Here is a 133,295-nt window from a genome sequence, read left to right as displayed (position 1 = left end):
TCTGCTGTAGTTTCTTCATCTTAAAATGGGGGTAATTGCAGCACCTACCTCTCAGAGCTGTTATGTGGGTTTTGGGGAGACCATGACTGACTCCATTCTGTTCTGTATTTGCTGTTATTCTGTTTCTTTCTTTTTCTGTGTCACACGGGATGTACTGAGTGTCTCCTCTGCCTCTCTTCCCCCAACCACTTTACACTTACAAAGGAAAACTCTGAAGGCTTTGAATAGTTCCAGGAAGTTGGGAACTTCTCTTTATCCTATCCTATAAGGCACCAAACAGGAGCTTACCACATGTAAACTAACTAATAAAGAAGAGGCAGTTTTCCTTTGTTTGCTGTAAATAGCTATGCTAAAGGCTTTCTAATAGTTTAAGCATCCTCTTTCTTTCCCCAAAGATGTAACTTTTCCTTTCTGCCTGCTCTACTGGATCTTAACCAAAACTGCTTTGTAAGTCTGCCTTCATGCCCAATCTGATCTGTCCTAAAGTCCCTGGGTCATGTCGCTCAAGGGGAGATGCAATATATTGTCATTTGTGGAACTGTGAGGTACAAATGTCCATCACCCACTAATGTGGTATGTCACATTTGTAAGTGGGTAAATAAACTTCAGTGTACCCGAAACCTGTCTATATCCTGTGCTGGCTTATTCATGCAGTGGCTAGCAAGGACCAGGACAATTCTTGCAACTGGATCAAATGAGATAGGAATAGTAAAGTGCTTTGCATGGTGTCTGCAACATAGTGAGGGATATATAAATGTTAGCTACTGTTATTATAAGCCTTTATAAAGGCAACGAGTGTCTTCATTCAGAGTACAACCCTAATTTTACATCAGGGGTTTCATACATAAATATAATTAATATGGGAAAGCCTTCATTCAGAACTGGAAGCTTGTTTTAAATCAGAACATTTGTATTGAAGAGAGGTATTATAGATGCACTGATTAGGAGAAAGAATTAACTCATTTTATTCAACAAGAGCTGATTAATTCTGAAGAGAACACTTATAGAAATAGAAAAGGTAGGCGAAGAGTTGATTTTAAGAAGGACAAAAATCATGAATTTTGATGAATTTGACATGCTCTCGAGACATTCAGTTCTATATGTCCCATTGGTAGGTGCTGACGTGAGAGTAAGACCAAGAACAGAGACTGGATATATAGAGCTAACAGTTACCAACAAGGAGGTGATGACTGACCTCAGTGCAGCTGGTGAGGTGCAAAGTAAAAGTGGTGAGAAAACAAGAGGGATTTGGAGAGAGCCTTGGGGAACGGCAACAGTTAGCAGGCTAGACCTGGGGGCAGCAGCTTAAGGTCTTGGTTTTTTTGTAGTTTATTTTGGTGGGCGGGGCGGGGGGGAGGAAACAGACTAAGTTCTATGTGTGCCCCCTTGAGTTTAGTTCATTAATATATCCAAATGATGTCGATAAAACTTTAAAGTTAACGTGTATATCATTTCAGAGTTATCAGCATCATTTGGTGTTCTGTTGTGATGCAGTTTGGGTTGCTGAAATGTATGGGAAAACTCAAGGTCCAGGTCCCATTACTGGGGATGGGGATGGGGATGGGCTCTGAATCCCTAAAAGGAAAAGACCATGTCTTTAGGATCTGGACCGAAAAAAGGAAAAGTCCCTGCACTTTCTCAAGTGGCCCACTTCCCTGGAGTTAGCCTGGGACAACCCGCCCTTCCCAGTTCCTTGCATTGTGGCTTTGACCCTGCCCAATCTGCAATTTTCTGTTACTCCCAACCTAGCCTAGCCCTTCATTGTCTATTACCCCCAGATTCCAAAGACATAATCTTTTTCATTTCGGGATTCAGATCCCATCCCCATCCCTGGGATCTGGACCCTGAATTTTCCCATACATTTCAGCAACTCCAAACCACATCAGACTTGTCAAGATATTAAGAGGTGATAATTGGCTATAAATGTTACAGCCAGGTATTTAGGGTTCGGGTATAGACCTCTATATATAGTTTGGTTTTTTTTAAGGACAAAAATCTCATCCATTATAAAACATAGGAAAAATCATGGGGAGCCTTGCATTGAATATACTAGGTTTATATTTCTTCACAGTCTAGTGATTGATATTTTGTTCCTAATGTAGGCTGACAAGAGGAGAAGGTGAAAAAAATCTCTCCATAGTCCAGGTTGTTGGAACAGTGAAATGATCAAATTGTGGACTGTTATTTATCATTTACTGTATTTTTCAGAACATTTATTATTATGCTGTTTAAATCTGACTAGAGATAGCTTGAACCCAGAATGTTGCCCTGATCTCAGTAATTCTCCAAGAATGCTGGAGATGGTGACAAGGGATTCTGGGGTCCTTCATGTCCTAGATCCACCCAAAGCTTTCTTGTTTTGGGTCTTGTTTTTGGTCTACCCAAAGCTTGTGTTTTGTGTTCCCCCAAATAGATTGACTTACCCCCTATATCCATCTGAAAATACCCTGCTCTTAGACACTACCTATTGTGTACATGATGGCAATCAGGCAAATGTCCTTATGCCCTTGTCTAAATCCTATATGATATAAGCCTTCCAGAACCTGGATATGAGAGAGCTAGCACTACTTCCTCTCCTGTTTGCTTTCCTTTACCAAACTACCTAATAGTTTTCTTTCTAAAACATTTCCAGTTTTGGGGTTTGTTCTTGAGAGCAACAAAATTAACAGAAACCATGGGATTTAATGGGAAGCCTTTCTTCCAAGTGCAGAGAAGGGGACCTCAAACACAGTAGGAAAGTCATGGCTGCTTGTTGAACTGACGTGGTGACTGTGCCCGAGCACCACATAGGAGATCAAAACAACAACACATGACCCCTCCACCCCCAGGCTCAGGGCCAGGGCAAGTTCTCCTCTTCAATGAAACTCTTGAGGGTCATTGAAAGTTTGGAAGTTTCCCAGGTCCCCGTTGGCTAAGTTGGTCACAAGAGACATTTTGGTGCAGGAGCTCAGAGGGGAGGTTAGGGACAGCAGAGGGAAGACATAGGATGTCCACTCTGGTCCTCATGAGTGAGGTGGAGTAATAGGAAATCAAAATGTAGCTCTGGGTTAGAGCCATCGTGCCCTGAGTCCACAGCCCTTCCCCAAGGTAATAGTAAGTCCTCCCTCTTCTCTGGGTCTCTGTCCACATTAGCCACTCTGTCTCTCTCCCTCTGTCTCCCTGTCTTTCCCTTTTGCTCTGTCCTCCATGTCCTTTTCCAAATCTGACACCAGGAAAAAGGCTCTGGGCCCTTGTGATAAAGGAGCCCCAGTGTCACCTATATCTGCCCCTGGGAATGGTGGCCACATGGAGGAACAGCCCATTGTGGACTCTATTGGATGAAGTGGGCTTAAGAGGCAAGAGCAGTGAGGTTATCTATCAGAGGTTTGACCCTCAGCCTCTTTATCATCACTGAGTTCAACTTGCTCATTTTTCAGATGAGGAAACTGAGGCAAAAAAAGGGGAAAGCACTTCCCCAGGGTCACAGAGAGGACATGTCAGAGCTGGGGTTTAAGCTCCTTACCAGGCCCACCTGGCTGAGTCAGAACAGCTGGGATGGGAGATGTCTGGAATGGAGGAAAGGATCTATGGGGCAACATGGATGCATCTAGCCACTGTAGTAGAGGAGAGTGCTGGGGCTGGAGTCAGGGACAGGTGAGTTTAAATTTGGACTGAGATACTTACTGGCTGTATGACCTTGGGCATATCACTTAACTTCTACCTGACTCTATTTCCTCATGTGTAAAATGAGCAAAATAATAGCACCTACTTGCGGGAGTTGTAGTAAGGATCAAATGAGATATTTGTAAAGCACTTGACACAGTGCCTGGCACATAGTAGGCACTTCATAAATGATTCCTTCCTTCTTTCCTTCCTTCCTTCTCTTCTTCCTTCCTTCCTTCCTCTCTCTCTCTCTCTCTCTCTCTCTCTCTCTCTCTCTCTCTTCTTCTCTTTCTCTCCTCTCCTTCTTTCTTTCTTTCTTTTCTCCTTTCCCTTCCTATTCTGTTCTGGATTCTGTGAGGCCAAGAGCGAGCCCTTCATGGTTATTCTCCAAGGCCAGGAGAGGTCTCTGGGGCCTTGGAACCTGTGTACAGTAGCTACAGATCACAGAGGCCCAAATATGAAAGTGGACTCAGAGGTAACTTGATCACTTCCTTCCATGGGTTTCTCCATAACCTGGCAGTATAGACTCTCCAAGTTAGAAGGAACATTAGAGGTTGATTAGTCAAAATCACTGTTATTATATAGATATTATTTATGTCTATTATAGATAATAATACATTATTATTTATGTTAGAGTTCTTTGGTCTCCTAATGCACAACTCCTAGAGCCCTGTTTTGATCTGCCTTTTATAATGGAGAAAGCCATGGGTTCCTAGGTTCTAGCACTCAGCATAGTGCCTGGCACGTAAGAGGCACTTTATGAATCTTGATGGATTGGTCCATCAACTGCATTGAACTTGCTGACTAACTAGGGGCAGTCCATTGCTGTCTCTGTGTCTCAGGCACTTCATTTGCAAAATAAGGAATGCAAATCACCCACTTTGCAAGTTGGAAAGGACCTTATCAGGGATCTTCCAAGAGTGTCCCCACAAAAAGACATCACTACTCTGTGTGGGAACCCCAGGGAGAACTTTGGTTCCCGTAGAAAATATTGCTGGAGAGTCTTGATGTTGGGGGTGGGGCAGAGCATTCTCTCTTGTACATTAACTTTCTGGGTGGTCCTGGGTGAATCACTTACTGCCGTAAGCCTCAGTTTTCTCACCTGTAGAATGGGGATCAAGACATTGCCTATATGGTGCTATCTACCTGGCTGGGAGCATTGTAATTTCTTTTTTTTTTCTTTTTCATCTTTGAATATGTTTATTTTGTTTTCTTATTAATTAATTTTTAGTTTTCAACATTCATTTCCATAAGATTTTGAGTTCTCAATTTTCTCTCCCTGCCTCTAATCCTCCCTCCCCAAGACAGCATGCAATCTGATATAGGCTCTACATATACATTCATATTAAACATATTTTCACATTACTCATGTTGTAAAGAAGGATTACAACCAATAGGAGGAACCACGAGAAAGAAAAAACAAAAACAGAAAAAAAAGAGAAAACAAATAATATACTTCGATCTGCATTCAGGCTCCATAGTTCTTTCTCTGGATGTGGATAGCATTTTCCATCATGAGACTTTTGGAGTTGTCTTAGATCTTTGCATTGTTGCAAAGAGCTAAGAGTCATTGAACAGCATGGCTGTTGCTGTGTATAATGTTCCTCTGGTTCTCACTTCACTCAGTATCAGTCCATACAAGCCTTTCCAGGTTTTTCTGGAGTCTGCCTGCTCATCATTTTTTTAATGTATAAATTTATTTATTTTTAGTTTTCAACATTCCCTTTCACAAGTTTTTGAGTTCCAAATTTTCACCCCATCTCCCCCCTCCCCCCACCCCAAGATGTCATGCATTCTGAATATCCCTTCCCCTACTCTGTCCTCTCTTCTATCTCTCTCCCCTTCTGTTATCCCCTTCCCCTTCTATTTTCCTGTAGGGCAGGATAGACTTCTGTACCCCATTTCCTATATGTATTTCCCAGTAGCATGTGAAAACATTTTTTTAAACATATGTTTTTAAAACTTTAGGTATCAAATTTTCTCTCTTCCTCCCTCCCCACCCACCCTCATTGAAAAGGCAAGCAACTCAATATAAGTTGTACATGTGCAGTTATGCAAAACATGTCCATAGTAGACATGTTGTGAAAAACTAACTCTATTTCCCTTAATCCTATCCTGCCCTCCCATTTATTCTATTCTTTCTTTTGACCCTGTCTCTCCTCAGAAGTATTTGCTTCTGATTACCCCCTTTCCCAATCTTCCCTCCTCTCTATCATCCCCCTGCTCTCTTGTCCCCTTTCCCCCTATTTTCCTGTAGGGTAAGACAGATTTCCATACCCAATTGAATGTGTATGTTATTCCCTCCTTAAGCCAAATCCTATGAGAATAAGATTCACTCATTCCCTCTCACCTTCCCCTGTTTCCCCTTCCACTGTAAGAGACTTTTCTGTTGTTTTTTTTTGTGAGATAATTTACCCCATTCTACCTCTCCCTTTCTTCTTCTCCAAATATAATCCTCTCTCATCCCTTCATTTTATTCTCCAGATATGACCCCTTAATCTTCAACTCACCCTGTGCCCTCTATCTATCTATCTACATATACATACATATAATTTTTTTCCTCCAACTACCCTGATACTGACAAAGGTCTCATGAGTTATAAATATCATCTTTCCATGCAGGAATGTAAACAGTTCAACCTTAATAAGTCTCTTATGATTTCTCTTTCCTGTTTACCTCTTCATGTCCCACTTGAGTCCTGTATGTGAAAGTCAAATTTTCTATTCAGCTCTGGTCTTTTCATCAAGAATGCTTGAAAGTCCTCTATTTCACTGAATGACCACTTTTTCCCCTGAAGGATTATACTCAGTTTTTCTGGGTAGGTGATTCTTGGTTGTAATCGTATCTCCTTTGCCCTCCGGAATATTATATTCCATGCCCTGCAGTCCTTTAATGTAGAAGCTGCTAAATCTTGTGCTATCCTGATTGTGTTTCCACAATACTTGAATTATTCATTTCTGGCTGCTTGTAATATTTTCTCCTTGACCTGGGAACTCTGGAATTTGGCTATGATATTCCTAAGAATTTTCCTTTGGGGATCTCTTTCAGGAGGAGATCTGTGGATTTCTTCAATTTCTATTTTGCCCTCTGGTTCTAAAATATCAGGGCAGTTTTCCTTGATAATTTCTTGAAAGATGATGTCTAGGCTCTTCTTTTGATCATGGCTTTCAGATAGTCCAATAATTTTTAAATTCTCTCTCCTGGATCTATTTTCCAGGTTAGTTGTTTTTCCAATGAGATATTTCACATTGTTTTCTAATTTTTCATTCTTGTGGATTTGTTTTACAGTGTCCTGATTTCTCATAAAGTCACTATCTTCCAATTGCTCTATTCTAATTTTTAAGGAAGTATTTTCTTCAGTAAGCTTTTGGACTTCCTTTTCCATCTGGCCAATTTTGCTTTTTAGGGCATTTTTCTCCTCATTGGCTTTTAAGGACCTCTTTTGCCATTTGTGTTAGGCTATTTTTTAAGGTGTTATTTTCTTCAGTATTTTTTTGGCTCTCCTTTAGCATCACTCTCAGTTTTTCCTCTACTTCTCTAACTTGCTTCTCAAAATCATTTTTGAGCTCTTCCGTGGCCTGGGACCAATTCATATTTTTCTTGGAGGCTTTGGATGTAGGGGCTTTGACTTTGTTGTCTTCTTCTGGTTGTATATTTTGGTCTTCTTTTTCACCAAAGTAAGATAATATAGTCTGACTCTTTTTGCGCTGCTTGCTCATGATCCCGGCCAAGTACTTGAGTTTTAAACTCTTTGTTAAAGTACAAATCTGCTTCCAATGTGGAGAATGTACTGTCCCAAGCTTCAGGGGTTTGTACAGCTGTTTTCAGAGATACTTGTAGGGACCTGTAAATTTTCTGTTCTTCCAAGGTGTATGATAAGGGGCGAGGGTGTTTACTCCTTTCCTGGCCTGTGACTACAAGTACTCTTTTCTATTCTGTAACTGTGATGAGGGGCTCCTCTCCACAACCACTACAAGCTCCACCAAGCCAGAGTTCCTCCTCACCCTAGCACCACTGCCCAGAACTGTGGCCCAGATCCAAACACGGGCAAAGCAAGAGATTCCTGCCTCAGCACTGGCAAAGAGATCCCTGCAATCTCTCTCTGATCAGCCACTGAATTCCCCCTCAGTCTGTGGGCCGGAAGCTCGGGAAGCAGCTGTGCCCCCTGACAGGGCCACGCTCTTGGGGAATGGAGCTGAAACCCCGCCTTCCTCTCTGACCACCGACAGAAACAGACTTTTCCCACTGACCTTCTAAGTTGTCTTTGGCATTAGTGGATTGAGGAGTCTGGAAACCTCCACAGCTGCCCACGATTCAGTCTTCTGAGGCCTCCTCCAGGTTTGCTGCGGCCTGCATGCCCACGCTGCACTGTGCTGCGCTCCCGGCCTGGCGTGATACACCTTTCTGATCAATCATCCAGGTTGTCTTGGGCTGGAAATTTGTTTCACTCTCTCTTTTTGTGGGTTCTGCTGCTTCAGAATTTGTTTAGAGCCATTTTTTATGAGGATTTGGAGGGGTTTGGAGGAGAGCTCAAGCAAGTCACTGCTTTCTCTCCGCCATCTTGGCTCTCGCCCCAAAAGCATTGTAATTTCTAGTGCTCTTTCTGCCTGGCTCCAGGGGAAGAGCTGGGGCAGAGGAGGAGGCTTCAGGGTGGCAGACTGACTCAGTGGTTGGTCAGAACTGTTTGCCCATGAGGACTAAGCAGAAAAGGCCCTGCTCAGCCCAAGCCCTTTCTGTTCCAGCCTGCATGTGCTCTCAGTGCCCAGGATGGTGTTGACTCAGGACAGGGTGAGATGCCTTCTTTTCCAAGCAGAAATGAGACAAGTTGCTGATCCCTAAGGGTTAGGGACATTGTGAAAGTGGTTTTCAGGGAGAAGACATTAGCCTCATCCTCTGGGAAGGCAGAGCTGAAGCTGTCAGCAATGTTAGGCTCCAGTCTCTCCTGAAACACTGCCCAGCTGACAACTGTAAGCAAGCTGCCCTATGTTGTAGAGTTCCAGATTCCTCCTCTGCTAGTCGTGGTCCATACATGACCTCCCTCCCAGGGCTATTGTGATAAATGTGCCATTAGCTCCTCAAAGTGTAGCCATCAGACTTTTCCTGTGACTTTATTCCCCAGAGCAATGTCAGAGGTAGCCCCCAAAGCTCAGGAACTACCCTGTTTCTCCCACATTTTCAGGCTTGTGGCAGTCTTATCCTCACAGTGACTCTGTGAGGTGGATGTAGCAAGATTTTTAGCCCAATTTTAGAGAAGGAAATTGAGGTTGCAGAGGTAAATGGAATTGTTTGTACATACACAGTGATCTTTTCTGACCTAAGTCCTGGACAAAGTCCACCCTGCAAGGTGGCCTTTCCTTAAATCATGAAGCTGGCAGGGAACTGCGAGATAGCTCAGCTAGACCAATCTGCTTATTTTGTAGGTGGGGAAACTGAGGCCCATGAAGAAGATGGGATTGACCTGGCGCAGAGCAGCATGTTGGTAGTGGGGGAGTCGGAACTAGAGCCCAGGGGCTCAGGATCATTTGACTATTTCCCTGATCTCTCAGGAAAGGACAGATGCATTGAACCACTTAGCACAGTACCTAGGACAGAGCAGCCACTTCAAACATGCTTGTCCATTCACCAAGCCCTGGGAGAAATGCCTAGACATTGACCTTCAGGATTCCCTGGAGCCCAGGAGGGCCCTGGTCCCTGAAACTTCTTAGCTGTGTGACCTTAGATAAGCCCCTACCCCTGTCCAAGCTGAGTGCTATACCAAACAGCCAGGATCTCAGGATCTTGAGGCCAGGAGCCATGGGTCACCTTGGGGACCCTTTGGTATTAGAGTCAGAAGACTGTGGTCTAAGGTCCCAATTCAACCACTGATGTGCTCTGAGACCCTAAGACTCTGCTCCCTAGGCCTCAGTCTATATACTTAGATGATGGCTTGGGACAAAGTGAAGTTCGTGGTCACTGTGTGATCTTGGGAAGGCCCCTTCCTTGTTTGAGCTGTTTTCTCATCTTTAAACTGGGAAGGGGCTTATTCTAAATGTTCTGTAGGGCCTCTTCCAGGTGTAACATTAGTGATTATGTGATTACATCAGGGTGACCATGGGAACTTTTCTTGGTTTGGTGCTAGAGAGGATGAGGTCAGAGCAGGTGGACACTTTCACTGTCCACCCCTTACCAGGTGAGGACCTCGGAAATTTAGAGCTGGTTTTGAAGGGATGAAAAGAACATCTAGTATCACCCATGTCTGACCAAGGGTTCTCCCAAGACTATCCTTAAAAAGTGGTCATCCACTGTAAACTAAAGTGGATGACCTTAAGTGTCATGGAGAGAGGCAGAGAGCTTGGGTTGGGATGCCAACTGTACTTCTTACTAGCTGGGTCACTTTAGGAATACCTCTTCCCCTTTCTGAGCCACAATTTCCTCATCTGTGAAGTGAGGGCATGGGCATACATGGCTTTTGTGGTGCTTTCCATTTCTAGATCTATGGTTTTGGGATTCTGTCTATGATAAACTCATTACTTTCCAAGCAGACCAATCAAAATCTGCTTCTCTGTAACTTCCCCCTATCCTCTATCATTGAGGATGAGAGAGACAAGTGTATTCTCTCTTCTATGTGAGGAACTTTTAGATCCTTGAAGAGTGTGATTGATTCCCCTTCCTCTACCTTATCAGAGTCTTTTCTCCTCTACATTAGTCATTACCTGTGAGGAGACTATGTATGGCCTGGAAGAGATCTCTTCAGGTATTTCAAGCAGAGCATTTTGGGAGAGATGAGGAACATTTATAGACTAATTATGTGTCCTCATTTTATGTAAGAGGAAAAGACAAAAATCCATGGTCACTGGGCAAGTCTGGAACAGAGCAAAGATTCTTCCCTTTCCCACTCTCACGTTAAGTAAGTGTGGCTTTGGAATCAGAAGATCTGGGGCAAGTTTTGGGCAGGAAAACTGATGGTCATCTGAGAGGGAAAGCACAAATGTTACTGAGGACTGGGAAAGGCTTCTTGCAAAAGAAGGGACATTAGGTGAACTTGAGGGAAGCCAAGAGGCAATATTCCCTTGATCTTCCAGTTTTCCTGGATTCCTTCCATGATTCCAGATCAATCCACCCATTTGAGTGACTCCAAGATGTCTTCTTATTAAATATCACCTCTGGCAGCATGAGCCTCTTCATCTGCCGTAGAGATAGGCTCCCCACCGCTTGGGTCCCTCCATCTGAATCCATCCTGTGCACTGGCTATTTGCTCTCCTGTGGTTCTCCCATGTCTCCATCCTCTGGGTCATCCATCTGGCTGACTGGAAGTGGCACAGAGGGTGCTTCCTTCTGTCTGCCATTTCAAGTCCTTCACCATCTGTCCCATTCCTACCTTTCCAGCCTTCTTGCCTTTGACTCAACTCCATACACTGGAAGACCCAGCTACAATAAACAGCCTCCTGCTATTCCTCACTCATGACACCATGTACCTCCCCCATGCGTTTGTTCTAGTTGTCTTCCGTGCCTGGTTGCTCCGGTGCTCTCCTTCCTTCCAGTCTCAGCACAAACCCCATATTGGTTGGAGGCTGTTCCCAGTCCTCCCCTCCTCTAGAGCTGCTTGTACTGCCCTTTTTCAGCTGACCTCACATACTTGATATATTCCTTTTATTTACTTCATTATTGACATGTTGTCTCCTCCACTATAATGTAAGCTCCCTGAATGTAGGACTGCATTTGCCTTTCTTTGTATTTTTACTGCTTAGCAAAGTGCCCAACATTCATGTATCTCTTAATAAATGCTTGTTAAGTAGTCAATTGATTTGGGGTCAGTCTCTAAAATCCTTTCTATTTTTTAAAAAATATGTATTTTCTCCGGTTATGTGAAAGGCAATTTTAACATTAATTTTTAACATTATTTAACATTTAATAGGTTTATTTGTTTGAGGGAGGCATCTATTAAGTATTTACTTAAGTGCTAGGAATACAAAAACAAAACATAGTCCCTGCCTATAAGGAGCTTACATTTAAAAAAAAATTAAATAATATTTTACCTCCTATTACATGTAAAGATAATTCTTAACATCCATTTAAAAAAATGAGTTCCAAAGTTTCTCCTTTCCTCCCTCAACTTCCTCTTTCCCCCTCCCTGAGACAGTAAGCAATTTGATCTAGGTTATACGTATGTAATCATGCACTATTTTCATATTAGTCACGTTGTGAAAGAAGACAGTGACCAAAAGAAAACACACAGACACACACACACACAAAGTGACAAATACTATGCTTTGATCTGCATTCAGATTCCATCAGTTCTCTCTCTGGAGGTGAATAGCATTTTTCATCACCAGTCCTTTAAAATTGTCTTGGATCATTGTATTACTGAGAATAGCTAAGTCTATCAAAGTTGGTTACAATGTTGCCGTTACTGAGTACTATGTTCTGTTTCTGCTCACTTCACTTTACATCAGTTCATGTAAGTCTTTCCAGATTTTTCTGAAATCAACGTGCTCTTCATTTCTTTTAATACAATAGTATTTCGTGACAATCATACACCACAATTTATTCAGCAGTTCCCCAAATGATAGGCATCCCCTCAATTTCCAGTTCTTTTCCACCACAAAAAGAGCTGCTATAAATATTTTTGCACGGATGGGTCCTTTAAAGTCCTTTCTAGATATAAGACTCTGTTTTGGGACCCTCTGACCTCTTTCTGCCCTCCTCCCCTTCCAGATGTCTCCAGGAGGGTGGAGTGAGCTGGGGAACCACTACCAGGGCACTGAGTTTATTCTGCTCAGTATCACAGACCTTTGGGGCCTACAGCTCCTGCTATTCACTGTTCTCCTGCCCACTTACCTGTTGACCCTGCTGGGCAACTTGTTCATTGTGGCCCTCTCCTTGGTGGATCGCCGTCTGCAAACCCCCGTGTATTATCTCCTGAGGAATTTCTCCCTGCTGGAGATGGGCTTCACCTCAGTTGTCACTCCCCAGGTTCTCAGCCACCTCCTCACAGGCCATAAGATCATCTCCCCACCCAGATGCTTTTCCCAGATGGTCCTTTATTTGACCCTGGGCTCTGTGGAGTCCTTCCTGTTGGCTGTAATGTCTGTGGACCGATAGTTGGCTATCTGCTATCCCCTGAGGTACCTGGCCCTTATGACCAGCCAAACCTGCCCGGGGCTGGTGCTGGGCTGCTGGGCTGGAAGTTTCCTCTTCCTCTCAGGGTCTTGCATCTGGCTACTCTGCCTGCCACTCTGTGGACCAACGGTGCTCAATCACTTCTTTTGTGATAGCACCCCGCTGCTGGCTCTGGCATGCACCGATACCGGACTCCTTCAGCTGTTTGCCTTCTTGGTGGCTGTATGCACCCTGGCCGGTGCCCTCACTGTGACAGTGGCATTCTACTTCGGCATCATCTGAACCCTCCTACAGCTGCCCTCTGCCCAGGTCTGGTGCAAGGCCTTCTCCACCTGTTCCTCCCACATCCTGGTGGTCTCCATCACCTATGGCAGCTGCATCATCATGTACCTCCATCCAACCCAGACGGGACAGCTGGACCTCAACAAGGGATGGCCTTCTTTAACACCACTGTCACCCCCCTGTTGAACCCTTTTATCTACAAAGGAAGGGGCCATCTAGGTACCTCAGAGTTTGACTAGGGGGGCCGTGGGAGCCTCTAGAGGGGTCAGAACATGGATGAAGAGGGAGATGGAAGATTACTGGGTGGGAGAAAAAGCAATGCCTTGGGAATCATAAGCCCTGTGTCTGAGGCTCGGCACTTACACTTAATAGCTATGTGATCTTGGACACCTCTCTTCTCTTTTCTAGGCTTCATTTTCACTTTCTGTGAAATGAAATAATTGAATAAGATGATGTCTAAGGTACCTTCCAACATAAACTTCCCATGACTCTCTTTGAGGACAAAACTTGTAAAGGAAGAATAAGGTGAGGACAGGGAGAGAAAGAGAGACAGAGATAGAGCAGTGAGAGGGGCAGGGTAGGAACTGGAGGACAGACAGATGATATAGATAAGAAGAAATAAAAGAATATGGGGGATAAAGTATGAGGGGAAGAGAAGTGGATGAAGAGTTAGAGTGGTAAAGGTAAGGGATGGAATGGAGAGATGAAGAAAAGGAGAGAAAGAAAGGCATGAAAGTGAGGGAACTGGATGGGAAGAAAGAGTAAGTAGAAGACAAGTTTGGGGGTGGAGGTACAGAAAAGAGGGCAAGAGAGAAAGGACAGCCAGGAGGGAATGAGTCAGCAGATGGGAAAGAGGTGAACCACAGAGTCACAGAGGCCACCTAGGCGAAATGCTTCCTTTGAAAAATGAGGAAACCAAGGCCCAGGGAGGTAAAGGGCTTCTCTGATGTCTCATAACCAGTAAGAAGCAGAGTGGGGATGTGCACCCTGGCCTCCTGAGTTCTGTGCTAGTACACTGGGATATTTCATAGATGAAGGTGGCAGAATTTTGCAGATGATGACCACTACTGGGGGCCTGTAGGCTGATTATCAAGGTCACCTCTTGGAAGGGAATAGATGGATAACCAAGTTACATGGCTGCTGAGAGCTGAAATGCTGGAATCACTAAAGAAGCTTCTCAGCACAAACAGTATGGGCCCTAGGTGCACAGAGTCCTGTACCCACCACTCATTAGAAGGCCAGGAAACAGGGAGCCAGTTATAACTCACAATTCCAAAGTCAAAGTAGAAGTTCTCTGTATTTCAAAAGGTCTTGAGAAGCTCGAGCTCAGAGAAGCTTGAGCAGTGTTTGGATGTGATGGGGGACTTCTCAAAGTGCTAACCAAAGGAGATGCTTTGCCATAGCAGAGGAAGGATGTTCAACAAAGATATGCAGTGACCACATCTTGCTTTTTGAGCCGAGTGCCTCTTTTCTGCCCTTGTGTTGGCCACCTATGGGCATCTAGTCTAGCCTGAAGAAAGGGCTGAACAACCTCACTTTACTCAGCAACCAGGATCCTGAGTCTCCTGAGTCAATCAAGTCCCAAGGACAGTTTCTATTTCTTTTAAGGAAAAGCGCATCTGGCTGGGGACACTGATAGATGGTTCTGCTCCTCCAATCTTCCTAATCATTTCTCTGTCCAACTCGCCACAGAAGCTCCACCAACACTCTGTCTTCTCTCCTCGTGCCTCACTCTCTCACTTGAGGACCTCCCCTGATTCTTCCCTGAAAAATGGAGGATGTTCAGAAGAGTTTCCTCTTCTGTCTTTCTGATGTCAAATCCTTCTGCCATTATCTCCAACTATGTCATCCTTCACCCCTATCTCTAACCTACTTTGTTTCTAAGACTGATCCCTCTAGATGTGCCCTTAATACTCCCCTCTTCTCCAGCAAGTTACGACAATATGGTGCCTACTGTCTCTGTTCTTTGGTCTCTCCCTATTAGGGCTCCTGCCCAGCCACCAGAAACACTCTTACCTGTAATCCACCTGTAAGAAACCCTTACTCAATGCGGCCATCCCAGAAACCATACCTGGTGTGTCTCCTCTCTTCAGCAAAACTCCTTGACGAGCCACCAGCTTGGTTCTTCCATTTCCTCCCTCTCCCTCTCTTCCCAATACCTGCAGTCTGGCTTTGGATCTTATCACTTGAGTGAATCTTCTCTCTTCAACATCCCAAGAGATATTGTAATAACCAAATGAATGACCTCCTTTGGATTCTTATGCTAATCGGCCTCTGTAGCATTTGACACCATTGATCAACTTCTGCTCCTGGGTACTTTCCCCCTTCTTGTTTTTTGGGCCACTGTTCTCTTCCATTGCTCTATCTGTCTATCTACCCCCTTTCAGTCTTCTCAACCAGACCTTCATCCATGCCATACCCAAATGCTTTGTCACTTTTCTCCCCACTCATCTGGTAAACTCATGAATTCATGGGAATGAATTCAATGGCCATTTCTATGCAGATGACTCTCAGATTGGTACATTCAACCCTACTCTCCTTCCTCACCCTCATTTCTACACACCAGTTGCCTATTGGACATTTCATCTTGGTGTCCAAAAACATCTCAGACTCAACATGTACAAAGAACTCATTCTTTTCTCTAATACCTCCAACGCCATCTGTATTATAGTCCAGGGCACCAACATGTTCCCAGTTATCCTTGTTTCCAGCCTAATTTGTACAAAAGTTTAAAGAATTCTTTACTCTCACTCATTCACTCTCCATTTAGCCAATCAGTCTCCAAATCTCGTCATTTTTTCCTTTATAACATCATTCCCTCCCTGACATAGCCACCTCCCTAGTACAGTCTTCCATCACCTCATGCCTAGCCTATTGCAATTGGCTTCAATTCACCTCCCTGCATCAAAATTCTCCCTGCTCTTCTAAAATGATTTTTCTAATGCACAAGTCCTGGTGTGGCCAGGTGGTGCAGTGGTTAGAGTGCCAGACTGGAGTCAGGAAGACTCATCTTGCTGAGTTCAAATCCTATAGCTGAGGTATTTTACTAGCTATGTGACCCTGGGCAAGTCACTCCACCCCATTTGCCTTGGTTTCCTTGTGAAACAAAACACAAGTCCTATTATGTCACCCTGCTACTCAACACTAGTGGATCCCACTTACCCACCTCTAGAATCAAGCATACAGTCCTCTGTCTGGCATTTGACACCCTTCACAACCTTCCTTCTTACACATTCCTCCCTTCGGCATCTTCTGTAATATGGCTTTGCTGACTTTCTTGCTGTCTTCTCATAGGATAGTCCATCTGCTGACTCCTTTCATACTTGGAATAATCGGCCTGCTCAACTCTCCCTTTTTTCCCAAGAAGACGAGGAAGATATGGGGGGGCCAGCTTATCAAGGCCAGAAGAGAGGATTTAATATTCGCTCTTGGAAGCGATAGTGAGCTGCTGAACTTGATTGATTCAGGGGGTGGGCGAGATGGTCAAATGTGAGCTTTAGGAAGACTGATTTGAGTGGTGCACGTGCAGGTGTGGGGGGATGGGGGCCAACTAGTGGGTACTTGCAATAGTCCAGGAATGAGGGCAGAGGATGGTGTCAGTGTCAGAGCAGAGAAGACAGATGGTTTGGGAGAGATATTACAGAGATAGAAACGATGTGAGTTAGCAACTTATTGGATATCAGGTATGAGAGAGACTGTAAGGAATCATGGATGGCACCTAGATTGTAAGCCTGATCAACTGGGAGGCTGGTGCTGCTCTTGACAGTAATTGTGAAGTCATGAAGAGGAAAGGTTTTGGGTGAAAACAGGATGAGTTCAAAATTGAACGTGTTGAGTTTAAGATGTCTATGAGAAATCTAGTTTGAGATGCCTAATGGGCAGCTGGTGATGCCAGACTAGAGGTCAGGAAAGAGGTTAGGGCTCAAAAATTAGATCTGAGAATTATGTGCAGAGAGTTGCTAGCTGAATCCATGAAAGCTGAGGAGGTCACCATGGTAAGTAGTTGTAGAGGGAGAAGAGAAGATAGCCTATGACAAAGCAGTGGAAGACACACATGGTTAGTAGACTCAACATTCATTATTCCCTATAAATCCACCCCCTTACTTGCTTCCCTACTTCTGATGAGGCCATCAACATCCTTCTAGTCACCCAGATTTCCAACCTTTAACTGCCCCTCTTCTTCCCCTTACATATCCAATCAGCTGCCAAGACTTGTGGTTTCCATGTCTTCAACAGCTTTGCGGTCTCAACCTCATTCATATGACAGCCTCCTACTTCACACTGTCATCAATCACCTTCTCACTCAGGCTACAGGAATGGTGTCTCAATGGGCATTCCTGTGTTCAGCTTCTGCCTTCTCCAACCTTCCTTCTCCTAGCTGCTAAGGTGATATTCCTGACTGGTAGAACATACTCCAGTATTCCCCTGATCAAGAAGCTTCAGTGGCTTTCCCCAGTGCTTAGGATGAAATAAGGACTTCACATAGACTCTCTGTGCCCAATCTGTGGTGGAGCCTTCCAAACTCATGTTGGTCTGATCAGCCACACACTGTACCTTCACTCCAACACAGAGATGGCATAGTGGTTCTGTTTGGGAATGAAGGACAAAAACCAGGAGAAAATACAAATTTTTCTCTTTGTCTTGGAAAGCCCAATGCAAATCTGCTGGAAAACAGGTTGATCACCCTTGTTAATGTCCCTCTGGAGGCAAACAGAAGTTAAGTGACTCATCTAGCCCAGGGTCCCACAGCTAGTAAGTGTCTAAGGCTAGACTTGAGCTCAGGTCTTCCCAATTCCAGGACCAGGGCTGTATCCATTGTGCCATTCAGCTGCCTTCTCTATGGAAGAGAGGTTTGAGGAGGGAGAGCCTGGATTCAGGGAGACCAATTAGGAGTCTTACAGCTATATTGCAAGCAAGAGGACAGCATGAGCAGAGGCTTAATGCATGCGTCTTGGTTAATTCAGATTCAAGAACTGTGAAAGATCCAAGATGTTTTTACCCAGAACATGGATGGCTGCTATGGAGGCATCCCTCCTATGTGTTAGAAAGGGAAGAGGAGCTTTTGTGGCCCCTTTGCACCTCCTCATATGAGGAGTCATAGGACTGCCCAGTTTGAGTCCCCTGAATCTACTGTCTCACTGAGTACTGATTTCTGAAAAAGGAGGGGAATCTCTCCAAGTGACAGAAGCCTTTTCTCCCCCTTTCTAACAAGTCTACAAATTCTTTCTGCTCTACATTACTACTCTGTTGTCTGGCACTTGGGCTTTCTGAGTTGGTGGGACAAATCTTGACAAAATCCTTATTTGTCAGGGCTCCTATATTGGGTTTTGTTGTTCTGATGAAGGTTGAATTAGCGGATCTTGAGATCTCTTCAGAGCTCTTAGGTTCTTGGATTCTCTCAGTCAGACTCTGCTAGGCTCCCTAGGGCCAAAGTGGGAGCCAAGGCTGAAGGAGCAGAGGACCAGGGACAAATGGAGGTCGTGAGTCAGGAATAAGCTCCATATCAGGGAGAGCAACCCTAGAGTGGGATGGGCTCCCTAAGGGCATGGAACACACTCAGTGCTCTTCAGGCAGAGGGTGAATGATCACTTGTGGTGGACAGTACGGAATGGATGCTTTTTCAGCTATAGTTGCATATGGATGGTCACCGAGAGTTCTTTCCGGCTCCTAATTTCTGTGACTGACTTCTTGCTCACCATCCACTGGCATCTCCTACTTTAATCTGTTCCTATGAATTCTGCCTTATTGCATGTGAAGCATAGCACATTAGAAAGAGCCTGGGACTTGGGGTCAAAAGAGCAAGTTAAGGATACAACTCTGCAACTTAGGCCCCCTCCCTTCACTGGCCACCAGTTTCTTCCTCAGTAAAAACAAGGGGACCCCATTAAGTGACTTCTAAGTCTCTTACCAAAATGAAACCTATGGATCCTAATTCTGACCCACCTTAGTTCACATTATTCCCTCTCTGGTCATCACTTCCCTTCTCTGATTTAGGAATGGTTCCAAGTAGATGAACTCTACGGTCCCTTCTGCTTCTGACAGCTTGGATATTCCAGAGTATAGGCAAGATAGATCTCAACCCAGAGCCTCATAGATTTTTCACTTTCCTTCATTTTTTCCTGTCTCTCATTCCTTGAAGGAGACTTAGAAATCATTTGTTCCCAAATGGTTCTTTTTACCATCAATGAAAGTGAGCGCAAAGGGGAGGTGAAGTAATTTAAAGGATCACAGAGTTGGTATAAGTCCAAGAAGCCATCTAGACCAAGTCCTTGATGATAACAATGAGCAATCTGAGGTTTAGAGGGTGAAGAGAGTTTCCCAGTGTTACACAGATAGCAAGACAACACAGTCTTCTTATGTGTTTCCATATCAAATACTGTGGAGCATCAGTCACTCCAGTCTTGATAGCATTTGCTGCTTAAACCCTTCAAGTCATTTCCACAACTGAGGATTAAGTACATACTGGATACAAGAGCCTAAGCCATAGAGATCAACTAAGTCAGACTTCTGGACTTAAGGGGCTGCCAATTTGGTTTGGGTTAGATCCAATGCAGAGAAATTCAGGAATAAAAAGACATCCCACCTTGAAGGGGACTTGTCATCACTATCTGGGCCGCTGTGGTTCTCTATGGGGTTTTTCAAGGGGCTGATCCTCAGCTGCCCTTCTATTCTTCTGCCTTCTAGGACTGGGAGGCTTTTGTCCACAAGCTCAGGCTTCCTTTGTATTTGTGACCCAAGCTCATCCCCCAAGAATCCAGGTTCTTCAGTCCAGGGGGCATGTCCTCCTCTCCCCCAGATACTGTTCACAGCCACTCAGAAACTGAGCCCAGGGATGCAGGGCCCACACTCCAAGAAATGGGAAGTTTCTTTGGTCAATTGATCAGCGTGTCTGTGTCTTTGTGGATTGGCGGCAGATAAAGAACTCTGCCACTGAAGAGCCTTCCTTTCTAAAACAATTAGAGCTGTCCCAAATTGCCAAATGCCAAGGGTAGCCTCTGGAAAGTAAGGCTCTCCTTCACTGAAAGTTTCAAACAAAGACTGGTTGGGGGCATTGTTGGAGACCTGTCAGAAACAGTGTGGAAGAAATCCCTGGGCAGAGATGGGTTAGACTAGACACCTGTGAGCTCCTGGCCAGCCCTGATGTTCTTTGAATCTGAGGTTCTTTCTATCATGGCAAGGGGGACTTCTAACCATCCTCACAGGGAAGCTTTTCTTCCTTCTGCAAGATGAAAAATGAGGCTGAGTAAGAGCCTCTTACCTTTTCACCTTCTCAGTGTAGCTCTGTGCCCAGAAGAAGGCTGAGAAGGCTGTGCTGAATCTGCCTGCTGGTTCTTTGAGGACTTGTGACCTGCAGATCATGTTATCTCCTAAACAAGGGGCATCCTTGGTTCTCCCAATAACTGTTTCCTTTCCTTGAAGAAGCTTTCTTGGTGAGATGCCAATTCCTTGTCCTTTCAGGGATCTCCTTGCCCCATTGACTCTCAGTGCTTTACTTTGCCACCTTTGTGTATTAGACAGTGCCCAGAAGCTGTGAGGCTTAGGAGATAGGGGCGCCAAGGTCTCCATTTTCCCCTCTCCCATCCACATGCTACATAGATCTAGAGCTTCAGGGAGTCTCAGGTTTTGGATGGGCTTGGTGTCTCCCAGGACTCTTGCCAGGGACAAGAATTTCATTCCTCAGTGGCTGCAGAAGCTGGGTTCTGGGGCGACTGGGGAGGAGCAGATCCCTGAGTCACTGGAGTCATAGCATTTACTGAATGTCCCACCTGGGGCAGTTAGGATGGGAGCAGCTTGATGGCATCTAGGGCCCTGCCAGGATATGGTGATGGTGGGAAAGGATTTGAAAGAAATGCCTAAGGAAGACAAGAATGAAAGAAATGTTGGGGTCTAAAGAAATGGAGACAGAGATATTCAAAAGGGTCCATGCAACAGTTCCTCCTTGCCTGCTTCAAACAAAGACTTCCTCAGGGCAGCTAGGTGGCACAGTGGATAGAGCACCGTCCCTGGATTCAGGAGGACCTGAGTTCAAATCCGACCTCAGACACATAATACTTACTACCTGTGTGACCCTGGGAAAGTCACTTAAGCCCATTGCCTAGCCAAAAAACAAAACAAAACCAAAAATAAACAAAGAGTTCCTCCATGCTTAAATGTAACAAACAAAAGCCCAACAACTTTATGCCTTGCCTTATGGAATACCTCCTCCCTTTCACCTCGAAATTCCCAGAAAGTAGCATTCAATACAGATTGCCTGTCCCTTTGCATGTCCTACTACTCTGAACTTCTTGGAATCACTCCTCTCTCTCTCCTTGCCTTCCCTGACACTCAGCTGAATCTGCCTTCTTTAAGGACAACAAAGATTTGTATCTTGCTGTATTTGGAATCCTTTCCCCAGGATTCACCTTCCAGGACCTTCCCATAGTATTTCATACTGTTAGCCATCCTCTTTTCCTGTGTCTCTCCTTCATTTTTCTCCCTTTCTGACACTTCCTTTTTCGTTCAGTCATTTCAGTCATGTCAAGCTCTTTGTGACCCCATTTGGGGTTTTCTTGGCAATGATACTGGAATGGTTTGCCATTTCCTCCTCGGGCTCATTTTACAGAGGAGTGAATCTAGACAAAAAGGGTAAAGTGACCTGCCCATGGTCATGCAGCTAGGAAGTGTCTGAGTGCAGATTTGAACTCAGGAAGACCAGTCTTCCTGACTCCAGGCCTGGCACTCTATCCACTGTACCACCTATCAGTCTTTTTCAGGATTAGCATCCATAGTTTGACCCATTGGCACTGGGGATCCTTTGAGTTCTGACCTTGCCTCTTCTCCTCCCATCCCCTCCTTCTCTCTATTGATTCTCTTTCCCTGTAATCTTGGATCACACAAAATGTATTGTCCTTTCTGTGCAGATCAAGCCCAAATTGGGCTCTTGTCTGTCTCCTAAGCTTTGCTTCAGTGTCTCCAATGCCTTTGGGACTTTTCCTGCTGTAGACATCCCTAACTCCACATGTCCAACGCAGAAAAGGAACAAAGCAAGACTTGGGGCAGGGCTGTCCTAATGCAGTGGGAGCCAGCTGCACCAGAGGGGCTTGTTAAATTTGGGGGCTGGGTAGCTGCAGCTCCGAACCCTGAGATGGGTGTAAATTAAGGCTTGACATTGTTTTCCTGATGTTTATGCCATAGATTAAACTTAAAAGAGGAGCCAGTAGGTGGCACCATAGTGCATAGAGCATCAGGCCTGGAGTCAGGAAGACTCATCTTACTCAGTTCAAATCTGGCCTGAGATACTTCCTAGCTGGGGTGACTCTGGGCAGGTCACTTCACCCTGTCTGCCTCCATTCTTCATCCGTAAAAATGAGTTGGAGAAAGAAATGGCAAAGCACTCCAGTATCTCTGCCAAGAAAGCCCCAAATGAGGTGACGAAGAGTGAAATAGGACTGAAAAATGACTGAACGACAAATTTAAAAGTGTATCATGGGGGCAGCTAGGTGGCACAGTGAATAGAGTTCTGGCCTTGGAGTGAGGAGGACCTGAGTTAGGATCTTTGTGACTCTGGGCAAGTCACTTAACTCCGACTGCCTCAGCAAAAAAAGGGGAAAAAAATAAGGAAAAAGTGTATGACAGGTACAACATGTTTGGGTTTTTTTTTTTTGAAAAGTAGTTGCTAGGGGGCAGCTAGGTGACACAGTGGATAGAGTACTGGCCCTGGAGTCAGGAGGACATGAGTTCAAATCCGGCCTCAGACACATAACACTTTCTAGCTGTGTCACCCTGGGCAAGTCACTTAACTCCAATTGCCTAACCAAAAAAAAACCAACAACTACTTCCTAATCATTTATTAGCACACCTCAGGCTAAGAGAAGATGGTCTTCAAAATCAAAGATTGGTTTGAGGACTAAGGAGGTTTGGGTTCGGATTTGGGATGGAGAACAAAGTCAAGTTTGCGATTTACCCAGTGCAGAAACTAGTCCTTCCCTGTGAGCTCTGGATTGAGAGCATAAGAATTTGAGTTCAAATCTATGATCTCTGGTTGTTTTTTTTTTAAAAACACTTAGGTATGTTTTTAATTTTGGAGAAATGACAACTTCACTTGGTTTCTCTTTCTTCCTCATGAGTGAGATAGATGAAGTTTCCTCAGTACTAAAACTCACAAATTCCCTTCATACTCCCAAAGCAGTAAAACGTGCTGAATTTGCAACATTTGTTGTGCATTAAGCAAGAGTTGACCTATGTCCCAATTCCTCTAGCAAGATAATCATTGTGAGAGACTGCTAGCTTAACTGCCAGGGACTTCCTGCTTATCTGTCTCAGGCAGAACTTCTAAATGGTAATCAAAAGTCTTCCTGATCCTTTGTTTCTAGGCAAATATTTCCAAATAAGGATATTATTGTACTAAGGGTCTTAGAAAGCTGCGTTTAGATCGTGCACCCCGAAACCCAGCCAATGGGAAGGAGGGTTCAGGAATGGGGAGGGGGTATCGCATTAGGACTATAAAACTTTGTTCTCCACTAACAGACTTTGCGCTCCCCGGCTGCCGCTGCTTGAGCTAGGAGGGCTGTGCACTTTTCTCATGAGAAAGAATAAAACCTTTTCTGATCTCCGACTCAGCCTCTGAACTTTTAATTCTAGTGTGGGGGCCTTTGTCTGACACACTCAGAAAAATGTGTGGATTGGTATGGAATTTCTGGGCAGAGACTGGAAGTTTGGAGGTAGGGTGGAGGAGGAGCCTGGGAAGGCAGTCAGTGAGTCAATAAACGTTTAAAAAGTACATACTAAGGGCCAGTCCTTTTTACAGCTAGAATTTCAAAGGAAGCATTCAATCCTCCCACCAATCCCCCACCCCAGCCAGAAACATTAACAACAAAAACAGTACCTGCCAGGAAGGAGAGTGTCTCGTAATGGAGACCAGTGGGAAATTGCTAGACCGAGTTGATTGCCCCACACCCCACCATCTTAAAAAAAACTTGGGGGAGGGGTGGGGAGGGTGGGGCCCTCTATCCCAGGCTAGGTTTCTGAGCATCTGTATAGCAGCTTTTGAAAGGGAGTTTTCTCTGTAATTGCTGGGGAGGAGCTTGGGTTGTGAATGGGGGTAAGGTTTAAATTCTGAAGCAGTCAGAAACAATAACCAAGACCTTTTCAGGTTCTCAAGTGTTAGAAATACGCTTGACAAGAAACATTTAGTTATCAAGAAAGTTTATTACAGAGAAAGTCCAGAGGATTTAGAAGTTTCTGCCCAGAGGCGGGCTCCACCCCTCTTCAGGAGGGGTGGGTCCTGAGAACAAGAGCCAGTGTGCTTTTATGCAGTGAAATTCGGCGCGAAACCTCCCTGGCCTGGATTGGTCTGTTCCTTCCAGGTTACGTTTGTTCTGGAATGCCCCCTGTTCCCGCCCTACTGTGTTGACAATTGTGCTATCGGCCCCACCCCCACCCTGGGCAGAGAAGTTACTATGCCTGAGGTTCACTTTCATTTTGATTTTGGAGTCTTCTTGGAACCTTCAGCTTTGGGCTAAGCCCAGGCCCACCTTCAGTGTAACTGCTTCCTCGACTTGTTTTTATAATTCTCTGCACTCTTCTACCTGTGATACCGGAAGCCTTCTTGCTCTAACATCAAGGCTGAAGTCCAGGGGAAGAGCTGAAGTTTCTGCTGTCTCATGAACTTAATGGAGAATCCCGATAGTCCAGACTCCATAGGTGAGTAGCCTTAAAGGACAATTTTGTTTTCCTTATTGAATTCCTCCCGTTGGGTTCAAATTTGAAGCAACATTTGGAACTGCCTGAGGGCAGGAGCCTGATTTAGCCAGTCTCTCCAGTTCTGGGTTCCCACACACTGGAGGCACTTAATCCTGTCAAATTGGGTCTAGCAATTTGAAAACCAAATGTCCTTTATATTAGACTGAATAAAAGCCAGAAGTGTCAGAGCTACATCTTAAGAGAAAAGAAATTCTGCTTTTGTTCAATGGACCCTACCTAATGAGGCCTCTACTGAGCCCACATTTTCTGAGGGCTCTCTTCCTGCTTCTCTTCTCTATCCCATCCTCACCTGCCATAAGCTAACATCTGCTCCCTTCTTCTGGCAACAAGTCACCACCTCCTGTTCCAGAGATCTCCAGAGATAATACCCAAACTTTGGAATTGGGGCCCCTCCTACTTCTGCAGGGCTGGTGCCAAAGTCTTCCCTCCAGAACCTTTCAAACCCAAATGATAAAGTCATCTCTCTTTCAAAGATCTCTTTCTACCTAGTCTTCCTCCAGTTCCCTTCTGAACCTCAGAAAGTGCTGCAATGACCCACTCTTCTTTTTCTTTACTGTTTGACTTTTTCTCCCAATGACTTGGATAAAGGCAGCAAGGTATGGTCAGTGCACCTGGAGATACCACAAAGCTAGGAGCAACAGCTTAACCTATTGGATGATGCAAAAGGATCAGCACATGCTAGAGAATTGGGGGAATCAAAGACAGTAAAGGTTTCTCCAAAGATCTGGGACTGCAAGCCCCAATAGGGGTCAGCAGTATGAAATGATACCAAGCCTCTTGCTGCTGGGCCTCCCTTGGGAGATACCCAGCATTCAGGAACAGGATGGAGGAAGAAGAGCCCATGTTCTCTGCCCTTGTGAGAGCTCATCTGGGCATTGTGTTCAGTGCCGTGTTCCACTCTTAACAGAGACATTGATAATCTAGAGATTCCAGAAGAGGATGCTATATAAATTTTAGTGTTGTTATTATTAACAATTTTTCCTTAGATTCTGTGAGCTTCCTAAGTGCCTTCCATCAGCCCTGAGGCACCAGGGATCTCTCCCTTCCTGGCCATGGGGCAGTGCTATTTACTCTGACCAGAACTCTGGGCAATCTCTTTGCCTCCAGTTAGGGCACTGTGGGATAGAGGGTTCACTTAGGAAAGGGAAAGTAAGAATGTTGACTTCTTGGCTCCCCCCCACCCCCCATTCCAATCATTGTTAAGGTGCCTTGCCCCTCTGATCTCTGGAAGCAGAGTTGACCAAGGAAGCCAAAATCTGTAATCCAAGGGAAGAATTTTATTTCTATTTGTCCTCCCTCTCAAACTGGGATCTGGCATCTCTAACATCCCCTTCCTGCCTCTCCTCCTATTGTGATTATCCATCAGCCCCTGGAACAGTAAATGAAAGTCCTGGCTCTCAGACTTCACTGTTCAATTTCCCACCCTCCTCCTAATACTGTTTCTCACTATAGTTCCCATTTATCAAACCTTTACCCAGAGCTCAGGGAGAAAAAGAATGAGGGTATGTTAGGGTTTTGAGGGTATATTTGTGCTTTTATGTATGTGTTTGTATATACAGTGTAGGTCTATGCATGTGTGACTGGGCATCAAGATCTGAGCTCCATTTCCAAACTTGCCTCACTATGTGACATGGGGCAAGCCCTGTCTTCTTTCTGGGCCTCATTTTCTCCATCTATAAAAAGGGCTTAACACCTTCAGTACCACTTCTATTTTTTTTTTTTTGCTAGGCAGTGGGGTTAAAACTCAGATCCTCCTGACTCCAGAGCCAGTGCTGTATCCACTGCACCACCTAGCTGCCCCAGTACCACTTCTTTGTAAGACTCCAATGAGGTCTTGGCTAAAGAAGCATAAAGTTAAAGGTGATATGTATGTTAGGGATGGGGGCAGTGATTATTACCTTGAGAAGTATTCTTTAAAGACAAGAAGAGATCCCAGCATTCAATGGATTAGGGGTGACAGTCAATGACCTTTGCTAGCTTGAACGGGAAGGACCTGAGGGTGAATCTCTGAAGGCATGTTCACATCTCTAAAGGCCTAATCTCTTGTCCAACAGAGGTATGTAGGACCCAGGTGTCCATACCTCCTTACAGACAGATTAACTTTGGATGTTTAAAAATATCACGCAGTGGTGGCAGAGAGTAGTGTAGCCAAGAATCCCCGTCTCCTTCTTTCCTCCATCCTACTCTTATAAGTCTTATAAGACAAAAGACCATACAGACATTGGTTCAGCAACAAGTCCTCTGGTCTCTAGATGTCCAGGAAATGTCTTTGATGTTAGGAGTCCTTTGGTCTACTTTCACTTGGAGACTTAGAGAAATCAGAAGTTGAGAACTCTAGCATTTCTTAGTAAATTGTTAGATTTAGAGTAAGAAGGAGACCTGGACAGATGGGGAAAGTGTAGGACAAAGAGCCCCGGTCTGGGAACCTGGAGCCAGGCTGAGGCAGGGAGTCTGGTTCTGTCTTTTCCACAGGGCTGTGTATCTGTTTGTCCTTTGTTCTTGAAGAGGACCATGACATCGGGAGATGATGACATGACTTGGCAATTGACTTTGATTTGAGTGAGGTGTCAGATCCTGGGCAAGTCCTCCCCTCTCTCATGGCGTCACTCCCCTCATCTGTATAATAAGAAAGGGAAGGAGGCACTGACTGATGTTAATTGAGGGTTTTTATGACTCTCAGAAATAACTCAGGGCAACTTACCTCTTCATTTGTCAGAGGAGTGAGCTGAAGGCCACAGAAGGTAAGTGAATTGGCAGAGAACACACAGCTGGTAACTTGATTGAAAGAAGATTTCTGTCTCCAGCCCCAGCATTTCTGTAATATTCCTCTGCCTCCTCGTGACTTGCAATTAGACGTGGCTTGGAACTAGAGCTGCCAATTCCAAGGTTCATGGTTTACTCAGGACCAAGGACAGTGGTCCTGGACCCCAGTGAAATCAGCTCCTCCAGAGGAAATCATTAAAGTTTTAGGGTGAGCATGTACATGTCACAACCACTGAAAGGCTACAGATTAAAGCTTAATGTAGTGTTTTCTTGTTGAATGAAAAAGGACTGTTTCCTGCTCAGTCCCTTGTAAGGCCCTGCTGTGGATTTCTGATTTCACTGGGTCTTTCTGAGGGTGAGCTTCTGCTCCTGCTCGTTTTGTGGCTTTGCAGGATGCAGCTACCTTTGTTATATCCCTGGACATGTTGGACACAGCTGGCTGGTTTGTTTGTGTCTCTACTGGCTTTTTTGATGGCCTTCTTTTCCATGAACTTCTGGCTAGTTCACTGTGTTGTTCTGGTGTGGAAGAAGTCATTTGCTACAGTTTCTAATTGGCTTTCTTGATCATTCTTCTGTCTGCTGTGACTCTGAGATTTTCGCTGGAAAAGTATATAGGAGATGGGTGATCTTCCTCCATTCAGGCCCCTGTCTTGACCAGAAATCTTCTATAACGTCAGATTGTGATGAGAAGAGACTTCTAGTCTGTAATGGGTCTCTCCAGCCTGTGGGAAAAGTCCCCCATGCTCTGGGATTTCTGTGAAAACTTAGGTTTTCCTTTTGAAATAAGACACTTGACTATTTTGGTTTTTTTCTTTTTTTTCAAGTAGTCAATGATGAAATCATGTGGCTGGGCCCAGAGTAGAAGGGCTCCTTGCAGAAAACAAGGCTGGTGAAATGCCCCAGTCCCCTTTGCCATCTGTGTCACTTCTGCTGAAACTTTGGTACCTGACTGAGCCCTTTGTGTCAGAAGGAGAGAATGAGGGTGGGGTGGCCAGCCCACCTGATGTCACTGGATCAGTGTTTCTGTACAAGTGACAAGCCCAATCGGATACCTCACTGGAATCTGACAGCAATCCTGTGAGATGAGTACTAGAGGTGTTATTGACCCCATTTTAGAGGTGAGGAAACCGAGGCTCAGAGGGATGAAAGAGGCAGAACATGAAACCATATCTCCTGATTCCTGGTTCTTGGCCAAGTTTACAGAAGTTGATGTGGAAGCAGTTGTGCAAATCTGCTTTGGAGACTCTGGGCCATTTTACTATTGCTAATGAAGAGGAACTCCAGTGGTTGACAATCAATTATAACGCCCTTCCATAACTCCGAGGGAAAGAGCTTATGCTTCACACACTTAATCTCATCTGTGTGTCTGTTGACAAGTCAGGTCACCCCTTGGTCCTCAGTTTTCCCATCTATGAAATGAAGGAGGTGTACTAGCTTGTGTATAAAATCCTGCTTTCCCAGCATAGCACCAGGGGTGGCTTCTGAGGTTCCTTCTAGCTTTACATGTATGATCTGTGTCAGGAATCATAGCTGTGTGACCTGGGCAAGTCTCTTGTCTCCTGTAGGCCCATTTCCCCCCATTTGTAAGAAGAGAGACTTGGACTAGATGACATATGAGGGTCTCATGTGTTCCTTCTATAGCCCCAGGACTGGGCCAGCCAAAGGGCACTATTGCGTGAGTGATGAGCCATCACCCCCTTCCTCTCCCCTCTCTTTTCCTCTTCTCTCTCTCTCTTTCTTTTGGATTGGGAGGATGATAGGCTTAAAACCAGAAGGGTCTTTTAAGGTCATCTTGTCCAATCTCATTTTGAGGCACAGAGAAGAGAAATGAGTTGCCTAGTGTCACATAGATGCCCTTTCACATGCTCCAGCCTCCTTCCCCCAAATTCCCTCATTTCAGTCTGTGCCAAAGGATAGACTAAGCCACCTGTTCTCTACTACCAGTGCTATTCATGAGAACAGACTCCCAAATCTGAAATAGTTTTAGGAAAAAATTTATTAAGTCATTTGGTAGAAGACAGTGAGCCAGAAAAGAGTTATATTTCCCTCCCATTCAGAAGCTGAAAAGTTTATATTATATAGGATTTTGAGAAGAGTACTGTACACATTTCATGTGTACATATTCAGTGATCTTTCTAAGAGTTAACTTGTAAAGTGCCCCGACCTGCAGGGCCAGTATACGTGGGGGGGTCGAGGAGGACCCTGGCTGAAGGGAATGGGTGAAAAGGAGGAGTGAGACCAAAAGGATGGTAGGCAAGGTCTAATTTTATTTTTGAGCGTTACAAGCTTATATAGGGCAAGCGGGGAGGAGCAAAAGGGGGTGGCAAAAGAGGAAAATAGGCCTCCGGACTTTCCAGGCGGTGTGGCCAACATCTTGCGGTTAGCACCTGACAACACGTTATGGTACGGTTTGTCCCGGAACAAGCTGCTTGGGGTGTGGTGTTCTCACGGGGTTAGGGGCCCACTACCAGGTGCTGGCCTCCAACATGTCCCCCTTTTTTATTTAAAATAGCAGGTGAGAGGCCTGTCTTAGGCTATGAGGTCGGCCTCCATGTTCAAAGCGCATTAGTGGCAGTGGTCCCTGTCTTAGGCTAAGCGAGGGGACCCCACGATGTAACCCATCATGGCCTCACTCTATCCCGTCATGGGGAAGCAACTGCAGCCGCGCTTATCGTTTTGACACATGGGACCTCAATACTCCCGTCATGGGCTCTCTCACAGCTGCCGGATTACTTTTTATCCTTAAGATTTCTCCACCACCGCGAGCAGCGAGATTCCGGATGCACGAGCTTCGAGAACTGGAGACCCTCTTCCATGGTATCAGTAGGATCTTCTGACGAAGCAAGTTGGTGGTAATGGATATTGACGGTGTTTTTAAGAGAAGCCTCAATCTGCGTTTAATGAAAGAGGTTAGTCTAGTAAAGGCCCAGGTCCAAAAGAAAGAAGTAGGAGGAGACCAATTAAAGGTCCAAGGAGAGGGAGGAGGTATGGGAGGACTCCATTCAAGCCACTCCAGAGGGGATTTTCAAAAAGTTTTTTGCGTCTTTTAATCAGATCCTCTTGCAGTTTTTTGATTTTATCCCGCACTATCCCAGACTTATTTGCATAAAAGCAACACTTTTCTTGTAGGGCTAAAAATTCCCCCTTGTTCTGCCGTGAGTAAATCTAGGCCCCTCCTATTCTGAAGAACGACTCCCGCCAGGGAGTCAATTTGGTCTTGAAGGTCATTTATCGTCCCCGAGAGGGTTTGCACATCATTAATAAATTGATGGGATAGTTTTGTATATGAATCAACAGCAACTCCTATGCCGGCAGAGCCGGTAGCGAGTGCCCCTGTAATCCCAAGGCCAACAAGGAGGGGGATAAATGCAAGCCCTCTTGGGTCTTCCAGTAATATAATCAAAACTGGGCAGTGGGACAGGCTCATCTCCCGGAATGATGTCGATATCAGGGAGGATTGAAATTTGTGTGCAGAGTCCTGTCCAATTCTGGGGGAGGCAGAGTAGGCCATATTTCCCCCACAGGCGAAAAGTTGTCCCGGCAGGGGACAGAGAGGTTCCTGCGAGGTATAGTTTTTGACTTCAGAGCAATTAGCAAAGGTAGCAACCAACATCAATATCAGCAGTGGAATTCTGAAATGGGGCTTGGATACAAGGAGAGGGGCGGAGACCAACAGGTTGTACCTTAAAAGGTGGACTAAGTGTAATTTGTGGATGTGGAGCCATTTGGATCAAAGCTATGGGCATGGTGTGCCAAGGGCCATACACAGCCAGCAATCGGCAGCCAAATCAGGGTTAGAGTAATTAAGGGCCTTAAGTGTTGCTTCAAGGATTTCTGAAGTTTGGACATCTAGGTCCGTTCCCCGGGGTTTGGGCAGTGCAAGTGGATGGTAATGGATGGGGGGTACATACTCTTAATTATTTCATTTACGTTCCCTTACCTCGTATTCCCTAATTTGGTCTGTAGGGCCACCCCCATCAGAGGTATGGACAGGTGCATGAAGGGGCCAACAGACATTTTTTCCAATATTTTCTTTACGACAGGAAGCCTGAGCATACTTATTGGTACTTCCACGTAGGCCTTGGAGCTATCCCCAGTCCCCTCCTGTGGAGCCACCATATTCTCTCTTCCTGTATTGTAGTAAGATAGACTGTTCCTGAGCTGCCACTGCACTGCTGGGTAGAACTATAGCATGTGGAGTGCAAGGCCTCAAGGTAGTTGCAATCACTGGGGCAAGGCCCGGGCTGGCCACCATTCGGAGGGATAACTCGGGGCTTCCTTACGCATTCCCACTTGGGTTTGGAGACGCCCGTGATAGAATGACGGTAGGCGAGGTAGGCTGTCTTTTCCCCGCAGTCCACTTCTTGCGTGTAGGTGGCGGGACGGACAGTGAACGTGCCCCCGCCGCAGTCACAAGGGCTTCCAAAGAGGGCACGGCTGAGCGCTACTGGGTCAGGAGATTGAAAACCACCGTGGCTCCCACGGAACAGGAGGAAAATTACGAGGATCGTCATTTTCTGTAAAACAGAGAAAGAAAACAGAGGTGTCTCAGGGGGGTGTGGTTCCCTGGACGGCATTATGAGTTTCTGGCTTGTCCATCAACCTAATCAGCCTTTCAGGCAACCATCTAGCATTTTGGCACTTTGAGTCATAAATACAAGCATGGCCTTTGCCCCAGATTAACACAGGATCAGGGCCCTGCCATTTGCCAAGCAGGGGATCTTTCCATTTTGCCTGAGCGTAGGTTTGGGCCGTAGTGGAATGCCAAAGGCGGTCTGCGGCACTCTTTGCCGCAGTGTCCAGAGTGAGAAAATTTAAAACAAAAAGAGCGTGATTGAGCAATGTTTTGGCATTGCCAGCTCTGGGATAAAGAACTTCCCTCCCTGATTGTAATTTCAGGACCATGTTTTTCAGTGTCTGATGGGCCCTTTCCACAATTCCTTGCCCTTGAGGATTATAGGGTATACCAGTAACATGCTTAATATGCAATTGTGCACAAAAAGATCTGAAAGAAGAACTGGTATAACCAGGGCCATTATCTGTCTTAAGAATTTTGGGCTGCGGGAGGACCGCCAAGGCACTAAGGAGGTGATTAATGACATGTTTGGCCCTCTCCAGGTTGCAGGGTGGCAAAAATGAAGCCACTGAAGGTATCAATGGACACATGAACATATTTAAGCCGACCAAAAGGGGGATAGTGAGTGACATCCATTTGCCAAAGTTCCCCGGGGATAAGACCTCGGGGATTGATGCCATTATGAGGTTCAGGAAGGAGGGTCAGGCAACCAGGGCACTGTTTCACAATCTGTCTGGCTTGTTCCCGGGTGATAGGGAACTTGAGACGAAGTGTATGGGCATTCAGGTGATGCAGCTTGTGGGCTTGTGTGGCAGCCGCAACAGGAGAGGCAGACAGAGCAAGCAGAATGCGACGAGTTACTTGATCAACCTGATCATTCCCTTCAGAAAGAGGACCGGGGAGGTCGGAATGGGCACGAATATGACCAATGAAAAAGGGGTGGTTGCGGGAGAGAATTAGAAGCTGAAGAGTGGCAAAAAGAGGAGACGCATTAGTGGAGGGACGGATATACGGGACGGTTTCCAATAGAGGGACTGACTGTGCAATATAGGAACTATCAGTATAAACATTGAGGGGGCCCGAGACAGATTCAAAAACCTTAATGACCGCTGCGAGCTCTACCAGCTGCGCGGAGATGAAGGGGGTGTCAAAAGAGGTGACCTTCCCATCAACACTAAAGGCTGCCTTCCCTGTGGCGGACCCATCAGTGAACGCCAAATGGGCGCCTCCTATGGGCTCCGCCTTGGTGATCCTTGGGAAGACCACGGGTGTTTTCTGAAAGAACTGAATGAGCTTATCTGAGGGATAGTGATTGTCTATAGTTCCCATATAGGAAATGCAATTAACTGCCCAATCATCATCATTCTGAAACAGCCATTGAATCTGCGAAGCAGTGTAGGGGCAAACAAGATGATCTGGTTCCCGACCAAAAAGCCGAAGGGCTGCCTCTCGGCCGAGGCGCAGGAGCCCCGCCGTTAAATGCGGGTAGGAGGAAAGGATCTTTGTAGGTGTGGCTGGCATATGAATCCAAAATAACGGATGTTCCTGCCACAATAATCCAGTGGGGGAAAAGTCGGTGGAAAAAATTAAGAACCAAAGAGGTTTTTGAGGAGCGTAATAGCCAATATGTTGATCATGAATGGCTTGCTCAATTAAGGCAAGGGCCTTACGGGCCTCCGGCGTGAGAGAGCGGGGTGAATTTGGATCGGAGTCTCCTTTAAGAATATCAAACAAGGGTCTCAGTTCCCCTGTAGTGATCTTAAGATATGGCCGAAGCCAATTCAATTCTCCCAGTAATTTTTGGAAATCATTAAGGGAGCAAAGGTGACTCACTCGTAGGCGAACCTTCTGGGAGAGAATGCGATTCGTCAAGAGTTCAAATCCCAAGAACAGCTGGGGGGGGCAGGTTTGCACTTTATCAGGGGAAATATTAAGGCCCCGATATTCCAACGCCTTAATGAGCTCCTGTGATACCTGAGTCAATTCCTCATTATTTGGTCCTGCAAGGAGGATATCGTCCATATAATGGATAATATAAAGCTTGGGATACTGCAAGCGGAAAGGATCAATTGTTTGGGCAACATATTTTTGGCACAGCGTAGGGCTATTAGCCATGCCTTGTGGCAAAACTTTCCACTGAAAGCGCGGAGAAGGGCCCACACAATTGGTAATAGGAACACTAAAAGCGAAGCGCTGACAATCGGAAGGGTGGAGGGGAATGGAAAAGAAGCAATCCTTAAGATCAATTGTAATCTTAGAAAAATCTTGCGGTATGGCTACAGGGGAGGGGAGCCCAGGTTGAAGGGCCCCCATAGGAATCATAGTTTTATTGACGGCCCGTAAATCATGTAAGAGTCGCCATTTACCTGATCTTTTTTGGATAACAAAAATGGGCGTGTTCCACGGGGATGTAGATGGTTCTATGTGACCTGCAGCTAGTTGCTCCTGCACTAAAGCAAGCGCTGCCTCCAGTTTTTTCTTGGGTAAGGGCCACTGGTCTACCCAGACGGGTAGGTCATTTCTCCACGAGATCCTATCTGCCTGGAGTGCAGGAGGACCCGTGGCCCTCACGAAAAATGGTTCTGATTATCTGGGCTCTCACAACCAAGGCCTGCTCGCCCTTTTCTCCCTTCAGCAACAATGGGGACAGTTGCCCTTGACCTTTCTTGCCTAATCCTTGCCCTGGGAGAAATCCCTGGGAGAGCATTTGACGGGTCACAACGGTATTTGGGCTGCACATAATTACCCCCATCTGTGAAAGAATGTCCCTTCCCCATAAGTTGACAGGTAAGCCGGGGACCACAAAAGGCCGAACAGTCCCTTTATTTCCTTCTTTGTCTTGCCAAGGCAGCCATTGAGAGCTCTGTAGAGTATTGTGGGATTGACCTATGCCCTGCAAGTGTGTCATGGATGGTTGAAGGGGCCACGAAGATGGCCAACTATCTTTTGAAATAACAGTCGAGTCAGCTCCTGAATCTAATATTCCTTCAAAAAGCCTGCCTTGAATAAAAAGCGTAAGCATGGGGCGGTCCTGGGAAATGGCCTGGACCCAATAGATGTCTGAGGAACCAGGCTTGGAGTGGCCTCTAACAGTGGCGAGAGCAGGGTATGGAGTCTGTAGGGGGAGCGGGAGAGCCTGCGCAAGGCGTTGTCCCTGACGGACAGTGAGGGGCCCTTTCAGGGTTGAGGCAAGTATCTGAATTTCCCCCGTATAATCACTATCCACAATGGAGGGATGAATTATGAGGCCATTGATAGTAGCGGAGGCACGACCAAGGACGAAAAAATAGAAGTCGGGGGGCGGGGGGCCAAAGATGCCTGTAGGAATAATATGGACGCCACCCTCGGGGGTCAATACTGAGGTGGAGGCGGCACACAAGTCCACCCCTGCGCTTCCTGCAGTGGCTCTGAAGAGTGGGGTGTGGACAGGCTGATCCCCGAGGCCCGAGCAAAGGGAGTCGACTGGGGGGCCCGGGGCTGGCCCCTCCGACCGTTTCCCTGTAAGGGGTGGCCATGAACGTCTGTAGTGGAGCGACAGGTGTTCGCCCAGTGTTTCCCTTTCCTACACCGAGGGCAGAGGGTGGAGGGTTGGGAAGCCTTATTGCTGATTGGAGCGGAGGGAGTGTCAGGGGCACTAGGGCACTGTCGGGCAAAATGGCCAGGTTGACCACACCGGAAGCATGCCTTTTGGGAGTCCCCGGTTTGGAGAGCTGCCCCTATGGCCAGATGTACGGCCTGGGACATTTTGGTAGTGAAGGGATCTACATCTCTGCACATACGTATCATTTCCTCTAATGTTTTATCTCTCCACTTCCCGCGTAAGGCGGACCGACAGGCATTGTTGGCATTTTCATATGCTAAGCATCTCACAAGCTGATCATCAGACGCCTCTTGTCCTAAGGTTCGTTCAGTTGCTTCCAAGAGCCTACTAACATACTCAGAAAAATCTTCCTGAGTTCCTTGCACGATCTTATTAAGCGGAGCAAGGGGGGATCCAGAAGTGGGCAAGGCACGCCAAGCTGCGAATGCAGCATTGGCGGTTTGCGCCAAGAGGCCTATTGGGAGGCAGCGTTGTCTGGCCTCCTCTGCGTATTTCCCTTGGCCACTCAACTTTTCATAAGTCCACTTTGAAGCGGGGGAGCCAGGGGATTTTTGGTTGGCTGTAGCCATGGATTGGCAGCGATCGAAAAAATCTGCCTTCCATGTCAAGAACTGCCCCCTTGAAAGGACTGCCTGTACTACGCGAAGCCACTCTGCCGGCAAGAGATATCCTCCGTGGGACATAGCTTCAAGAGCTGAGAGGGTAAACGGGGCGTTGGGACCATAGGACTTGACGGCGGCGTTAAGATCCTTAATCCCTTTGAAATGCAACTTCCTATATTCTAACCGCTGTCCTTCCTTTTTTCCAATTGCCCGTTCCTCTTCTTCTGTTTTCCTACCATCCTGCCTCCCTCTCCCTCATCCTCTTCCTCTTCCTCTTCTCCCTCACTCCCTCACTTTCTTCATCTCCCTCCCCTTCACTGGCAGAAACTTCCTTGGGGTCGTTGTGCGGGGACTCAGGCTGACGAGACCGGGTCATAACAGGGAATATCATGGGCTGCGCCTTTTTAGATTTTTTATCTCTAGCACTGGCTCTGATCTTTTTCAGGGGTTTCTGATGTAACTGAGACCTATTGGGGGAGAAAATGACAGAATTCTGGAGGGAGTGTTGCAGGGAACTCAGCTCCGAAGAGAGTTGTGCATATTGCTTTTGTAGATCTAAGACTTCTCGGAGCTCCTTAACTTGAGTGGAGAGTTGACTTCTGGCGGATGTGAGGGCTGAGGAAGTGGGAATGGGGGGCGGCAGAAGCGCAGGAGCGCAAGTTTGGGATATGTAGGGAGGGGGTAGGTACTGGGAAGTAATGGGCCAATCCGGGTTATTATATCGGGCGGCTTCTTCCTCCAGTTCCGCCTCGCCCCCGGGGTCTAGAGTATCAGGGTCAGGATCTCCTAAAGGAGGAGTTTTATGTTTTGCAATTATAGGAAGCGTTAAGGGCTCAGTGACCGGGACCGTCTCCACAGGGAGGGGAGGATAAAGGGGCTTTGGAGGTTCCGGCGGAATGGTAATGACCACGGAAGGGGGTCTAGGGGGACCTTTTCCCACTGATTCTAATGACTTTGTAGAGGCGGTTCGTGATAAAGGGCGCTGTAGCGACTTAACAGAAGCCGCCCGCGACAAGGGGCGTAAACAAAACTCTGCCACCGAAAGGAGTTGGCGCTTGCCTGGGTCCCCAGGGGCAGATTCCACTATGTCTCTGATGATACCCCAGTAAGAAAAAGCCGAGGGAGGGACCGCCTCTGGCCCCTCAGTTTGCAACTTTCTATTGAGGTCTCTCCCTACCTTCTGCCACTTTCCCGGATGAATATCTGGGCCGGTAACCATAAACCAAGGGCAGACCTCATCTACAAAAAGAAAGAATTTCAAAAGATCCTTTTTCTTAACTTTAACTCCTCTCTCCTTAAGGGCATGCTTAAGGTCTTGGATGAAGACCTGCTCCTTAGAAAGGTTGGAACCCATGATTAGAATGAGGCGGACAAAAAACTCAACTTACCAAAACGCAGGGGCTCTTCATGAGCGATGAGAAGGAGGGGGTCACGACGAATTGTTTCTCAATGCTGGTCCGCCTGGCAGAAGTCCGGACCTCGAGCCCCACGTTGGGCGCCACTTGCCCCGACCTGCAGGGCCAGTATACGTGGGGGGTCGAGGAGGACCCTGGCTGAAGGGAATGGGTGAAAAGGAGGAGTGAGACCAAAAAGATGGTAGGCAAGGTCTAATTTTATTTTTTAGCATTACAAGCTTATGTAGGGCGAAGCGGGGAGGAGCAAAACTTCTGTTGGCGTGGCAAAAGAGGAAAATAGGCCTCCTGGACTTTCCAGGGCGGTGTGCCAACATCTTGCGGTTAGCACTTCTGTTGACCTGGCACGTTATGGTACGGTTTGTCCCGGAACAAGCTGCCCGGGGTGTGGTGTTCTCACGGGGTCAGGGGCCCACTACCAGGTGCTGGCCTCCAACAGTAAAGCAAGGTAGATTGAGATGTATATGAGCAAATATAAACATTCAGTAAAATTTAGATAAATTCAAAACACAGAAGGAACCCAAGGCACAAGCTTGGGTGCCCCTCCCCAAGGCCCATGCAGGGGACCCAAAACAAAATGGGTTGGGAGGATCTGGGCCCTGAGGGACTCCAATCCCTTGTAGCCAATTTCTGTCATTCCTAGAGAGTTACTGAGGTAAGGGTGACATTCTGGGTTCAGACAATCTCTGGTTTTAACAAAATAATGATTAATTTTTTTCTGAACAATATAATAAAACATTTCACACACCAGCCATGGATCTTTGACTTCTGTTGTGGCTTTGGCTTTCCTGGAAGAGGCTGCTGACCACAGAACTAGAACCATAGTCTAGAGGAGAGGCCCTGGATTTACAGTCAGCAGACCTTCCAGATCTTATCTCTGGCAAGGGCTAATCCTATCACCTTAGGCTAGTCTCTTCTTCACAGTAGGCCTCAGTTGCCCTGGTGACAGGTGCTGTTGTTCAGTAGGAAGAGAGCTAGATTGACAATCAGGGAATGTGCACTGGAATCCCAGTTCTGCCACCCAGTTCTACCCCTGCAACCTTGGGTAATTCACCTAAGCTCTCTGGGCCTCAATTTCCTTAACTATAAAATGAGGACATTGGAATAGATGATAAGGTTCCTTCTATCAGGGCAGCTAGATGGCGCCATAGTGGATAGAGTGCTAGGCCTGAAGTCAGGCCTGAGTTCATCTTTCTGAGCTCAAATCTGGCCTCAGACACTTCCTAGCTGGGTGACCCTGGGCAAGTCACTTTACCTGGTTTGCCTCATTTTCTTCATCTGTCAAATGAGCTAGAGAAGGAAATGGCAAACCACTCCAGTATCTGCCAAGAAAACCCCACAAGGGGTCTTGAAGAGTTTGACATGACTGAACAACAATCTGATCCTTGCTCCCTCTTAATATTAATTATATCTCCCATTTGTCAACCCTTTACCCAGAATCCAGGCCCTAGACAGGCAGGGGTGGGAAACCTGCAGCCTTGAGGCTACATGCAGCCCTCTAAGCCCTGTGACTGAATCCAAACTTCACAGAACAAATCATCTTCATAAAAGAATTTGTTCTGTAAAACTTCTATTCAGTCAAAGGCCACACTCAAGGACCCAGAAGAGGACATGTGGCCTCGAGGCTGCAGATTCTCTACCCCTGGTGCAGAGAGTAAAGCAATAAGGGTCCATGTCCATGTATTTTTGTGTGGGGGGGGGCAAGGCATCAGGAGCTCTTATCCCATTCCCAAACCTTTCTTACTGGTTTTTACCACTGCCACCTTCATGCCTGCCTCCCTTTTGTTATCCCTTTCCCTTTTCTTCCCCTTAACTCTTACTGCTTCTTCCTTCTTTCCCCCCCTCCCTTTTCTTTCCCCTTTTCCCTCCTACTGCCCATAGGGCAAGTTAGATTTCTATACCTAACTGATTATGTTATTCCCTTCTTGAGCCAAATCTGATGAGAGTCAGGTTCAAACAATGCTCATTCCCCCCCCCTTTTCCCTCTGCTGTGATAGGATTTTGTATCTTTTCCTGTAATGTAATTTACCCTTGCCTGCCTCCTCCTTTCTCAGTACATTTTCTAAGATCAGATTGATCCACTTATTTGGATCCATTTAACCCACTTGATTAGATTTTTTTTTATCATTACATCAAAGTCAACTAATATCCACCCTCTTTATGTATATTCCTTTAAATGGTGTAATAACAATACAGTTCTCAAGGTTGCAAGTGTCATATTCCCTTGTAGGGTTTAAACAGCCCCCCCATTAACAACATATTGTGTCTTTCTGTCCCATTTACCTTTTTATGTCTTTCTTGAGTCCTGTACTTGAAGATCAAATTTTTTGTTGAGCTCTGGTCTTTTTATCAGGAAAGTTTGGAAATCTCCTATTTTTGAATATCCATCTCTCCCTTGAAAAATGATGCTCATTTTTGCTGGGTAATTGATCCTTGGCTGCATTCCAAGCTCCTTTGCCTTACGGAATATCATGTTCCATGCCCTGCGGTCTTTTAATGTAGAAGCTGCAAGGTCCTGTGTAATCCTGACTGTGGTTCCATGATATTTAAATTGTTTCCTGGCTGCTTGCAGCACCTTCTCTTTCATCTGGTAATTTTGGAATTTTGCTATTATATTCCTTGTGGTTGTCAATTTGGGATCTCTTTCAGGTAGTGATTGGCGGATTCTTTCTATGGTTATTTTCCCTTCTGGTTCTAGGACTTCAGGCAGTTTTCCTTTATGATTTCCTGAAAGATACTGTCCAGGCTCTTTTTTTCATCATGATTTTCAGGTAGTCCAATAATTTTTAAATTGTCTCTCCTGAATCGATTTTCCAGGTCAGTTGTTTTACTGAGGTATTTTACGTTTTCATCTATTTTTTCATTTTTTTGTTTCTGTTTGACTGATTCTTGCTCTCTCATAGAGACATTAGTTTCCATTTGTCCAATTCTAGTTTTTAACAGATTGTTTTCTTCTGTTAGTTTTTGTACTTCCTTCTTCAATTGGCCAATTTTGTTTTTTAGGGACTTGTTTTCTTCAGTGTATTTTTTTTCCAATTGGCCAATTGTATTTTTGAAGGACTCTTCTACCTCTCTCATTTGACTATTAAAATCCTTCTTGAGCTCTTCTAAGAAGGCTTTTTGGGCTTCAGACCAGTTCATATTCCCTTTTCTTGTTGCAGATGTGGGTTTGTTGGCAATGTTGTCCTCTTCAGAATTTCTGTCTTGATCTTCACTCTTCTCATAATATGAATCTATGGTATGTTTCTTTTTACTCATGGTGTTTCTTTATTCCCTGGCCTTTAAAAAGATTGAGCTCTCCTGCTGGGGAGCAGAGGGCACTGACCCAAGCTTCTTGTGTTGGGAGCCTAGGTCTTAGTCACCGGCTTTGTGTGCTGGGGCCTCTTATGTTAGCAATTGGAGGTTATAGGTTTCTGGCAGCTTACCTCATGTTGGGCTGGAATCAGCAAGGCTGGAACTTTCAGGCAACTCTAGGTGGCCTGTTTTCCTTTCCTTTAGCTTTCTTTGGCTCCATTTTGATGGGTGCTGCAGGGTGTTTATCTGCCTGGGGCCCCCTGTAGTGTTGTCTCCTTTGTTTCTGCTAATGCACTGGGAGATTCCTTTGTGGTAGAGTGCCAAGGCACCTGGTGGTTTTCTAAGCTGGTTTCCACCAGTCCTTCCCCCACACTGAGTCACTTGGAGGTCCAGGTATTGGTGTTTGCCTGTTCTACCACCTGGGCTTCAGGATTTCTTCACAATTGGAGGCTGCGGGGCTCTGACAGCTCACCTGGTGTTGGGTTGGAATCAGCAAGGCCAGGGCTTTAGGAAGTCTTTAGGTTGTTTTCTTTACCTTCTTTCAGATGAATGCCACAGGGTACTTATCCACCTGGGGCCCTTTGTAGTTCTGCCTCCCTCATTTTTGCTGAGGCACTGGGAAACCCATTTGCTGGGCTGCTGCACTTTTGCTCCCTGTCTTTCTTCTAGTTCAGCTGTTCTAGGGTTTTTTTCCTGGGGTGATATTTTCTGGGTTTTCAGAGGAGGGAGAGTGACAGTGACTACTTTTTCACTCAGCTATCTTGGCTCCCGGAAGTGGCCAAACCTTTTTTACTGGATGATCTAGGACAAATTTTGTCCCATTTCTGGGCTTCATCTTCTCCATCTGTTAAGGGGTTAATGCCTCCATTGCCTCATTTGAAGAATTATTTGTGAGACTCAAATTAAATCTTAGCTGGAGCTCTTCCCCATACTTTCTCCATCCTCCTCTCCCCCAAGTCTAAGACAGAAGAGAATCCAGGCAACAAGTCCTATGGACTCTAGATATCTGGGAAATGCCTGTGGAGGTGGAAATCTCCTCTGGCCAACTTTCCCCTGGAGAGTTGGAGAAGGTGGAATCATAGGTATAGAAGGTAATTTATCTTCAGGCTGGGAAGGACCTCAGAGCATAGAGGATAGCACTGTTAAGGGCAGGGGTCATAGGTGAGCTGAGGGTTGCAGCCCAGGGCAGGGGTTACCTAAGGCCAGTCTCCCAGCCCTGCTTCTCCTGGGAACTGTGGGCAAGGGTCCCACGCAGGTGCCAGAGCTGGTCTACCATCACTCAGGAAGCCAAGGGTGACACTGTGTGGAGGGGTCAATGGCACAGACTATTAGCTCCAGCAGCTTGGGAAACCAGAGACCCAGTCAAGAAACATTTATGAAGTACCTGCTAGATCTAAGTGCTGGGGATACAAAGAAAGGTAAAAGACAGTACTTGCCCTCAAGAAGGTCAGAATATAATCTGGGAGACAACATGCAAACAACTCTGTACCAACAGGATATGGTCAGGGTAAGTTATGAACATAGGAGGTAGTGAACATAGGAGAGGCTCTAGAATTGAGAGGGATTGGGAAAAGTTTCCTGTAGAGGGGACTCCCCCACCACTCCCTTGGGGTTCATTTCCTCTCCTTTCTGGCTGACTGAATCCACAACCCCCCTTTCTTTTTCCATCCTGGGGGAGCCTGAGGAGAATAGATGATCAGGCTGGAGCTCCTTTAGTTGGCTGGTGGGAAGCAGGAGAGAGGTGAGAGCTTTGAATGGAGGAGGGTTGGGTCCAGAATGAGGACAGGATTAGGGCTTCAGTTTAAAGTTCCAGTGTCTGTTATTTGGTTTTGCCAGCTGTGTTGGACTCTAGGTTAGATTTGGAGTCAGAAAACAAAAGGTTTAGGTAAATGCAGGGAGGTATGAGACATTAGGTCTGGTTAGCACCAGACATTTAGACAGGTGAGAAGGTGTAGGAGAAAGAGCCCTGCACTAGGAACCAGGACCTTGGAGACAGGGAGCTTAGTTCAGACTCTTCCCTGATGTAGAGTGTGATCTGGGCAAGTCATTTCTTCTCTGAGTGCCTTATTCTCCTCAACTATATGAAGGGGAAGAGGAGCAGAAAAGGATTGATGGTCTGATGTAGGGTTTTCATGGCTGTCAATAATGAAAAGAACCTCAGAACTAACCCTGGCCAATCCTACTTCTTCATTTGGCAAATGAGTGAACTAAAGGCCACAGAGGGCAAGTGACTTGGCCAAGGACACACACTTAATAACTTGATTGAAACCAGACTTCTGGCTTCAGCTCCAGGACTCTTTCTGCCTCTTATATTCCTCTGTCTCTTTATGACTTGCAATTCAAAATGACTCGAAGCTAGGACTGGACTGGGGTAGGTGTAGGAGTTCCAAGGCTCATGGTTCACTCTGGACCAGGGACAGGGGTATGCTGCTGGCCTCCCCAGAGGGGACTGTTGCACTATGAGAGTGATTATACATATCAGACTGTGCAGAGGGTACAATTAGGGCTTAATATGTTGTTTACTTGATTGTCTAAGCTAAAAGAATGATGGAGAAAATGTTCAGAAAAAATGCAAATTAAAAAGCATGGATTATTTTTTTGAGTGGGAGTTGTGAGCCATTTACCAGCACATCTTAGGCTAGATACTTACTAGCTGTGTGACCCTGGGCAAGCCTCAATTTCCCCATCTGTAAAGTGAGCTAGAGAAAGAAATGTCGGACCACTCCAGTATCTCTGCCAAGAAAACCCCAAATGGGGTTATGGAGAGTCCGACACAACTGAAAAATGACTTAACAACAACAAGTCAGGCTGGAGAAATACTTAAAATCAAGACTGATTTTGACAATAAACAGGTTACAGGGTTTGGGTTTAAGGTAGGGGATAAGGTCAGTTTTATGGTTTCTCCAGTGCAGGAACTCAAGTCCTTCCCTGTGAGTCCCCCATTTGAAGTTTGAGAATTTGGGTTCCAATCCCAGCCCTCTCTATAGGACTTAAAAATAAAACCTTTGGACATATGATAACCTTGCTGGTCCTCACTTTCTTTCTTGGGAGAATATAGGGATGAATGTAAATGATCTCTTTGGCTTCTCCCAGCTCTAAGTCTCTGAGTCGGATAATTTGGGGGAGATGGCATGGAAATAGGTGTTTCCTGGATGAAGGGAAATCTGGCTCTCCCTTTTCCTTCAAATATAGGGTAATAGTAGGTAGACTTGGGAAGCTTACTGTAAGATCTCAGTTCTGAGTGAAATCAGGGCAGAGATTAAAGTCTGGGTCTTGGGAGGAGGCAGGGTGTCTGAGCAGGCTATCAGAGAATGGAGACATTTACCAAGTGCTTCCAAGGCCCAGATTCTCTGCCTAAAGCTAGAATTACAAAAAAACCTTCTGTCCTCCCATCCAATCTCTTATTCCCATCCAATCCCCATCCAATCTCTGTCTTAAACTATTGCAATATAAAAACAGTACCAGTGGCTCCTGGAGAAAAAAACTCACCTAGGCAGAGTAGATTTGACCTCACATCTACCCTATCAGAAGTCTGAGAGAATGTCCATTGTAGGGCTCACTTTTTAAGTATCTGTGAACCTCAGGTGGGCATCAGGTTCCCTCTGTACCTGAGTGTCTGCAGAGGAGCTTGGACTGGGAATAGTCAGAGGTTTGATTCAGAAGCAGTCATATTCTGTAACCAAGACCTTCCCAGGTGGGTAAGGCTGAAGTCGAAGGGAAGATCTGAAATTTGACCTGTCTCAGAAACCCAATGGAGAACTCCAAGAGTCCAGACTCTAATGGTAACCTTTTGGGAAATTTTTTTCTTATTAATTCTTCTGCATTGGGTACTGACAGGAGGGGCATGTTGGGAGCTGCCTGAGGACAGGAGCCTGATTAAGGTAGGTACTCAGTTCTGCTCATGAAATTAATTGGATGGATTTGGAAACCAGAGGACTTTGAGCATAGACTCTGAATAAAAACTGCAGGGTCTAGAGCCCCCTCTCACAGGGGGCTAGAAACTGCTTGTGCTCACTGGAAACTGGTCTCTGAGAGGTCTCATGTCCCCATTTTCAGAAGGTATGCTTCTCCATTCTCTTTACCATCCCAGAAGCTTTCACATAGACTAGAATCCAGTAGCTTCTGCTGGTACTAGGTCCCATTTCCTGTTCCTCCTTTGAGTTAACCTCCAAGACTGGGGAGCTGGGGAAGGTCCTGCTTTGAAAGGGAAAGGCCAAAGATTTCCAACACCCAAATGATGAGGTCATCGTGTATCTTTCACAGCAGTGTCTCTAACAAAACTTCCTTCTGGAGTAAAAAGGAATTACTTCAATTTGTATGTCTGTGTTTGTAGCTGAACTTTCTTCTGTTCCCCCTCTATACATTAAAAAAAACCCCATAATTTCTATGTCTGTGTTTTTCATTGGACTTCTAATACTTTGTTCTGCAGCTTAAAAAATGCTCATTTTAGCTATTTCTTCCTGAAATTGCTTCTTTACCTAAAAGAATACTGCAATTTCTATGGCTACATTTCTTTCTCGATTTCCTTCTGTAGCTTAAAAGAAAAGACTCACTTTCTCTGTCCCTGTTTCTGCTTAAAATTCCTTCAGTTCCCTTCTATACTAAAAAATCCTTTAAATTCTCCAGCAGTGTTTCTATCTGGAATTTTTTCTATTCCCTTCCCTATCTAAAAAGAATGTTTTAATTTCTCTGGCTGTGTTTTTGTCTGGATATCCTTCTGTTCCTATCTCTACCTAAAATAATGCTTCAATTTCTCTGTCTGTGTTTCTATCTTGACATCTTTCAATTCCTTCCTGTACCTAAAAAAGTGTCTCTATTTTGATGGCTGTTTTTCTCCCTGGACTGTTCCCTTCTCTACTAAAAGAATGTTACAATTTTTATGGCAATGTTTCTTTCTGGATGTTCTTCTGTTTTGTTTTGTGCCTTCAAAAAATGCTTCACTGACCCACTCTTCTTTTCTTTTATTGTCTTGTATGATTTTGTTTTTCTCTCCAATTTGGAAAAAGGCAATCACGGTATGCTCAATGAGCTTGCACATGACACAGTGCTGGGAGTATAGCTAATATACCAGATGACAGGCTCAGGATCCAAAAGGATCAGCATGTGCTGGAGAATTGAATAAAATTCAACAGAGGGTCAAAGACAGCAGTGTTCCTCAAACTCTCTGGGGCTGCAAGCTCGATGGAAGTCATCAGTCATCAGTGAAAGGGAGCCAAAAAAAGCTCCTGCTGCCTGGGCATGCATGGCAAGGGGCACACCTTCCTTCCAGGCAGATGGCAGCAATAGAGCCCATGTCGTCTGCCCTCCTCAGAGCCCGTCTGGATATTGTGCTCAGTTCTGGGTCTGTGCATAAAAAGACAACCATTGGCTGGAGTGTCCAGAAGGGGGCAGCCAGGATGCCGAAGGGCTTTGATTCCTTGTCTTGTGAGGATTGTTTGAAGAAGCAGGGATTTAGAGTCTTGAGAAAAGATTTATAAGGAAATAAGTTTCCTCAAATGGGAAAAAGGATCATAAAGCACCTACCAGGTTGAGATAATGTCTGAAAACGACTTCCTTAGCACAGTCCCTGGCACACAATTGGTGCTTAATAAATGCTCCTTCCATCCCTTCCTTCCATTCAGTGTATTTTACTGAATCTTCATTCATGTAATGACAACTTAACGTGGCTGTCTGGGGGTTCTTTCTTGTGTCCTCCTCTCTTTTCCCGCTGTATTCCCTCCCTTAGGTGATCTAGCGTATAGCCTGCCAACTACAGAAATCTGTTGGTTACTTTGCTGATGTAGTAGCCTCCTCTGTCACTGAACACACAAATCACCAGCTTATTCATTCAGCAAGAGTAAATGCCAAGATAGTCTTCCTGGGACAGAATGGTTGTGATGAATATTCCATACTCTGTTTCCCCCTTCGGCCTTCCCTCCACACTTATGTCTCTTTGGTGTCCTAAGTTCCAGAAGTTGATAGGAGGAAGAGCTGTAAGCTGGAGAAGAACTCAGATTCAGATGGGTGTCCCATGGAAAAACAATCATCCTTCCCCAGAACACTGGGCAGAAAGCACTTTTGTACATGGAAAACACCAAGTGAACAGTATTTATTGTTAATGTAGCCTGTGACCCTCGAGAAGACCCTGAAACTGACATTTATTCCTCTTCTGTAAAATAGGGATACCTTTTCTAATGGTTCTGTTGTTCACAAGAACACATCCTCAAATCTGAAAGAGTATTAGAAAGAAACTTACCAGGTCATTTAATAAAAGAGAGGGAGCTAGAAAGGGTATGGCTCCCTCTCATCTAGGCTCTGGAAAGTTTACATCTATAGGATTTTGACAAGGGTACTGGCATGAACATACAAAGAGGTCAGCTTGAAAGCAAGGTAGATTGAGATGGATATCAGTGAGAGAAATGATTATTAATAACCAATGATATGGGGAGGTTCAGATTTCCCCCTTTTTCTGTTATCCTCGTTTCAAGACCTCAGTCTTTGAAGGTTGAGCTAACTTTCTCTTCTGATTGCCACTCTCAGGAATACTTCTCTTCCAAAAGAGCAGATAAACCATGGGCCACCACCCTGATTGTCTTTGGTCTAAGAGAGAGATGGCCAAATGACCATCCTTTTGTTAAAATTCTGGCATTATTAATAAGATGATTAAATCACCGAGAAATAATTTCTCTCAAAGCTTTGAAAATATCACATCAGGAAGTAGAAACATCAATAAAATTTTGGCAAAACCAGAAAAAAGCATAAGCTTAGATGTACCCAAAAGAAGACCTGGTTGAGTGGGGTGGAGCCAAGATGTGAGGGAACCTAAAATTGGTTGTCACCATCTCCTGCATTTCCAGGAGTTACTGAGGTCAGGGAGATATTCTGGGTTCAAACAATTTCTAGTCACATAAAGCGAGATTTAAACAGTATAATAATTAATACATTTTCCAAATGATATGATAAAGCATTTTTCCATAGTACCTTGATCATGGGGTTGTTAACATCATAATATGAAGGAATATATTTGGCAAAACTTAAAAGCCCCACAAACATATCAGATATCATTTCTTTTCTTGTGATTAATTAATATCAGTGGGTTCAAACTGCTGAGAAGCAGACTAAGAGTTCATCTCTTGGAATATACTCAAACACATAGATGCATATACATACATATTAATGCGTGTGTATTACATATGTATATACACATAGATATATATACTGTATTTACATACAATAGGTAGCTATACAGAGAGATATACAGACATATATGGACATGTATATCCTCATGTATATAGAGATAATGTATCTGTATCTACATATCACTCTATATTTCATGCACAAGTCTACCATGCCAGGAAAAATATTTTTCAATCTAATGTCATTCTACATGAAAGCAATTTTAGCTACTGAAAACCATTCAAGCTAGCATTTATCCAACCATGCCTCATGCCTCAGACATATCCATCTACTCAAGAATATTTGTGGTAACATTTATAGTAATCTTGAATAAAATAAAGTATGTTAAAATACCTTTTTGGGTTAAAATTCTCAACAGTCATTACTCTGTTCTACCCATGATAGACAAATAGATTCTTAAAGCATTTATTAAGTGCCAGGAATTAGGACTAAAAATACTTTACTAGAGAATAAATGTATAAGCACAAAGACATTCCTAGTGGTTAAGGAGCTTACATTCTGAAAAAAGCAGTCCATACACAAAAAGGTTGCTGAAATATTGGGGGAGAGGGAGTGTCCATATCAGAGTAAGAAGGAGAGGTACACAGGGGTGTCCAGGTTTGAAATAACTACTGCTGTGTGGTGCTTCTTAAATAGAAGTCCTGGGGAAGAACTCACCAGTCAAAGAGATGGGGTCGTAAGGGTAGGGGCACACTTACTGTGAGAAGCCACTGGGGCAGAGGTTGAGAAGAGTTCTGGGAGTCTTGTTCTGAGCTTTTTGAAGTGTCAATGCCTCAAGTGTTCTGGACCTCTAGTCTCTGACAAATAAATATGCCTTTCTGAATGGAAAGAAGGAGAGTGATTCTGGGTAGATCATAAAACAGTCCATTGAGGCAATGGCCAATACAATGATTTTTTTAATAGAAAAGATAACCTTGTTCAAAGATTGGATCCTACTTTTATCCCATTTCCCTTTAAAAAAACAGACGTGTTCTTGGCCTTCTAGATACTTTCAAACAGAGAAAAGTCTTTTAGACTGGGAAAGATATTATTTCTCCATATTTCTAGAGATTCTGAAAAGAAGCTTTCAGAAAATGGTTCTGCCAGGTGCTCCTTTCCTCTGAGTAACATTCGCAGTCGCATCACTTTGTCCCTAGTTTCCACTCTCAAAGCTCAGAACATTTGTACTTTATATTAGACGTATATCAGATATTTGTACTTTATATTACTGTTTTTCAGCTGTGGAGTCCAAGATCAAGACTGAAAATGAGCCAGAGGAGGGATCTTCCCAGGGAGTGAAGATTGAAAGACTTGGCAGTGTGAATGATTACTCCTCTCTTTGTGGGAAATGGGGTGAAAGTGAGAGCCAGGTGAAAAGTGAGGAAGTAAAACAGGAGAGTGATGTAAGAAAAATCACCAAAGGCCAGAAGATTCCAACTAGAGACAAATGTTATAACTATAAGGAATATGGAAAAGTCTTCCCTCCCTATTCAAACTTTTCTGAACATCAGAAAGTCCATGCTCTTGAGAAGGCTTATAAATGTAGTCAATGTGGGCAAACATTTACTCACAAGTCAAGACTTATTCAACACCAGAGAATTCATTCTAGAAAGAAGTGCTATAAAGGTAATGACTGTGGGAAAGCCTTTAGTCAGACCTTAACCCATGCTTCACATCAGATGATTCATAGTGAAGAGAAACCATATAAGTGTAGTGAATGTGGGAGATCCTGTCTCAAAAACTCAATTCTTATCAGGCACCAGAGAATTCATACTGGAGAGAAGCCTTATAAATGTCAGGAGTGTGGGAAAGCCTTTACTGAGGTGTCAACACTTAGTGTACATCAGAGGATTCATACTGGAGAGAAGCCTTTTAAGTGTAATGATTGTGGGAAAGCCTTCAATAGAAGTACAACCCTTGTTAGGCATCAGAAAATTCATACTGGAGAGAAGCCCTATAAATGTGACAAGTGTGAAAAAGCCTTCACTGGGAGCTCAAACCTTATTTTACATCAGATGGTTCATACTGGAGAGAAGCCTTATACATGTAATCAATGTGGGGAAGCCTACACTAAAAACTCAAACCTTGTTAGGCACATGAGAATTCATACTGGAGAGAAGCCTTATAAATGTGAGGAGTGTGGGAAAGCTTTCACTGAGATGTCAAAACTTACAACACATCAGAAGATTCATAGTGGAGAGAAACCTTATACATGTAATAAATGTGGGAAAGCCTTTACTGGAAATTCAAACCTTTCAAAACACCAGAAAATTCATTCTGGAGAGAAGCCTTATAAATGTGCTGAATGTGGGAAAGCCTTCAGTCAGAGCTCAGTGCTTTGTAGGCATATGTTGATTCATAGTAGAGAGAAGCCTTATAAATGTAATGAATGTGGGAAAGCCTATACTCGAAAGTCAATCCTTTTCGCTCACCAGAGGATTCATACTGGGGAGAAGCCTTATAAATGTAATGAATGTGGGAAAGCATTCACTCAATATGCAACCCTTTTCAAACATGGGAGAATTCATACTGGAGAGAAGCCTTACAAATGTAGTGAATGTGGGAAATCCTTCACTGAAAAGTCAAGCCTTTTCATCCACCAGAGAATTCATACTGGAGAGAATCCTTATAAGTGTAAGGAATGTGGGAAAGCCTTCCGTAGAACCTCAAGACTTAATAAACATCAGAGAATTCATACTGAAGAGAAGCTTTATAAATGTAACAAGGAAACCAAGGTGGTAGAAGAGAGGCAGCCACCCAAATGGAACTCTCCCAAAAAACCTTCAAAATAACAACTCAAATTTTGAAGCAGCAGAGCCAAGAAAAGCTCAGAGTGAGACATTTTTTCATCCTGAGACATTTTAGGAGGTCAGCTCTTCTTTCCAAGGTGGTATGATAAGGGAGAGGTGTGGTCACTGCCCTCTTGGTCTGTGCTCCCTGCTTTACTCAGGAAGGGCCCTAAGCCCCTGCAGTCGCAATTGCTAGTGCTCCTCTTGGCCCTGGAACTATGACCCCATTCCTTGCTCTCCTGCAGCCATAAGGATTAGTGCTCCTTGTAGATCCTTATTACTGCCCTCCAACTAGCTCTGAAAATAGTAGCATTCCTCCCTAAGGAAAAACCCCCAGGAGTAGATGGATTGACAAAGGAATTTAACAAATATCTCAACTGTTTCAAAAACTAGGTGAAAAAAGAGCCCTATCAAATTCCTTCTATGACACAAATATGGTCTTGATACTGAAATCAGAGAAAGCCAAAATAGAGGGGGGAAAACTATACAACAATTTTCCTGATAAATACTGATGCAACTGTTTTAAATAAAATGCTAGCAAGGATACTACAACAACAAGTCCCAAAGATCATACACTGTGATGAAAGTGTTTTTCTACCAGGAACACAGGACTGGATGAAAACTGTGGAACTACTGAGTTTAATTGACCAATGACAAAAACAAAAGCTAGATTATTATTTCAATATTATTCAATATTTTACTAGAAATGCTAGCTACAGCAATAACATTAAAAAAAATTGAAGGATTCCCTCAATGCGCAACCCTTTTCAAACATGGGAGAATTCATCCTGGCAAGAAGCCTTACAAATGTAGTGAATGTGGGGAATTCTTCACTGAAAAGTCAACCCTTTTCATCCACCAGAGGATTCATACTGGAGACAATCCTTATAAGTGTAAGGAATGTGGGAAAGCCTTCCGTAGAACCTCAAGACTTAATACAGGCACCTCCTGTACCCTGCTCTGGAGATTGCCAACCACAACACTTTCTAGAGGATATGGGTCAATCTAATCATAACATTAGGCCTCCTGGTGAGGAGCTGATGCAAGAGGATATCAGCCTATCAGAAGTGATATATGTTTATGTTCAAGAACAGTAACTGCAAATGCTCTAAAAGAGTTGTTCTGTCTGTCAGTTTTATCCTTGGCTACTGGGGAGCCTTGGATCTCATTTATTGTCAACTGCTAACTTTGCTAATAAATTGATCATTCTAAGAACCCTGTGCTTAAGTTTCTCTTTGTCACAAATTGTTATTGCAACATGGTTTACCTAGAGAATCCTCAAGAGTTCATTAAAAAACTAATTGAAACAATTAAAAACTTCATCAAAGTTACAGGATATAAAATAAATCCACAGAAATGATCAGCATTTCTGTGTATTACCAATAAAATCCAATGGGAAGAGAGAAAAGAAGAAATTCTTGAAGTCACTGCAGATAGTATAAAATAATTGGGAGTCTACCTGCTGACACACAGAGAAGCTACATGAATGGATTAAAAATATACTTCACCCTAATGAAAACATCTTTAATTAGATACTAATCATTCGTAGGTAAGCTAAGCCAATATAACAAATATGACAATAATGCCCAAATTAGTTTACTAATTCAGTGCCATGCTAATCATACTACCAAAGAATTACTTTGTAGAGTTAGAAAAAATGATAACAAAATCCATTTGGAGGAACAATGGAACAAGAATATCAGGGAGTCAATGAAATAAACATAAGGGAGAAGGTCTAGCAGGACCAGATCTCAAACTATATCACAAAGATGCAATGATCCAAAGAACTTGCTAATGGGTAATAAATCGAAAGATCAATCAGTGGAACAGATTAGATGTACAACATGGAGAAGCAAGTGAACACAAAACCTAGTATTTAATAAACCCAAAGATCCCAGATTTGTGTGCAAGAACTCACTATTTGAAAAGAACTGTGAGTAAAGCTGGAAAGTAGTCTGGGAGAAATGAGGCATAGACCAACATTTCACAAAATACAAGATAAGCTGAAAATGCCTACATGATTTGGACAGAAAGGACGATATTATAAACAAATTAGGGGAACAAGTAAGAAATTACTTGTTAGATCTATATATAGGAGAAGCTTTCTTGATTAGATAAGATATACAGAGGTTCCTAGGAGGCAAAATGGATAATTTTGATCACGTGCAATTTAAAAGTTTTTACATTAACACAAGTAATATTTGAAGAAAAACCAGAAACTAGAGAATCTTTGCAGCAAATTACTTGGATAAAGATCCCATTTCTAAAATATATAGGGAACTGAGTCAAATGTACAAGAATAAGAGCCATTCATCTATTTCTAAATGGTTAAAGGATATAGATAAGTAGTTTTTAGAGGACGAAATCCAAGCTATCAATAGTTATGTGAAAAAATGCCCTGAATCACTAATAATTAAAGCTATTCATATTAAAACAATTCTGAGGTATCATTTTGCACTCAGCATGACAGGAAAGGAAAATGAAAAAATGCTGGAAGGGATTTTGAAAATAGAGTTGGGAAGCAGAGAGAATTTGGAGCTAAAAATAATGTTAAAAGTTGTGCTTTAAAAATTAAAGACATTTTTTAAAAATTAAAAAAAATCATTCCACTCCTTATTTCTGAGTGGATTGGGTGATAATCCACTACTCTTTCATTCAGAAAGGATGAAAATATTGATCTGAGGGAAGCAGTCCCCTGGTTGTGGAAGAGGTCAAGAACACATAAGGGGATTGATCATTGCAAATTGGGCTCTGCCCAAGACTTTCAGGATGACTTCTTCATTGCTTTTGCCAGTATCCCTCTCTTGTAGCAGCATACCCTGACCACTGTGGCCTGAATCTCCCTCTCCTACTAACTTCTTCCCTAGAATCTCCATTTGATGAGGTCCCCACACCAGCCACAATCACTTCAGACCTGCTCTAGCCCATGATGCCCTGCTCTTTACCACTTTTTCTCCATTTGGATACTTCTCTCCCCTAATGATTTTTCAGCATCCTTTTTCTATGTTCACTTTCTTCTTTGGAATGTAAGCTTCATGAGGGTCAAGAATTTGTTTGTGCTTTTATGTAGTGTATATTATATTATCATATCTATACTCCCAGTGTACAGTATTTATATGCCCTGTGCCTGGCATATTGTAAGCACTTAAATGCTTTATGTATCTAATTATCTATCAATGGAGGAACAGAATAATGACCATTGTTTGAGATGTTAACCCAAAATGTATTTTAACAGATAATTGTTTCTTGTTCAAGGTTACTATGTTAACACAAATACCCCATGGGTAGAGGACATGTTTGAGGGCATGGAGGTGGGGGGATAGACATGGAAGTGGGTGGAAGTGAGACAATGCATGTATGGGTAATTATCTCAGCTAGAAATCACTTTGATCTGGAATGATCTTCCTTTTTAACATTGTTTCTGACAGACTAGTAGCCAAATACACAATATAGCATTTTGTTGTTGTCCAGCTGTTTTAGTTGTGTCCACCTCTTTGAGACCCCATTTTGAGGTTTTCTTAGCAAAGACCATGAGTGGCTTGCCATTTCCTTCTCTAGCTTATTTTATAGATGGGGAACTGAGGCAAACAGGGTGAAATGACTTGCCCAGAGTCACATAGTAAGTGTCTAAGGTCAGATTTGAACTTGTGAAGATGAGTGTTCCTGATTCCAAGTCCAATGTGCTCTCTGCCCTATGGCGTGTGTATGTGTGTGCGTGTAACATATATAAACATTATATTTGTGTGTGTGTCTATCAATAAACATGCCAGGTGCTATGCTAACCACTAGGGATATAAAAAAGAAGAAGAAATGGTCCTTGCCCTCAAGGCGTTCACAATCTACTGGGGGAGACAAGAAGCAAACAAATAGGTGCATACTAGCTATTCACAGGATAATTGTTGTTTGTCCTTCATTTTGGAAAGGACCAGTCAAATCACTGGGAGATATCTTGATGTGTGTGGATTGGATTTAAGTGAAGCAGAGTTGCACCAAGTAGTCACCTCAGTGTTTTCTTCCAGAGTCATCCAAATCTAGTGGCAAGCCAAAAATCAAGATTATTGTTGATGGCCCAGGATGCAGTGGATGACCTTGGTGTCTTTGATATCTGACCAAGCTCTAAGTACTCCACAGCACCTGCTTCCACTGCCTTTATGGCCATTGGAACAAATTGTTTTCATTCATGTCTTCACATGCTTGGGGCAGCCACTGCCCTAACTCACCAATGGGTTTGAAGCCCATTGGGTATTCTCTAACCTGTAGATATTTTTTTTCCCCAAATACAGCTGCATAATAAACTTCTGGATCTCTGGGTGCCAAGAAAAAGATCTCTGGTGATAGAGACCTAGGGGAAATAGAACATAGGATATTTATGTAATCATTTTGTCTGGGGGCTCTTATGGTATTCACTGTTGCTGAATAGATGTCCCAGTAATCTATGTGCTCCATGATAGAGCAGGGTACACGATCAGGAAAGTGATTAACAGATTTTTCTAGTGGCCACTGACCACATCTAGTTATCTGGGAGACTGTGGTCTAGTGTAAAGAATCTTGGATTTGGAGTCAGAAAATCTGGGTTCAGGTCTTAGCTCAGGTAGTTATTAATTCTGTGGGCTTGGTTAATTCCCTTTTACACTCTAGACCTCAGTTTCCCTGGAGAGAGTTGCTGTGATGCAATAGGGAGCAAGCTAGATTGGAATTCTGGGGACACTGGAATTCACTATTCATTGACTCGGCAACCTTGGACAAGTCACCTAACCTCCCTTGGCTTCAGTTTCTTCAACTATAAAATGAGCAGTTTGGGATAGGAGACAATTAAGGTTTGCAGTCTGCAAACATCAACGCAGTGTATGGATATTACTTTTTGGTATTAGCCATTATTTCCTTAGATTTCATGAACCTTCTGAATGCTTTCAAGCAGCTCTGAGAGAACACGGATCTCTCTGTTACTTATAACTACCATGGACAGCACTCTTTACACTAGCTCACTAACTAGCCCATGAATAGGCCAGGGAGAGGGAGGGCACATAAGATTCAGGTGGGTAAGGGAAGGTGAGAGTGTTGTCTCCTTGACCTTTTCCTCATTACAATCAGGTGCCTGATCTAGGCTGGCACAGCCTGTGCTGGACTGTGCTCCACTCTCACCTTGTTGTGACAAATCTTTCCTGCCAAGCTTCTAAGTTGTCTTTGGCTGGAAAATTATTTCACCCCATGCTTTTGTGGATTCTGCCACTCCAGAAATTGTTTTATGGCATTATTTAAATGTGTTCTGAGAGGTTTTGGGGAGAGCACAGATAAGTTGCTTCTTTTCTCCACCATCTTGGCTCTGCCTCCTCCTCCTTTGCTCTTATTCATTTGCCTTTGTAATGTTGAGAAAAAGACCCTGGCTATCAACCTTCCCAGCTGAGTTTCCCATCACCTTCTTGATCCTGTGACTCACTGTGTCTCCCATTTACCAAACCTTTATCCAGAGCTCAGGGAGTAAATCAATGAGGTTCTGTTGGGATTTGAGTGGTGTGTGTGTGTGTGTGTGTGTGTGTGTGTGTGTGTGTGTGTGTGTGTTTGTGTAGCATCAAGGAGCCCTGCATACCAGTCCCCACCTCCTCTGAAGCAGAAGCATTTCTGGGTTTTGGTTTCCCTATCTGTAAGAGAGTTACCATCTCCGCTATCATCTTCAGAGAACTATTCGTGAAATTTCAGTGAAATCGTAGCATGAAGTTTGGAAAGTTATAGTTTCCAAAGAACTGAACATGGATATTACTTAGAAGAAAAAGGAGAAGTATGTATTGTATTGGAGCAAGTAAATATGAGCTGTCAGTCTGGAAACACAGATGAATCGTTTGCATTCTTTTGTGCAAAGATGGCTGAATCCCCTCAGAATTCTGTCATCACACATCATCCAGGGAATCTAATGACACAGAGGTCATGGGAGTAGTGATTTCATCTTTTGATGATCTTAAATGAAGAATAGAGCAGATAAGTAGCACAGTGGCTACAGTGCTGGGCCTGGAGGCAGGAAGGCTCATCTTGTAGAGTTAAAATCCTGCTCAGACACTTACTAGCTGTGTAACCCTGGGCAAGTCACTTAGCTCTGTTTGCATCAGTTTCATCCTCTGTAAATGAGATGGAGAAAGAAATGGCCCTCCAGTATCTTTACCAAGAAAACCCTAAATGGGACCCATGGAGTGTTGGACTTGACTGAAGAGACTGAACAAAAATGAATACCGCATAGGGAACACAAGAAGGGTACAGTGGTGAAAGGAGGAGGGCAAAGGGAAAGGAATAGTAGACAAAATTATCTCATACAATTATGGTGCCCAAGTAGATACCTTAATGATGAAGGGGCTGGTGGAGAAGGTGACAGCACAGGTAGTATTTTAACTTCAGTATTGTCTAACCTAGACAAAGATGGGAAAGATGCACATACACACTGCTAGGTACAGAAATCCATTTCACCTGTGGATTCTTTATTATATTGTTGATAAAATATGTTCATTATTATACTGTTTAAGTCTAGATGAATCAAGAATGTCTCTTTGACCTCGGTAACTCTACGGCAATTTCAGAGATGGCTACAAGGAATTTTGGAGTCCTCCAATTCCTGGATCCCCCTAAACCATTTATGTTTTGGGTCTCCACAACCAGGTCTTGTTTGAATCTACTCCAGCTTGTGTTTTGACTTTGCCCACATTTCGTTGAATGTTTACATTTATTCATTTCCATCTCAACCTACCTTGCTTTCAAGTTGCCATTTCTGCAAAATCACTTAACTGTGTACATGTGGTTTGTGCGTGTGTACCTTTGTCTGAATCATATATAATGTAAACGTTCCAGAGCCTGGATGAGGGGGATCTACACCTCCTTTCTGGCATGTTCTCCTCTACCAAATAACCCAATAAATTTCTTTCTAAAACTTTTTGAGATTTTGGGGTTTGTTCTTACAAACAACAACATGATATCAGAAGTGGGATTCTGCAGTCGTCACTACTGGCATGCAGGGCTCCTGGATGCTACACACACACACACACACACACACACACACACACACACACACACACACAAACACAAACTACAAGTTCTCTGAGATTGTGGAAGCTGAATAAGTTTCCATGATTTTAGAATTGAGATGGATAAGACATGACCACCATGGGATCGCATTGAACAGTCAGAACCTGGTGAGTCCCCTGGGGTTCAGGTTGGACACCCTGTCCAGTCTAGGCCCTGCCTCCAAATGTCCATAAAATTAAGGGGCTTTCCTTGACCTTAGCCTAGGGAAAGACTTCGCTGATGTTAGTATTAGCCCAGGCCACCCAATTGGCCACATGAGTAATTCCCTTGACCTCATCACTGAAAGGCTTGGTGAGGAGTTATTGAAAGCTAAAAATATGTTTAAATTAGCTTGGAGGTCCTTTGGCACACTTTCTCTTTCAATTTTCTTAACTCTCCTTAGATACCTTGCTTTCACAATGAGGGGGAGGGGAAAGAGGAAGAGAATTTGGAACTCAAAACTTTAAAACAAATGTTAAAAATTGTATTTACATGTAATTTTTTAAAAAATTAAAAGGACTATTTAAGATTTTGGGGGGTTTGTTCTCAAGAACGACATACCCAATAACGAAATTAGGGGAAAGGGAAAACATGAGAATAAGAGGGAAGGAAGTCAAAGGGAATAATCAGCCTTAAGTCATTCCAATCTCAGTTGCCATAGATCCTCTTTTGAACTGTATGTAACACCTGGGATTAGGCCTCTTGCCTTTGGATCTTTGAAGTTCAAAGGCCTGGACTTTCAGGGCCTTCTATATCCTCTTAGGATGACGTGTTGGGGACGTTGGAAGCCAAGGTATCCTTAGTGCTACTACACCAGGACTGTTTGCTACCCTCTTATTCCCCCTCCATGATCCATGACGTGGGTTTCTGATTTCAGTGCGGTGTCTTTGGGAGAGCCCTCTGTTTTTGTGGTCACAGAACACATACACATATGTCTCTGTTAGAGACTCAGGAGTGTGAGTGAGCCTGCAGGAATGCTCACTGTTCAGATAGGCGAGGACCAATGTCCATCAGGCATACTGCTCTGGGTGCTCAGCTCTTTTTTTCTTGTGCTTATATAATAGTATTACTATCTCACAATTTTTACCTCTTCTCCTTATATCTATCGGACACTGCTTCTCTCTTATTCCCACCTTTTCCTTTTCCTCTGATTTCCCTCTTGGTATGTTGTTTGTGAGAACAAATCCCAAAATCTGTTCTGGAAGGGGGAGGGATGAGACAAATAAAACATGTACCCTGGGATTTCAGATTTTGCCTTCTTGTATTGACCCTGTTGCCAGAGACAGTGGGAAGCAGGCCCCCTAATACTAGTGGGAATAAGGAAAAAACTTAGGAGTCAACATTCTTACTTTCCCTTCCTTACCTGAACCCCACCTGCTCTGCCTCCCCTAGTGCCCTAACCTCTGATTGGAAGATTGGCTGGAAACTAAGCCAGTGTAGAATGAGCAGCGCTGTCCATGGTGGGAGTAAAAGGAATGAGAGATTCCTGGTCTTTCAGAGCTCCTTAAGTCATTTGAAAAGCTCATCATTTCGATAGAAGTAAAAGTTAATATCAGCTAACATTTACATTGTGGTTTGCACAGTTCTTAAAAAATTTTTTTCTTAGCTGATTACGAGACCCTCATCGGTCTCCAATTCTCTTATCTTAGAAATGGGGGGAAATAAACCTAAAAAACACAAGAGAATTGCCCACAATCAAACAGACCAGCCTGAGGTCTTATGAACACCTGCCAAGGAGCATAGAAGTAACTCTGGGAGGGAACTCATAGGCCACCCCTGGAGTTAATAGGAAAAGTAGCTAATGCACCTCTTGCATTTCATGGATGGAGAAGCTGAGGATGGGGGACTGAAATGACTTTGCAGTGGCCACATAGGTAGAACTAAAAATGTGGGGTGGGTCCTCTTTCCCCTGGAGTTCTGGGAGTGTTCTATATTTCCCAAAATTGATTGTTAAGCACTTGAGTTCCTCCTCATTAGCAATAGTAAAATGCCCCAGAGTCTGTGAAATAGAATTGCAAATCACATTGCAGACCAACTCCCATGAAGTTAATATAGAACCAGGAATCAGAAAGATCTGGTTTCAAATTGTTCCTTCCACCCTGGCTAGCCACATAACTCACTTCATTCCTCTGTGCCTCAGTTTTCTTGTCGCTAAAATAGAGTAAATAATTCTGATAGTACTTTTCTTAGAGGAATGTTGTCAGATTTTGTTGTTATTCAGTAGTTTTCAGTTGGATCCAAGTCTTCATGACACCATTTGGGACTTTCTTGGCAGAGATACTGCAGTGGTTTGCCAAAATTCCTTCTCCAGTTCATTTTTCAGATGAGGAAATAAGGCAAAGAGTGTTAAATGGCTTGTCTGGGGTGCACAGCTAGTTTATACTTGTGTTTCCAGTGACCCCAGAGGGAAAGGAGAGGCTGGCATCCTTGCACTCATTCTCTCCCCCCTACCAGGAAGAGATCCCTCTACACTGGGCTCAAATGTTGTGACAAAACGGGCATTACTTCCAAAAGGGACTAGATTATTTCACTGCCTTCCTGTCCCATCAAAGAGTTCTTCTACTGTGCACCCAAACACTTTTAGGTCTAACAAAAATAGAATAAGATCTTGTGCGATCTTGACTTGTGTTTGGGTCTATATAACTCATCTTATATAACCCCTTATTGGTCTGTGTAGTAGACTGTAGCTAGTCTAATCCACTATCAGCCAGTAGGAATGCTCTGTGGGTTTAAATGAACAGAGCTGCAGGCTTGTCTTTGGTCTGGGATTACTTTACTATTTACTCATCTGCAGACTGCATTCAGGGGCTAAAAGGTGCCTTAGCCTCCACTCTTTCTAATTTTGCAGCCTTCCCCTTCTTTTTCATTTTGTGTTCTTTCTGTTTATATACTTATAGTCTTTGAATATGGAAATATGTTTTTCGTGATTGCACATATATAATCTATATCAAATTGTTTACTCTCTTGGGGAGGGAGGAAGGAAGAAAGAGAGGGAGAGAATTTGGAACTCAAAAATTTTAAAAATGAATGATAACAATTGATTTTACATGTAATTGGGAAAAATATTGTTGATATTTGTAGTCATTGGACATATCATTTTTTAGGTTCTGCTTACTTCACTGTGATTCAGTTCATGTAAGTCTTCCTGAAATTTTTTTCTTTTAAGATGTAAATAACAGTAGTTTTATATAAGGGCCACCAGGTGGCAGAGTGGATAGAGTACCAGGCCTGGGAGAAAGACATATTCTTGAGTTCAAATATGGCCTCAGACACTTAGCTGTACTACTCTGGGCCCTGTTTGCCTTAGTTTGCTCATCTATAAAATGAGCTGGAGAAGGAAATGGCAAACCACTTCAGCATCTTTGTTAAAGAGACCCTAAAGAGGGGCATGAAGGGTCAGACATGACTTAAATGACTTAACGACAATTTTATGGAACTGATACTCTTTGCAACCTGACGTATTTTGTTAATTTGAAACCGCGATTCTGAGAAGGATTTCACAGGCCTCACCAGACTCCTACAGTTGTTCATGATACACAGAAAAGATTTAGAATCCACTCTGAAAGGTCAGCCAATATTGTGGGCCTACCTGGGTTCTTCTGGATCTTTTGGGGACTTTACCTACCTAGTAAGAAGCCACACAGCAATAAAGCAATTTTAAAAGGTTGTTTGATTTCTCATTCAGGTATACTCTAAGCATTTTGACAGTAGGGCCTCTGGATGTTAGTAAATTACTCCCATCATTGCCTTACATGCAGGGCATAGCCTTGTGGGAGCTTCCTATAATCTTTGGATCTGCCCTAGTCTATGCATGGCTGTGGTAGGTTCATTTCTCTTTACAGAAGTACCAGTACCTAGCACTGGAAAGGCTGTGTGTTATACCGAGAAAGGAGCGAGTTGACGACCCAAGCTAATTTTAAATTGTGGACTTTATTAGCGTGCGGCTGCCAGCGATATTCACATCCAAATAAAGCAGCCCCCATCAGGGGTCGAGCTAGGGTTTATATAGAAAAGAGCATGGGAAAGAAATGCGAGGAACACTGATGAGGTAATCCAAAGATGCAGGTGTCTTTGGGGCTATGGATGGGAAAGTACAGGGAGTGTACAGGACAGGGAGGGGGATGGATCTTTGAAGTCTCACAAGAGGAAGAGTTCTTGGGCTGGTCAAGGACACCCCTCTCCCTCTGTCTTGATGAGAGAATGCTCTGCCACAAGGGAAAGCTTTCTCACAACACAGGAACTTACTGAGGAATTGGGAGGCTTCCAGAGACATGATCTGAGGGCTGGGGCCTGAGCAGCCCAGCTCTGTGTAGCTGTACCAGGGAGAGATAAGGGTCATGCTGAGGCCCATGCATGAATAACTGCTAGGCACAGTGTCCTTCAGCTGGGGAGTGGTTGTTAGAGACAGTGTTTCTGAGACTAGGGAGAAATTGGGGCACAAGTACAAGCACAAGCACCCAAGCACCCCATTATTACATGTCAGAGATCACACAAACCAGACCAGGTGTCCTGGTCTCTGGTATAAACATAATTATCTAAAGCAATTATATTGCAAGCTTTCTTATCCATTTGCGTTGGAGGTATGGGCTATGCTGAGCTATTCAAGAGTACATTTCACTATTGTTTAGATTTAGGAGGAAAGAGGTCTGGGGCAAGATTAAGCACCAACTTTTGCTTTTCATGGCTTAAAGGGCCCTACTACCTAAATGGCAAAATAATGTTCTGCATTATATGTGGAGGCTCAGAATGAGAGCCCGGTATTTCTTTGAGTCCCCTACAAAGCATCAGCTCCACCCCAAATCTAGGTATATTTGAGAAGGGTTCCCTGCAGGAATGTTTTCTAACCTCATTGCTACACTCGAATTCAACAAAGAACCTGCAGACATCCCCTAGGCTCAGATTTGGGGCACCCAAAGGAGGGATGTTCCAACTCTCCTTGGAGAACCTGAATTCCTGGCTGATGATGTTGGGCTATGCATGAGCAGTCTGGGGAGAAATGCCCAGGCTGCCACAGAGCTTGCACAACAGGGCTGGCTGGGCCTGGAAGGCAGCCATCCAAGAGAAGAGATGAGGTTCACCAGCCTGAGAAGGCCAGGGAATAATCTCAGGGGGCCAGGTAATGCTGTCCCCTTGACAGTCCCCTTGATGAGTACCCTCCAGGGAGAATTTACATTGTATGATCGAATTTATTTACATTGAGATCTAATGCCAATTACACAGGGAAGCTCTCCCCAAGCCCAAGAACCTGTATCTAGAAAGCACTTAATCGGAAGGGTTTGAGTGCTGAATCCTATCTAGAACTTTAGGGGCCAGTGCTACACCTACCTCATACTGGAATAGGTCCTCTGCCAGCCATCTTCTGGGACTGGCTTGTGAGACTTCTCTTGGGTCCATACCTCCCATGGACTTTTTCCTGCTAGTCTTTTTTGTCCCCCCCTCTCCTCACCTTTGTTATTGTTATTCAGTCATTTTCAGTCATGTCTGAGTCTTTGTGCCCTTTTTGGAGTTTTCTTATTAAAACTACTGGAGTGGTTTCCCATTTCCTTCTCTAGCTCATTTTACAGATGAGGAAACTGAGGCAAACAGGGTGAAGTGAATTTCCCAGAGTCACACATCTAGCAAGTGTCTGAGCCTGGATTTGAAATCAGAAGATGGGCCTTCCTGGTTCCAAGCCCAGTGTTGTATCCACTGAGATGGCTAAGTCAATTGTTTTCCTAATATTGAACCCTCCCTCCATTTCTGGTTGTAGTGTAAGAGCTTTGTGATATGTTGTTTTAGATTCTTCAGTGTTTTCATACAGTTCTGTTTTGGTCAAACCTGTCCCAAATTGCCATACTACCTCATGTGTGGACTCCCCAAAGGCATGTCTTTGTCTGCCCCAGGTATTCATGAAAGGGCTCTTCTAGGTCTCCCAGGGCTCAAAAGCTTCTTCTGCTATGAAGTTAGTCCTTGAGGGAAGGCTTTGGACATTGATACTCTCCCTGGAATCTTTTCTCAACGGTAACCATACTCCCACCCCATCATATGTTCCCAAACAAAGGGAGTTTGAGTTTTTACCTGTCAGTATGCAAGCTGAATTCTCAATCCACCACCATGACTCATTCCCCTCAACCCTGCCCCTTACACTTCTCACTGCAGATCTAACTGTCCACTCCATTGTGCTGTCTAAAATTCTTACTCTGTGAATAAAATCTGCCTCTCTGAGGCCTGCTTCATTTCTGGTGACACAACATTCCTAGTCACACTTTCTAGTTCTGATTATACTTTCACTCAGAGAGCTAAACTGATGGATCCTGGTGGGGGAGTCAGAAGGGTCCTGGCACCCGACCCCTCCAATGCCACTCCCAGAATCTATTCTGCAACATTCACTCATGGACTTGTATTCTTTTGATGTTGTTAATCCTAATTGATCAATAAAAGATTCTGGTATCCTTCATGTCCTGAGTGCAAGGGCACTCTCCTCTTCCTTCTTCAGTGACTTCAGTGCTTAGAGCAGTCTTTCTGTCCACCGCCATTTCCACCATTAAACTACGAGATTTCAGGTATATTGACATTCCTTCCAGCCCCCTAAATTCCTATTCCTCAATTGACTCTATTTCCACCTCTGTGGAGCTCTGGGAAAAAGAAGTGGTGATAATTCAAAATCTTGTTTTACCTCTAATTTTGTTGGAGCGAATACTAGTTTGTCCCCCTTATAATTAATGATAGCTAATGCTTTCAGATATACACTAATTATCCTTTTGAGGAAAAGTCTTCCAAGAAGCAGCTCGGTGGCACAGTGCTAGGCCTGCAGTCAGGAAAGACCTGTGTTCAAATCTGGCCTTAGGCACTTAATAGCATTGTTAATTTGGGCAAGTCATTTAACTTCCTTTTGTCTCAGTTTCCTCAACTGTAAAATGGGGATAAATAATAGCAGGTATCTTGCAAAATTGTCATGAAGGTATTCCTCCCATTTCAACTTATGTTTTCTAGTGTTTATAATACAAAGAGGTATTTTTTAAAAAAGATTTCTCTGTATTTGCTGATGGCATCAAATAATTTTGTTGTTTTTCTTATTAATATGGTTAATGAAGCTTATAATATCCTGAATATTAAATTAACCTTACATTCCTAGTTACAAAGAGGTTCTATGGCAATGTATTTGAATCAATGTTTATTAGGTTTGGCCTATAGCTTTCTTTTTTGTTTTAACTTTCTCTGGTTTGTGTGCTGAGAATGTATTTGTGTCAAAAGAGGGATTTAGCAAGATCTCTTCTTTTGCAATTTTCAGAAACTGTTTCATACGATATTGGGCTTGTCACATTGATTTTTTAAAAACAATTTAACTAGGAGCAGCTAGATGGTGCAGTGGACAGAGCACTGGCCGTGGATTCAGGTAGACCTGAGTTCAAATCTGGCCTCAGACACTTGACATTTATTAGCTGTGTGACCTTGGGCAAGTCACTTCACCCTATTGCTTTGAAAACCAAACTAAACCAAACCCAATTTGACTAGCTAAAGCCAATAAGCCAGCACAAATCAGAAGACATTGATTACACTCAGTGTGTGGCCTACCCCATCAACAATGAACAAGGAATTTATTATTCACACTCAGAATTCAGCAAGCAATACTTGTACATTATATGAAATGGAGGAAAAAGGTGATTGGTCATTACAATGCAGCTGTCTATCCAAACATAAGGATGCTTCTTGTTAAGGAAAATCTTGGGTGCTACTTACCTAAGCTTGGGAAAGCTTAGACCCAATCAAAAGGTAAAGAGATTGTAGTCTAGGTGAATGCTGGGCCACTTTGTTCTAATCAGACAGATCTGAGTGGAATTGAAACCTCTTTGTCTAGATTGCCCTATGTGGGTAGAGACAAGTCTCTTTGTCCAAGACTGAGTGATCAGAGTTGTGTCCTGTAGCCCCTCATTAGAATAGGTCTGTCTTTCATTCCAATTTTCATTCTCATTCATTGCTAACCAAACAGAACTGATTGCTGCCTTTGGGGAATACCCACTCTTCCAAGGATATGTAAGGCTCAAGAGGCCTCCAGAAGGGGTCTTTGGATGACCAACCTTTTAGTATTTGCTAGCCATAACTAATAAAAATGATTAATTATCCAGAAATCACATCTCTCAAACTTATCACAAGACTACATATCAAACATCAATTAATAAAATAAATTGATTGTGCTATAGTCAATTTGTAATAAACATAAGTCTATTATCAAGGGTCTAAAAACAAGGAATAGGAAATACATCTTGATATCCATTTAGGCAGCAGATGTCTTATTCCATCATCTTAGATTTAGCTGCTTACTTTATGAAGTTGTCTACTTCTGGGAAGCATTTTCCCTTGCAAGTTCCATATCAAAAGGGTACATCCTTGACCACTACCCATGAATTGTCCAGTTCAATCTACTTCAGCTCAGAAATACACATCCCTGAATCGATATCTTGGTGTCATTAATTTGAACATTAGTGGTTAACAGTACCTGCAATGGGCTATTTCACCTTGTTTCCAAGACGGGTTTGCAGAGGTAGTTGCTTGATAACTTCCAGGTTCCAGGTCACTTGGGCAGATTACCTAGATAATATTGTCTTTAACCTGCTCATGATAAGATTCAGTATGATTTAGTCAGGCCTGACAAAATCTTCATACATTTAACTTGCCAGTAGTTCCTGTGGTGAAAGCCAGTGAAAATCTTATGGAGTTACCCTTATGACCACCAGGGCTATAGGAAGAACATCAGATTAGGTGATCTGTAGCTCATCTGAATGTTTAGAGATTTAAAAATATTCATATGTCATTTGTTCTTTCTATCTTGCCTAAACCCTGTATCTGCTATGGATAATATGATTCATGGGCTATACATGAAAAAATCTTAGAACGCATCCATGAGGACCTGACCTGTAAAGTGAGTTCTTCTGTCTCTTGATATTATCAGAGAGAGAGACTTCAAAAAGGAAAAACATGATTTAAAATTTCTTTACAATTATTAAAAGAATGTTTTATGTAAGTTTCTTAATGTAATTTGTTATTTTTTATGTAATTACTAAAGCATAATCAAAGCCTTATGTAGTTTTTAAAATAAAATTAACCTCGGGGCAGCTAGATGGTGCAGTGGATAGAGCTTTCATCTTGAAGTCAGAAGGACCTGAGTTCAAATCCAGCCTCAGACACTTGATACTTATTAGCTGTGGGACCCTGGGCAAGTCATTTAATCCTAATTGCCTTAAAAAAATAAAATTAATCTGGATACATTCCAATGGACCTGAAGGACTTTGGGTACTTTACCTTTTTTAGTCTCATTCTTTATTCTCTCTAGGATAAAAATTTTTAAATATCATCTAGGCTCATCAGGTTTATTTGACCTTTTGTATTGTTTTTAATAGAAAATATTGGGATATCACATATATGTCAATCAATACATTTTAATTCCTCAATGGAAAAATCTAATCTTGTTGCTTTTCTCAAAGTAAAGACTGCTACCTCATTAAAAATTAAAGCCTTGGGGAATGGCTAAACAAGCTATAGTATACAATGACAAGCAGAATGACTTCAGAAAAACCTGCAAAGACTTGTATGAACTGATGCAAGGTAAAATGAGCAGAACCAGGAAAATATTGTACACAGTAACAACATTGTATGATGAAGAACTGTGAATGATTCAGCTATTCTCAGCAACAGAATGATCCAGGACAATCCCAAAGGCTTCGTGATGAAGCATGCTATCTGGCTGCAGAGAAGAAACTGTCCGAATACAGACTGAAGCATATTATTTTCAGTTTCAATCTTTTTTAAAATTTGAATCTTCTTGTAGAAAATGATTAATATGGAAGCATTTTACATGATAGTACATCTATAAACTATATCTGATTGCTTACCATCTCAGACAGAGGGGACGGGAGAGAGAAAGAGATAGAATTTGGAACTCAAAACTGTTTAAAAAAATTTTTTTTTAAATAGTTATAACATGTAGTTGGGGAAAGTATTATAAAATGAAAGGAAAATTAAAGTCTTTGCATCCTTACACATAGGTTGTAATAGCGTCTTTGGCTCTTATTTCACCCTGCTCACTCATGTAGAGCTTGCAGTCCCATCAGATTTCCCCCCGTTCTCTAGCATGTGCTGATTCTTGCGGATCCTGATTCTGTCATTCAGTGTGTAAGCTGTCCTTCTAGCTGCAAGTTCATTTATGCTTCTTTCTAGGTCATAGAGAAAAGTCAAGACAGGACTGACAGAAAAAATACAGAAGAGTTAAGGGCCAGGGAAGCATTTTTTAAAATTAAAATGACTTATTTATTAATTCTTTAGTTTTAAACATTCACTTCCATAAGATTTTGAGTTTTAAATTTTCTCCCCCTCCCTCTCCAAGATGGTGTGCAATCTGATATAGGCTCTACTTATACATTCATATTAAGTGTATTTTCACATTAGTCATGATGTGAAGAAGAATTAGAAGCAATGAGAGGAACCACAAGAAAGAAGAATAAAAACAAAACAACAAAAGAAAAGGAGAGCAAATAGTATGCTTCAATCTGCATTCAGACTCCGTAGTTCTTTCTCTGAATGTGGATAGCATTTTCCATCATAAGTCTTTTGCAGATGTCTTAGATCCTTGCATTGCTGAGAAGAGCTGTCTATCAAAGTTATTCACTGCACAACATGGTTGTTATTGTGTACAATGTTCTCCTCATTCTGTTCACTTCACTCAGCATCAGTTCATAGAAGTGTTTCCAGGTTTTTCTGAAGTCTGCCTGCTCATCATTTCTTATAGCACAATAGTATTCCATTACTTTTATATACCACAACTTGTTCAGCCATTCCCCAATTGCTGGGTATCCCCTCAATTTCCAATTCTTTGCCCCCATAAAAAGAGCTGCTCTAAATATTTTTTGTACATGTGGGTCCTTTCCCCATTTTTATGATCTCTTTGAGATACAGACCTAGAAGTAGTATTGTTGGGTCAAAAGGTATGCACAGTTTTATAGCCCTTTGGGCATAGTTTCAAATTGTTCTCTAGAATGGGGTTGGATCAGTTCACATCTCCACCAACAATGCATTAATATTTCAGTTTTCCACATCTTCTCCAACATTTATCATTTTCCTGTTTTGTCAGTTTGGCAATCTGAGAGGTGTGATTTGGTACCTCAGAGTCATTTTGATTTGCATTTGTCTAATCAATAATGATTTAGAGCGTTTTTTCGCATGACTATAGGTGGCTTTAATGTCTTCATCTGAACACTGCCTGTTCCTATCCTTTGACCATTTATCAATTGGGTAATGATTTGTGTTCTTGTAAATTAGACTCAGTTCTCTATACATTTTAGAAATGAGGACTTTATCAGAGACACTGGCTGTAAAAAATATTTCCTAGCTTTCTGCTTCCCTTCTAATCTTGGTTGCATTGGTTTCCTTTGTGCAAAAGCTTTTCAATTTAATGTAATCAAAGTCATCCATTTTGCATTTCATAATGTTCTCTGTCTCTTGTTTGGCCATGAATTCTTCCCTTCTCCATAGATCTGATAAGGTAAACTATTCCTTGCTCTCTTAGTTTGCTTATAGTATCAGTCATATCTAAATCATGTATCCATTTTGATTTTATCTTGCTATATGGTGTACGATGTTGGTCTATGCCCAGTTTCTGCCATTCTATTTTTCAGTTTTCCCAGTAGTTTTTGTTAAATAGTGAGTTCTTATCCCAGAAGCTGGAGTCTTTGGATTTACCAAATAGTAGATTATTATAGTCATTGACTATTGTGTCTTACATACCTAGCCTCTTCCACTGATGCACTACTGTATTTCTTAGCCAGTACCAAGTAGTTTTGATGATTGCTGCTTTATAATACAATTTAAGATTTGGAACAGCTAGGTCACCTTCCCTTGCATTTCTTTTCATTAGTTCCCTTGATATTCTTGTCCTTTTGTTCTTCCAGGTGAATTTTGCTATTGTTTTTTTTTCTAGCACTATAAAATAATATCTTGGTAGTTTGATTGGTATGGCACTGAATAAGTAAATTAATTTAGGTAGAATTGTCATTTTTATTATATTAGCTTAGCCTACCCATCTTATATTTTCCCAATTATTTAGATCTGACTTTATTTGTGTGAAAAGTGTTTTGTATTTGTGACCATATAATTCCTGGATTTGTTTCAGCAGGTAGACTCCCAAATATTGTATAATGTCTACAGTAACTTTAAATGGAATTGTCTTTCTATCTCTTGCTGTTAGGCTTGTTAGTGATAGCAGGGAAGCTTCTTTTTCATGTACAGACAGGAAGAGAAGAAGTCCAGAAAGAAATGTAGTCATAGAAATTGAGGCATTTAAAAAAATGTACAGAAGGAAACAAAATGCAGTCCAGATAAAAACACGGTCATAGATATTGAAGCATTCTTTTAGGTACAGAAGGGAACAGAAGATAATCCAGAAAGAAACACAATCATAAAAATGGAAGCATTATTTTAGGGAGGGACAAGAACAGAAGAATGTCCAGATTAAAAGATGTCCATAGAAATGGAAACATTCATTTTAGATACAAAAGGGAAGAGAAAGAAGTTCAGATAGAAACACTTATAGGAATTGAAGCATTCTGTTAGGCAAAAAAAAAAAAGGAACAAAAAACATCAGAATTGAAGGGCAGCCTTAGAAACTGTGACGTTTCTTTAGGTACAGAAGGGCATAGAAATAATTTGCCCAGAAGAGAAACACAGTCATAGAACTGAGGTTTTTTTAGGTACAGAATGGAAAAGCAAGTCCAGATAGAAACTTAGCCATAGAAATGGAATTTTTTTTGATGCGGAAGAAAGTTTAGATAGAAACACAATACTAGTATTGATATATTTCTTTAGATACAGAAAGGAAAATGAGAAAGTGCAGAGAGGAACAGTCTGTATGAATTCAGGATTTTTTTGTTTTGAACAATAATAAACAACAAGCCTAAACCACAGCTGTAGATATTGAAGGCATCATTCAGTATAGAAGGGATCTGAAGAATTTCCAGATAAAAAACAGTCATACAAATTAAGTCATTTTGTTTAGGTACAAAAAGGAAAAGGAATTCCAATGGAAGCACAGCCAAAGAAACAGGAGATTTGTGTGTGTGTGTGCAGAAAGGAACAGAAGATAGTGCAGAGAGAGAAATAGAGTCATAGGAATTGATGTGTATTTTAGGTACAGGAAGGAATAGAATGAAATTCACACAACCATGCTATCTGGATCTTCTACACATTTGGGTTATCTCATATCAACAGGGCCCTCACTGAAGCAAGGCTAGCCTTCCAAGTTCCATGAACTGGTTTTTCTTAAAAAAAAAAAGAAACAAACTAAAAGAAATGTTTCTAAAGACAAAAAAGAAACAAGAGGGAAAAACCAGAGTAACTGACTAATACATTGAAAAATTTTGAAAATATGAGCAATATTCAGTATTTGTGGCTGTCCCACCTCCACAGAAGGGCAGAGTGGGGATGCCTTCTTATGTATCTTTCTTCAAGTCACGTTTATTCTTTATAATGTTTTATCATTCCCTTATGACTTTGTGTGGATAGCAGTTGTGCTTTCTCTTTAAATTGCTGTGGACACTGTGTGTGTACAGTTTACTTTTGCCAGATTGCCTGAGTTGCAAATTGCTTTCCAAACTGTTCACACCACTGTGTAGCTCCACCAACAATGCAGCAAAGTACCTCTTTTCCCACAACCCCTTCGACACTGATTGTTCTAATTATTCTAATAATCTAATACTGATTATTAAAGATGACCTTTGGTCACCTTTTCTAATTTCTAGGGTGTGAAGTGAAATCTCATTTTGATGTGCACTTTTCTTACTTTTTAATGAATTGGAACTTTTTAATGTGGTTTAAAAATTTTTTTTGAGAACTCTTTGTTCCTTTGACCACTTATCTATTGGGGAATAAATAGCCTTTGTTCATAGAGAGATAAATAGAAATATATTTATGTATATACCTATCTCTATATTATATGTTTAGATATGTATGTATGAATGTATGTGTTAATTACTCATATATCTTGGATACTAAACCCTTGTCAAACAAATTCATTTTGTTTCTTTTCTTTTTAGATTTTAATTAGATTTGTGAAGAAGCTTTTTGGTTTTGTGTATTCAAGTTAATCCATTTTCTCTTTTGTCATTGCCTCTATCTCTTGTTTGGTTAAGCTATATATACTGCCCATAGCTGGGAAAGGAATATGAGGTGCTTTTCTTCTCTCTTTTTTTTTCTTTACAATACTTTTTGAGATTAAGGTCATGTGTCCATTTATGGAGTATTGTGGAATATGGTGAAAGGTGTTGGTCTAAGCCTAATTTCTTGCAGACAAAAGCTTTCTAGTTTTTCTAGCAGTTTTTGTCAAGTAGAGTATTTTCTTAAGAAACATCTGTTTTCCTATTTATTAGACACTGGCTTACTGAGTTCCATTGTTTCTGACTGGCCCTTGTCTCCTCTGTTGTATTAATATACCTCTCTTCTTGTTAAGGCATACCAGGTGGCTTTGATGACTGCTGCCTTTATAATACAGTTTGGCTCTGAAGTGCTCTTTTCTCTTAGTCCCTAACCTTTTTCATCTTTTTTTGGATATTCTAGATCTTTTGTTTTTCCAAATGAGTTTTATTATTTTGTCAAGTTCTGTAAAGAACCCCTTCAAAAATTTGATTAATGTAGCATTAAACATTTCAATTAGCTACAATATTATTTCCATTTTTATTATGTTGGCACATCCTAGCCATGAGCATTGACTGTTCCACCAGTTAAGGTGTTCTTTATTTCTTTTGGGAGGTTTTGTATTTGGAACTATGCCAGTTTTTATCTGCTTTGGTGGATTGATTCCCAAATACTTAATGAATTTTGTAATTATTTGGAATGGGATTTACCTCTCTATGCTTACCTCTTGGATTTTGTTGTTATTATTATGTTAACATGCAATTAACATTGAGAGTTTATTTTGTAGCCCACAATTTTGCTGAACCTAATACTTCCAATTAGTATCTTTGCTGCTGTCCTTGGATTTTTGAAGAAAACAGTTATGTTATCAGCAAATTAGGATAGTTTTATATCTTTTTTCCCTATCTTTATACTTTTAACTTCAATTTCTTATAGTATTGCCTTCATCTTCCATTATTTATGGATTCCAAAATTTTTCTTTCAGGTAAAAATGTTTTATCATTCTATTTTCTACTATTACTGATGTACCCTCCCCTCCTCTTGTTCATCCTCCCAGGGCCCTCCTGTTACTTCCTTCTCAGTCCCTTAATTATCCATCACACCTACACTGCCTACATGTTCCTGTCTTCCCATTTTCAACTCCCTGGTGAGCCACTTCAACTCCACACAATCCTCTACTCCTGAGTCCCTTTATTATTCCAATAAGTGCTAGCTAAATCTCAGTACTGAATTGCTCTGGTCCCCTGGTTCTTTTGTGGCCGCTAGGGGGTGCCATAGTGCACAGAGCACCAGGCCTGGAGTCAGGAAGGCCTGAGTTCAAATGTGTCCTCAGACACTTACCAGCTATGTGACCCTGGGCAAGTCACTTAACCCTGTTTGCCTCAGTTTCTGCACCTATAAAATGAGCTGCAGAAGGAAATGGCTGAAACCATTCCTGTATCTCTGCCAAGAAATGGGGTCACAGAGTTGGACATGAGTGAAAATGACTGAACAACAATAATAACAACCTGGCTCTTTCCTTCCTATTCAGATACTGCTAAAAAGAGCTAAAACAGCCATGAACCACACTGAGTGGGCATAATGCACATTTATTCTAAGTCTCTTCAACCGTTCCTTCAGTCAGTCAACAAGCTTTTATATACCACCTGCTATTACTAGGCATTGTGTTAAGCACTGGGGAAACCACCAAAAAACCCAAACTAAAAGAAAACAATACAGAGTTCTGGCTGCCAAAGATCTCAGAGGCTAATGGGGTAAAGAACCATACAAAGATCTAGTACAAACAAGGCATATACAAAATGAATTGAGGATAATCAACAGTCCTTTATGACCCCACTTGGGGTTTTCTTGGCAGAGATACTGGAGAGATTTTCATTTCCTTCTCCAGCTCATTTGACACATGAGGAGACTGAGGCACACAGGGTAAAGTGACTTGCCCAGTATAGCCAGTAAGTGTCTGAGGCCAGATTTGAGAAACAGGAGATTTCCTGACTTCAGGCCCAGCGCTCTGTGCACTGTGCCATCTAGCTGACCATAATGAACAGAGGGGAGGCACTAATATTAAGGAAGATCAGAAAAGATGAGATTTTAGCTGAGACTTGAGAAGCCAGGGAGACCAGGAGTTTGTGATGAGGTGGGGGGGAATTCCAGGCCTGAGGGATGGTCAGTAAAATGCATGATGGAGATTATTGTGTGAGGAAGAAGATGGAGGCTGATGTCACTGAAGCACAGAATGTGTGAGACACAGTCTAGTGTCAAAAGGCTGGAAAGTTGGGGGGGGTAGGGGGAAGGTTGTGCAGGGCTTTGTTTGCCAAATAGAGGACTTCATATTTAGTTCTTGAGGTGACAGGGAACCACTAGAGTTATTGAAGAGAAGGGTAACACAGTCAGGCATTTGCATTAGGCAGGTCAGCTTGACAGTTGAGTGGAGAATGGGCTGGCTTAGGGAGAGACTTGAGTCAGGCAGACCAAGCAGGTTATTATAATAGTTCTGGCATTAGCTGATTGAGGCTTGCGCCAGGATGTTGGCAGTGTCAAATGGGAGATGTTAAGAAGGTAGATTCCCCAGGTCTTGGCAACTGTTTGGATTTGGGGGATGGGGTGGGAAAAAGAGAGGAATCAGTGGCAAAGAAGATGTCTAGGACTTTGGGGTGTTGCTGGGAACCCCAAGAATGCAAAGCCAGGCGGTGCCTGAATGAATTCAACTCAAATATTTTTCCAGCCAGAGGAAAAGATTATTAGTGATGTGTGGGACGGAGACCACTTACTCAAAAATAAAAACAAAAACTTAGATACTTTGAAAGTATAAAGGAGTTTGTTGCTTTCTCATGAGAAAGGGTACCCCCTTAGTCACCATTGTGGGCCAGAAGAGTACAAGTTCCTTACAGAAGTAAAGGCTTATTTATGCCCTAAAGTGAGCTCCTCCTCCCTAACCCCCTTCCCCTTATCCCATTCGCTGGGCTTTCAGGGGCACAATCTTTTCATGGGAATATAGAACAAAGGTAGTTACACAAGTTTTCCCAGAGATAAGAAAGGGTAGGAAGTTTTTGCAAAGAAAAATAGTTCAGGTTGGGGGCAGGGCTTATTCTTTCTGCTAAGCATCTGAAAAAACGAGGGTTTTAAAAGCATCAAGAAATATTAACAAGAACCATTGATCCCCTGAGGAGGCTTCACTTCTGAGAAATCGTCTCTCACAGTGATAAAACACTTAGGCCAGGTGAGCCCATAAGGAAGAGTGGCCATGAGAAAGGCTCAGCCTTTTGGCCTTGAGAGATTCTCAGGATATTAGCTGAATGTTAGTAACTCCCCTGAGGATGACCTGGCATGAGAAAGTCTCAGCCTTTTGGGAAAGAGATTCTCAGCATCTGAATGGGGGCCAGGGTAGATCTATACTAAAGTGACTTTGGGTGACCTGGGAAAAAGGGTGTGGGTGAGAATTTGCACTGGAAGATCTGAAAAATTGAAGAGACAATGGGAATAGATGATGAAGGGAGTGAAAGGCATCTGAATGAGGTCAAAAAGGTGGGGCTAGGGCTTTCAAAGGGAGATGAGGGGAATTGACAAGAGGAGTAGATAAGGAACCTAAAATGGGAGCCAGATTCCTTTTAGGGCAGGTGAAAAGGCTCATCTGAACAAGGTTAAAAGGCAAGGCTTTCAAAGGGAGATGAGGGGCTGGGACCTGTAGACAAATGGGAGTCAGATTCCCTTTGGGGCAAAGGGCAGAGACGTAGGCTCAGCCACACACCATCAGTGACACTTACATTGTAGGTCTGGTTGACTGGGACCATAATGGTTCCCTGAGCAGTAATAGGAAAATTAGGAAGAGAGGAAGGTTTGGGAGGGAAGAGGTCCAAAGTGGATTTTCGGGAGGGCATCACCAACTTTATTTTGACCTATTTTTCTTGTTAGATTTCTTTCTTTTTCTGCCTGATGCCACTTTGGCAGGTATTGAGGGTCTCCTGTACCTCCCTTCCCCCAATCACTTTATTATTACAAATAGGGCTCTGAATAGTTCTAGGAACTCACCCCCTTTTCTTGATCTTATCTAAGGTGACTAGCACCTGGATCTTCACAAAAGTTAATTGAGAAGCTTTTGTTTTCTTGTAAAAGGAAATGCTAAGGGACTCCTTTCATTCCTTCCTTTGTAACAATGTGTGTGTCCTTTCTTATTTTAATAAACACTTTTTCCTGCCTAATGTGCCTTACCAGATCTTAACCAAAGTCACTTTGTAGTTTTGTATTTTATCTGGGTCATGTGTCTCAGGAGAAGAAAGTATGTGTATATAATTAAAATATAACCTGTGTTATATTTGATATATATTTGTAAAGAGAGGCAGAGGCCAATATGTATGTCTGTATGCTGTGCTGGCAGCCTCATCTGATTGGTTCCTTTTGCTGCCTGCCCCAAAACTCTGTGTGTGTGTGTGTGTGTGTGTGTGTGTGTGTGTGTGTGTGTGTGTGTGTGTCTCCCTCTGGTCTGTGGAATTGCTAGCCACCTGGCAACTGCCCATCCACTGATTCTCAATGGACTTTTATCTTCTAGCCTTGCCTTCTGATGTATTGACCTCCAGTCAAAGGGACCTATGTGGTTATGAACAATTACTTTCCAGCAGGATCTTAGGGCCACTAGGTGGTGCAGTAGATAGAGCACTGGGCCTGGAGTCAGGAAGAACTGAGTTCAAATCCAGCCCCTGACACTGAGTAGTTGTGTGACCCTGGGCAAGTCACTTAACCTCTGCTGTAGTTTCTTCATCTGTAAAATGGGGGTAATTGCAGCACCTACCTCTCAGAGCTGTTATGTGGGTTTTGGGGAGACCATGACTGACTCCATTCTGTTCTGTATTTGCTGTTATTCTGTTTCTTTCTTTTTCTGTGTCACACGGGATGTACTGAGTGTCTCCTCTGCCTCTCTTCCCCCAACCACTTTACACTTACAAAGGAAAACTCTGAAGACTTTGAATAGTTCCAGGAAGTTGGGAACTTCTCTTTATCCTATCCTATAAGGCACCAAACAGGAGCTTACCACATGTAAACTAACTAATAAAGAAGAGGCAGTTTTCCTTTGTTTGCTGTAAATAGCTATGCTAAAGGCTTTCTAATAGTTTAAGCATCCTCTTTCTTTCCCCAAAGATGTAACTTTTCCTTTCTGCCTGCTCTACTGGATCTTAACCAAAACTGCTTTGTAAGTCTGCCTTCATGCCCAATCTGATCTGTCCTAAAGTCCCTGGGTCATGTCGCTCAAGGGGAGATGCAATATATTGTCATTTGTGGAACTGTGAGGTACAAATGTCCATCACCCACTAATGTGGTATGTCACATTTGTAAGTGGGTAAATAAACTTCAGTGTACCCGAAACCTGTCTATATCCTGTGCTGGCTTATTCATGCAGTGGCTAGCAAGGACCAGGACAGTTCTTGCAATTGGATCAAATGAGATATGAATAGTAAAGTGCTTTGCATGGTGTCTGCAACATAGTGAGGAATATATAAATGTTAGCTACTGTTATTATAAGCCTTCATAAAGGCAACGAGTGCCTTCATTCAGAGTTCAAACCTAATTTTACATCAGGAGTTTCATACATAAATATAATTAATATGGGAAAGCCTTCATTCAGAACTTGAAGCTTGTTTTAAATCAGAACATTTGTATTGAAGAGAGGTATTATAGATGCACTGATTAGGAGAAAGAATTAACTCATTTTATTCAACAAGAGCTGATTAATTCTGAAGAGAACACTTATAGAAATAGAAAAGTTAGGCAAAGAGTTGATTTTAAGAAGGACAAAAATCATGAATTTTGTTGAATTTGACATGCTCTTGAGACATTCAGTTCTATATGTCCCATTGGTAGGTGCTGACGTGAGAGTAAGACCAAGAACAGAGACTGGATATATAGAGCTAACAGTTATCAACAAGGAGGTGATGACTGACCTCAGTGCAGCTGGTGAGGTGCAAAGTAAAAGTGGTGAGAAAACAAGAGGGATTTGGACAGAGCCTTGGGGAACAGCAAAACTTAGCAGGCTAGACTTAGGGGCAGCAGCTTAAGGTCTCATTTTTTGTTTTGGGGGTTTTTTTTTGTAGTTTATTTTGTTGTGTGTTGGGCTGGGCGAGAGAACAGACTAATGTCTATGTTTGCCCCCTTTAGTTTAGTTCATTAATATATCCAAATAATGTCAGAGTTGTCGATAAAACTTTAAAGTTAACAGGTATATCATTTCAGAGTTATCAGCACCATTTGGTCTTCTATTGTGATGTGGTTTGGGTTGCTGAAATGTATGGGAAAATTCAAGGTCCAGGTCCCATCGATGAGGATGGGGATGGGCTCTGAACCCCTAAAAGGGAAAGACCATGTCTTTAGGATCTGGACCAAAAAAAGGAAAAGCCCTGGACTTTCTCAAGTGGCCCAGGTCCCTGGAGTTAGCCTGGGGCACCTAGCCCTTCCCAGTTCCTTGCATTATGGCTTTGAACCTGCCCCAATCTCCAATTCTCTGTTAACCTGCAACCTGGCCTAGGCCTTCATTACCCCCAGATTCCAAAACATAGTCTTTTTCATTTCGAGGTTCAGTTCCCATTCCCATCCATGGGATCTGGACCCTGAATTTTCACATACATTTCAGCAACTCCAAACCACATGAGACTGTGTGGGACAGCGGCCGTAACCCAAATTAAACTCAGAGACTTCTCAAGGTGGAAAGCAAAGGTTACCTCTATTACAATCTCTCCTGATGGCTGTCTGCTCTTTCGATATCTGTGGAGAGAGAGGCTGGTATAAAAACAAGTCTCCACCCACCAAGCAAACAAGTCTCCACCCACTGATATCCCTTATTCCCCTTAACTGGGAGGTGGGGCTTATATTCCAGGCAAGAAATTCAAAGAGAAGGCAAGAGGTAGGAAACCAAGGGCAAATGGCTCAGTTTGGGAGTAGGGCAGGGCTTGTTCTTTCTGCTAAGTGCTTAAAAACAGGGTCTGAGCAGGGAAGGATTTTGAAAATAATAACCAAAAATTATTGACCTTTTGAGGAGGCTTCACTTCTGAGAGTTCATCTCTCACAATTTCCACTTCTCATTTCTTACAATTTGAAGCCTCCTCACAAATATTACACCTTACAGATACGGCAGCCCCAAAATAATGATAAACTGTCCATTTAAAGCTTCAGAAGTCTCTTCTCATACTGATGTCTGACACTCTGGGCGTCATCTGGTGAAGTCTTCTTGTCTAAGTGCTGTTCAAGCAGTGTCCAGCAGACTCTCACTTCCCTCCTGCAGAGATTCTGCTTCTTGTACCCACTCTCCTACAAGATTGATCTCAACACAATTTTAAATTACCTTGCCAATAACCAGGGCAAATAATGAAAATTAGCTCAACCCCTATGTCTTTACCATTACCATATCAAAATTGTAACTTTGTCTAATTGTCATGTTTCAGGATACTCAAATTAAAAAAATCAGAACCTAGTCCTACACTGTGCATTACTTCTAGTTTTATATCTTTATTATACCTTTATTCATTTCTATTCATATTCCCCATCAGGAGGATAAGATTCCACTAAGGAATTAATAACACACTCCAATACATAGTAGTTAATTTAAAACCAGTACATACCAAATAACAAAACAATCCCAACTTCTAGTTATATACAAATAAATAATCCTTAATTAAAATAGATGCTTCTTTCAAGGCATTTACAAGATAAGCCATAAGCTATTCCTCTTTTAGCATTAGTTGTAATGAACTGAGATAACTTTAACATTAACTAAGTAACAGAATAATATCCTCGTTCCATAATCTCCTGGCCTTATTATCCCGTAATGATGAGGTAAGGTCCAAGTCGACCCCTGCCTCTTGCCCCAGAAAGAATGTGGCTCTCATTGTCTAAGGGCCCCAGCTCCCCATCTTCCTTTGAAAGCCCTGGCCCCACTTTTTGATCTTATTCAGATGCCTTTCAAACCTCTTCCTTCCAGTTCCCTTCATTATCTGTTCCCATTGTCCACTCAATCTCTCAGACATTCCAATCAGAATTCTCTCCTAGACCCCTTTCTCAGCCCCTCCTCTGGTCAAACTTACTTTAGTGTATATAAGATCCAGAGACTTTCTCATGCTCGCTCTTCCTTATGGGCATCACCTGGCCTATATGTTTATTTCCAACAAACTTCCCCCCTGGCTGAAAAGACCTGGGCTGAACTTCTTCAGGAGGGACCCTTGTGCTGTGACCTTGGAGTCCCAGCACCCCAAACCTCCAGACCTCATCATAACCATTATGAGAAATTAAAGGATCCTGACTTATACAGGAATATACTTAATTCTGAAATTCTAGGCCAAATAACTCAATCTTTTGTATCTTACTATAACAACCTCAGATGTTCCTGCATCAATCTATTGCTTAATAGATTTGATATTTATGCTTACAAACTTATGAATATAGGAATTTGCCATGAAAGAACATAACTAAAGTAAGGGAACAATGCTTCCTTAGATTCTCGTCAACTCCAGGCAGAAGTTATATAATAACCAACTGCATTGAGCCAGGTTTAAAGTCTGCCAGGTGTCCTAGTGGGGAAATTGAGTCAGGAGAATCCTACCTCAGCTATGCAGAAAAGGCATTCTCCTGACCTTCCCATGAGAACACTTTCTTGCAGCTCATAGGTGCAGCTCACAAACCTCTTTGCAGGCTGCTGACGTCAGGGGTCAGTAGCTCAATCAGTTCTTTGTTAACCATACCTGGAGTTAGACTCAATAGTTCATTAACAGATTCCAAGGTCTTAGATAGCAAATTCCCCTCATTAGAGTTTCAGGTGTGACTACAGTCTCACATTAATTAGGGAATATCTCCAAAGTGAGCTCTAAGTAGCTTGCATAACTTGCTACACATGTTGTGCTTCCTAATAACATCCGAAGTGAAATCAAATTTCCATTAAGATCATAAGTTGCTACTCTACATAGATTTGCCTTTCTGTTTCTCAAGAGTGTCTATCCCTCTCTAACCGTCCTTCATCTGAAAGAATGAGACACTTTCAGGATTTGATTCTTATACATATAAGTTCAAATAGTACTTTTAGCTCTTTCTAGGCCATGGAATGAATTCAGATCAAAACAGAAAGATCTTTCCTACTTACAGCTTATTACAGAAATTTAGATGCTTTAATATTAATCACTAGCCTTAGATTTCTGACACTGCTCCCATTGAGACTGTTTCTCTAAAAGCACCCAGTTAACTCCAGTCCAAGGGCACAACAAACCCAGGAACGAAACTCTAAGTTCATAGTAGGTTTGAACATAAGTTTCTTGCAAATAGAAATTTAGTAGGTTCTCCAAAAAGAGTATCAAAGATTTCAAAACATTTTTTTAATAATAGTATCTCCCTTTCTCAAAAACAGCTTACAATTTTCTAATTACCATAAAATGCCTAGTTACCTAAATTCTCTAGTCAAAAGGTGTCTAGTATGAGAATTATGAGGTTTTACAAAATCTATTTTTTTGTTTGTTTTTTGCATAATTACCAAGTTTCTCTTCACACACACACACAAAATACTTTTACCAGTGATTAACTTAAACAATAACTCCAAATAGCTTAGTTAACAATTTAAACTTCATAAGCGAAAGCCAAATAAAACTTGAAAGTTCTCATTTCTTAAATTACAATACTTAAAAGGAAATGTTACAAAACAGGACCATATAGAATGTTCCAACAGCCCTGATTCAGTCCTTTTTCTCTTTTCTCTGAAGGCACAATTCTTAATTTAACATTCTAGGTTATAAAATAAATTGCCCTTGCAACAACGTAACTAATACAATTGCTTACTAGATTACATCACATAAGAATATTCAGAAATATGTAAGCAGTATATTAAAAACTTAAAACAGACCCAATAAAGATCTTTCTTTCTGAACTCTTTCACCAGGTCCAGTCTCCTGGGGCCACTCCCACCCCACCTACATTCTAAGCTGGAAAGTTTCTTTCTATCCCCTTAACTGGGAGGTGGGGCTTACATTCCAGGAGAGAAATTCAAAGACAAGGAAAGAGGCGGGAAGCCAAGGGCAAATGGCTCAGGTTGGGGGTGGGGTAGGGCTTATTTTTTCTGTTAAGTGCTTAAAAACAAGGTCTGAGCAGGGGAGGATTTTGAAAATAATAATAAAAAATTATTGACCTTTTGAGGAGGCTTCACTTCTGAGAGTTCATCTCTCACAAGACTTGTCAAGATATTAAGAGGTGATAATTGGCTACAGCCAGGTGTTTAGGGTTGGAGTATAGACTTCTATACATAGCTTTTTTTTAAAGACAAAAATCTCAACCATTACAAAAAATAGGGAAAATCATGGGGAGCCTTGCATTGAATATACTAGTTTTACATTTTTTCAGTCTAGTGATGGATATTTATGTTTCAAATGTAGGCTGACAAGGGGAGAAGGTGAAAGAAATCTCTCCATAATCCAGGATCTTGGGAACAACGAAATGATCAAATTGGGATTCTTATTTATCATTTATTGTATTGTTCAGAACATTTATTAATTACTGTACTGTTTAAATCTGCCTAGAGATAGCTTGAACCCAGAATGTTGGCCTGATCTCAGTAAATCTCAGAATGCTGGAGATGGCAACACGGAATTCTGGGGTCCTTCAGGTCCTAGATCCACCCAAAGCTTTCTGGTTTTGGGTCTACCCAAAGCTTGTGTTTTGTGTTCCCCCAAATGGATGGACTTACCCCTGATATACATCTCAAAATACCCTGCTCTTAGATACTACCTATTGTGTACATGATGGCAATCAGGCAATCAGCTGCTAAGGTGATATTCCTGACTGGTAGAACATACTTCATTATTCCCTTGGTCAAGAAGCTTCAGTGTCTTTCCCCAGTGCTTAGGATGAAATAAGGACTTCACATAGACTCTCTGTGCCCAACCTGTGGTAGAGCCTTCCAAACTCATGTTGGTCTGATCAGCCACAGGAAGACACACTGTACCTTCACTCCAACACAGAGATGGCATAGTGGTTCTCTTTGGGAATGAAGGACAAAAACCAGGAGAAAATACAAATTTTTCTCTTTGTCTTGGAAAGCCCAATGCAAATCTGCTGGAAAACAGGTTGATCACCCTTGTTAATGTCCCTCTGGAGGCAAATAGAAGTTAAGTGACTCATCTAGCCCAGGGTCCCACAGCTAGTAAGTGTCTAAGGCTAGACTTGAGCTCAGGTCTTCCCAATTCCAGGACCAGGGCTGTATCCATTGTGCCATTCAGCTGCCTTCTCTATGGAAGAGAGGTTTGAGGAGGGAGAGCCTGGATTCAGGGAGACCAATTAGGAGTCTTACAGCTATATTGCAAGCAAGAGGACAGCATGAGCAGAGGCTTAATGCATGCCTCTTGGTTAATTCAGATTCAAGAACTGTGAAAGATCTAAGATGTTTTTACCCAGAACATGGATGGCTGCTATGGAGGCATCCCTCCTATGTGTTAGAAAGGGAAGAGGAGCTTTTGTGGCCCCTTTGCACCTCCTCATATGAGGAGTCATAGGACTGCCCAGTTTGAGTCCCTGAATCTACTGTCTCACTGAGTACTGATTTCTGAAAAAGAAGGGGAATCTCTCCAAGTGACAGAAGCCTTTTCTCCCCCTTTCTAACAAGTCTACAAATTCTTTCTGCTCTACATTACTACTCTGTTGTCTGGCACTTGGGCTTTCTGAGTTGGTGGGACAAATCTTGACAAATCCTTATTTGTCAGGGCTCCTACATTGGGTTTTGTTGTTCTGATGAAGGTTGAATTAGCGGATCTTGAGATCTCTTCAGAGCTCTTAGGTTCTTGGATTCTCTCAGTCAGACTCTGCTAGGCTCCCTAGGGCCAAAGTGGGAGCCAAGGCTGAAGGGAGCAGAGGACCAGGGACAAATGGAGGTCGTGAGTCAGGAATAAGCTCCATATCAGGGAGAGCAACCCTAGAGTGGGATGGGCTCCCTAAGGGCATGGAACACACTCAGTGCTCTTCAGGCAGAGGGTGAATGATCACTTGTGGTGGACAGTACGGAATGGATGCTTTTTCAGCTATAGTTGCATATGGATGGTCACCGAGAGTTCTTTCCGGCTCCTAATTTCTGTGACTGACTTCTTACTCACCATTCTCTGGCATCTCCTACTTAATGTGTTCCTATGAATTCTGCCTTATTGCATGTGAAGCATAGCACATTAGAAAGAGCCTGGGACTTGGGGTCAAAAGAGCAAGTTAAGGATACAACTCTGCAACTTAGGCCCCCTCCCTTCACTGGCCACCAGTTTCTTCCTCAGTAAAAACAAGGGGACCCCATTAAGTGACTTCTAAGTCGCTTAACAAAATGAAGCCTGTGGATCTTAATTCTGCTCCTCCTCCTGTGCCCTACCTTAGTTCACATCATTCCCCTCTTTGGTCATCACTTCCATTCTCTGATTTGGGAATGGTTCCAAATAGATGAACTCTAAGGTCCCTTCTGCCTCTGACAGCTTGGATACTGCAGAGTCTTAGGCAAGATAGATCTCAACCCAGAGCCTCATAGATTTTTCACTTTCCTTCATTTTTTCCTTTCTCTTATTCCTTGAAGGAGGCTTAGAAATCATTTGTTCCCAAATGGTTTTTACAGTCAATGAAAGTGAGCCCAAAGGGGAGGTGAAGTAATGTAAAAGATCATAGAGTTGGTAAGTCCAAGAAGCCATCTAGACCAAGTCCTTGATGATAACAATGAGCAATCTGAGGCTTAGAGGGTGAAGAGAGTTTCCCAGTGTTACACAGATAGCAAGACAACACAGTCTTCTTATGTGTTTCCATATCAAATACTGTGGAGCATCAGTCACTCCAGCTCTTGATAGCATTTGCTGCTTAAACCCTTCAAGTCATTTCCACAACTGAGGATTAAGTACATACTGGATACAAGAGCCTAAGCCATAGAGATCAACTAAGTCAGACTTCTGGACTTAAGGGGCTGCCAATTTGGTTTGGGTTAGATCCAATGCAGAGAAATTCAGGAATAAAAAGACATCCCACCTTGAAGGGGACTTGTCATCACTATCTGGGCCGCTGTGGTTCTCTATGGGGTTTTTCAAGGGGCTGATCCTCAGCTGCCCTTCTATTCTTCTGCCTTCTAGGACTGGGAGGCTTTTGTCCACAAGCTCAGGCTTCCTTTGTATTTGTGACCCAAGCTCATCCCCCAAGAATCCAGGTTCTTCAGTCCAGTGGGCATGTCCTCCTCTCCCCCAGATACTGTTCACAGCCACTCAGAAACTGAGCCCAGGGATGCAGGGCCCACACTCCAAGAAATGGGAAGTTTCTTTGATTAATTGAAGAGAGTGTGTGTGTGTGTGTGTGTGTGTGTGTGTGTGTGTGTGTGTTCAGGGTGGGGGGAGATAAAGAACTCTGCCACTGGAGAGCCTTCCTTTCTCCTGCCCTCAGTCTTCCTCCCCTTTTTTCCACATAAGTCATGGAAGCGATGGCTTACAGGAAATATGTTTGTGAGAGAAAGCAGTACGAGGCAAGTTTCATCCCCATGCATGGAAAAGGTCTTCACAATTAGAGCTGTCTGGGTAGCTAGGTGTTACAGTGAATAGAACATGGGCCCTGGAGTTAGTAGAACACTAGCTGTGTGACCCTGGGCAAGTTACTTCACCCTTATTGCCTCCTTCTCCTCCCCTTCTCCCCCCCCCAAATAAAAACAATTAAGGCTGTCCCAAATTGCAAAGTGCCAATGGCAGCCTCTGGAAAGTAAGACTGTATGTCACTGGAGGTTTTCAAACAAAGACTGGTTGGGGGCACTGTTGGAGACCTGTCAGAAACATTGTGGAGGGAATCCTTGGGCAGAAATGGGTTAGACTGGATACCTGTGAGATCCTGGCTACCCTTGATGTTCCTTTGACCTGAGATTCTTTCTATCATGGCAAGGAGGACTTCTAACCATCCTCCCAGGGAAGCTTTTCTTCCTTCTGCAAGACAAAAAATGAGGCTAAGGAAGAGCCTCTTACCTTTTCCTGTTCTCAGTATAGCGCTGTGCCCAGAAGAAGGCTGAGAAGGCTGTGCTGAATCTGCCTGCTGGTTCTTTGAGGACTTGTGACCTGCAGATCATGTTATCTCCTAAAGAAGGGGCATTCTTGGTTCTCCTAATAACTGTTTCCTTTCCTTGAAGAAGCTTTCTTGGTGAGATGCAATTCCCTGTCCTTTCAGTGATGTCCTTGCCCCATTGACTCTCACTGCTTTCCACATCTCCAAAATGTTGTTTGCCACCTTTGTGTATTAGACAGTGTCCAGAAGCTGTGAGGCTTAGGAGATAGGGGAGCCAAGGTCTCCATTTTACCCTCTCCCCTCCACACACTACATAGATGTAGAGCTTCAGAAAGTCTCAGGTTTTGGAGGTGCTTGGTTTCTCCCAAGACCCTGGCCAGGTAGAAGAATTTCAGTCCTCAGTGGCTGCAGAAGCTGGGTTCTGGGATGACTGGGGAGGAGCAGATCCCTAGTCCCTGGAATCATAGTATTTACTGAGTGTCCCACCTGGGGCAGTTAGGATGGGAGCAGCTTGATGGCATCTAGAGCCCTGCCAGGATATGGTGATGCTGGGAAAGGATTTGAAAGAAATACATGAGGAAGACAACAATGAGTGAAATGTTGGGGTCTAGAGACACAGAGACAGAGATATTCAAAAGGGTCCATGCAACAGTTCCTCCTTCTGTTGCGGGATGAGAGGTTGAGAGGTTGTGTCCCCTCAAAGACTGAAGTACAGGATGTGTCGTCTGGAATGAATTCACAGACTCAAGCATTCTTTAAGTCAAGGTGGCAAAGTTTATTGTTATGCTTTTCAGCAGGCAAGGATTCTTAAAGGATCTTGCAACCTTAGAGAGGTACAGTTAAAGTTTATATAGGATAAAATACAATAAAACATGCGCCAAATATGCTAACTAGGGGATTCAGGGTGGGATTAGGGAGTGGTTAAGGAGTGGTCAGTTCTGAAAAGAACACGCACTTCTTTTACCTACTCCACAGGCGTTTTACCCAAAGTTCACTAGGAAAAGCCCACAAGGGGGGTGATGTGGAGGTGTGGTTTTAGGCCTGCTATGTCACTAAGTCAACCAGAGTTCAGGGTAACTGATAGTTGTCCAGTCTGCCACCAATCAATGTCTTGTTTGCAAGATAGATGTAGGGAGTTATACATATATCTTAAGTCGAGAACACAGTTAATGAGGAGCCCAGGATGTAGATAATAAGGTAGGGCGGTAGGATAGTATAGTAGTGGGTAAGAATGTCTTTATGACCTAGTGCAAAGCCAGTTTAAACTAATAAATCCTTCAGGTGCTGTTTGGAACTGCACCAGGGAGAGAGATAAGGGTCTTGCTGGGGTCCACTCATGAGTAACTGCCAGGCACAATGTCTTTGGGCTGAGGAGAAACTGCCAGAGACAGTGTTTCTGAGATGAAGGATAACTTGGGCTCCAAATGATGGGGTGCTTGAGTCCTTGTGCTTGCACTTGGAGGCCTCATGGACTGTACTGGGCCCCCCATTTTCTGAGAGCTCTCTTCCTGCTTCTCTTTTCTATCCCATCCTCACCTCCCAAAGGCTAACATCTGCTCCCTTCTTCTGGCAACAAGTCACCACCTCCTGTTCCAGAGATAACACCCAAGACTTTTGAATTGGGGCCACTCCTACTTCTACAGGGCTGGTGCCAAAGTCTTCCCTCCAGAACCTTTCAAACCCCAATGATAAAGTCATCTCTCTTTCAAAGATCTCTTTCTATCTAGTCTTCCTCCAGTTCCCTTCTGAACCTCAGAAAGTGCTGCAATGACCCACTCTTCTTTTTCTTTACTGTTTGACTTTTTCTCCCAATGACTTGGATAAAGGCATGCAAGGTATGGTCAGTGCACCTGGAGATACCACAAAGCTAGGAGCAACAGCTTAACCTATTGGATGATGCAAAAGGATCAGCACATGCTAGAGAATTGGGGGAATCAAAGACAGTAAAGGTTCCTCCAAAGATCTGGGACTGCAAGCTCCATAGGGGTCAGCAGTGTGAAATGATACCAAGCTTTTTGCTGCTGGGCCTCCCTTCAGAGATCCAGCTTTCAGGAAGAGGATGGAGGAAGAGCCCATGTCCTCTGCCCTTGTGAGAGCTCATCTGGGCGTTGTGTTCAGTGCTGTGTTCCACTCCTAACAGAGACATTGATAATCTAGAGATTCCAGAAGAGGATGCTATATAAATTTTAGTGTTATTATTAACAATTTTTCTGCGGATTCTGTGAGCTTCTTAAGTGCCTTATCAGCCCTAAGGCACCAGGGGTCTCTCACTTTGTGGCCATGGGGCAGTGCTGTTTGCTCTAAGTAGATCTCCTGGCAATCTCTTAGCCTCCAGTTAGGGAACTGTGGGATAAAGAGTTCACATGGGAAAGGGAAAGTAAGAATGTTGACTCCTTGGCTCCCCCCCACCCTATTCCAATCATTGTTAAGGTGCCTTGCCCCTCTGATCTCTGGAAGCAGAGTTGACCAAGAAGCCAAAATCTGTAATCCAAGGGAGGAATTTTATTTCTATTTGTCCTCCCTCCCAAACTGGGATCTGGCATCTCTGACATCCCCTTCCTGCCTCTCCTATTGTGATTATCCATCAACCCCTGGAACAGTAAATGAAAGTCCTGGCTCTCAGACTTCACTGCTCAATTTTCCACCCTCCTGCTAATACTATTTCTTACTAGCGCTCTGATTTATCAAACCTTTACCCAGAGCCCAGGGAGAAAAAGAATGAGGATATGTTAGGGTTTTGAGGATGTATCTGTGCTTATGTATGTGTTTGTATATACAGTGTAGGTCTATGCATGTGTGACTGGGCATCAAAAGATGAGTTCCATTTCCAAACTTGCCTCACTATGTGACATGGGGCAAGCCCTGTCTTCTTTCTGGGCCTCATTTTCTCCACCTGTAAAAAGGGCTTAATACCTTTAGTACCACTTTTTTTTTTGCTAGGTAGTGGGGTTAAGTGACTTACTCAGGGTCACACAGCTAGTGTCAAATGTCTGAGGTTGGATTTGAACTCAGGTCCTCCTGACTCCAGGGCCTGCACCACCTAGCTGCCCTAGTACCACTTCTTTGTAAGACTCCAATGAGGTCGTGGCTAGAGAAGCATAAAGTTAAAGGTGATATGCATATTATGGGTTGGGGCAATGATTATTGCCTTGAGAAGTATTCTTTAAAGACAAGAAGAGAGCCCAGCACTCAATGAATTAAGGGTGACAGTCAATGACCTTTGCTAGCTTGAACAGGAAAGGATCAGAGGGTGAATCCCTGAAGGCATGTTCATGCCACTAAAGGCCTAACCTCTTGTCTAACAGAGGTATATAGGACCCAGGTGTCCATATCTCCTTACAGACAGATTAACTTTGGATGCTTAAAAAAATCATACAGTGGTGGCAGCCATTAGTGTAGCCAAGAAACCCCATCTCCATCTTTCCTCCATCCTACTCTTATAAGTCTTATAAGACAAAAGAGAATCCAGACATTGGGTCAGAAAGTCCTCTGGGCTCTAGATGTCCAGGAAATGTCTTTGATGCTAGGAGTCCTCTGGTTGACTTTCACTTGGAGACTGAGAGAAATTAGAAGTTGGGAACTCTAGCATTTCTTAGTAAATTGTTAGATTTAGAGTCAGAAGGCAGAAAGGACAGGTAAACGTAAGGTCTATTGGGCATCAATTTTCCTTAGCACTGGAGAGTTGGACAGATGGGAAAGTGTAGGAAAAAGAGCCCTGGTCTGGGAACCCAGAGCCAGGCTGAGGCAGGGAGTCTGGTTCTGTCTTTTCCACAGGGCTGTGTGTCTGTTTGTCCTTTGTTCTTGAAGAGGACCATGACATCGGGGAGATGATGACATGACTTGGCAATTGACTTTGATTTGAGTGAGGTGTCAGATCCTGGGCAAGTCCTCCCCTCTCTCATGGCGTCACTCCCCTCATCTGTATAATAAGGAAGGGAAGGAGGCACTGACTGATGTTAATTAAGGGCTTTTATGACTCTCAGAAATAACTCAGGGCAACTTACCTCTTCATTTGTCAGAGGAGTGAGCTGAAGGCCACAGAAGGTAAGTGAATTGGCAGAGAACACACAGCTGGTAACTTGATTGAAAGAAGATTTCTGTCTCCAGCCCCAGCATGTCTGTAATATTCCTCTGCCTCCTCGTGACTTGCAAGTAGACATGGCTTGGAACTAGAGCTGCCAATTCCAAGGTTCATGGTTTACTCAGGACCAAGGACAGCGGTGTCCTGGACCCCAGTGAAATCAGCTCCTCCAGAGGAAATCATTAAAGTTTTAGGGTGAGCATGTACATGTCACAACCACTGAAAGGCTACAGATTAGAGCTTAATGTAGTGTTTTCTTGTTGAATGGAAAAGGACTGTTTCCTGCTCAGTCCCTTGGAAGGCCCGTGCTGTGGATTTCTGATTTCACTGGGTCTTTCTGAGGGTGAGCTTCTGCTCCTGCTCATTTTGTGGCTTTGCAGGATGCAGCTGCCTTTGTTATATCCCTGGACATGTTGGGACACAGCTGGCTGGTTTGTTTGTGTCTCTACTGGCTTTTTTGATGGCCTTCTTTTCCATGAACTTCTGGCTAGTTCACTGTGTTGTTCTGGTGTGGAAGAAGTCATTTGCAACAGTTTGTAACTGGCTTTCTTGATCATTCTTCTGTCTGCTGTGACTCTGAGATTTTTGCTGGAAAAGTACATAGGAGATGGGTGATCTTCCTCCATTCAGGCCCCTGTCTTGACCAGAAATCTTCTATAACATCAGATTGTGATGAGAAGAGACTTCTAGTCTGTAATGGGTCTCTCCGGCCTATGGGAAAAGTCCCCCACGCTCTGGGATTTCTGTGAAAACTTAGGTTTTCCTTTTGAAATAAGACAGTTGACTATTTTGTTCTTTTTCTTTTTTTTTCAAGTAGTCAATGATGAAATCATGTGGCTGGGCCCAGGGTAGAGGGGCTCCTTGCAGAGAAATGAGACTGGTGAAATGCCCCAGTACCCTTTGCCATCTGTGTCACTTTTGTTGAAACTTTGGTACCTGACTGAGCCCTTTGTGTCAGAAGGAGAGAATGAGGGTGGGGTGGCCAGCCCACCTGATGTCACTGGATCAGTGTTTCTGTACAAGTGACAAGCCCGATCAGATACCTTACTGAAATCTCACAACACTCATGTGAGATGAGTACTAGAGGTGTTATTGACCCCATTTTAGAGATGATGAAACTGAGGCTCAGAGGATGAAAGAGGCACAACTTGATACTAGATCTCCTGATTCCTGGTTCTTGGCTAAGTCTAAGACAGAAGAGAAAGCAGGCAACAAGTCCTATGGACTCTAGATGTCTGGGAAATGCCTTTGGATGTAGGAGGACTCCTCTGGCTGACTTTCAGCTGGAGAGTTGGAGAAGGTGGAATCATAGTTACGGAAGGTCATTGAACTTCAGGGCTAGGAAAGATTTCAGAGCATAGAGTATAGCACTGTTAAGGGCAGGGGTCACAGGTGAGCTGAGGGTTGCAGCCCATAGCAGGTGCTACCTAAGGTCAGTCTTCCAGCCCTGCTTCTCCTGGGGACAGTGGGCAAGGGTCCCACACAGATGCCAAGGCTGGCCCACCATCACTCAGGAAGGGTAGGGGGACATTGTGTGTAGGGGTCAATGACACATACTATTACCTCCAGCAGCTTAGGAAAGCAGAGACCCAGTCAAGAAACATTTATGAAGTACCTGCTTTGCTCTAAGTGCTGGGGATAAGAAGAAAGGCAAAAGCACCTGCCCTCAAGGAGGTCACAGTCCAATCTGGGAGATAACATGCAAACAACTCCATACAAACAGGATATGGTCAGGGTAAGTTGGAGGTAATGAACATAAGACAGGCTCTAGAATTGAGAGTGATTGGGAAAAGTTTCCTGTAGAGGGGACTCACCCACCACTCCCTTGGGGTTCATTTCCTCTCCTTTCTGGCTGACTGAATCCACTATCCCCCCTTTCTTTTTCCATCCTGGGGGAGCCTGAGAAGAATAGATGATCAGGCTGGAGCTCCTTCAGTTGGCTGGTGGGAAGCAGGAGAGAGGTGAGAGCTTTGAATGGGGGAGGGTTGGGTCCAGAATGAGGACAGGATTAGGGCTTCAGTTTAAAGTTCTAGTGTCTGTTATTTGGTTTTGCCAGCTGTGTTGGACTCTAGGTTAGATTTGGAGTCAGAAAACAAAAGGTTTAGGTAAGTGCAGGGAGGTATCTGACATCAGGTCCGATTAGCACCAGACACTTAGACAAGTGAGAAGGTGTAGGTGAAAGAGCCCTGGACTAGGAACCAGGACCTTGGAGACAGGGAGCTTAGTTCAAACTCTTCCCTGATGTAGAGTGTGATCTGGGCAAGTCATTTCTTCTCTGAGTGCCTTATTCTCCTCAACTATATGAAGGGGAAGAGGAGCAGAAAAGGATTGATGGTCTGATGTAGGGTTTTCATGGCTGTCAAAAATGGAAGGGACCTCAGAACTAACCCAGGCCAATCCTACTTCTTCATTTGGCAAATGAGTGAACTGAAAGGCCACAGAGGGCAAGTGACTTGGCCAAGGACACACACTTAGTAACTTGATTGAAACCAGACTTCTGGCTTCAGCTCCAGTACTCTTTCTGCCTCTTATATTCCTCTATCTCTTTATGACTTGCAATTCGAAATGACTCCAAGCTAGGACTGGACTGGGGTAAGTGTTTGAGAACCTGCCAGTTCCAAGGCTCATGATTCACTCTGGACCAGGGACAGGAGTATGCTGCTGGCCTCACCGAAGGGGAGTATTTTACTATGACAGTGATTATTTCCATATCAGACTGTGCAGAGACTACAATTAGGGCTTAATATGTTGTTTACTTGATTGTCTAGACAAAGAGAATGGTGGAGAAAATGGTTAAAAAAATGCAAATTAAAAAGCATGGAACATTTTTTTTGAGTGGGAGTTGTGAACCATTTACCAGCACATATCAGGCTAGATACTTAGCAGCTGTGTGACCCTGGGCAAGTCACTTAACTGTTTGCCTCAATTTCCCCATCTGTAAAATGAAGTAGAGAAAGAAATGTCAGACCACTCCAGTATTTCTGCCAAGAAAACCCCAAATGGGGATATGGAGAGTCAGACACAACTGAAAAATGACTTAACAACAAGTCAGGCTGGGGAAATACTTAAAATCAAGATTGATTTTGACAATAAACAGGTTACAGGGTTTGGGTTTAAGGTAGGGGATAAGGTCAGTTTTATGGTTTCTCCAGTGCAGGAACTCAAGTCCTTCCCTGTGAGTTCTCTGTTTGAAGTTTGAGAATCTGGGTTCCAATCCCAGCCCTCTCTGTAGGATTTAAAAATAAAACCTTTGGACATATGATAACCTTGCTGGTCCTCACTTTCTTTCTTGGGAGAATATAGGGATGAATGTAAATGATCTCTTTGGCTTCTCCCAGCTCTAAGTCTCTGAGTCGGATAATTTGGGGGAGATGGCATGGAAATAGGTGTTTCCTGGATGAAGGGAAATCTGGCTCTCCCTTTTCCTTCAAATATAGGGTAATAGTAGGTAGACTTGGGAAGCTTACTGTAAGATCTCAGTTCTGAGTGAAATCAGGGCAGAGATTAAAGTCTGGGTCTTGGGAGGAGGCAGGGTGTCTGAGCAGGCTATCAGAGAATGGAGACATTAACAAAATGCTTTCCAAGGCCCAGATTCTCTGCCTAAAGCTAGAATTACAAAAAAACCTTCTGTCCTCCCATCCAATCTCTTATTCCCATCCAATCCCCATCCAATCTCTGGTCTTAAACTATTGCAATAGTAAAAACAGTACCAGTGGCTCCTGGAGGAAAAACCTCACCTAGGCAGAGTAGATTTGACCTCACATCTACCCTATCAGAAGTCTTGAGAGAATGTCCATTGTAGGGCTCACTTTTTAAGTATCTGTGAACCTCAGGTGGGCATCAGGTTCCCTCTGTACCTGAGTGTCTGCAGAGGAGCTTGGATTGGGAATAGTCAGAGGTTTGATTCAGAAGCAGTCATATTCTGTAACCAAGACCTTCCCAGGTGGGTAAGGCTGAAGTCGAAGGGAAGATCTGAAATTTGACCTGTCTCAGAAACCCAATGGAGAACTCCAAGAGTCCAGACTCTAATGGTAACCTTTTGGGAAAATTTTGCTTTTCTTATTAATTCTTCTGCATTGGGTACTGACAGGAGGGGCATGTTGGGAGCTGCCTGAGGACAGGAGCCTGATTAAGGTAGGTACTCAGTTCTGCTCATGAAATTAATTGGATGGATTTGGAAACCAGAGGACTTTGAGCATAGACTCTGAATAAAAACTGCAGGGTCTAGAGCCCCCTCTCACAGGGGGCTAGAAACTGCTTGTGCTCACTGGAAACTGCTCTCTGAGAGGTCTCCTGTGTCCCCATTTTCAGAAGGTATGCTTCTCCATTCTGTTTACCATCCCAAAGGCTTTCACATAGACTAGAATCCAGTAAGCTTCTGCTGGTACTAGGTTCCCATTTCCTGTTCCTCCTTTAGAGTTAACCTCCAAGACTGGGGAGTTGGGGAAGGTCCTGCTTTGAAAGGGAAAGTGCCAAAGATTTCCAACACCCAAATGATGAGGTCATCGTGTATCTTTCACAGCAGTGTCTCTATCAAAACTTCCTTCTGGAGTAAAAAAGAAATACTTTCAATTTGTATGTCTGTGTTTGTAGCTGATCTTTCTTCTGTTCCCCTCTATCCATTAAAAAGAAAAACTATAATTTCTGTGTCTGTGTTTTTCATTGGACTTTCTACTTTTGTTCTGTAGTTAAAAAATGCTTCAATTTCTATGACTTTCTTCCTGAAATTTCTGTACCTAAAAGAATACTGCAATTTCTATGGCTACATTTCTTTCTCGATTTCCTTCTGTAGCTTTAAAAAAGAAAGACTCACTTTCTCTGTCCTTGCTTCTGCTTAAATTCCTTCAGTTCCCTTCTATACTAAAAGAATCCTTGAATTTCTCAAGTAGTGTTTCTATCTGAACTTTTTTGTTCCCTTCCCTATTAAAAAGAATGTTTTAATTTCTCTGGCTGTGTTTTTGTCTGGATATCCTTCTGTTCCTATCTCTACCTAAAATAATGCTTCAATTTCTCTGTCTGTGTTTCTATCTTGACATCTTTCAATTCCTTCCTGTACCTAAAAAAGTGTCTCTATTTTGATGGCTGTTTTTCTCCCTGGACTGTTCCCTTCTCTACTAAAAGAATGTTACAATTTTTATGGCAGTGTTTCTTTCTGGATATTCTTCTGTTTTGTTTTGTGCCTTCAAAAAATGCTTCACTGACCCACTCTTCTTTTCTTTTATTGTCTTGTATGATTTTGTTTTTCTCTCCAATTTGGAAAAAGGCAATCACGGTATGCTCAATGAGCTTGCACATGACACAGTGCTGGGAGTATAGCTAATATACCAGATGACAGGCTCAGGATCCAAAAGGATCAGCATGTGCTGGAGAATTGAATAAAATTCAACAGAGGGTCAAAGACAGCAAGTGTTCCTCAAACTCTCTGGGGCTGCAAGCTCGATGGAAGTCATCAGTCATCAGTGAAAGGGAGCCAAAAAAAGCTCCTGCTGCCTGGGCATGCATGGCAAGGGGCACACCTTCCTTCCAGGCAGATGGCAGCAATAGAGCCCATGTCGTCTGCCCTCCTCAGAGCCCGTCTGGATATTGTGCTCAGTTCTGGGTCTGTGCATAAAAAAGACAACCATTGGCTGGAGTGTCCAGAAGGGGGCAGCCAGGATGCCGAAGGGCTTTGATTCCTTGTCTTGTGAGGAGTGTTTGAAGAAGCAGGGATTTAGAGTCTTGAGAAAAGATTTATAAGGAAATAAGTTTCCTCAAATGGGAAAAAGGATCATTAAAGCACCTACCAGGTTGAGATAATGTCTGAAAACGACTTCCTTAGCACAGTCCCTGGCACACAATTGGTGCTTAATAAATGCTCCTTCCATCCCTTCCTTCCATTCAGTGTATTTTACTGAATCTTCATTCATGTAATGACAACTTAACGTGGCTGTCTGGGGGTTCTTTCTTGGTGTCCTCCTCTCTTTTCCCGCTGTATTCCCTCCCTTAGGTGATCTAGCGTATAGCCTGCCAACTACAGAAATCTGTTGGTTACTTGCTGATGTAAGTAGCCTGCTCTGTCACTGAACACACAAATCACCAGGTTATTCATTCAGCAAGAGTAAATGCCAAGATAGTCTTCCTGGCACAGAATGGTTGTGATGAATATTCCATACTCTGTTTCCCCCTTCGGCCTTCCCTCCACACGTATGTCTCTTTGGTGTCCTAAGTTCCAGAAGCTGATAGGAGGAAGAGCTGTAAGCTGGAGAAGAACTCAGATTCAGATGGGTGTCCCATGGAAAAACAATCATCCTTCCCCAGAACACTGGGCAGAAAACACTTTTGTACATGGAAAACACCAAGTGAACAGTATTTATTGTTAATGTAGCCTGTGACCCTCGAGAAGACCGTGAAACTGACATTTATTCCTCTTCTGTAAAATAGGGATACCTTTTCTAATGGTTCTGTTGTTCACAAGAACACATCCTCAAATCTAAAAGAGTTTTAGAAAGAAACTTACTAGGTCATTTGATAAAGGAGAGGGAGCTAGAAAGGGTATGGCTCCCTTTCATCTAGGCTCTGGAAAGTTTACAGTTATAGGATTTAGACGAGAGTACTGGCATGAACGTGCAAAGAGGTCAGCTTGAAAGCAAGGTAGATTGAGATGGATATCAGTAAGACAAATTATTATTAATAACCAATGATATGGGGTGGTTCAGACTTCCCCCTTTTTCTATTATCCTCATTTGAAGACCTCAGTCTTCGAAGGTTGAGCTAACTTTCTCCTCTGCTTGCCACTCTCAGGAATACTTCTCTTCCAAAAGAGCAAATAAGCCATTATTTCTCTCAAAGCTTTGAAAATATCACATCAGGAAGTAGAAACATCAATAAAATTTTGGCAAAACCAAAACATAACCTTGGGTGTACCCAAAAGAAGACCTGGTTGAGTGGGGTGGAGCCAAGATGTGAGGGAACCTAAAATTGGTTGCCACCATCTCCTGCATTTCCAGGAGTTACTGAGGTCAGGGAGATATTCTGGGTTCAAACAATTTCTAGTCACATAAAGTGAGATTTAAACAGTATAATAATTAATACATTTTCCAAATGATATGATAAAGCATTTTTCCATAGTACCTTGATCATGGGGCTGTTAACATCATATTATGAAGGAATATATTTGGCAAAACTTAAAAGCCCCACAAACATATCAGATATCATTTCTTTTCTTGTGATTAATTAGTACCAATAGGTTCAAACTGCTGAGAAGGAGACTAAGAATTCATCTCTTGGAATATACTCAAACACACATAGATGCATATACATACATATTAATGCGTGTGTATTACATATGTATATACACATAGATATATATACTGTATTTACATACAATAGGTAGCTATACAGAGAGATATACAGACATATATGGACATGTATATCCTCAATGTATATAGAGAATAATGTATCTGTATCTACATATCACTCTATATTTCATGCACAAGTCTACCATGCCAGGAAAAATATTTTTCAATCTAATGTCATTCTACAAGAAAGCAATTTTAGCTCACTGAAAACCATTCAAACTAGCATGGTTTATCCAACCCATACTCATGCCTTCAGACATATCCATCTACTCAAGAATATTTGTGGTAACATTTATAGTAATCTTGAATAAAATAAAATATGTTAAAATACATTTTGGGATTAAAATTCCCAAATAACAGTCATTACTCTGTCCTGCCCATGATAGACAAATAGATTCTTAAAGCATTTATGAAGTGCCAGGAATTAGGACTAAAAATACTTTACCTGGAGAATAAATGTGTAAGCACAAAGAACATTCCTAGTGGTTAAGTACCTTACATTCGGAAAAAAGCAGTCCATACACAAAAAGGTTGCTGAAATATTGGGGGAGAGGGAGTGTCCATATCAGAGTAAGAAGGAGAGGTACACAGGGGTGTCCAGGTTTGAAATAACTACTGCTGGTGTGGGTGCTTCCTTAAATAGAAGTCCTGGGGAAGAACTCACCAGTCAAAGAGATGGTGGTCTTAAGGGTAGGGGCACACTGCTACTGTGAGAAGGCCACTGGGGCAGAGGTTGAGAAGGAGTTCTGGGAGTCTTGTTCTGAGGTTCTTTTGAAGTGTCCAATGCCCTCAAGCTTTCTGGACCTCCTGCCTCTGACAAATAAATATGCTCTTCTGAATGGAAAGGAGGAGACTGATTCTGGGTAGATCATATAACAGTCCATTGAGGGAATGGCCAATACAATGATTTTTTTTTATAGAAAGAATAAACTTGTTGAAAGATTGGATTCTACCTTTATCCAATATCCCTTTAAAAAAAAAAAGACGTGTTCTTGGCCTTCTAAATACTTTCAAACAGAGAAAAGTCTATTAGACTGGGAAAGATATTATTTCTCCATATTTCTAAAGATTCTGAAAGAAGCTTTCATAAAATGGTTCTGCCAGGTGCTCCTTTCCTCTGAGTACCATTCACGGTTGCATCACTTCATCCCTAGTTTCCACTCTCAAAGCTCAGAACATATGCACTTTATATTAGACATATATCAGATGTTTGTACTTTATATTACTGTTTTGCAGCTTTGGAGTCCAAGATCAAGACTGAAAATGAGCCAGAGGAAGGATCTTCCCATGGAGTGAAGATTGAAAGACTTGGCAGTGTTGCTGATTACTTCTCTGTTTGTGAGAAATGGGGTGAAAGTGAGAGCCAGGTAAAAAGTGAGGAAGAAAAACAGGAGAATGATGTAAGAAAAATCACCAAAGGCCAGAAGATTCAAACTAGAGACAAATGTTATAACTATAAGGAATGTGGGAAAATCTTCCCTCCATATTCAAACTTTTCTGAGCATCAGAAAGTCCATGCTCTTGAGAAGGCTTATAAAATGTAAACAATGTGGGCAAACATTTACTCACAAGTCAAGACTTATTCAACACCAGAGAATTCATTCTAGAAAGAAGTGCTATAAAGGTAATGACTGTGGGAAAGCCTTTAATCAGACCTTAACCCATGCTTCACATCAGATGATTCATAGTGAAGAGAAACCATATAAATGTAGTGAATGTGGGAGATCCTGTCTCAAAAACTCAATTCTTATCAGGCACCAGAGAATTCATACTGGAGAGAAGCCTTATAAATGTCAGGAGTGTGGGAAAGCCTTTACTGAGGTGTCAACACTTAGTGTACATCAGAGGATTCATACTGGAGAGAAGCCTTTTAAGTGTAATGATTGTGGGAAAGCCTTCAATAGAAATTCAACCCTTGTTAGGCATCAGAAAATTCATACTGGAGAGAAGCCCTATAAATGTGACAAGTGTGAAAAAGCCTTCACTGGGAGCTCAAGCCTTATTTTACATCAGATGGTTCATACTGGAGAGAAGCCTTATACATGTAATCAATGTGGGGAAGCCTACACTAAAAACTCAAACCTTGTTAGGCACATGAGAATTCATACTGGAGAGAAGCCTTATAAATGTGAGGAGTGTGGGAAAGCTTTCAGTGTGATGTCAAAACTTACAACACATCAGAAGATTCATAGTGAAGAGAAACCTTATATATGTAATAAATGTGGGAAAGCCTTCACTCGAAATTCAAACCTTTTGGATCACCAGAAAATTCATTCTGGAGAAAAGCCTTATAAATGTGCTGAATGTGGGAAAGCCTTCAGTCAGTGCTCAGTGCTTTGTAAGCATATGTTGATTCATACTGGAGAGAAGCCTTATAAATGTAATGAATGTGGGAAAGCCTATACTCGAAACTCATCCCTTTTCATTCACCAGAGGATTCATACTGGGGAGAAGCCTTATAAATGTAATGAATGTGGGAAAGCATTCACTCAATACTCAACCCTTTCCAAACATGAGAGAATTCATACTGGAGAGAAGCCTTATAATTGTAATGAATGTGGGAAATCCTTCACTGAAAAGTCAACCCTTTTCACTCACCAGAGGATTCATACTGGAGAGAAGCCTTTCACATGTAATGAATGTGGGAAAACATTCATTCAGAGATCAGACCTTGTTAAGCACCAAAGGATTCATACTGGAGAGAAGCCTTATAAATGTGAGGAGTGTGGGAAATCCTTCACTGAAAAGTCAACCCTTCTCACTCACCAGAGGATTCATACTGGAGAGAAGCCTTTCACATGTAATGAATGCGGGAAAACATTCATTCAGAGATCAGACCTTGTTAAACACCAGAGGATTCATACTGGAGAGAAGCCTCATAAATGTGAGGAGTGTGGGAAAGCCTTCACTGAAATGTCAAAACTTAAAATGCACCAGAAGATTCATAGTGGAGAGAAACCTTATAAATGTAATAAATGTGGGAAAGCCTTCACTGAGAGCTCGCACCTTTTGAAACACCAGAGGATTCATACTGGAGAGAAGCCTTATAACTGTAATGAGTGTGGGAAAGCCTTCAGTCAGAGCTCAATCCTTATTAGGCATATGATGACTCATACTGGAGAGAAGCCTTACAAATGTAGTGAATGTGGGAAATCCTTCACTCAAAAGTCAAGCCTTTTCATCCACCAGAAAATTCAACCCTGGAGAAAAGCCTTATAAATGTGCTGAATGTGGGAAAGCCTTCAGTCAGTGCTCAGTGCTCTGTAAGCATATCTTGATTCATACTGGAGAGAAGCCTTATAAATGTAATGAATGTGGGAAAGCATTCACTCAATGCTCAAACCTTTTCATTCACCAGAGGATTCATACTGGAGAGAAGCCTTATAAATGTATTGAATGTGGGAAAGCTTATACTCGCAGCTCAACCCTTTTCAAACATGAGAGAGTTCATACTGGAGAGAAGCCTTATAACTGTAATGAGTGTGGGAAAGCCTTCAGTCAGAGCTCAATGCTTTTTACACATATGATGACTCATAATGGAGAGAAGCCTTACAAATGTAGTCAATGTAGGAAAGCCTTCACTCAAAAGTCAAGCCTTGTCATTCACCAGAAAATTCATACTAGAGAGAATCCTTATAAGTGTAAGGAATGTGGGAAAGCCTTCCGTAGAACCTCAAGACTTAATAAACACCAGAGAATTCATACTAAAGAAAAGCTTTATAAATGTAACGAGGAAACCAAGATGGCAGAAGAGAGGCAGCCACCCAAATGGAACTCTCCCAAAAAACCTTCAAAATAACAACTCAAATCAAATTTTGAAGCAGCAGAGCCAACAAAAGGTCAGAGTGAGATTTTTTCCAGACTGAGACAATTTAGGAGGTCAGCTCTTCTTTCCAAGGTGGTATGATAAGGGAGAGGTGTGGTCACTGCCCTCTTGGTCTGTGCTCCGTGCTTTACCCAGGAAGGGCCCTAATCCCCTGAAGTTGCAATTATTAGTGCTCCTCTTGGCCCTGGAACTATGACCCCATTCCCTGCTCTCCTGTAGCCACAAAGACCAGTGATCCCTGTAGGTCCTTATTACTGCCCTCCCCCAACTAGGTCTGAAAATAGCAGCATTCCTCCCTAAGCAAAAAACCCCAGGAGCAGATGGATTGACAAGAGAATTTTACCAAATATCTCAACTGTTTGAAAAAATAGGTGGAAAAAGAGCCCTATCAAATTCCTTCTATGACACAAATATGGTCTTGATACTGAAATCAGAGAAAGCCAAAATACGGGGGGGGGGGAACTATAGAGCAATTTTCCTGATAAATACTGATGCAACTGTTTTAAATAAAATGCTAGCAAGGATACTACAACAACAGGTCCCAAAGATCATACACTGTGATGAAAGTGTTTTTCTACCAGGAACACAGGACTGGATGAAAATTGTGGAACTACTGAGTTTAATTGACCACTTCAATGACAAAACAAAAACTGGATTATTATTTCAATATTATTCAATATTTTACTAGAAATGCTAGCTACAGCAACAACGTTAAAAAAAATTGAAGGAATGTACAACTTGCTATTCCCACTAAATATACAACAGAGTTATCACATAAAGTTCTTTTCCCCCCTTTATTTTCTTCACTCCCTGCTGCCCTAGAGATGCCTATCATTAGAAACAAATAGGCATACACACACACACACACACACACACACACAAGCACACAAACACATACACTCACACATACATATATGTAAAATTATTCTATACCTATTCTATTTATCAGGTCTTTCTCTGGATGCAGACAGCATCTTTCTTCATATGTCCTTTTTAATTTTTATATTTATAATGATCAAAATGATTTAGTCACTCATTCGTCCTTAAAACAATATTGCTGTTACTGTAACTTTCAGTCTATTTCATTAGGCTTAATGAATCTACTTTGTATTGGTTGGGATCCCTCATTGTGTGTGTTTGAGCTCCTTAAGCCTGTAGCTTCAATTGCCTACTCTGTGCTTATAGCTTATCACCCACATCCTGCTGGCTGCCTGAAAATATTAGCAACAGAGGAAAACAACTCTAGGTGCCTCATTCCTTGTTTTCCTTTTCTCAGTGATTTCTCATCACAAAGTTTCTAAACCCATCTCTAAGTACTAGCATGGAAATGACAAGCCTCCTGTACCCTGCTCTGGAGATTGCCAACCACAGCACTTTCTAGAGGATGTGGGTCAATCTGATCATAATGTTACGCCTCCTGGTGAGGAACTGATGCAAAAGGATACCAACCAATCAGAAGTGAGATATGTTTATGTTTAACAACAGTAACTGTGCAAATGCTCTAAAAGAGTTGTTCTGTCTGTCAGTTTTATCCTTTGCTACTGAAGAACCTTGGATACCATTTACTGTCAACTGCTAATCTTGCTAATAAATTGATCATGCTAAGAACCCTGTGCTTAAGTTTCTCTTTGTTGCAAATTCTTATTGCAACATGATTTAGCTACAGAATCCTAGAGAGTTCACTAAAAAACTAATTGAAACAATTAGAAACTTCATCAATGTTACAGGATGTAAACTCAATCCACAAAAATGATCAGCATTTATGTATATTATGAATAAAATCCAATGGGAAGAGAGAAAAGAAGAAATTCTTAAAGTCACTGTACATAGTATAAAATAATTGGAAATCTACCTGCTGACACACAGGGAAGCTACATGAATGGGTTAAAAGTAGACTTCACCCCAATGAAAACATCTTTAATTAGAGAGATACTAATCATTCATAGGTAAGCAAGCCAATACAACAAATATGAAAATAGTATCTAAATTAGTTTACTTATTCAGTGCCATACCAATCATACTACCAAAGAATTACTTTGTAGAGCTAGAAAAAATAACAACAAAATCCATTTGGAGGAACAATGGAACAAGAATATCAGGGAATCAATGAAATAAACACAAGGGAGAAGGTCTAGCAGGACCAGACCTCAAACTCTATCACAAAGATGCAATGATCCAAAGAAGTTGCTAGTGGGTGATAAGTCGAAAGATCAATCAGTGGAACAGATTAGATGTACAACATGGAGAAGCAAGTGAACACAAAACCTAGTATTTAATAAACCCAAGGATCCCAGATTTGGGGGCAAGAACTCACTATTTGACAAAAACTGTGAGTAAAACTGGAAAGTAGTCTGGCAGAAATGAGGCATAGACCAACATCTCACAAAATATAAGATAAGCTCAAAGGGCCTACATGATTTGGACAGAAAAGATGGTATTATAAACAAATTAGGGGAACAGGTAAGAAATTACTTGTTAGGTCTATAGATAGAGAAGCTTTCTTGATCAAATAAGATATACAGAGGTTCCTAGGAGGCAAAATGGATAATGTTGATCATATGCAATTTAAAAGTTTTTACATTAACACAAGTAATGCAAGTAATATTTGAAGACAAACCAGAAACTGAAGAATCTTTACAGCAAATTACTTGGATAAAGATCCCATTTCCAAAATATATAGAGAACTGGGTCAAATGTACAAGAATAAGAGCATTCAACTATTTCTAAATGGTTAAAGGATATAGATAGGGAGTTTTTAGAGGAAGAAATCCAAGCTATCAATAGTCATATAAAAAAATGCTCTAAATCACTAATAATTAGAGCAATTCATATTAAAACAATTCTGAGGTATCACTTTGCACTCAACGTGACAGAAAAGGAAAATGAAAAATACTGGAAGGGATTTTGAAAATAGGGTTGGGAAGCGAGAGAATTTGGAGCTAAAAATAATGTTAAAAGTTGTGCTTTAAAAATTAAAGACATTATTTAAAAATTTAAAAAATCATTGTACTCTTCATTTCTGAATGGATTGGGTGATGATCTTCTTTGAAGTACTACGGTTTCTGCCATTCAGAAAGGATGAAAATATTGATCTGAGGGAAGCAGTCCCTTTGGTTTTGGAAGAGGTCAAGAAAACATAAGAGGATTGGTCATTGCAAATTGGGCTCAGCCCAAGACTTTCAGGATGACTTCTTCATTTCTTTGGCTGGTATCCCTCTCTTGTAGCATCATACCCTGACCAGTATGGCCTGGATCTCCCTCTCCTAGTAACATCTTCCCTAGAATCTCCATTTGATGAGGTCTCCACACCAGCCACAATCACTTCAGACCTGCTCTAGCCCATGATGCCCTGCTCTTTACCACTTTTTCTACATTTGAATACTTCTCTCCCCTGATGATTTTTCAGCATCCTTTTTCTATGTTCACTTTCTTCTTTGGAATGTAAGCTTCATGAGGGTCAAGAATTTCTTTGTGCTTTTATGTAGTGTATATTATATTATCATATCTATGCTCCCAGTGTACAATATTCATATGCCCTGTGCCTGGCATATTGTAAGCACTTAATAAATGCTTTATGTATCTAATTATTAATGGAGGAACAGAATAATGACCATTGTTTGGGATGTTAACCCAAAATGTATTTTAACAGATAATTGTTTCTTGTTCAAGGTTACTATGTTAACACAAATACCCCATGGGTAGAGGACATGTTTGAGGGCATGGAGGTGGGGGAATAGACATGGAAGTAGGTAGGAGTGAGACAGTGCATGTATGGATAATTATCCCAGCTACAAATCACTTTGATCTGGAATGATCTTCCTTTTTAACACTGTTTCTGACAGACTAGTACCCAAACACAGAATATAGCATTGTGTTGTTGTCCAATTGTTTTAGTTGTGTCCACCTCTTTGAGACCCCATTTTGGGGTTTTCTTAGCAAATATCATGAGTGGCTTGCCATTTCCTTCTCTAGCTTATTTTATAGATGGGGAAGTAAGGCAAACAGGGTAAAATGACTTGCTCAGAGTCATATAGTTAGTAAGTGTCTAAGGTCAGATTTGAACTTGTGAAGATGAGTGTTCCTGATTCCAAGTCCAATGTACTATCTGTCCTATGGTATGTGTACATGTGTGTGTGTGTAACATATATAAACGTTATATTGATGTGTGTGTGTCTATCAACAAATGTGCCAGGTGCCATGCTAAGCACTAGGGATCTAAAAAAGATTGGAAAATGGTCTCTGCCCTCAAAGAGTTCACAATCTACTGGGGGAGACAAGAAGCAAACAAATAGGTGCATACTAGCTATTCACAGGATAATTGTTGTTTGTCCTTCATTTTTGAAGAGGACCAGTTAGGATTTAAGTGAAATAGTCAGCCTCAGTGTTTTCTTCCAGAGTCATCTGAGTCCAGTGGCAGGCCAAAAATGAAGATTGTTGTTGATGTTCCAGGATGCAGTGGATGACCTTGGTGTCTTTGATATCTGACCAAGCTCTAAGTGCTCCACAGAACCTGCTTCCGCTGCCTTTATGGCCATTGGAACAGATTGTTTTCATTCTGCTAGGAGAAGTCTTCACATGCTTGGGGTAGCCACTGCCCTAACTCACCAAATGGGTTTGAAGACCATTGTGTACTCTCAACCTGGTTTAGCACATCTGCCAATACAGTGCACTGGGATATAGCCACTGCTCATGCTAAAATTTCTCATAGCCATAGGTGAAAGTTGAGTGCCAGGTAGACACCAAGTGGTTGAACAGCCCTGAAAAAGCCTTGGTAAGCTCTCACACCAGAGGTGCTAGTCTTTCTTGAACACCCCTTACACCCCACAGGATAAATAGGAAATAATTAAAACAGGAAAGACACTAGAATTAAGTGGATTTGGAAAAGGTTTCCTGTAGAAGATAGGATTTTCACTGAGATTTAAAGGAAGCCAGAAAAGTTGGTAGGCAGAGACAGGAAGTGAGTGTTTCAGGCATGGGAAACAGCCAGAGAAAATGCCCAGAGTTAAAGAGATGAATTTTCTCAGTCCAAGAGAAGCAAGAGGCCAGAGTCATTGGGTCAAAGAGAATTTCCTATGAGGCAAGTGTAAGAAGATTGGGAAGGACAGAGGGGGCTGGCTTATGAGAGGCTCTAGACACCAAACAGCATTTTGCGTTTGAGTCTTGGCTATTTTGACCCAGTGCTCCTAGTTAACCATAACCAAAATACTGTTTGTCATCTTTATGGAGCTTTCAGTGTTGCCAAGTGTTTTCCACCATTTGCCCATGGTAAGGACCCTGTAATGAAGGTACCATAGGAAAAGTTGCCCCTATTTCACAGAAAAGAAATGGAAAGAGGTTCACAAAGTTTTAGGATCTTGCCCAGGGTCCTAGGGCAAATCAGCAAGAGAAGACACTTACATGGCACTTTCTGTACACAGAGTTCTTTCTCTTTAGCAAATGAGGTAGGGTGGTCCATATCAACCAGCCCATTTTCCATGAAATACCTATCCAAACTTGATTTCTTCTCTAGCCTGTAGCTATTCTTTCCTCCAAATACAGCTGCATAATCAACTTCTGGATTTCTGGGTGCCAAGAGAATGATCTGTGGTGGTAGAACCCTAGGAGAAATAGAGCATAGGATACTTATCTGATCATTTTGTCCAGGGGCTATCATGGCATTCACTCTTGCTGAATAGATGTCCCAGTGACATATGTGTTCCATGATAGAGCAGGGTATACAATCAGCAAAGTGATTAACAGATTTTTCTAGTGGCCACTGACCACATCTAGACATCTGGGAGGCAGTGTGGTCTAGTATAAAGAACCTTGGATTTGGAGTCAGAAAATGTGGGTTCAGGTCTTAGCTCAGGTAGTTATTAATTCTGTGGGCTTGGTTAATTCCCTTTTACACTCTAGGCCTCAGTTTCCCTGGAGAGCATTGCTGTGATGCAATGGGGAGCAAGCTAGATTGGAATTCTGGGGACACTGGAATTCACTGTTCATTGACTCTGCAACCTTGGACAAGTCACCTAACCTCCCTTGGCTCCAGTGTCTTTATCTGTAAAATAAGCAGTTCAGGATAGGAGACAATTAAGGTTTTCATTTTGCAAACATCAAAGCACTATATGAGTATTACTTGTTAGTATTAGCCATTATTTCCTTAGATTTCATGACCTTTCTAAATGCTTTCAAGTAGCTCTGAGAGAATAGGGATCTCTTATTTGCTTTACAACTACCATGGACAGCACTCTTTACACTACCTCACTGACTAGCCCATGAATAGGCCAGTGGGAGGGAGGGCAGATAGGATTCAGGTGGGTAAGGGAGAGTGAGAGTGTTGACTCCTTGGCTTTTTCCTCATTGCAACAACGTGCTTGATCTAGGGTGGCACAGTCTGTGCTGGACCTTGCTCCACTCTCACCTTGTTGTGACAAACCTTTCCTGACAAACTTCTAAGTTGTCTTTGGCTGGAAAATTATTTCACCCTATCCTTTTGTGGATTCTGCCACTTCAGAAATTGCTTTACGGCATTATTTATATGTGTTCTGAGGGGTTTCAGGGAGAGCACAGGTGAGTTGCTGCCTTTTCTCCGGCATCTTGGCTCTGCCTCCTTCTCCTTTGCTCTTATCCATTTGCCTCTGTAATGTTGAGAAAAAGACCCTGGCTCTCAGCCTTCCCAGCTCAGTTTCCCATCCCCCTCTTGATACTGTGACTCACTATGTCTCCCATTTACCAAACCTTTATCCAGAGCTCAGGGAGTAAATCAATGAGGTTCTGTTGGGATTTGAGTGGTGTGTTTGTGTTTGTGTGTGTGTGTGTGTGGTGTGTGTGTGTGTGTGTGTGTGTAGCTTCCAGGAGCCCTGCATTCCAGTCCCAACCTCCTCTCAAGCAGGAGCATTTCTGGGTTTTGGTTTCCCCATCTGTAAGAGTTAACAAGGGGGCGGAGCCAAGATGGCGCTGTGAAAGCAGTGACTTGCTTGAGCTCTCCCCCAAACTCCTCCAAATACCCATAAAAATGGCTCTAAACAAATTCTAACGCAGCAGAACCCACAAAAATACAGAGTAAAACAATTTTCCAGCCCAAGACAGCCTGGATGGTTGATCAGAAAGGCATATCTTGCCGGGCATGGAGAGGAGCTCATTACTGGGTGGGCACGCAGGACACAGTGAACCTAGAGCAGGTCTCAGAGTACTGAATCACAGGCAGCTGTGGTGGTTTCCAGACTCCTCAATCTAGAAATGCCAAAGTAACTCAGGTCAGTGAGAAAAGTCTGTTTTTGCGGTGAGAGAAGAGCTAGGACAGAGCCAGTTCCAGAGCTTAGAGTGCAGAGCACAGTTGCCAGGGCAGTGGCTGTGTCCTGAGCTTCCGGTCCATAGACAGACGGGGAATCAAGTGGCTGATCAGAGGTGGACTGCAGGGATCTCTTCGCGGTGCTGAGGCAGGAATCTCTTGCTTTGCCCGTGCTTGGATCTGGGTCACAGTTCTGGGTGGCGGTCCTGGGATGAGAAGGAGCGCTGGCGTGGTAGAACTTGTAGTGGTAGTGGAGAGGAAACTCTTCTCACAGTTCCAAGAGAGAAAAGACTGCTTGTGGCCAGTCACTCAAAGACCAGAGCTCAGGCCAGGAAAAGAGTAAACACCTCACCCCTTATCATACCACCTTGGAAGAACTGAAAATTTACAGGTCCCTAGAAGTATCTCTGAAAACAGCTATACAAACCTCCAAAGCTTGGGACAGTACATTCTCCACATTGGAAGCAGACTTTTACCTTAACAAAGAGTTTAAAACTCAAGTAGTTGGCTGGGATCATGAGTAAACCTCACACAAAAAAAGAGAGAAAGAGAGTTAACATCTCCACTACCATCTTCAGAGAACTATTTGTGAAATTTCAATGAAATCATAGCTGGAGAAACATAAAATGAAAAGATGGTATGAATGTAGGAGGTAGGAGTCATTTTTATTACTTATTAATATCCGTGGCACAGTGGTCAGGTTGCTGGGCCTGAACTCAGGAAGACTCATCTTCATGATTGCAAATCCAGCCTCAGACTCTTCCTAGCTGTGTGACCCTGGGCAGGTCACTTTACCCTGTTTGCCTCAGTTCCTCATCTGTAAAATGAGCTGGAGAAGGAAATGGCAAACTGCTCCAGTATCTCTGCCAAGAAAACCCCAAATGAGGTCATGGAGAGTTGGACACGAGTGTAAAATGACTGAACAAACAAGTGAGAATTAGAAAAGGGGCGTCCAGCAACCAGTATATTATGCATGATAGACATTGGCCCTTGCCAACCTCAATAAGAAAGGAGCTGAGAGGGACTTTTCCTGAAGGCACATTTATACTCCTAAGTCTCTAAGCTTTTGTCTAACAGAGGCATATAAAATTCAGGTGTCCATGCCTCCCTATAGGCAGATCCATTTTGGATTTTAAAACTCAAAGAATGGAATTGGAGAGTAATGAAGCCAAGTCCCTGCCCAAGAGGCTTTGCCATCTTCTCTGTCCCAACCTCCCCCCTCACACACTAATAACACAGAAGAAAACCCAGGACTGAATCAGCACCAAGGCCTTTAGACCCTAGAAGTCTGGGAAATGCTTAGCATGCGTCTACTCCTATTAAAAGCCTACTATGTGTCAGATAGTGTGCTAAGCACTGGGGCCACAATCTCTGCTCTCAAGGAACTCAATGTCTAATGGTGAAGATAAAATGCAAAAAATGATGCAGTCTGTAGACAGGACAAATGGGCAACTGTCATTAGAGGGGAGACCCTCGAATTAAGAAAGTCTTCCTCCCATCCCTCAGCTGGGCCTCATTCCCTCTCCAGACTGACTAGATTCACCCTGAACTTCACCCCTCCCTCTTCTCCCTTCCCTGGGACACTCCATAAAATATCCAATGGGGAGAAGAGAAGTCTGAGATGAGCCTGATGCTTTGGGTAAGATAAGGTTTGGTCCAGAACAGGGACAGGAATAGGGCTAGAGCTGAGAATTCTAGTAGCTCCTGGTGGGTTTTGTCCTGTGGGTTGGGGATTAGGTTGGGTCTGGAGTCAGAAAGCAGGAGGGATAGGTGATCTCAGGGACTTACTGGGCATTAAGACAGGTAAGTAAGCACAGGAGACTTGGAGAAATGGGAAAGTGTAGGAGAAAGAGCCCAGTGCTGGAAAGCAGGAGTCAGAGAACAGGGAATCTGGTTCAGTCTCTTCCCTTGACAAAGTATGGGATCCTGGGTAAGTCCTTGCCTCCCTCAGGGCCTCAGTCTTCTTACTTGTATAAAGAGGAAGGAAAGGAGAAAGGGATTGTTAGTCTCTACTGGTTTCCATGACTCTCAGAAATGGAAGGATCAGAACCTGAGTTCAAATCCGGCCTCAAACCATACACTTGGCACTTAACTAGCTGTGTGACCCTGGGCAAGTCACTTAACCCCAATTGCCTAAAACAAAACAAAACAAACAAAAAGGAAATGGAAGGACCAGGCCAGTTCTCCTTCTTCTTTTGGCAAATGAGTAAACTGAAGCCCGTAGTGAGGAAGTGACTTGGCCAAGGGCACACAGCTAAACTGGTCAGTGATAGAGTCAGGATTAAAACCAGACTTTTGGCTTTAGTTACAGAATTTTTTTCATGTTGTATTACTGTGCTTGGAGATAGAACTGGACTGGGGCAGGTGCTGGAGGACCTTCAGTTCCAAGATCCATGATGCCCACAGGACTATAGGTAGGAGTGTATTGGAACCAACTGAAGCCAGCTCTACCAGAGGTGATTATTAAATTTTGCAGGTGAACATTTATATCTCAGAACTCCGCAAAAGCTACAAATTAGGGCTTACTTTATAATTTTTTGATTGTCTAGACTCAAGATGGGGAAAATGTTCATCACAGAAATTAAAGTTGAGTGTTTCAAGTGTACATATTTTTTGGGGGGAAGGGGGCTATGCAATGGGGTTAAGTGACTTGCCCATGGTCACACAGCTAGTAAGTGTTATGTGTCTGAGACCAGATTTGAACTCAGGTCCTCCTGAATCCCAGGCTGGTGCTCTATCCACTGAGCCACCTAGCTGCTCCCATATCTTTTTTTTGAGAGTAGGTTGTTAAACATTTAATAGCACACCTTAGGTTGGGGAAATTGATAAAAAAAAAAACCCAAAGGATGGTTTGGTGCCTAAGCAAATTTGATGTTGAATTACTGTGGGGGCTAAGGTCAAGTGTATGGTTCAACCAGTGCAGTATCTGAAGTCCTTTCTTGTGACTTCTCCATGCAGAGTATGAGGATCTGGATTCAAAATCCCAGCTCTCCATTTAGGACTTAAAAAAAAAACAAATCAACTTTGCGCATATGGCTTCTTGACTTGGCCTCACTTTCTTCCTTGATGAAAGTGTGGATTGATGTAAGTTATCTTCACTAAACTCTAAATCTCTGAGCTGTGGGATAGAAATGATTAGTCCCTGGAAGAAGCAGGATATGGCTTCGCTTGAATCTAAAGAAGATACTAAGAAGGGTTAAAAAGTTTGGAGGATGACCTCAGTTCTGAGTGAGATCCCAGTAGAAATTAGAATCTAGGTCTGTGGTGGATGTGAGGGGGGCTGGCAGTCATGAGGCAATAAACATTTATAAAATGTTTACTGAGGCCCAGATCCTCAGCTCAAACTAGAATTACAAAGCAAGTCTCCCATCCTCCCACTCAACTTCAAACCTCAGTCAGAAACAATAACAATAACCACAAAAAAAGTACCTGCCCTCCAGTACAGTATATTCTAATGGAGGAGACCTTTGGGAAACTGTATAGACTAACCACACCCCCACCCTAGCCAAAGTCTGAGCGCATCCCCTATGTTCCTGGGCTCACTCTGAATATCAGTGGACCACACCTGGGCTGTACCTGGATGACTGGGGAGGAGCTTGGGCTGAGAACAGGCTCAGTTTTCTTTCTGAAGCATTCAGACACTGTAACCAAGACCTTCCTAGATACATATGGCTGAAGGCCCAGAGGAGAACTGAGGTTTAGCCTTTCTCAGGAGCCCAATGGAGAATTCCAAGAGCCCAGATATTTCTGGTGAGTGACCTTTAGGGAAATTTTTGTTTTTCTTATTGGATTCCTTGAGGATGGCAATTTCCTGAGGGCAGGAGCCTGACTTAGCTGATCACTGTAGCTCTGGGCTCTGCTGGGAGTAGATACTTAGACCTGCTTGTGAAATGAACTGGATTGATTTGGAAACCAGAGGATTCTGAGCCCAGACTGTAAATAAAAGCTAGAGGGTCAGAGCCCCATCTCAGAGAGGGACAAACCTGCCTGTGCTCACTGCACATTGGCCTCTGAGAGCTCTCACAGGCCCCCATTTTTAGAGGCACTGTTCTCTATTCTTTTTGCCATCCCATGGGCCCTCACATAGCCCAGCAACTGGTCATTTATGCTAGGACTACGTTCTCACTTCCCATCCAGGGTACTCCTCTAGAGGAGCCTCTAGACTGAGGAGTCAGCAAATCTATTGTTTGGAGAGTGAAAGTGCCAAGGCTTTCCCTTCACAATCTCCAATGCCCAAATGATAAGGTCATTTATCCTTCAAAACTGTTTCTATCACGACTTCCTTTTGTTCCCTTTGGTACTTTAAAATAAATGTCCCTTCTACACATTTTATATACATATATATATCCTTTGCTTTCTATGGCTGTGTTCCTAGTTAAACTAAATTTTATTCCTTTCTTTTTCCAAAAGAATATTACTGTTTTTATAGCTGTTTCTAATTGGACTTTCGTGTTTCATTCTGTAGCTGAAAAAAAAATGCCTCATTTTCTATAGCTCTGTTTCTACCTGAACTTCCTTCTGTAGTAAAAGAGTGCTTCAGTTTCATTGGTATTGTTTTTAATTGGATTTCCTTCCATTCCTTTCTAAACCTTAAAAAAACCCCTCAATTTCTATGTCTATGTTTCTATTGGGACTTCCTTTTCTTCCTTTTTGTATCTAAAAGAATGTTTCCATTTCTGTAGCTGTATTTCTCTCTGGACATTCTTCTGTTCCCTTCTATACATAAAAAAGTTTCAATTTCTATAGCTGTGTTTTTAATTGAACTTTGTTACATTTTGTTCTATAGCTTAAAAACTTTCCCTCAATTTCTACCATGTTTCCATCTGCCTTTCCTTCTGTACTTAAAATACTTCCCTTTGCATGACTGTATTTCTCTCTGTTCCCATCTGTAGCTAATTTTTTTTTCAAATTTTATGGTTGTCTTTTAATCTGGACATTCTTCTGTTCCCATCCCTACCTAACAATGCTGCAATTTCTACAGCTATGTTTCTGTCTAGATTTCCTTCTGTTCCCTTCTGTCCATTAAAAAATGCCTCAGTTTCTATCTCTGCTTCCAGCAGGAACCTCCTGTTCTCTTCTGGACTTAAAGGAATTTATGATTGTTTCCCAGTCTGGATTTTTTCATTTCCTTTCCATATCTAAAGAAAAAACAAAACAAAAAAATAAACCTCATTTTTGATGGCTGAGTTCCTATCTGGACTGCTTTCTTTTACTTACCTTCTGTATCTGAAAAAGATTGCTTCAATTTCCACAGCAGCATTTCTGTCTGGACTTCTAAATGCAAAAAACAAAACAAAACAAAACAAAACAAAACCCCTCAGTTTCTCTGTCTGTGTTTCTATCTGGACTTCCTTCTTTTCCATTCTGTACCTAAAGAATGCTTCCATTTCTGCTTTTTATTATTTAATTGTTTTTAAGCATTCTTTTAAAAATGTTGAGTTCCAGATTCTCTCCCTCCCTCCCACCCTCCCCTACTCAGGATGCTTCCATTTCTGTGGCTGCCTTTCTCTCTGGAGAGCCTTCTGTTCCCTTCAGCAGGTAAACATTTTTTCTTAGTTGGACTTTCTTACATTTTGTTCTGTAGCTTAAAAAAATCCCCATAATTTCTATGGCCATGTTTCTATCTGAACTTCCTTCTGTACCTAGAAGAATGGGTCAATTTCTATTGCTGTGGTTCTCTGGACTTGCCTCTGTTTGCTTCTGCTAGAAAACGGACTAAACACAATACTTCACTTTCTCTGCCCTTTTGCTTCCACCTGAACTTCCTCCTATTCTCTTCTGCACTAAAAGAGTCCTTCAATTTCTCCAGCAGTGTCTCTATTTGGACTTCTTTCTGTTCCCTCCTGGATCTGAAAAGCATGTTTCCAGTTCTGAGGCTGTGTTTTCATCTGGACATCCTTCTGTTCCCATCTCTACCTAAAATCATGCTTCAATTTCTATGGCTGTGTTTCTATCTCGACATGCTTCAGTTTCTCTCTGTACCTAAAAAACGTGCCTCCTTTCTGATGGCTGTCTTTCTCTCTGGACTGTTATTTTTTGTACTAAAAAATGCTTCCATTTTTGTCACTGTTTCTTTCTGTTCTGTACCTAAAAGAAATGCTGCACTGACCCACGCTTCTTTTCCTGTTCTGTTTGATTTTTCTCTCTGACATGGATAAAGGCACGCATGCTGTGCACAAGGAATTTACAGATGACTCAAACCTGGGAGGAAACACACTGGACCATAGGGTCAGGATCCAAAAGGATCAGTATATGCTAGAGAACTGGGGGAAATTCCACAGGAGATCAAAGACAACAATGTTTTTCAAAGTATCTGGGACTACAAGCTCAGTCTGAATCAGCAGGGTGAACTAAGAGCCCAAATGCTGATGCCACCTCAGCCTTCATGAGCTATGGTTTCTAAGAGTAGGGATCAGATAGAGCCTGGGTCCTCTGGCCTTGTCAGAGTTCATCTGGCTATTGTGTTCAGTGCTGGATTCCCTGAATAAAAAGAATGCTCGGAAGATGCTGAAGGGTCTTGAATTCTTATCATGTGAGGGATTAGTTGAAGGAAGCAGGGACTTAGAGCCTGGAGAAAAGACTTATGAGGAAAAGAGCTGCCTGCACATATGGGAAGGGCTGTCACATGGAAGAGGGTTTAATTTGATTGTTAGCTCTAGAGGGTAGGAATAATTCATGGAGTTTGCAAAACAAACAAACAAATGAAAAAAAACCCTAAAATGTATTCATGACAAGCTTCCTAAAACTTGTAGTAATCTATAAAGTGATTGGGTTCGCTTGGAAGGTGGGAGGTTCCTTCGAAAGATTTCATGTAGAAGCTATATGCCCACCTTTGGGGCATGTGATGATGGAGATTCCTTTCTGGTATTCTTTCACTTAAAGGCTGCTCATGTCACTTCGAAATCTCCATTTCTGGGATGCAGGAGCTGAGTTCTTCTGTCACGTGAGAATATATGCCCCCCACCCCCAACAATTTCTGATGTGACAAATCTCATGGCATGTCTCTCAGGACTCCTTCTTGACCTCTCTGTAGCATTTGTGGTGGTACATTTCACTCTGAGCCCACATATGGTTTCCTCTTGGGAGTTCTGCAACCTTATTCTCTCTTGGTTTTTCTCTGACCTGGCTTGGCACTTTTCAAGAGTAACTGTTCAGTGACTCTATGGATAGAGCACTGCGGTCTGTAGTCAGGGAGAACTAAGTTTAAATCTGTCCTCAAACACTTAGGGCAGAACACTTAACCACTGCCTCAGTTTCCTTAGGTGTAAATGGGGATAATAAAAGCACTTACCTCCATGGATTGAGATCATAAAAGGGCTTACTTAGCACAGTGCTTCCCACATGTTGTTGTAGTTCAGTCATTTCAGTGGTGTCTAACTCTCTATGACCCCATTTGGGGTCTTCTTGGTAAAGATCCTGGAGGGCTTTGCCATATCCTTCTCCAACTCATTTTGCGGCTGAAGAAACTGAGGCAGACAGCATGAAGTGACTTGTCCAGCTTAGATGCTCAATAATGCTTGCTCCATCCCTCCCTCCCCTCCAGTCTATTTTACTTCAATCATTAGCCATGCAATAAACACTTAAGGTGAGTATCCCTCAAGGTCCTTTCCTAGTTCCTTCTCTCCTTTTCTCTATACTTCCTGCCTTAGATGGTCTAATATATAACCTGCCCACTAAAGATATCTGTTGATCTTTTTGCTTATCCAATACCCTACTCTGTCATTCAGCATACAAGTCACTGGGATATCTATTCAGTAAGAGCTAATGCCATGAGAGCCCCCCTCCCCGACACCTGACAGAATGCTTGTGATAAATATCCTGTACTATGCTTCCCCTGTGGCCCTAACTCTACATTTGTGGCTTCTTGGCACCCTAAAACCCAGAAATTGATTACGCAGGGTAGCAGAAATATCTGGAAGCTGTAGACAGAGTTCATACAGGTGTCTTATGAAAAATGGGCTGGATAATAATGACCACTCTACCCCAGAGTCCTAGGCTGAAAGCCCTCAGTACCCAGAAAGTCCCAAATTAGTGTAATCTATCGTTAACTTACCTGTGGCTCTGGGAAAGACCTTGAAACCATGAGCCTCTCTCTAGCCCTTACAGGTAAAATAAAGTCATCTTTCCCCATTGTACCTGTTTGTAAGATTTCTGCCATGATCAATTGAAGGAAAACACTTGGCAAAACTTAAAAGCCCCATGAATATGTCAGATATTATTATTTTTCTTATGATTCACTAGGACCAGTGAGTCCAAACAGCTAAGAAGTATACTGGGTTCTTTTCTAGAAATATACCCAAACATACATAGGCCCATAAACACATAGATACATACAAAATATATGTTTATATATCTATACATGAGTATATATATCTATGTATAGATACCTAAATAGAGATGTATAACTACGTATGCATAGAGAACAATATGTCTATAGCTATATGTCACTGTATTTTATGCATGGCTGCCATGCCAGAAGCATTTTATTTTAATCTCATCTCATTCTAAATCAATTAGGCATCTGGGTGGTGCAGTGGTTAGAGTGCTAGACCTAAAGTGAGGAAGACTCCTCATCCTGAATTCAAACCTGGCTTTACACACTTCCTAGCTGTGTGACCCTGGGCAAGTCACTTAACCCTGTTTACCTCAATTTCCGCATCTATAAAATGAGCTGGAGAAGGAAATGGCAAACCACTCTAGTATCTCTGCCACAAAAAGCCCAAATGGGGTCATAAAGAGTTGGACGTCAGTGGAACCACTGAATAACTAATTCTAAATTGAAGTAATTTCTCTGTGACAGAAAGCCATTTAAACTGCCATAGTCTACCCCACTCTCACCCCAGTGCCCTCAGACATTCTTCATTTGCTCAACAAAATCTGTGGTAACATTTAGAGTAATCTTAAGCAAACAAAACAAATTAATTTAAAACACATTTTTGTGTTTACATTACCAAACAAGAGTCATTTGTTCTGTTCTACCCTTGATAGATAGACTCATATTAAATGCTTACTATGTGCCTGGAAGAGGGACTGTGAATGAATGAATAAACATTTATTACATGCCTCCTGCATGCATGGATATAAAGAGGGGTTAGAGAAGGCTTCCTGAGGATGGTGGGATGTTAGCTGGTACTTAAAGGAAGACAGGGAGATCAGCAGTGCAGAGGATCCAGAGCATTCTAGGTATGGGGAACAGCCAGAGAACATACATGGAGCTGAGAGGATTTTGTTGTTTGTGGAACAGTGCGAAGGCCAGTGTCACTGGGTCACAGAATACGTGGTGGCAGAAGACTGGGAAGATGGGAAGGTGATGAAAGGCTTTGCATGCCAAGCAGCATTTGTATTTGACCCTGGACGCAATAGGGAGCTACTGGAGTATATTGAAGTGGGAGAGGAGTGGTGACATGATCTGACCAGCATTTTAGCCTAATCACTCTAGTGGATGAATGGAAAACAGACTAGAGGGGGGAGAGTCTTGAGGCAGGGAGATTCCCCCAGCAGGCTATTGCAATAGTCTCAGTGTGAGGTGATGAGGGTCTGGACCAGGGTGGGAGCCATGTCAGAGGAGAGAAGGGGGCATATTTAAGAGTTGCTAAGTTTCAATTTGCAGGCCTTGGCAACAGCTTGGATATTGGGGAGGGGAAAAAGGAGGGAGTCCAGGATACTTCCTAGGTTGTGAGGCTGACAGACTCAGAGGATGGTGTTACCCTTTACAGTAATAGGGAAGGTAGGAGGGGGGAAGGGTTTAGAGGGAAAGACAAAGAGTTCAGTTTTGGACATACTGAGTAGATGTCTGTTGAACATCCAGATCAAGATGTCTGAAAGGCAGTTGGAGATGCAAGATTGGAGGTGAGTAGAGAGGTTGGGCAGGGAAGGTAGATTTCAGAATCATCAACACAGAGATGGTAATTAAATCCATGGAGGCTTCTGAGATGACTAAGTGAAGAGGTATAGAGGGAGAAGAGAAGAGGGCCCAGGCCAGAGCCCTGAGGGCCACCTAAGTTTAAAGGGGTTGATGTGGAGGAGGATCCAGCAAAGGAGAAAAAAGTGTGGGGAGACAGGTTGGAGGAAAACCAGGGGAGAGTGAGAAATACTCCACCATGAAAATTTTAAAAAAGCACAAATAAAGAAATTTTCAACTCTTAAAGAGCTTACATTTCAATGAAGAGAGTCAACATATAAAAAGGTTGTTTCAATGTTGGGGAGAGAAGAACCCGAATGAGCAAGGTAGAGAAATACACAGGGGTGTTCAGGTGTAAAGTGATCATGGCCACTGTGGGTACTTTCTCAAATGGAGATGCTGGTGAGGAACTCACGAGGTAGAGAAAAAGAGTTGGGGTCAAAATGTTCAGGGCACCGTCTACTGTGAGGAGGCCCCTGGGTCACAGGTTGAGAAGGAGTCCTGGGAGTCTTCGACTTAGCCTGCTTTGAAGTAACCCATCCCCTCAAGTGTTTTGGACCTCCTTCAGAACCAAGGAGACCTCCTCCTCCTGGTCAATAACATTACCTTCTGAATGGAAACAAGGAAAGTGATTCTAGGTGGGTCATATCATAGTCCATTGAAGGGATGGCCAATGATTTCTTGAAAAAGATAATATATCACTTTTATTTAAAGATTTGTTACTACCTTTAATTCATTCCCTAAGAAAGGCCTGTGTTCTTGGTCTTCTACATACTTTCAAATAAGGAAGAGTCTGGAAAGGGTTATTAGACTAGGGAAAATATTATTTTTCAATACTTCTAGAGATACTAAAAGGGAGATTTCAAAATATGTTTGCACCAGGTGCTATCTTTCTTTAGGTACCATTTGCAGTGGCATCACTTCATCCTAGTTTCCACTCTCAAAACTAAGAAACTTTGTACTTTATATTAGATATATATCAGACATTTGTTCTTTATATTACTGTTTTTCAGATTTGGAATCCAAGATCAAGACTGAGAATGAGCCAGAGGAGGGATCTTCCCATGGAGTGAAGATTGAAAGACTTGGCAGTGTTGCTGATTACTTCTCTTTGTGGAAATGGGGTGAAAGTGAGAGCCAGGTAAAAAGTGAAGAAGTAAAAGAGGAGAGTGATGTGAGAAAAATCACCAAACGCCAGAAGATTCAAGCTAGAGGCAAAACTTATAAGCATAAGGAGCGCGGGAAAGCAGCCCCTCAATATTCACACTCTTCTGAACGTCAGGAAATCCCTGCTATTAAGAAGGCTTATATATGTAATGCATGTAATTTAATATTCACTGACAACTTAAGACTTATTCAACATCAGAAGGTTCATGCTGGAAAGAAACGTTATAAATGTGAGGAATGTGGGAAAGCCTTCTTTGAGATTTCAAAACTTCATATACATCAGAAGATTCATACTGGAGAGAAGCCTTATAAGTGTAAAGAGTGTGGGAAAGCCTTCACTCAAAATGCTACCCTTTTCAAACACCAGAGAATTCATACTGGAGAGAAACCATATAAATGTAATGAGTGTGGGAAAGCCTTCACTCAAAAATCAACCCTCTCCAACCACCAGAGGATTCATACTGGAGAGAAGCCTTATAAATGTGATGAGTGTGGGATAGCCTTCAGTCAGAGGTCAACCCGGATTAAACACCAGAGGATTCATACTGGAGAGAAACCTTATAAATGTAATACATGTGGGAAAGCCTTTGTGGAGAGATCAAACCTTATTCAACATCAGAAGATTCATACTGGAGAGAAGCCTTATAAATGTAATACTTGTGGGAAAGCCTTTAATCAAAACTCAACTCTTTTCAACCACCAGAGAATTCATACTGGAGAGAAGCGGTATAAATGTGAGCAATGTGGGAAAGCCTTTAGTCAGAGCTCAACCCTTATTTCCCATCAGATGATTCATACTGGAGAAAAGCCTTATACATGTAGTGAATGTGGGAAAGCCTTTCGTAAAAACTCAACACTAAATGAGCACCAGAAAATTCATACTGAAGAGAAACCTTCTAAAAATGAGAAATGTGAGAAAGTCTGCAGTCAGAGCTCAACCCTTCTTTCACATAAAAAATCTCATAATAGAAAGAAGCCTTATAAATGTAGTCACTGTGGGAAGGCCTTTCCTAAAAACTCAATACTTGTTAAACACCAGAGAATTCATACTGGAGAGAAGCCTTATGAATGTAATAAATGTGAGAAAGCCTTCACTCAGAGCTCCACCCTTATTAAACACCAGAGAGTTCACACTGAAGAGAAGCCTTACCAATGTAATGAATGTGGGAAGGCTTTCAATCAAAAATCCAACATGATACGCCATCAGAGGACACACACTGGAGAGAAGCCTTACAAATGCCGTGAATGTGGGAAAGCCTTTATGAGAAAGGTCCTCCTGATCTTACACAAAAGGAAACATAATGGAGAGAATGTGGAAAAGTAAAGGGTGTGGAAAAGCATCTACTGAATAGTTAAACCTTATTGTACGTCTGGAGATTCACCCTGGATAGAGACCTTATTAGTATAATGAAAACCTCCATTCTGAGCTCAGCCTTTAAGGACATTATGTAATTCATACTGGAGAGAAGAAAGCCTAAAAAATATGGGGATGCCTTCTTTTGCTTTTAAATAGGAAAGGATTCTTCTTGGAAAATACCCACCCCCTTTAAATGTAATGAATTTGGGAAAGTATCCTATGGCTGATATATCAGAAATGGAAGAATGCAAAATCATTTGTTGCTTACAGTGGCCAATTACTGGATTAAGTCTTGGTATATAAATAGTAAGAAAAGATAGTCCAATTAGAGCTGCCTCAAAGTGTTATGGGGGAGGAGATGTAACTGTGGGTATTAGGACAAGTTTGGCGGTCACCTGCTAGGGATGCTAGGCATGGATGGAAGGCATTCTTGTCAGAAATTGTTTGGAATAAATGTCTCTGAGGTATCTCCTATCTAGCTGTGAAAGCTCTTTCAACGTCCCCTAACTTTTCCTAGAAATAGCATCTCATCTTTTTAATACCAGTAGTATTGTATTGTATGGTCATGAAATTGGAACACTATAGTTCCAAAGAATTGAACACGGATGTTACCTAGAAGAAGAAGAAGTATGTATTGTATTGGAGCAAGTAAATATGAGCTGTCAGTCTGGAAACACAGATGAATTGTTTGCATTCTTTTGTGCAAAGATGACTCAATCCCCTCAGAATTCTGTCATCACACATCATCCAGGGAATCTAATGACACAGAGGTCATGGGAGTAGTGATTTCATCTTTTGATGATCTTAAATGAAGAATAGAGCAGATAGGTAGCACAGTGGATACAGTGCTGGGCCTGGAGGCAGGAATGCTCATCTTCCTGAATTCAAATCCTGCTGAGACACTTACTAGCTGTGTTACCCCGGGCAAGTCACTTAGCCCTGCTTCTCTCAGTTTCCTCCTCTGTAAATGAGATGGAGAAGGAAATGGCCCTCCAGTATCTTTAAAAAGAAAACCCTAAATGGGACCATGGAGTGTTGGACACGACTGAAGAGACTGAACAAAAATGAATACTGGACAAGGAACACAAGAAGGGTACACTGGTGAAGGGAGGAGGGCAAAGGGAAAGGAATAATGGACAAAATTGTCTCATACAATTATGGCGCCCAAGTAGATGCCTTAATGATGAAGGGGCTGCTGGAAAAGGGGACAGCAGGTAGTATTTTAACCTCATTATTGTCTGACCTGGACAAAGGTGGGAAAGATGCACATACATACTGCTGGGTACAGAAATCCATTTCACCTGTGGATTCTTTATTACATTGTTAATAAAATGTACTAATTATTATAGTGTTTAAATCTAACTAGATGAATCTGGAATGTCTCTTTGACCTCAATAACTCTCCAGGAATTTCAGAGACGGCTACAAGGAATTTTGGAGTCCTCCAATTACTGGACCCCCTAAACCATTTTTGTGTTGCGTCTCCACAACCAGGTCTTGTTTGAGTGTACTCCAGCTTGTGTTTTGACTTTGCCCACATTTCATTGAATGTTTACATTTATTCCTTTCCATCTCAACCTACCTTGCTTTCAAGTTCCCCGTTCAGCAAAATCACTTCACTGTGTACATGTGTTTTGTGCGTGTGTACCTTTGTCTGAATCATATACAATGTAAACCTTCCAGAGCCTGGATGAGGGGGATCTACACCTCCTTTCTGGCATGTTCTCCTCTACCAAATAACCCAATAAATTTCTTTCTAAAACTTTTTGAGATTTTGGGGTTTGTTCTTAAAAACAGCAATATGGTGTCAGAAGTGGGATTCTCCTGTGGTCACTGCAAATTATACCCCAGAGTTCTCTGAGATCGTGGAAGCTGAGTAAGTTTCTATGATTTTAGAATTCAAATGGACAAGACCTGACCAGCATGGGATCACATTGAACAGAGTAAGAACCTGATGAGTCCTCTTGGGTTCACGTTGGACACCCTGTCCAGTCTAGGCCCTGAGTCCAAATGCCCATAAAATTGAGGGCCTTTGCTTGACCTTAGCCTAGGGAAAGACTTGGCTGATGTTAGTATTAGCCCAGGCCACCCAATTGGCCAAATGAGTAATTCCCTTGACCTGATCACTCAAAGGCTTGGTGAGGAGTTATTGAAAACTAAAAATCTGGTTAAATTAGGTTGGAGGTCCTTTGGTAACTTTTTGCTTTTCTCTTTCAATTTCTTAACTCTCCCTAGATACCTTGAATTCACAGTAACGGGGAGGGGGAGAGAGGAAGAGAATTTGGAACTCAAAACTTTAAAATGAATGTTAGAAATTGTTTTTACATGTAATTTAAAAAAATATTAAAACAACTATTAAATATTTTGGGGTTTGTTCTCATGAATGACATACCCAATAGGGAAATTGGAGGAAAGGAAAAAAGATGAGAATAAGAGAGAAGGAAGACAAAGGCAGTAATCAGCCTTATGTCATTCCAACCTCAGTAGCTACTGATCCTGTTCTGAACTGTACCGCCTTAGATTAGGCCTCTTCCCTTTGGATCTTTGAAGTTCAAAGGCCTGGACTTTCAAAGTCTTCTATATCATCTTAGGATAACATATTGGGGACTTTAGAGGCCCTGTGGCCAAGATATCCTTAGTGCTACTACACCAGGACTGTTTGCTACCATCTTTTTCCCCCTCCATGATCCATGATGTGGGTTTCTGATTTCATTGTGGTGTCTTTGGGAGAGCCCTCTGTTTTTGTGGTCACAGAACACATGCACAGATGTGTTCTGTTAGAGACTCAGGAGTGTGAGTGAGCCTGCAGGAATACTCACTGTTCAGATAGGCGAGGACCAATGTCCATCAGGCATACTGCTCTGGGTGCTCAGCTCTCTTTTTCTTATGCTTATATAATAGCATTACTATGTCACAATTTTTACCTCTTCTCCTTATGTCTATCGGACACTGCTTCTCTCTTATTACCATCTTTTCCTTTTCCTCTGATTTCCCTCTTGGGTATGTGTTCATGAGAACAAACCCCAAAGTCTGCTCTGGCTAGGGGAAGGGATGAGACAAATAAAACGTGTACCCTGGGAATTCAGATTTTGCCTTCTTGTATTGACCCTGTTGCCAGAGACAGTGGGAAGCAGGCCCCCTAATACTAGTGGAAGCGAGGAAAAAACTTAGGAGTCAACATTCTTACTTTCCCTTCCTTACCTGAACCCCACCTGCTCTCCCTCCCCTAGTGCCCTAACCTCTGGTTAGAAGATTGGCTGGAAACTAAGCCAGTGTAGAGTGAGCAGCACTGTCCATGGTGGGAATAAAAGGAATGAGAGATTCCTGGTCTTTCAGAGCTGCCTAATGTATTTGAAAAGCTCATCATTTACATAAGAAGTAAAACTTATAACAGCTAACATTTACATAGTCGTTTGCACAATGCTTTAAATATCTTTTCTCAGCTGATTACATACTCAGAGATTGGAGAGACCATAAGTGTCATCTATCCCAAATCAATGGCAAACCTCTCCAGTATCTTTGTCAAGGAAACCCCAGATTGGGTCACAGAGAGTTGGGTATGACTGAAACAATTCAACAACAGCAACATCTAAAAATCACTCATTTTACAGAGAAGGAAACTGAGGCTCAGAGAGTTTAAGTGACTTTTACAAGATCATAGAATTAATGAGTTGCAAAATTCAGATTTGGTCTGATTTCCAATGTAGTTCTCTTCCTATTGTACTTCAGCACTTCTCCAGGAAAACTAAAGAACTCTGTGAAGGAGAAACTTGCCCCAGGACACAGATGTAATCAGTGCCAAAACTAAGATCTGAAGGAAAGTCTTCTGACTCCACATCTGGTGCTCTTTCCCCTGCACTAAACTGCCTCCTAAATGATTAGTCATGTGGTCTGTGACCTATTTCCATGAAAATCAAAGCTCCAATATGTGTTAAAGATTCAGGGCAGGACACCCAATTAGATGGATGAAAGGAAGTTTAGTCTTCAATAGGAAAAAAACTGGGAAGAGGGACTGAAGGATGGGAGAGGTCATCTATGTTACATTGGGCAAGTAATTTCACTTCTATGCCACTGTTTTCTCAACAATGAGGAGGTTAGACAAGATGATTTTGAGGGTCCCTTCTAGCTTTGAGTCCATGACAGTCCTAGTGGGACAGAGAAAGGGATCATTCATCCAATAATCCTCTTGGGATTAGTCCACCTCCAGACTTATAGATGGAAAACAGGAGACCTTTATAGGTCTCCAGTTCTCTTATCTTACAAATGGAGGGAAATATGCCTAAAAAACACAAGGCAGTTGCCCATGATCAAAGAGCTACCAGCCTGATCTCTTAAGAACACCTGCCAAGGAGCATAGAAGTAAGTCTGGGAGGGAACTTAGAGGCTACCCCTGGAGCTACATAGTAGCTAATGGGCCTCTTGCATTTTATGGGTGGAGAAGCTGAGGATGGGGGACTGAAATGACTTTGCAGTGGTCACATAGGTAGAATTAAAAATGTGGGGTGGGACCTCTTTCTCCTGGAGGTCTAGGAGTGCCCTATAGTTCCCAAAATTGATTGTTAATCACTTGAGTTTCTCCTTATTAGCAATAGTATAATTCCCCAGAGTGTAGAATAGAATTGCAAATCACATTGCAGACCAACTCCCATAAAGTTAATAAAGAACCAGGAATCAGAAAGATCTGCTTTCAAATTGTGCCTTCAACCCTGGCTAGCCATATAACTCATTTCATTCCTCTGTGCCTCGGTTTTCTCACCTCTAAAATGGAGTAAATAATTCTGATAGTACTTTTCTTAAAGGAATGTTGTCAGATTTTGTTGTAATTCAGTAGTTTTCAGTTGGGTCCAAGTCTTCATGACACCATTTGGGACCTTCTTGGCAGAGATACTGGAATGGTTTGCTAAAATTCCTTCTCCCCAGACCAAACACATGACATTACTAGCTGTGATCTGGGCATGTCACTTAACCCCAGTTGCCGAAAATAAATAAATAAATAAATAAATGGCCCCCCAAAACAAAAAAAAAACACAAAATTCTTTCTGCAGTTCATTTTTCAGATGAGGAAATGAGGCAAAGAGGGTTAAATGGCTTGTCTGGGGTGCACAGCTAGTTTATGCTTGTGTTTCCACTGACCCCAGAGGGAAAGGAGAGGCTGGCATCCTTGCACTCATTCTCTCCCCACTGCCAGGAAGAGATCCCTCTACACTGGGCTCAAATGTTATGACAAAACAGTCATTACTTCCAAAAGGGACTAGATTATTTCACTGCCTTCCTTTCCCCATCAAAGAGTTCTTCTGCTCTGCACCCAAACACATTTAGGTCAAAGAAAAATAGAATAAGATCTTGTGCGATCTTTACCTGTGTTTGGGTCTATGTAACTCATCTTATTTTACCCCTTATTGGTCTTTCTAGTAGGTTGTAGCTAGTGTAATCCACTATCAGCCAGTGGGAAAGCTCTGTAGGTTTAGAGGAACAGAGCTGCAGGCTTCTCTTTGGTCTGGGATTACTTTATTATTTACTCATCTGCAGACTGCATTCAGGGGCTACAAGGGCAGCTAGGTGCCTTAGCCTCCACTCTTTCTAATTTTGCAGCCTTCCCTTTCTTTTTCATTTTGTGTTCTTTCTGTTTATATACTTATAGTCTTTGAATATGGAAATATGTTTTGCATGATTGCACATGTATAATCTATATCAAATTGTTTACTGTCTTGAGGAGGGAGGGAGGAAGAAAGAGAGGGAGAGAAGTTGGAACTCAAAATTTTAAAAAATGAATGATAACAATTGATTTTACATGTAATTGGGGAAAATATTGTTGATATTTGTAGACATTGGACATATAATTTTCTAGGTTCTGTTTACTTCACTACGTATCGGTTCATGTAAGTCTTCCTGAACTTTTTTTTTAAGATGTAAATAACAGTAATTTTATGTAAGGGCCACCAGGTGGCAGAGTGGATAGAGTACCAGGCTTGGAGTCAGAAAGACTCATATTCTTGAGTTCAAATATGGCCTCAGACACTTAGTTGTGTTACTCTGGGCCCTGTTTGCCTCAGTTTCTTCATCTGTAAAATGAGCTGGAGAAGGAAATGGCAAACCACTTCAGCATCTTTGTCAAAAAGACCCTAAAGAGGGTCACAAAGGGTCAGACATGACTGAAATGACTTAACGACAGTTTTATGGAACTGATGCTCTTTGCAACCTGATGCATTTTGTTAATTTGAAACCGCAATTCTGAGAAGGATTTCACAGGCCTCACCAGACCCCTACAGTTGTTCATGACACACAGAAAAGATTTGGAATCCCACTCTGAACGGTCAGCCAATATTGTGGGCCTGCCTGGGTTCTTCTGGATCTTTTGGGGACTTTACCTCCCTAGTAACAAGCCACACAACAATAAAGTAATTTTAAAATGTTGTTTGATTTCTCATTCAGGTATACTCAAAGCTTTTTGACAGTAGGGCCTCTGGATGTTAGTAAATTACTCCCATCATTGCCTTACATGCAGGGCATAGCCTTGTGGGAGCTTCCCATAATGTTTGGATCTGGCCCTAGTCTATGCATGGCTGTGGTAGGTTCATTTCTCTTTACAGAAGTACCAGTACCTAGCACTGGAAAGGCTGTGGAGGCTCAGAATGAGAGCCCGGTATTTCTTTGAGTCCCTACAAAGCATCAGCCCACCCCAAATCTAGGTATATTTGAGAAGGGTTCCCTGCAGGAATGTTTTCTAACCTCATTGCTACACTCGAATTCAACAAAGAACCTGCAGACATCCCCTAGGCTCAGATTTGGGGCACCCAAAGGAGGGATGTTCCAACTCTCCTTGGAGAACCTGAATTCCTGGCTGATGATGTTGGGCTATGCATGAGCAGTCTGGGGAGAAATGCCCAGGCTGCCACAGAGCTTGCACAACAGGGCTGGCTGGGCCTGGAAGGCAGCCATCCAAGAGAAGAGATGAGGTTCACCAGCCTGAGGAGGCCAGGGAATAATCTCAGGGGGCCAGGTAATGCTGTCCCCTTGACAGTCCCCTTGATGAATACCCTCCAGGGAAATTTACATTGTATGATCGAATTTATTTACATTGAGATCTAATGCCAATTACACAGGGAAGCTCTCTCCAAGCCCAAGAACCTGTATCTAGAAAGCACTTAATCGGAAGGGTTTGAGTGCTGAATCCTATCTAGAACTTTAGGGGCCAGTGCTACACCTACCTCATACTGGAATAGGTCCTCTGCCAGCCATCTCCTGGGACTGGCTTGTGAGACTTCTCTTGGGTCCATACCTCCCATGGACTTTTTCCTGCTAGTCTTTTTTGTCCCCCCTCTCCTCACCTTTGTTATTGTTATTCAGTCATTTTCAGTCATGTCTGAGTCTTTGTGCCCTTTTTGGAGTTTTCTTATTAAAACTACTGGAGTGGTTTCCCATTTCCTTCTCTAGCTCATTTTACAGATGAGGAAACTGAGGCAAACAGGGTGAAGTGACTTGACAGAGTCACACAGCTAGCAAGTGTCTGAGCCTGGATTTGAAATCAGGAAGATGGGCCTCCCTGGTTCCAAGCCCAGTGTTGTATCCACTGAGATGGTTAAGTCAATTGTTTTCCCAATATTGAACCCTCCCTCCATTTCTGGTTGTAGTGTAAGTTGAGCTTTGTGATATGTTGTTTTAGATTCTTCAGTGTTTTCATACAGTTCTGTTTTGGTCAAACCTGTCCCAAATTGCCATACTACCTCATGTGTGGACTCCCCAAAGGCATGCCTTTGCCTGCCCCAGGTATTCGTGAAAAGGCTCTCTAGGTCTCCCAGGGCTCAAAAGCTTCTTCTGCTATGAAGTAAGTCCTTGAGGGAGGGCTTTGGACATTGATACTCTCCCTGGAATCTTTTCTCAACGGTAACCATACTCCCACCCCATCATATGCTCCCGAACACAGGGAGTTTGAGTTTTTACCTGTCAGTATACAAACTGAATTCTCTATCCACTACTCTGACTCATTCCCCTCAACCCTGCCCCTTACACTTCTCACTGCAGATCTAACTGTCCACTCCATTGTGCTGTCTAAAATTCTTGGTCTGCGAATAAAATCTGCCTCTCTGAGGCCTGCTTCATTTCTGGTGACACAACATTCCTAGTCACACTTTCTAGTTCTGATTATACTTTCACTCAGAGAGCTAAACTGATGGATCCTGGTGGGGGAGTCAGAAGGGTCCTGGCACCCGACCCCTCCAATGCCACTCCCAGAATCTATTCTGCAACATTCACTCATGGACTTGTATTCTTTTGATGTTGTCAATCCAAATTGATCAATAAAAGATTCTGGTATCCTTCATGTCCTGAGTGCAAGGACACTCTCCTTTTCCTTCTGCAGTGCTTAGAGCACTCTTTCTGTCCAGCTTAGTCCACCATTAAAGTATGAGATTTCAGATATATTGACATTCCTTCCAGCCCCCTAAATTCCTATTCCTCAATTGACTCTATTTCCACCTCTGTGGAGCTCTGGGAAAAAGAAGTGGTGATAATTCAAAATCTTGTTTTACCTCTAATTTTGTTGGAGCGAATACTAGTTTGTCCCCCTTATAATTAATGCTAGCTAATACTTTTAGATATACACTAAATATCCTTTTGAGGAAAATCTTCCAAGAAGCAGCTCGGTGGCACAGTGCTAGGCCTGCAGTCAGGAAAGACCTGTGTTCAAATCTGGCCTTAGGCACTTAATAGCATTGTTACTTTGGGCAAGTCAATTAACTTCTTTTTGCCTCAGTTTCCTCAACTGTAAAATGGGGATAAATAATAGCAGCTATCTTGCAAAATTGTCATGAAGGTATTCCTCCCATTTCAACTTATGTTTTCTAGTGTTTATAATAGAAATAGGTATTTTTTAAAAAAAGATTTCTCTGTTTTTACTGATGGCATCAAATAATTTTGTTGTTTTTCTTATTAATATGATTAATTGAGCTTATAGTATCCTGAATATTAAATCAACCTTACATTCCTAGTTATAAAGAGGATCTTTGCAATATGTTTTTATGGCCTCTGATGTTTGAATCAACGTTTATTAGGTTTGGCCTATAGGTTTCTTTTTGGTTTTAACTTTCTCTGGTTTGTGTGCTGAGAATGTACTTACATCAAAAGAGGGATTTAGCAAGATCTCTTCTTTTGCAATTTTCAGAAACTGTTTCATACGATATTGGGCTTGTCACATTGATTTTTTAAAAACAATTTCACTAGGGGCAGCTAGATGGTGCAGTGGACAAGCACTGGCCGTGGATTCAGGAAGACCCTGAGTTCACATCTGTCCTCAGACACTTGACACTTATTAGTTGTGTTACCTTGGGCAAGTCACTTCACCCTATTGCTTCGAAAACCAAACTAAACCAAACCCAATTTGATAGCTAAAGCCAATAAGCCAGCACAAATCAGAAGACATTGATTACACTCAGTGTGTGGCCTACCCCATCAACAATGAACAAGGAATTTATTATTCACACTCAGAATTCAGCAAGCAATACTTGTACATTATATGAAATGGAGGAAAAAGGTGATTGGTCATTACAATGCAGCTGGCTATCCAAACATAAGGATGCTTCTTGTTAAGGAAAAGCTTGGGTGCTACTTATCTAAGCTTGGGAAAGCTTAGACCCAATCAAAAGGTAAAGAGATTGTAGTCTAGGTGAATGCTGGCCCATTGTGTTCTAGTCAGACAGATCTGAGTGGAATTGGACCCTCTTTGTCTAGATTGCCCTATGTGGGTAGAGATAAGTCTTTTTGTCCAAGACTGAGGGGTTAGAGTCGTGTCCCTCAGCCTGTCATTAGAATAGGTCCATGTCTCATTTTAATATTCATTCTCATTAATGGCTAACCGAACAGAATTGATTGCTGCCTGTCGGGAATACCCACTCTTCCAAGGATATATAAGGCTCAGAAGGCCTCCAGGAGGGGTCTTTGGATGACCATCCTTTTATTATTTGCTAGCCATAACTAATAAAAATGATTAATTATCCAGAAATCACATCTCTCAAACTTGTCACAAGACTACATATCAAACATCAATTAATAAAATAAATTGATTGTACTATAGTCAATTTGTAATAAACATAACTCTATTATCAAGGGTCTAAAAACAAGGAATAGGAAATACATCTTGATATCCATTTAGGCAGCAGATGTCTTATTCCATCATCTTAGACTCAGCCGCTTACTTTATGAAGTTGTCTACTTCTGGGAAGCATTTTCCCTTGGAAGTTCCACATCAAAAGGGTACATCCTTGACCACTATCCACGAATTGTCCAGTTCAATCTACTTCAGCTCAGAAATACACATCCCTGAATCGATATCTTGGTGTCATTAATTTGAACATTAGTGGTTAACAGTACCTGCAATGGGCTATTTCACCTTGTTTCCAAGACGGGTTTGCAGAGGTAGTTGCTTGATAACTTCCAGGTTCCAGGTCACTTGGGCAGATTACCTAGATAATATTGTCTTTAACCTGCTCATGATAAGATTCAGTATGATTTAGTCAGGCCTGACAAAATCTTTACATTTAACTTGCCAGTAGTTCCTGTGGTGAAAGCCAGTGAAAATCTTATGGAGTTACCCTTATGACCACCAGGGCTATAGGAAGAACATCAGATTAGGTTATCTGTAACTCATCTGAAAGTTTAGAGATTTAAAAATATTCACATATTATTTGTTCTTTCTATCTTGCCTAAACCCTATACCTGCTATGGATAATATGATTCATGGGCTGCACACAAAAAAAATCTTAAAACGCATCCATGAGGACCTGACCTGTAAAGTGAGTTCTTCTTCCTCTTGATATTATCAGAGACAGAGAGTCTTCAAAAAGGAAAAATATGATTTAAAAGTTTCTTGACAACTATTAAAAGAATGTTATATGTAACTTTCTTAATCTAATTTGATAATTTATATATAGTTACTAAAGCATAATCCAAGCCTTATGTAGTTTTTAAAATAAAATTAATCTGAGAACAGCTAGATGGCACAGTGGTTAGAGTTCTGGCCTTGGAGTCAGAAGGACCTGAGTTCAAATATGGCCTCAGACATTGACACTTATTAGCTGTGGGACCCTGGGCAAGTCACTTAACCCTGATCTCCTTAAAAAAAAATTAATCTGGATATATTCCAATGGACCTGAAGGACTTTTGGTACTTTACCTTTTTTAGTCTCATTCTTTATTCTCTCTAGGATAAAAATTTTTAAATATCATCTAGGCTCATCAGGTTTATTTGATCTTTTGTTATTGTTTTCAATAGAAAATATTGGTATATCACATATATGTCAATCAATACATTTTAATTCCTTAATGGAAAAATCTCATCTTGTTGCTTTTCTCAAAGTAAAGACTGCTACCTCATTAAAAATTAAAGCCTTGGGGAATGGCTAAACAAGATATGGTATACAATGACAAGCTGAATGACTTCAGAAAAACCTGCAAAGACTTGTATGAACTGATGCAAAGCAAAATGAGCAGAACCAGGAAAACATTGTACACAGTAACAACAACATTGTATGATGAAGAACTGTGAATGATTCAGCTATTCTCAGCAACAGAATGATCCAGGACAATCCCAAAGGCTTCATGATGAAGCATGCTATCTGGCTCCAGAGAAAAAACTGTCTGAATACAGACTGAAGCATGCTATTTTCACTTTCAATCTTTTTTTTAAATTTGAATCTTCTTGTACAAAATGATTAATATGGAAATATTTTACATGACTGCACATGTATAAACTATCTGATTGCTTACCATCTCAGACAGAGGGAAGGGGAGAAAGGAAGGGATAGAATTTGGAACTCAAAACTCTTTTGGGGGGTCTAGGCAATGGGGTTAAGTGACTTGCCCAGGGTCACACAGCTAGTAAGTGTTACGTGTCTGAGGCCGGATTTGAACTCAGGTCCCTCCTGAATCCAGGGCTGGTGTTCTATCCACTCAAAACTTTTTAAAAAAATGTTAAAAATAATTTTAACATGTAATTGGGGAAAATACTATAAAATGAAAAGAAAATTAAAGTCTTTACATCCTTACACATATCACATGGTTTCTCCTTTGAGGATATGTATTATCCTCATGTCATTCGGAAAGGGAATGGTGAACCTAAGGACTGAATTATCTTAGCTACTTAGGTTAGGAAGTTGAAACAAGAAGTAGCCAAAAATTCAGAATATTAAAAATAAAAGCAATA

The 133,295-nt window shown here is 42.5% G+C and overlaps 1 protein-coding gene, 1 long non-coding RNA gene and 1 pseudogene across 2 annotated transcripts; 2 read left to right on the top strand and 1 right to left on the bottom strand.

Moving 5' to 3' along the window:
- The first annotated feature begins 12,336 nt into the window (after positions 1 to 12,336).
- Positions 12,337 to 13,262, top strand: LOC110202392 (olfactory receptor 6E1-like; annotated as a pseudogene).
- Positions 13,263 to 24,096: 10,834 nt separating this feature from the next.
- On the top strand, positions 24,097 to 121,640 carry LOC110202350 (uncharacterized). Its single transcript, XM_020978401.2, is given in 6 exon segments — positions 24,097 to 24,705; positions 98,817 to 99,115; positions 99,117 to 100,775; positions 100,777 to 101,245; positions 109,462 to 109,474; positions 119,928 to 121,640. Coding segments are annotated over 6 exon segments (3,621 nt in total). The 5' UTR covers positions 24,097 to 24,665; the 3' UTR covers positions 121,069 to 121,640.
- LOC144454256 (uncharacterized) lies at positions 30,036 to 31,607 on the bottom strand. Its single transcript, XR_013482596.1, has 2 exons — positions 31,469 to 31,607; positions 30,036 to 30,419 (listed from the first exon to the last, which is right to left on the bottom strand). It is a non-coding gene; the product is annotated as an uncharacterized LOC144454256 (long non-coding RNA).
- Positions 121,641 to 133,295: the final 11,655 nt, after the last annotated feature.

The sequence above is a fragment of the Phascolarctos cinereus genome, unplaced genomic scaffold (genome assembly GCF_003287225.1).
Source record: "Phascolarctos cinereus isolate Bilbo 61053 unplaced genomic scaffold, phaCin_HiC Scaffold_726;HRSCAF=1367, whole genome shotgun sequence".
Lineage (NCBI taxonomy): Eukaryota > Metazoa > Chordata > Mammalia > Diprotodontia > Phascolarctidae > Phascolarctos > Phascolarctos cinereus.
This window is presented reverse-complemented; position numbering and strand designations above follow the sequence as displayed.